Here is a 116577-nt window from a genome sequence, read left to right on the forward strand (position 1 = left end):
CCAGGTGGAAGCCTATCAGTGACATGGATGCTTTAGGAAAACAAAACCGAGTGGAAAAACCACTCGGTGAAGAAAAACCAAGCTTGGCTCGGTTCAGGGGAAAAAACACGTGGTTACGGTTCAGAAGAACAAACGGCCGAACTCCAAATTCGTAGCTTATGCTACCGAGCCTCTTATATCCTCGTAGAGACCTCAGTGGCTTTTGTACTTTATACTTTTCAAGTTACGCTTGTCACGTACGACTTTTATCAACGTGACAACGTCTCTTCTTACGTACGTGTTTTTTTCACGCTTTGGTTTTAGACGCCGGGCTGAAATAAATCATTAGTTTCACTCTGAACTTACAGCTCGACTTCGTGTCAGGAATTAACATATTTAAATGTTTGGTTTTCCAAATGTTGTTAAAAAATTCTTTGACCGTGTTCCTTTTTTTTTTTAATATATGTATATATTTAACAAAAATTCCATATATTCAGTTAATTAAAAGATCTTTCAATACAAAAGACTTGAAAGTGAAAAATCCAGATGCTCTTTTATCTAAACGGAGCTGTGATGTGTTTAAATGCCGTTTTCTTCCTCAGGTGTCGGCCGTCGTCCGGCTGTGTATTTGGAGAATGTGTCAGTTGATGACAGACTCCGTCAGGTTAAACGACCTGTTTTCGCCTCCGGCTGCAGCGACGACTTTTTAATTTACGACCCATTCAGGAATCTTATCTCCACCTTGGACCGTAAACCAACACCTAACAGCGACACTTCAAAGCTGCCCGAGAGGGCCGAGGTGCCAAAAAAAAACAAAAAAAATAGCCAAAAAGATGTGTAGATTGATGAGGCGTGGAGATTATGGTCCGGGAGGAAAGCATCGTTAGCTGAGAGGACTCGGAGAGAAATGTTCCTGCAGCTGGAGAGAAAACCAAAAAGGCCGCGTCAGCCCTGAGGAGGTTTTGGAGGAGTTTTAACAGGAAAACCAGCTTCCACATCAACATCAGGACACGAAGCGGCCGATCAATAACACATTCTCACAGATATTATTAGCGTAACGCCGGCGATTCACACGTTTTGAGTTTCATGTGTCTCGATTTTTGGGAGTAAATATAAAGGACGAATTGTTTTGGTTTTCACGTCAGGTGACCAAAATGAATTCAGCTACAAAACTTATAACTTTCAACTCCATTTTACTTATTTTATTTAGAATTTCCTAGTTTAGCATTTTACAAGTAAAGACTTTATGGTATTATAGAGAGATTTCCAAGAATGTCCCTCTTGAGCAGAATTCAGCAACAACAAAACTCCCTTTTATTGCTTATTTGATATTTTAACCGCATCTCATTTCTTTTCTATATTTTTAAATGTTCCTTTATATCTATTTTTAGGTGAAACATGTAATTCTCTTGCTGTAAAACACTTTGAGTTGCACTTCTTGTCCTCAAAGGTGCAATACAAATAAAGTTTATTATTATCATTATTAATATTCTTTAACAGGAGGAAACCTCCAACTACAGGAAAAACTACTTTAAAGTTTGAAAATTGGAGCTACCCAGATGCAACGGTGTTGTTTTGCCGTACGAAGTGAGGCTGCAGCGCCATCAACAGGAGTAAAGTTAAGGTAGGTCTTGTCACATAGCACGGAAGTAAAATAATATTGGAAATCAATTCAATAAAATTTGGTTTTATCAGATAGATCCGAAAACCATCAGCTAACCCGACGACGGTGGAGTTAGCTGGTAAACTGTACCGTTAGCTAACCTGACTCTTAACAGACTTTTTTCTTTTTCACTATGAAACAAAATTAAACCTAAAAACAAGTAGGATGAAATGTCACATTTTGTCTTTACCAACAAACAAATGATGACGTGAAACAAATGAACAAACTAATAATATGAATTATTCATTAACGTCTAAATCACATTGCAGCTCGCCGCCGACGTCGCATCCACCCGTCAGTCATTTGTTTGTAACCTCCGTTTCCTGAAGAGGGTTCGCCGGGCGGCCCGAAGCCGATCCCTGTTGACTTCAGGGACTCGGTCACGTGTAGTATTTTTTAGATTTTTAGTGTCTATAAGGAGTTGAACTCTTCACCTCAGTATTTTGTAAATTCCTGTTCACACATGGAGCCAGTAAAGAATTGTAAAAGCACAAATGTCAAATATTTGTTGTTTACAGGCTTTTAAATGTGAAGTTTTGATGCTTTTTTTTCTTTCTTCATCACACACAATAACAGATTGAATATTTTGAGGTTTTGGACTTAAGAACAGACATTTCAGGATGTATTAAGACTAATTGGCAAAATAATGACGAGTTATAACCCCTGAAAATACTTTGAGTTAATCTAGTCAAACATTTCTCGGGGCTTCAGGGAAGCAGTTGAACTCTTGACCTCGTTGAATTTGCTGCATCAACTGAGGGCTGAAACTGAAGCTGTAAAGGTTTTATTTTTCAGTTTGAAAAAAAGAAAGAAAAATATTTTTGATGTTGTTGTTGCTTCTTGAATGTGAAGATTTGGTGCTTTTCTTGAACACATGACGGTGAAGTAAACGTTTTCTGGACTGTTAGTCAAACAAGAAGAATAAAATTACTTTGGAATTTTTTAATTTTAAAGATCCAAACAGCGACTTGCAGATCATCTTGATTGGTAAAAAAAAAAAAAGAAATTAGATTTCGTCTCTGATCGTCTCTTCATGTCTTATTGACGTCTTTTAGAAAAATCGTCTTTCACGGCGTTTCATCACCTGATGAATTCATTCATCAGCGTAAATAAGCCATATGTGTCGTTTGGCCGACGGGGGCGGGACGCTCTGTTCACCGGCATGTCATCACCACCACCATCATCATCATCATCACCATCATCATCATCATGATGTTGTTGTTCCTCGTCTTGTTCTTCTGATCTCTCTCTGCAGGAATCGTCCGTTCGGCTCGTTAATTAACGGTTTGGCGACACGTTGCCGTCGCGCCTCTCGGCGAAGTCTCTAATTAATGAAACAAAAAAAAAAACGCCGGCGAAGGACTCGTGATTAATTACCTGCTCGACGGCCGGCGTCGGACGAAGATATCCGCTCCTTAATTGTGACATTTTCTGCGCCGAATCCTCAGCTTCACTCGACTGAAACTGAAATCCAGGCGTCACGACAGCAGCGATGTCAAATATCTCTTTTAAAAATCGTTTATGTGCCGACACCTCGGGGGGGGGGGGGGGGGGGGGGGGGGACGGGGGGGGGGGGGGGGGGGGCGCAGTACTCAAAAACATCTACAGTCGATATTTTAATGACAACGGTGTGAAAACAGAGTTTAATGTTCAGGTGTGTCGGGTAGTAACGAGCTTTACAGACGATTCACAGCACTGGAATGTTTTTGCTGCTGGTTGTCCGGCTACAACTTTACGACGTTTCCTGCCGACTGTCTACGACTTGTTCTCACTTTACGAACAATAGCTACGGTCACATTTTGACTACCGAATATATTGAAGGTTTTTGCTTTGTGAATTCTTTTTTCTTTTTTCGGGAGAATGTAGCTCACTATATAATGTTAGCGACAGATTAACTGTGACGACAAAATGTAGCAGCTCGTTGTAATTACGATTTTTTTTTTTTGTGGTTGTGTGTCTGCGATGTTAGCAGCAAGGAAATCTGCACACAAAAAAACAAACACCTGAATCTTTCGAAAAGAAATAATGTAATCTTTACTTTAAGATTCACCTCAGGTGATTTGATCTTTATCTACACCGGGTAAAATGCTTTCGCTCACTGACCCCGATGAAATTTATGTTTTAATGTCTAAGTTGTGTTTTAAAAAATGAAAAACGTGTCGGCGTTAACGTAGCGTACGTATTGAAATTTGGTACCGAATGACGAGGTTGTTTTTTTTATACTCGATGTTACCGAAGCGTTTTGTTTCGCTGTCGTAAAAGTATCAAAGTTCGACAACCCAACCCGAAGACCTCGAAACTTTTCAAAAAATGTTAGTGAAAAGAAAGTAAAAAGTTGGCTGAGATTGATCGGATATGTACGACTTTAATTTCGCAAACATTAAAAATGATCCAAAGTGTGAATTCTATGAATTGCACAGATTGCATGCTAACCAGCTAGCTCGTAATATTTAGCCGTGCCTCAACGGGCCCATTATTTTGTTCAGTTTTATTTCCTGCTCATTAACATTATCTGTCTTTGCATCTATTTCATTTATTTATATTCTGTTTTTAAATTAATACGTTTTAATGGTTCTAATTTTACTTTTTCATGAAAATGATTTCAGTCTGTTTTTTTTTCCTCCAACATACATTCAAACTGTTTCTTGTCAGTTTGTTAAGTCACCTAAAAGTACAAAAAGGTGCAAAACTAAGGAAGCTCTATTAATCAAAATGTTCAAAGTTTTGGGAGATTTAATGTAAATCAATCGATTTTTAGTTTGTTTTGTCCTTTCAGATCCGTCGAGGATCGTCTTCACGTCTTCGTCCTCCCACTTCAACTTTCCTATATTTTACCGCCGTCGTTGAATTACTTTTAAACCTCAGTAAAATATCTCAGTCTTTTTATGTGTTATTTGTTTTTTTGTCACTTCTGAGCAGGAATGTCAGTAACGCCGGAGTTTTCCCCGATTTAAAACGTCATTTGTTTTGCTTGTGTGTGTGGTCACAAAGCTCAGGAGGAGGTGGAGGAGGCGGGCGGCGGGAGGCGTTCAGAAAAACTGGACATTTTTACGGTAACAGTCGCCGTCTCTCGGCAACACACTCAAAGACTTATACGCATTGACGGAGCACAATTGTGTTTGGCACCAGGGAAGTGTTAACTGGCTTAATCCCTTACGGCCGCCCAGACGCTGCCTGCTGCTAATTCACCGCTCGGCACAAACCGGCCAGTGTTTACACACCAGACCTTCGTCACTGTGTGGAGAATTAAAACAAAACAAAACACACAAAAAAGCTCTGAGACAAGCTTTTTTTTTCCCTCGCCAGCAGACGAGCCGTCTGTCGACTGCAGCAGTCGATTAAACTATAAAAAAAAAAGATTCACCGACAAGTTCTGCACTGTAAATGACTTCCAGGGTTTCAACAATAAATGAAAACTAATTTCACTTCCCAGACTTTAACTGCGATTCACCTTTTTAAGAGTAAAAATAAATCAACGCAGCAGCGACTTTTGCAGATGATGGAAAAATACAGTAAAATTTGAACTTAATTGTAAAAGAAGACCTTTTTAAAGTTGTGTTGATTGTAGGAAACGATATGTGGATAGATAAATTAATTTAAAAAGAATATAAAAAAAAAAAGGCATTTTAATTGGGTTCAAAAGAAAGTCAGCTGTAACTTTAGTGATTCAGCATGAAAACTACATCAAACATGAAAAGAAACAGATAAAAGGTTGAAGAAGTTCGTCGCAAGTAGCTGAAAGTAGCGAGTTAAATATTTCACTGTAAAAACTGGATCCAGACTTTTACTTTGAACTTCTTCGAGTTATAAGTCGCAAGTACTCGTTTTCGTTCGGGAACAATAAGTCAACGATTTCCAACTTCTGGTACTTTTACTACTCGGTGTTACTTTGCAGTTTCCAGCGGGCTACGTGAAAAAAATATTTTGGGTCGGGAATTATAATTTATTGTTATGAAAGAAAAAGTCAAACAAGGGAGCGAAGTTGTTCGTGAAAGTAACCGATAATAAAAGTAGATGGAAGTCATGGTTAGAAGCACATGACATAACTAAAAGTAGTAGATTAAATGATTAGCTAAAGGTGATATTATCTCGATACACGTGATGAATAGTTAGCTGATTGTAATCAATAGTTAGCTGAAAGTAACTGATTATATGGTTAGCTAAAATAAAGTTCACTGAAATAAATGTATAGTTCGCTGACAGTAGTGGATTAAGTGGTTAGCAGGAAGTAGCCTCATGAATAGTTAGCTGTTAGCCAAAAGTAATGAATAGCTGGCTGAAACTAATAAGCAGGGAACAAAAAGTGGATTAAAATGTTAGCTGAGAGGAGTAAATAGCTAGCCAATAAGTATTTAGCTAAAAGTAATGAACACCTGAAAGAAATGGATTAAATGGTTAGCGCAAAGTAGCCTAATAAATAGCTAGCTTTCAAATAGTTAGCCAAAAGTGTCGGATTAAATAATTGTAATTTTGTTTAAATTAATGGTCGTGATACAAACTACATCACCAAGTTTTATAGCCAAATTTTTGGCATTACACAAATTTTATAAATCACATAAAAGCGTTTATTTTGATGCCGTGTAAGCTTTACGCAATCTTTCTATATTAAGTCAACGTGATTTGATTTTTTTTTTTTTTTGTGAACTGAATTAAGGTTTATAAATTAGATTAACACACATTTCGTATTCAGGTTATTTAAATATGAACTCGACTCAAAAAGAACGAGTTCATCTTCGTCAACAAATACTTACAAACACTGACATGCTAAATATTGTTGTGTTTAACATTTCACAGAAAATATTGTCATAATGTTCTGAGTATAAAGTAAAACGATAACAACGTAAACACAATTTTAGAGCTTAGTGGACATTAGAGTGTGTGCGTGTGTGTTGTTAAATCAAGTATCAATTTAAAGGTTTTATTTCAATAAACTCAAAAATCTCAATATACTTAACATGAAAAGCTGTATTGGGATCACATGGTGGGAAAAAAGTAATTTGACTTATAAATGACAATAATTTTTAGTTTCAGTTCATTAATCAGGTGTCTTTTGCTCTAAGAAAAATCGTGATTTGTCCGAATAACTGAAATATAGAACATATTTTAAATCATTTATAAACAAACAGAAATTTTCATTCGAATTTATATAATTTTAGTTATTTTTTCAAGACAAATAAACTGCATACGTCTGTTTGGTTTCTTCAGACTGAAAGTTCAAAAGGTCTCAGATAATAAAAACCGAAGTATGAACTTTGTCCCGTTTCAGCCTGAACGGTTGAATTTTTGGGCTGAAAAAGGATCTGAAATGACGTTTCTCTCCAAACTGCAGCAGTTGTGTTAATTTAACTTGAAGAAATGAGGCTGTTTCTGCTTCATAGTTCTATAAACTCCAAAATTAGAACATGTTGACTTAACGTGAATAATTATGCCGAGCTCACGTGGGATAAAAAAAAAAAGACGTTTTTATGTAATCTAATATTTGTAGAAATGCTCATGTTTGTGTATAAACAGTGACGTCAGTTCATCTAGTTTCAACATCTTTTGAGAAAAAGTTAAATTTGACCAAATTCAAAAAGAGAATCTTTAACATGTTTTATTTAATTCTGTGTTTTTACAGTAAAACTGAGGCTATAAGGAACAATAATTTCCATTATCAGTTAAGTTTGTCGGTTATTTTCTAGTCTACAAAAAAGTGACATTCTGCTATGTATGAGTGAGATTATTTTTAAAGTGACTGACTGGATAGAAAAACAGGAAAACAGCAGCTGAGAAACTGACAGTGGTACATTTTTTTTTTTTAATTCTCTTAACAGTTATCGCTAATTTTCCTCAAAAGGTTCGTCAATCGCAGCATACTTTTTTTTTTATTAAAAAAAACCCCCAAAAAGACAAAGAACGTTAGATTCTCTTCAAGTCTTCAAATTTCCATCGAGATGAAACGCAGATGATACTTTTAGTTTGTTGAAGAGAAATACATGCGGTTTGTCAATCCTGAAAAAAAGGCTACAATTTGTAAAATTCAAATGACTTTTTTTCTTTATATTTCCATATTTTACAGTGATGTATTTGAGCAGGTTTTTTTACATAATTACAGGTCTGAGAAAATTAAGTGTCTGAGACCAACGAGGGCTCAAATTCCCTGAAAAGTCGTGTTTTGGTAAAAATGTCAATCTACAAAATAACTGCAGGTTCATTTTCAGACTTTTTAAATATGACAATGTATTAAATTTAACACCTGTTAAAGCAGGAAAAGAAATGTGCATTAATGTGTTGATTCATCATATTTCCAGATGCCAAGAGAAATAAATCCTGAGCAGCTTTAACTGTGTTTTAATGTTTTTGTCTTCATGTGTTAAATCACTATAATCGATAAAGTCTATTAGTGCTAATTAGATTAATGCAAAGCAATTAACTTAATGCAACCTGGAGGCAGATAAGCAGCGGAAAAAAATGGGTCAGTGGAGTACAAAAATTTAATTAAAAAAATGCTTGTTTCAGTCATTTTTCAAGCAAATATGGTGAAATATTTATAACAAAATATAAATATTGTTGTCATATGACAGTTAATGATACGAATGAGAGTTTGGGACTGAAAAAGGAAGAAAAACATCAAGTTGGAGGCAAAACTTTTAGAAAGTAAATCTGATGTTTTTCTTAAAGACCTTTTTTAAAAAGAAACTTTTGAAAACCTGCTGTTAAACAAAATGCAATAAAAACAATATTTCCCTCTGAAATGCTGAAGTCTCCAAAAAAAATGAAACGACTGAATACAAATTAAAAGTTGTTTAAACATGTAAATCGGGAGGAAATGACTCAGACTGGATATATTTGATGTATTTTTTTCTTTTTTCCCCATGAAGGTTTCTTTAATGGATCTGGATGAGCAGACACAGCACAGGGAATAAAAAGCCCGTTGTTCATGTTCATGCTTTTTTTCAATGCCCCATAAAATTAAAAATATAAAATAAAACATACAAACACTGGATTATTTCTCTTTTTTGTTTTTTGTTTTTCAGACAGGAGGAGCATGCAGCAGTACAAATACACAGACAGCGGGTCAGTTTGAACACCAAAACTTTAAATTAAAAACCAACACGGCCGCCAGCTACACGGAATAAAAAAAACATCTAGTTTTCCTTTTTTTTTTTTCTTTAAAAAGTGCATCAGAGACGTCGATCGTTGCATTCATGGTCAAATATCTCGTGTTTTTTTTTTCTTTTTTAAACTGTGCAGAACCTCTGACATAAATATATGATTTTAAGGTCATCTTTCTTTTTCTCTGTGATTGTTCATATTTGATTATTACAAAATAAATTTAAAAAATGACGGGGGAAATATTTGGTTTACCAGAAGCTTGGCTGCATTTTTTTTTTTTTTTTTTTTTTTTTTTTTTTTTAAGAAGATTTTCCTTCTCGAAGTTTCAATAAAGAAGAAAAAAACAAAAAACAAAACTCTGAACCTCCTTTTTGGATTTTAAAACTTTTTGTTTCTGGAGCCGAAAAGAAACAGCAAAGAGGCTCAAGAAGGAAAAAAAAAAAACATCTTAAGGAGTCATTAATCTGAGAGTTTTCTTTCAGCCAGAGAAGAAAAGGCTTCAAAACACAAAAGATCCGGATAATTTGTCACCACAGGATCCATTGGAGCTGTGAAACTCAGTCAGTCTGATGCGGAGGAATGTGGAGGAATGTAAAGAGGAAAATTAGCTTCTGACACAACTGCAAGTAAAAGTGAGAAGATCATTTTGTTTGTTGACTGGAAGGTCAGAGGTCAACCTGCTGTTTTCTTTCTCAGAAAATAAAAATGAAGCTCGTCCTCGCGCTCTGGAGATGAAAACGCTGCTTTGGAGTTGAAGAAGTTTTTAAAGGAGTTTATTTTTTCCAATTTTATTTATTCATATATATATGAATACATATATATATTTTTATATATATAAAAAAGAAGAGTCAGACTCCCCGTCAGTGCACCGCCACCGCGGACTGCAGTGCCGCGGACGCCGAGGAGGACAGCGCCTCTCCGGGCGCCGCCGGGCTGCTCTGACCGGTGGCTGTCTGCGGGGAGGTGGGGCTCAGAGACTGGGGCGAGTTCGCGAGGAAGGCCGGGAAGTGTGCGTGCAGCCCCGGCAGGCCGGGTACCGAGGCGGGCGTGGGTTTGATGGGCACCGGGATGGCCGGTAAAGTCTGCCCGCCGTGACAGATGGACTTGAGCGGCATGCCGTAGGCCGAGTAGTCGCTCGCGGCCATGGAGATGGGGGCGCCGGTGTCCATCATCCCGGAGCCGTACATGTGCGGCCAGGCCGGGGCCAGCTGGTTGTGCAGCGGGTACCCGGTGGCGGAGAAGGCCGCCAGCCCGCCGGGCATCTTGTACTCTCTGGCGATGATGTTCTCGATGGCGAACGGGTGTTTGAAGCTGGACGGCTGCGACACGGAGCTCAGGTTGTATCCGGCCGGCATCTGCGGGAGGTGCGCGGCGGCGTGCAGCGCGCTGAGCCGCAGCTTGGCCTGCTGCTGCAGGTAGTGGGCGGCGTCCTGCGGCTTGCTGGGGCCCAGCGGGTCCGTGGCCTGCATGCTGCCCACCTTGAAGCGCTTCCGGCGCCGCAGAAAACTCCCGTTCTCGAACATGTCGCCGCAGCTCGGGTGCAGCGCCCAGAAGCTGCCCTTCCCCGGCTGGTCCGGTCTGCGCGGGATCTTGATGAAGCAGTCGTTGAAGGAGAGGTTGTGCCGCAGGGAGTTCTGCCACCGCTGCGTGTTCTCCCGGTAGTACGGGAACCGGTCCATGATGAACTTGTAAATCTCGCTGAGGGGGAGCATCTTCTCCGGGCAGCTCTGGATGGCCATGGCCGTGAGGGAGATGTAGGAGTAGGGCGGCTTCTGGTCGCTGTAAGTGTTCCTCCCCGGACGAGGCATCGTTGAGGCGCTGAACTGGACCGGACCGAGCCGGGATCAGTTCAGTCTCGAGTCTGCAGGAAAAGATCGGCCTCACTTTTCAGAAACTTTTCAGCTCCCAACTCTTTCACAGCGCCGTGGCGCACCGACGGAACCCCGCCTGGTGTTTGGCACGCATGGCTCCGAGTTTTACGCGCAGTTACAACTCCGCATTTAAAAGTTGAGGAAAAGTTGAAGCGGCAGCGAGCCGGTCGCTCCTCTCCTCCTCCCCCCCCACCCCGCCTGCCCGCTGCAGGTTCCCCGGCAGGTGCAGCACGGTGTCCCGTCCTCCTCCTCCTGCCCCGCTGCTGAGCTGCGCTAAGCGGCTGCTGCTGCTGCTGCTGCTGCCTCCTCCATGTCCCTCTCCAGATCTGTCCCGTGTGCGCTCTGGACCGCGGTGACAGGAGCAGAAAAGACCCCCGGAGAGGAGCTTCATTAATGGGCCACTTCTTCACTATCACATGATCACAGCCAGGAGGGAGGGAGGGAAGGAGGGGGCTCAGGGGGAGGAGGGGGGGGGGGCGGATGGGGGCGAATGGGTGGGTGGGTGGGGGCACGATGTGGTTTCATTTACACGTATTTACATGGACGCACTGAGCCAACACAAGTCATTTTCATTTGAAGCCGCGGCGGCAAACAGAGCCGAGAGGAGCCGATCAGAGGAGCCCGGCTGTCGGGGAGGGCGCGAGCCGGAGCCGCGCGCGCTGCTGCGCTCCGTGGAGGTACGCCGTCTTTGGCAACATTTTACGCACGGTGTGTGTGTGTGAGTGTGTGTGTGTGTGTGAGTGTGTGTGTGTGTGTGTGTGTGTTTAGAGGGGGTGTGTTGGGGGGGCCTCTAACCAATTTGCACTGACAAATAGAGCCGCTGAGAGCTGCTGTTTGAGCGGCTTTAATTTGTTTTTATTTCTCTTTATGTCGTTTTTTTTTTTTTTCCCCTCTTGACAAGCTGCTGCACGCGCACTGATCCTCCCGACCCGGGTTATCACTCACGAGGAGATGATGAAAGATGAGACATTTCTGAGAACAATTTACGGAAGAATAACATCTTAAACAAGCAACAGCAAAAAAAGAGTTCAAATTACTTTACAATTAAATTTACACGCAGCTTCATTATAAATTAAATCACGAGAAAATGAACTGAATTTGATGTTTTTCGTTGGTTCCTCCACATTTACATTGATGATTGTCGGACTTCACATCAAACGAACGCTAAAATCAACTTTACATGTTCTTCCAAATTTGGCGCGTTAACCTGTGATCATTTTTTCTTTTATTTAAGGATTGTTTTTTTGGAGGAATTATTCCTATTTTATGCTCGAAATTCAACTTGGACCTTTTCTATTTGGAGGAGAAGATTGAAAAACAACGTTTCAGGTTTTTATTGAGTCGTTTTAAAAAAATCTAAAACTGTTTTTCTTTTAGTTTTAGTTGAATCTGCTTTTATTAAATGTGTTAAATAGGTTTTTTATAAATCTTAATTATTCAGAATTAACGAGCAGAACGAGAATGAATTAACTTTGATTTATTAGCTTTTATAAGTGGATTGAGAAAATAAAGTATTATTATGATATGTATTATGTAGTTGTTGTCACTTAGCCTTTTATAATTAGAATTATCACCATATTACAACAATAATAAAATGTTTGCCAGATTGATTTTTTTTTTCTTTTTTATAATTAATCAATGAGATTGATCATATTTGCTTAGTAAGTCATTTAATTAAGGGTGAGAGTCGTTGGATTATTAGTTGATAGTTTAACTGACGTGATTTTTTTTATAGATTTACAAGACAATCAATAAACAGTAATGTGTCTTTTGTTGTTTCAGCAAGCAACATTTAAAAAAATGAAAACTGCAGCGTTAAATCAGTTTTCGGTTTTATAAGTCGGTCGTATATTATTTCATTTATTACCAGAAACATTAGTTGTGTGTGTGCGTGCCGCAGCTCCTGTTTTATTGTGTTTTATTGTGTTTTATTGTGTCGGCTGTGATCAGATGAGTTAAACTGCAGCCGAGGGAGGATTAAAGTGGAGGAGCTGAAGGCTTTAATATTCCCAGAGGAGGAGGGGGAGAAAAGGGGGGGGGGGGAGAGGGGTGACACCAAACAGCCACTTTCACACGTCTGACCTTTGACCCTGTGAGCTGATAATGTGACGGAGAGACACGTTTCGACTGAGAGGCTTTAACACCATTATATAACAATAACATCATCACTTTTGCTTCTTTTACAGCCTGTTATTTATGAAAAAAAATCACTTTATTATTAAAACTCTGCTTTTTTGTGTTTTTAGTACATCATTCATATGTCTGAATTATTGTCAATTTGGTTTTAATTCATTTTGTAATTATTGATGTTCTGTTCACATGAATTCAAATAAAATATAAAGAAAGAACATAAAAAAATGGTGCTGTAGATTTTCACTGATGTTATTTTTGCTGTTTTTGTTAAATGTAAAAATTTCTCGACGTTTTCTTTTAGTTCAGTTTTTGCGTTATTTATAATTTATTTGTTCTGGCTGAAGTAAAATTCGTCGATACAATTTTAATTGTGATAAACAACATTAATTATTGTTTCTTTTATTCTTTTCTTTTTTATTTCTTTTTTCTTTATGATGCCGTTCGTGAGATTTTAGAAGAAAGTAGAAAACTTCTGATTTCATGCTGAAGTTTTGATTTTTATGTTGGGAAAAAAACATTAATGTTTTATTCTTTTGTCTTGTAAGTCTACAAAAATCAGACAATTAATTATGATCTAATTACTTATTATTAAATGACTCATTAAGCTCATTACTCAATAAATTGTATTTAAAGTATCAACGATACATTTTTGATGAATTGTCAATGTAATTAATCAGTTTATATTTTTGTCATCTGCAGCAGTGATTTTGGTCAAATAAGTAAAACAAAAACACCCATTTTTGTTGAAATGTAAATATTTGCTCAGGAGCCAATGAAAGCGTCTCTGTCCTGCCGAAGCGTTCTGATTGGTTCCTCAGCGGCCAATCGGAGAGCTGCGACCCTAATTTACGCAGTTCAAATTATAATATCAAACATTTACTGAGCTTATTTAGATCGTGTTGTTTATTGATTAATAAATAAGTTTTAAATATTTTGAATAAAGTTTTTCTGATTGTCGTCACAGAGATCAATAAAGTTTTACTGCATTGAATTAAACGCGGCCTGTCATTTTTCTACTGTTGACAATTATCGTGATTGTTACACAAACATCCTGTCATCATCATAATAATAATAATATTAATATTGATCAGCAGGCCGATGATTTTTTAACATGAAATAAATCAGATTTTTTTTTTTTCTTCAGGAGACTTGAGACGCCTTCTTCCTCCTCCTCATCGTCAGAGTACAGTTACCATGGTTACAGGCGTTATTTTACATCTCTGCAGTAAAGGACCGACTCTCCTCAGAAAATCCAGTTATTGTTTTAAAGCCGGCGTTGAAATCAGTTAAAACAAACGTTATTTTTGTTTCATTTTGTTTTTGACATAAATAAGAGACTTTTATATTTTTTGCATATTTCTGTCCGAATATTTTCATTTTATGCTTTAGTTCTTTCGATAAATTAAACAAGTAGTTCTAGAAGTTCATATTTCTTCTATAAAAACATGTTTTTTCTGTGTTTCTGTATCAGATGTGACGAGTTCGTGTTTATCGGTCGTGTGTTTTTTTTACATTTTCTAAGTTTGCAAACGTTTTTTATGAAAACAAGAAAGTTAAAGTTATGTAAATATGTACGTAAAAACGGGTTTATAAAAAATAAAAACTGTTTTTCTTCCATTTTCCACAAAGAATAAAAGTTTGTCTCCAATTCAACTCAAAATTAAAAGACCTTTTTAAAAAGACCCAAGAAAAGATGGATTGTTATATTTGGAGTATTATTGGCTAAATATATTTGATTATTGTCAAAACTGATTGTCCAAGATTCAATATAACGTTTTATATTGTTTAACATTTTAATCTATTAAACATCAGGAAAAAAAAGAAAATCACAATTTCCCTTCAAACATCGTCACAAACATCCGATATTACACCAAAACTACCATCAGTGACTATGTGTGTGTGTGTGTGTGTGTGTGAGAGTGTGTGTGTGTGTGAGTGTGTGTGTGAGAGTGTGTGTGAGTGTATGTGTGTGTGTGAGTGTGTGTGTGTGTGTGTGTGTGTGTGTGTGTGTGTGTGAGAGGTAGCGGCTCTTCAGCACGCTCCTCATCATCCACCGACACTTCAACTGCACTCAGAGGAGGGAGACCCCCCCCCATCTCCCCCCTCATACACATATACACACACACACACACACACACACACACACGTGTGTTTGTTTGGCTGTCTTTGTGAGGACCCTCGTTAACATAATGCATTATCAGGACCCTAAACCCTGAATCTAAAATTGGTTCTGGTCCGAACTCTGAAACCAAGAAACTGAAACAACGATTTTAAAACTTCGTCAAACAAAATGGCCTCACTTCACAAAAAGTCCAAAGTTCAACTTGTTTTTTTATTGTATTTACGAGGACCTTCGGTAAAATCTTTTAGTTTCACATTTCAGACAGAAGTGACCACGAGCTGGGGGAGGAGCCAGCGGTGGATCTGACCGATCTGATTGGAAACCTGACGATACTACGTCCCGCCCACCGATAGCTGTAACCTGACTGCACCACAGGCCTGTCAATCAAACAGACACGCCCCCAAAAACAGGTCTTCTTGAATCTTCTTTTCTAATGAATGAGGGATTATTTTCAGATGGACCTCCAGAAAACTAATAAGAAGGAGTGACTTTAGCTAACAACACCGAGATAACTGATGGACACATTTTATTCACTTTGGATTTGATGAGAGAAGTTGAATGGGAGTCTATGGAGCCGGAGGCTTTTTGGAGCCGACCTCTAGTGGCACTCGCTGGTATTGCAGCTCATCGATTGTTTGTCTTTGACTGTCGAGGAAATAAATCCAGTTTGTTGTTGTTTTTTTTCTTCAGCAAAGATTCGTCTGCTGCAGAGATGATTTCTGTTCCTGCGTAATTTAAACGTGTTTGGTTTGTTTTGGATCGTGCTGGTAACCGTCGGCGACCACACATAACAAGCCGGGCGTTTCAGGTATCAAACATCACGCTCGTTAACCTGGACCTGCGATTTGGCTCCAAATATTCATCTCACGTCGACATCATCGAGCCGCCGAGGCGCCAATTTGTGACGGATTAATGATACCCTCCCCTCCGACCCCCCCTCAACGCCAGGCCCTTATTAGGAAATAAATGAATGGGTGCCAGTGAACGTGTCATGGTCGTTACCCCCCACCCCGAGCTCCATTAGAGAAGAATTCAAAACAATGTAAATCACTCAATTACACTGTTTGAACACAGTGGAGAGGAGGCAGTGAACTCACCACGGAAACTCTCCTCTCCTACAGTTATTACAGGCAGTGAACTCACCACGGAAACTCTCCTCTCCTACAGTTATTACAGGCAGTGAACTCACCACGGAAACTCTCCTCTCCTACAGTTATTACAGGCAGTGAACTCAGATTTCTTCTGGTCTCCATGTTTGAAGCTGGACGTGTAAACACTCAGAGCTAAAAGGTCTTCAGTGGCAGTTTGTGTGATTTACCGCCAACTCGTCTCACCACAATCTGCTGCTGCTTCATTTAATCCACTTTCAGCCGCCTGCATGATTTTCTTCTTCAGGATCAAAAACACTTTATTTTTCCTTTGTGTTTAATTGGTCACATTCGCCTAAAAAAATAAATAAATAAATAAATAACACCGCAAGAGCTGACATGTGATCTCATCTGAGGGTCAAAGGTCATGTGAAAACTTCCCAGGTTCTGGTTTTAAGCGGCGAGGTCGCCGTTTCGATTCCCCGCCAGCGTCTGCGGGGGCTCGGCTGCCACGCTGCAGCGGCTCCGCTCGTGTTCAGGAGGCCGATTACTTCAATTAAACCGCTGATTAAGCAAATTGGAGGCTGATGAGTAAACGAGCGGGCGGCCTTTCAGGAGAGCTGCCAATTAGTGAGGCGATTAGCGTCTGAAGAGCAGCGAATGAGGCGTCGGCGCTCGTTAAAGAGCCTCGTTGACAGATTATTACTCCGCCAGGCTGCCGATGCTCCGCCTCATCACCGCGGAGACGACGTCCACGTCGGCCGGAAACAACCCACAGCAGCTGTAACGGATATTTTATTGTTCTTCAAATTGTGCCTGATGCTGCATCTTAATTGGACTTTTGTCTTTACTCTCGTTTTTAATCTGTAACTTCTTTCCTGCAAGCAGCTGTTTTGGTCCCATTTTAATGTTTAATAACGTCACAAAAGAAAACTAAAAAAACGAAAGAAATTTTCAAACTGACATTTGAGTTGATTTCTGTGGTGAGTTCACTGCCTGTAACAACTGTAGGACAGTAGAGTTTCTGTTGTTGGTTCATTTGAAACTTTTCTATCATCATTTTGGAAGTTTTTGTGTCATAATTGTAATTTTTTTTCTCATAATTATAAATGTGTGTCTCATTATTTCTGATTTGACATCATTCGTTTGACAGAATAAATCAAAACACATTGACGGTGAACCCCTGAACACACCACGCTGTTAAACTGGAAAGTGTTTCGTGTTGTTGAATCTGTAGGATTAAGCCGGACCTCCCGATGAGGCCCCTGATCTCTGGTTTCTGCCGAGGCAGCTGTTATTCCCGGCGTCTGAAGTGCTCCCTCTGCTCGGCCTGCTTATCAAATTAGCTTCTTTCATAAATGCGTCCGATCGCGTCAAACACGCAACAAATATTATGAGCGTCGCTCGGGATCAAAAAAACACTCCATAACATTTTGTCCGGGGCCCCTAATTATTCCATTTGCTTGGACCTGGGTGCCATTTAGACGCGAGGTAATTCAGCGTGTTGTAACTCAATTAAATTTCCTTCCCTGACTGGGATTTATGGAACATCAATAGCTCCTCAGTGGGACCCGATGGGGAGCGCTCGCTTTATTCATCCCCGAGTCCTCCTGATCTTGCATTTCTGCAGCTCAATTAAATGCAGGAGCGATGAGGATGTTTGTAGTAATGAGGATCGGCAGCTTCCTCACGCCACGATTTTTTTTTTTTTTTTTGTCGGGGGAAGAGATCTCAGCACTCGTTACCTCGGAAATTAACTTTCAAAAGTAATGACTTCAAAACTTGTCCTCTCTGATGAGACCGGAGAGCTTCGACACTTCCGTACGAAACGTCAAACGTCTGGCAGGGCCGCGCATTTACGTGACCTCAGGACGCCTAACATCTGGTTCCCTGAATGCACCGTGCAGTAAAATCTGTCGCTTCGTGAACCGCCGTTAAAAAAGTCTCGTGTTAAAATTTTGGGCCGTCGCTGATTTTTTTATATTTTAGAGCCAGAAGTGACCATATTTGGACGCAGGTGGAAGAGCGAGCGGGGGGATCTAACGCGATCTCTGAGGACACTAAGCCCCGCCCACCGAAAGCTGTAACCTGACTGCACCACAGGCCTGCCAATCAAACAGACACGCCCCCAAAAACAGGTCTTTTTGAATCTTCTTTTCTAATGAATGAGGGATTATTTTCAGATGGACCTCCAGAAAACTAATAAGAAGGAGTGACTTTAGCTAACAACACCGAGATAACTGATGGACACATTTTATTCACTTTGGATTTGATGAGAGAAGTTGAATGGGAGTCTATGGAGCCGGAGGCTTTTTGGAGCCGACCTCTAGTGGCACTAGCTGGTATTGCATCTTAAGGCACACCGGTCTCACTTTTATATACAGTCAACCAATATCCAACAATAAAGACATTTCTTTATTTTTACTATTTCCTACGTGGGAGTCAGACAGAAGACATCAAGACTATGAAATATGATGTAGTTTAGAGTGAGAATAAAAGTGTAAATGTGTTTTTTTATATTTTGTATTCTTTCAAAGTCTCCTCCTCTTTGTTTAGTAACAACTTGAACACAATTTATCCTCCAACTAGCTCCATGAGATGCTTTTATTTTGAAGGAGTACACGGAGTTTTTGCTTCCAGCTGTTGGAAGTTTTTCTTCCTGTTAAAAGAGTTTTTCCTTCCAGCTCTTTCTCATGCGGGAAGTCTTCATTTCTCGGGTTCCTCTGGACGATGTCTTGAGGTTCTGTTGTCAGGACATCACCACGGTAACCGCCCTCAGATGACTCGCGTTCTGATTTGGCGCCACATAAATAAAATCGAGCCGAATATGCCGAGCGCTCGTCGGCTGCTTTTCCTTTCCCTCGGCGCTCCGACTCGTCTCGAACCAACAAATCTGATGCAACAGAAATGAAGCGAAACAAAGCTGCATCCATGTCGGACCGCGGAGAACCAGGAGGGTTCTTCATGGACGGGGCCACATTATGAAGAATAAAATCCTCCGGGGTCGAAAGGGGTTAAAGTATCAGCAGGAACCAGCCAGTATTTTATTGACGACACTCGACACCAGAAATTGTGAATCTATTTCATCCCATTCGGGCTGTTTTTGTTCCCCGAGAAGCAAAAAGAAATGACGGGGTCGAGCTGCAGCTTCCCGCCGAACAAAAAAATAAAAAAAATTAATCGGAGCGGAAATGTTGAAGCAGATTTACAGCAGCTCCCGGACTGATCTGTGAAACCGCCGCACCAATTACAGACGGTTTCTTTTTGGTTTTGTTTTAGGGTCTTTATAATTAATGGCAGTCTGGAGCGCCGTTATGATCCACTCAAGTCCTCCGCAGATAAAAAGCCGTTTGGCATCTGGGCTCCGCCGGCTCGCTGTAAGCAGCCGCCGCCGCCGTCGTCGTCGTCGCCGCCCGATACTATGAATATTTAATTAATAATTAGTCATGTAATTCCTCCTCAGGAGTTATTATCCCTCAAACTGGTTTGTGAATTTAATTATTAGCAGCCTTTTTGTTTCCACGTCGCCCTCATTACTGTCAGGATTGATGTAACATAAACTTCATTAAAAATTAAAGTGGGATTCTTTAATTACGAGGCCGCCCTCGCCGAAGCCAGAATTAGCCAACTCAGTGATGTGCAAATGAGAGCATTATTTAAGAAACATGCTGGAAGTAGTTATGCTAATTCACCGGGGTTCACAGTGGCAGACCTTTTCCACTCGTGGTTGCATATTCATTAAATGCACTATGCAAATTTAATGTAGCAGCCTTAGTAATGCCTTGTTAATTTATTCAGATTTATTGAGTAAGACTTGTAAAAAGTACCAATTTAATTAGCTCATCTCCGCGGATGGCGGCCGGTGATCGCCGAGCTTTTTAAAAAGACGCGTCAGAGACCAAAAAAAAAAGAAAGAAAAAGAAAAGAGGTCTGGGATGTTTTACAGGATATTTGCTGCACTTGTGGGGACGCTTAGAGAGAAATCACTGAAACTGCTGCTGGTGTTTTCCCCAAAGGAGCAAACGAGGGAAGAGAGAGGCCACGTCGAGTCTGAAGGCCGAAACCGAGTCGGCCGCGAGGCGTTTACTGACGGCGCAAAAACATCAGACAAAACGGGCTCACAGAGGAAACTACGAGTCATTTATCCTGAAATTTAACCGAGAGGTCAAAAGGTCAAGACGGACGTTTAAGATCTTGTATCGCCACGTAAAATCGTATCTATAAAGCATCAAATCACAACTTCCCCTTGAGAAGCACGAGCCGACATAAGAGAGGGAAAAAAGTCTCTTCTTAAAAAGGAAGGAGAAATCTAGAAAACCGTTTTACTGTTTTAAGTCTTTTGTTTTTATTGTATTTTTAAGCTTTTGAACCCCTTTTGGGATGAACGGTTGTACGAAAGGTAAATAAACAAAGAAAACAAAAAATAAGAAGCAAAGAGAGAAAATAAGAAACGAAAACGAGATGTTTCAAACAACCAACAAAGTTTCACCGACAGATGTTCGTTGTATCTCGTTAAAAAAGTAACTCAAATAAAAACTAAGATTTTAAGTTCATCAGGAAAAAGGGACCGTTAGTTGAATGATGATTCATTTCTATTAAAAACTATTTTAATATTAAAAACCAGGCCGAGATTATTTTTACTTTAAATCAGTTTTTTTACAGTGTAAATGGTCGATATGTGGGGTTTTTTTTGTGGTTGGAAAGTTTCTCTTTTGTGTTTTTCTTTTTCTATTGAAACTCAGAAACCAAACTACTCGTAGTCCCTCTGATCCGGGATCTGATCCGGGATCTGATCCGGGATTATTTTTATCTTTGTAGTCGTTTCGTTTTTTCTGTCTCCTTCTCTTTCTGAGTTTCTTTGTAGTCGCCCGATTAACGTTGACAGTCTTTTATGAAGTGTGGACTCATTGCATATCCGAACCACGTAAAGAATTTTTCATACAAACACAAGACGAGCCTGAAAACAAACCACAACAATAACCGAGTCTGGATGGGACGAATTCGAACATCTGCATCGACTGAATAATGCATAACGATCTTCCTGCTGGATATTAACTTCAATGCTGCTGCAAAAATGTAGCTTTCAGACGAGCGGAGGCGCGTCGAAGTCGAGGTTTTTCTGTATATTTTGTTTTGGAGAATAAAATGTTCCATCCTCGCAGAGTGTCGGGCTGAAGGCTTTTTTGTTTCCTGCCGCTGCCGGTAAATCCGATAAGTTAACAAGTGTTTCTGCTTGGTGTTGCTGCTGATCCTCAGTTCACCGCTGACCCACCTCCACATTTACCTCTCGCTGATCTCCGGAGCATTACTCTGAAAAACAGGAGCTCGGCGGCTCCGTCGGATCGTATATCAACTCGTCCCCCTCGTACTTTATTTTTCCCCCCTTTCCCGTGTTCCCGCCGCCCCTCTTCCTCGGCAGCATTAGGAGGAAACAGATTGGAGAATCAGTGAATTAAACCCACAGATCACCTGCAGGAAATCCCCCCCCCCCCCCCGACCCTCCTCCACCCTCCAGCCTCCACCCCTCCTCCCGCCGGTTCTTTCGGGGGAGTCACCGAGTTGTCTGGAATAAAAATGAAATAACGGGTTTCTTTTAAGGTCAAGATTTGCCGTGCCGGGGAGATGGGCTCAGACGTAAACGCCCGGCGACGCCGACTCGGCTGATTGCTTTGCTCTCCAGACGATGTCAATTTTAGTCCGAGGAGCGCTCGGCATTACGGCGGCGGGCGAGTCGAGGACCCTCGACGGCGGCAGGCGAGTCCTGATGCCCTCGCTCTATTATCAGTCGAGCCCGAGAGGCAAGGCGGCCGGCGGCTCCCGGAGTAATAGCACATTACATTCTTAATGTTTCCGATACACCAGACACTCCTTGTACAATCCTACAATCTACCCCCCCCCCCCCCCACAACCCCCACCAGCCATCTCTACACAACCCCTTTATTTTGTTTTGTTTTGTTTTGTTTTTCCCGTCCTGATGTTTTGTCACATTGCCCCCCCCCCCCCTCCCTCGCACCTCAGACTCGCTGGGCCGCGACGCATTAATCAAACCGGGGGGGGGGGGGTGGGGGTGGGGGGTGCAGCAGCAGCGTCGAGGGAGAGTTTGGGCCGACAAGGAAGTCGTTTAGAGAGGATGAATCTGTTGTAGTTACTCCTCTGTTATGCAATAATAAAGACAGAACGCGGCGCAGAGCGAAAAGGGAATAATGCTCTTTACACAGCGCCGTCGGCAGGTTGTTGTTGTTGTTGTTGTTTTTGGTCCGAGAGTGTAACGAGACGCCGTGAAGGGAGGAAACGGCATCTTTCAGATCCGGACGGAAAAAAAGACTCCGGAGACGATTTAAATAAAGCAGCTTTACGAACTCCGGCCGCCGAGCGATTCATTTACAACCAGAAACGGTGAAGATGCGTTTTTTTGTGTATTTTGAGGCTCTTGAGTTTCAACGCGATCTGGATGGAAATAAAATCGACGTTAAAAACGAGTCGCGTGTTTCAGCAGGTTTACGTCACGAGATCGTCCAAGTCGGGCGAAGTGTTTTGCTTCTTGCGCTGAATCTTCGCAAAAAGCTTTTTCTGAACCGCACAAATGTTTTTTTCTCTCCGGGAGTTTTTCTGGGATTGTTAAGAATCAAAATGTGTTTTGATTTTGCAGCAGTTTTTTTTTCTCCATGATTTCGAGGTAATTTGTAAAGTTTGAAGTGAGGTTTTTCTCATGGGAAACTGTCGTCAAGACTTTTCATAACTACCTGATAGAGTAAAATACAATCACTTCCTGAGATGATAATCATGCTGCGAATCACAGAACTATTTTATTATTATAATGTTGTTTCTGCTGACAGAATAAGAGCTTTAAATGCTTTTTAAAACATATTATTTGCACAAAAAATATAAAGTTCAGTCTGTTACAGCTGGAAGTTTGTAGAAAACTCATGAGACCACATTTCCCACAAACTCCCGTCACTTCCTGTCCTGTTTCTTTTCCGGTTAAGCTAGCAGCGGTTTGTTTTGATGGTGAGAGCAGAAAGGGGCGGAGTCTTTGATGATTGGAAATCACCAGTTATTTTTTTGCAAATAAAGCGAGTTTTCGTTTATAAAGGCGACTTTATGCCGAAATACTTTCAGCAGAGATTCTGTTTACGAAAATATCGTTGTGGTGAAATTGCCGAAATATCGCAGATTGTTTTTTGTTTTTTTAATGCAAAGATGGTGATTTCCCGGAGGGAACGATTCAGGTTATATTTTCACGTAAACTTTGCTCAGATTGAAGCGGAGACGCGAAACTTTTATTATTTTTGTTGAATCACACTGAACATGCCGTCGTCCAAAAGCTTTAACTGTCCACATCTTCAGTATAATTTCATATCTGTGGTTATCATCGAGCAGAGGAAATGTTTCTTTTAAGAAAAGATGGTCGATAAATATTGTGTTCTTTTACAATCAAGGAAATCTAAAAGAGTTTGATCAAGACTAGTTTTCCTGATTTTCCCAGAAGGAACCAAACTGTCGGCTTTAAACCGACGACCTTTAAATTTTCTGATGGATTGAAGCTGTTTTTTTGATGGTTGCTTCTTTAACTCTCTTGCATTGAAAGGTGCTGCACAAATACAGTTTATTATTATTATTATTATTATCATTATTATTATTATTATTATTATTATTGTAGCATCTATAACTTCATTTCGAGCTTCATGTTTGGAGTCTTGGAGCCTGAAGAAGAAAAAGATGTCGAGACTGTTCGAACATTTATGATCTGAACTGTAGATTCACCGACTTTTATTATCATATAATCAGCAAAGGAAATGTTTCTTTAAAAAAACCCTGAATTGTGGGGTTTGGATTAATTCTATAAAAGTTAGTGACTCCGTATAAACTCTTTTACAAACTGCACCTCCGTCCACTCGTCTTCCTTTTTCTGTTCATTTTGTTCCCAGCAGGACGAGGAGGAGGTTTTATTTTGTCTGTCTGTGCATATATTTGCAGCAGAACTTCATCTCCCCTTCGCCGCCGAATAAACAAAAGCTGCCCAATAAATAAAGATTTAATTATGGGAAGATTAGCGCGTGATTTTGTTGTGAAATTAACTTTGATGTTAAGAAGCGCTCCTGTGTGCGAGACGTAATTAAATCAAAATCCTCCTCAAACACATCACCGGAAACCGTCGCGCTGGAGATTTGAGGGGGAATCGTCCGGTGAAAACGACGTGTTTTTTGGGGGGGTTTTTGTTTTTTTTTTCTTCCGGGGCTTAAAGCAGAACACGCTTTCAATTAATTCACAGGAAGCTTCAAATGACAACAAACCGGAGCCTCTTAATCCGACCGTCGGATAAAAGTCCAGAGACGATCGGGCTTCATTAAAAACTTCCTGCACACTTTCGCTCTTCGGGTTTTCTGGTTGTTTAGAGGTCGGACCACTTTTAAATAGTATAAATGCTGACTCGGCATGTTTCACTCGCATACGGAGGTGCGATCAGAAAGTTCGGGAGTTTGTTCCTGTTGAACGCAGCGCGGTGACGCACGCGACCTGGAAGCGTCGAGACCAATCGGCTGCCCGGTGTCGGTGTAAATAAAGTTCATTATTATTATTATTATTATTATTATTATTATTATCATCAACCTTCATGAGGAAAGTGATGTCCAAAATTTTGTGTCAAATTTTTGGAGAATGAATTTTTTTCGCTCCATAGAATCGTTCTCAGTCCTTCCTTCCTTCCTACTGGGCGTCGACCTCGCGTTCATTTTAACCAATCAGCTCGCGCCGAAAACCGTCCGACACTCCGCCACCGCTGCAGTTAATAATCACAAATAATAATAATAATAGTAATTAATGGCGGCAGCGTGACGAGGCGTTGACCGTTTTATTTTATTCAGCGTTTTTTTTTTTTTTTCCAGTCACCTAAAGTTAAAAAATGTTAACGCGGCGCTCGTCACCAGTCGTCCAATCGCAGCAAAGGAGGCCCGACACCAGGCAGCTGATTGGTCACGATGCTTGAATACTTTAAAAATAAAAAAAACAATATTGGCCACGATAATGTAGCAACGACTTTCTTTGAAATATTTACAGGACGAGACTTCAGTAAAACAATAAATAAGTTTACGATGTCGATATAATAGATATTTTGCTTCACTTCTGAGTCTTAATAAGCTGAACGAATGACAAGTAGCATCAAGAGGAAACTCCTTAGTGTGTTTTATGTTTGTGTATTTTACTCATCTATGTTTAATAAAAGTGACAGAAAATCAGCTCTTCGATTTAAAAAAAAAAAAAATTTATATCGTTAACGGAGACGATTTTAATTTCCTGCAGTTCATCTCCAATTGTTTTCTATTTGTTTTGAATGGAAACGGTTTCATTTAAACTTTTATATCTCCTGACTCAGCGCTCCTGTCAATCAATCCGTCCGCGGTGTGACACGCCAGCAGCTCCTTTCAGTCACCGAACAGCGAAGTTGTGCAGAATATAAAAAAAAGACGCGTTTCATCATCGTTAGCTCATTTCAAAACACGCGAGCGGATTCGTCCACTTATAAAATCTACAGTCGCCGTGAGTGTTTGATGTGTGTGTGTGTGTGTGTGTCTGTCTGTGTGTGTGTGTGTGTCTGTCTGTGTGTGTGTGTGTGTTTGGGGGGGGGGGGGGGGGTACGTGTTTGGTGTGTGTTTTTTTTGCAGGTGTGAAGCAAAATAAGTGCGAGTGGATGCAGAATCAAGATGAATGCTGAAGCGCCGACGGGCGGCGGCTGATGAAAACCGCCGGCGGAGGCCACTCCATCTTAACATGGCCGTCCTGTGTCTTATGATATCTTATCATTAGTTTCCCTGACAGTGATGGAGGGGCCGGCGGCGCCCCCCCGCTTCCCCCCCGGCGCCGCGAGCCGTGTATAAAAGTAACCTTCTTTCCATAATAATGGCCATTTGTCACTTCTTTAAACTGTCATAGGACGAGGGACGCAAACAAAGTGGGGTTTAAAAAGGTGTGTGTGTGGGAGGGGGGGGGCATTCAAATGGTTGCTGAACTGTTAGGGAGACAATCTGCCAACATTACTGCTCTGATGTGTTCAGGGACCGCGGGACCGCAGAGCAGCGGTGCAACCAAATCGACCCCCGTGGTTATTAAATAGAAGCGGGGAGGAAGTCCTCCGTTATCCGGCCGCGACGGGTTCCCCTGACGACCGTTTAAAAAGGTTCGGTCCTGTCAGACAGCGCTGAGGGCTGAGGAGCATCAGGTGACTCGTCTGCAGGAACCGCTGATGACTTCAGAGGGAATTAATTGTCAGTTAAGTTCTGTGGTGAAGAATATTTCTTCTTGGTTTTATTGACCAACCTACTGATCATTTTAGTACCTTGGTTTATTTATTTATTTAAGAGAACACTCAAAAAATTCTAATTTTTGAGTTTTTCTTGAACAAGGTACGATCAAAAAGTTGGGAGACTGTTCCCGTTTGGTAAAGGAAGGAACAACCTTCAAGAGGAAGTATTTAAAGCGTCGTCAAAAAAAATGTCAAATTTTTGAGGAACAAAAAAATAATACAAATAAAAATCAGCACCTGAGTTCCACACGTTAACGAGACCGCTGGTACGTTAGCATTTGTGATTTCATTTCAATAATAAGACAGAATCTGCTGCTGTCACTTTTTGATTTGCAAGAATATATATTAAAGAAAATAAGTTGTAGTACCACAGACGGCCACCAGGATAACTGACGCACAGTGTGGATGAAACAGTGTGTTTAAGGTCATTAATGATACGATACACCTGCAGACCTAATGAGAGGAGACTAACACCGTGGTGGTAGGAGTCAGGTGTGTGTGTGTGTGTGTGTGTGTGTGTGTGTGTGTGTGTGTGTGTGTGTTGATGGATGGAAACACCAGGAAACTGATCGATCGGTTCACCGACACGAGGCGACGCAATAATCTGCTCGTTTGTCGGCTTAACTGGGACGCCGATACCGTTATCGACCGAAGTGTCAGCAGCACGAGGCCTCCATTAACCCGCCATCTGTCACACACACACACACACACACACACACACACACACACACACATCCTCTGACCTCAAATCAAACAGTCGCTGTGACAACAATTAAAATCTCGGCGATCTGTATGCAGATCTTGACAAACACGTCATTTAATTAGTTAATTAATCAGTTAATTGAATTTCCCGATGACTCACAGAACTGAGAGCGGTCGCCGGTCAGCGGCTGCGACGGCGCGCAGACGTTCGGTCACGTGAGGAAATAAGAAATAAAAACGTCCCAGCGAAACGATCGCGTGCGTCGCCTTGAACTGGAGCTTAAAGCAAATAACACAGGACGGACATTCTGCAGGCATTTTCATAATAATATGTAACAATGATTAATAATAATAATAAAAAAAAAGTTAAATGGCAAGATTAAAGAAATGGCTCTTTTAATTTTGACTGACTTTTCCAGAATAAACTCAGATTTTTTAGATTAAATCAAATTCACATTACGAGTTTTGGTCCATTTTGCATAAATTCAGCCGCTTCTTTGAGGTTTGTGTCGTTTCTACTTCTGAACAGATAAATTTTATGGTTTAATCTCTTCCAAAACTCGGATTTTTACGAGCACACCGTGTTTACGTGCTAATAAGAGAAATAACGATGTTCAATTTCTAGAAGTAAATGTGCTGAAGTCACTTTATTCCTGTCATGTAAAATAATACAAAATAAAAACAACTCGTAGTTTTTTCTGGTTAATTTGGGCCGAGAACTCGTAATCACAGACTGGAGATAAAAGAGTTCGTAGCTTCCGGCGGATGCAGAAGTAAGTGCCGTAAACTTGCGATACCACCAAAGGCCACAAGGGGCTCCCAAAGACCTACATTCAACTTGAAATACGAAGTCAATCAAATTTAACAAAATAAAGTCATTTTGGTTTATAATTAATTACGGGATTGATTTCAGATGGACAAGAAGTACTTCAGCTGACAACACTGGAAAAAATGTATTGACTTCAAATTTTGTGAGGAGTTGAATGGGAGTCTGTGGATCCGGCCCCTAGTGGTTCTGGATGGTATTGCAGCTTAAGACACTCCCACATCGGCTTCGTTTTTCGGTAGCTACGTCCACTTTTATATCCAGTCTGTGGTCCGATCCTCTTCTTCGACTCTCCATCAGCTCTTTTACTACTAAATTAGGCTCCAGAGTTCAGTTGAAAGCTGCTTTTAGGGCTCCACATGTTTGGTGAATACGATATTAAAAACTAAAAAGTCTGAACTTTTTCCTCGTTGCAGACTCATTGTTTAAACTTCTCCCCTTCGGTCTGGTAACTTCTCAGGGAAAAAAAACAGTTTTACATGGAAACAGTGATTGAATTTTTTTTTTAGCTGAATAATGGCTCCGTCTGTCCAACACTGACTGAGCAGTGACGGAGGAGATTAATCCGTCGGGCCGCCGGAGGAAACGCTCAGTCTGCTCTCTCATTAGTCTTTAGGACCATTTAACTCCAAACCGGGGAGGAGGAACACGGGCCTCGCCGCCTCGCGGTGATTGATGCGTCCGATTACGTTCATAAAGTACTTTGAGAGGAGGTCGGTCGTGTCACGTATGAAGAAATGACTTACGGCAACCGGCTCCCTCAGACGGGAGCTTTTCGGCCGAGGAGTCGACGCCGTCGCCGAGACGAGCGCCGAGCGCGGCGGAAAAGAAAGTTAATATGTAATTTGCTGCGGTTTGTTAGGCGACCAAATTCAAAAAGAAGACGCTGAAGGAAATGCAGTGTGTTCGTCCTTAAAACCAGAGAGGATATTTCATCCCGCCAGAAAAATGACACGCACGACAATGCTGCTTCCTGAAGGAATAATACATCATTAAAATGTACAAAAAAAAAAGACTGACCTCCGACTGCCCAAAAAGAGACGAGGAACGACAGGAAATTAAATTCTGTGGTTTTTTTGGTTGTTGTTTTAAGACCTACGTGTGTATTCTGAGTGCTGTGACCTCTGACCTCTGACCTCACCACCGTGAATGTCCCAACATGGGTCGGTGACTGTAAATATGAAAACCCAAATGTTTTAGTTGTCTTGGCAGTCGTTTAATTTTTGTACAGTAACGTTCAGTGTGTGTGTGTGTGTGTGTGTGTGTGTGTGTGTGTGTGTGTGTGTGTGTGTGTGCGATCCATCATGTTTTCATTCTCAAGGTCGCTCGGCCCCAAATTTAATTATGTCTCCGCTCTTATTAACAGGCACATTTTAAAAAGCTGGACGACAGTAATTAATTTTTTTTCGGACAGTCGTCTCACACACACGAACGTTAGCCTTTCTATCTCTGTGAGGACCGCTATTGATATAACACATTACGAGGCCTTTAACACCTGAAACCTGTCGGTTTGTGAACGTTATGAAGCCTCCAGTTCAGACTCTGGCCGTCACCATCTTGCTAGTTTGGAGCAGGAATTTATTTGGACGAGCTGGGGGAGGAGCCAGCGGTGGATCTGACCAATCTGATTGGAAACCTGACGGTACTACGTCCCGCCCACCGATAGCTGTAACCTGTGCCACAGGCCTGTCAATCAAACAGACACGCCCCCAAAAACAGGTCTTCTTGAATCTTCTTTTCTAATGAATGAGGGATTATTTTCAGATGGACCTCCAGAAAACTAATAAGAAGGAGTGACTTTAGCTAACAACACCGAGATAACTGATGGACACATTTTATTCACTTTGGATTTGATGAGAGAAGTTGAATGGGAGTCTATGGAGCCGGAGGCTTTTTGGAGCCGACCTCTAGTGGCAGCTGGTGGTATTGCAGCTGAAGACACTTCTGGATCGGAACCATTTTACAGACCTGGAAGCTAAAGTTAAACAGAGGAAACCAAAAGAGACGCAGACTTCGGGATCGTTATGACGTCATGACATCACATCATGACATCACGTCTGATTCTCCTGTTAGTTACGCAATAACAAGTAGGATTAACATTCATTTAATCTGTAGGTGTGCAGCACAAAGTAGCAAATAACAACAATAAACACTAAATGGACAAAAAAATGTTTTCACAAAAATCAAGGAAACATGATGAAACCCTGAGATTTAGTTTTCACATCAACGATATTAAAGCGACCGCGAGTGTTTCTTATTCCCTGATGGGAAGCGACTGTAAACGCGTCCTGGATGTTTACTCAAGTCTCTCCGTGAAACCTCCCGAAAAAAAAAAAAAAACGAAAACACAAACCAAACAAGAGGCCCAGTTCACCGTGTTTGACTTGGAGATTTACGGAGAGCTAATTAACACTAATGCCGCTAATTACAGCGGCCGTGTTTGCTCTGCGGGGATCACAGGGACGCCTGATTAAAGGAGTAATCCACCCAAAAAAAAAAAGCACACAAGACTGCAGCGTGTTTGCCTTCGTCTGAGGAAATATTGGAGGTTTCTGTCGGTAAATATACGTTCTGGTGGAAACGTCGGACTGCGCACACACTCACGGGGATATTCAGCATTACATTAGGATTTCCGTCGGGATCAGATTCAGCGTCGCAAAGAAGACAAAAGAAGTGAGATTTTTCAGACGTGCAGCGTCTTTAAATGATGGGATTTTTTTTTTTTTTTTTTTCCATTTCATCTTTTGCTGATTTTTCCTACGTAAAAGTTGGTCAAAATTAATGTCCATCGACACCATCTGCCGTGTTTTTAAAAAAAAAAAATAGGTTTCAAACTAAATATTACATCAACTCTGCTAGAGTCTCTTACGGTGTTTGTTTTTGTACAATTTAACAGTAAAATGTTAACTTTAGTTTTACAAAAGTATCGCCGGAAGGAGCTGGACGGCGATGAAGCGACGAGCCGGGCGAGGTTGTTTAGAGTGGCGTTCACATGTCAAGAGGGGGCGGAGCTTCAATGTCCAAAGACCGAGGGTCAGGAGACACCAGGTGGGTTTTCTTCTTTGACGTTGGCGGGAGTTGTGTCACCGTGAATTCGTCCCCCAAATCTTGTCAGATTGTTGGCCGACCCCCCTGATTAGTTTCACCTGTCCCTCGTTGTCCTTCCCTCCCTGGTGTTTTAAGTCGGTGTCTGAGGGTCAGACCGTCAACACGAGTTCTACTGTGACATTACCTGCAAATCACCTGAACTGTGGCACCATGGCAACAGGGTTCTCCAACATGACGCCCGCTCACAAAGACTCACGGAGAAGTTGATGCTCATCACATCATCACCCTAAAGTCGGTGCTTGAAATTTATTTTGTACTAATGCAATTTAACGCTAGTGAGATTTGACGGTTTAAAAGAATCAAACTTTTTTTGATTCTTTACACCACTTACCCATGATGCATCAGTAGCCCTTTAGTTTTATGATTGTTTTAAATTTGTTTGACGACATCTAGCCACCCCAGTTTGAAACGCGCAATGTTCCTGGATTGTTTTTTTCCCCATGACGTTCTTAATAAAAGATTGCAGAACGTTCTCTAAAACCATTTTAGGAAAGAATGTTGTAAAGTAAATTCTCCGACTCTAAAATAAAGACCATCAGGGAACATTGAAAACAACTTGCTACTGAAAACAGGGCATCATGATGACACAATAATATTTTTTGGAGAACGCTGTCCTACTCCTTATAAAATTTTGGGGAAAAAAACCTGACAAGAACATTGCGTAATATTCTGTGAAGTAAAACCGTCGTCACAAACACAAACCAGCTGAAACAACACAGACACACAAACATTAAAAGGTCGTCTTTTATTTTACGGTACTGAACAAATCAAATCAAATAAAAGGTGACTGTAAAAATCACCTGTTGCGTTGTTTTCTGCGAGCCGGCCCAGATTACATCACGCGAACGCGCTTATCGAAGCTTTTTTTTTTTTTTTTTTCTAAATCTCCAAATTAAACCCACAAACAAATAATTACTCGAGTCAACGAGGACAATTAATCTGCGCGAGGCCCTCCGAGGACCCGAATCTGCATATTGAACGAGCCGATTATCATAACGGTGAGAGACGGAGGAAGAGCCGCTGCAGGAGCTCTAATCAGCTGTTTAACCTCCGACAGAAACACTCAGCGATTAAACACTCGGCCCGTAACGAGTCGCACGCGTCATCGATCAGGAAGCGTTTCATCCGTTTGATTCAGTCGGAAGGAGGATTTTCACTCTGTTACATTGAAAAAAAAAAATATATATATATAAATATATATATGTATATACATACATAACAAAAAAACAATCTGGATTTTACGTTTTTAATTCGCCACAAGTTACAGAGAAGAGTTCTGGAAAAACTCTCGTTAAACAGTTACTTAAAAAAGTAAATAAATAAAAAGAGTCGTGTTGTTTAATAGGAGAGTTTTTGAATTAAAATGTAAATTTGGGATATAAATATATATGTGAATGTAACTATTAAGGTTTTATTTATGACTTGAAAAGCATTTTGCGTCTCTTTGTTGTTGTTTTGTCTCTTTGTTGTTGTTTTGTGTCTCTGAAGACATTTTGAGTCTCTTTGAGGACATTTTGAGTCTCTGAGGTTTCTTTTTCTTTTTTGTCTCTCTCTGGTGGTTTTGTGTTTTTCTGAATCCATCATCATCACCGACTGAACACCTCGAACACCAGCAGTCTTCATTTTTAATCCTTTCCCTTTTCGACGCCCCCCCCCCCCCCCTCCCCCTCCTCCTCCTCCAGAGGTCAGAGGTCAGCAGAGCGGTTGGCTAAACAGATCTGTTCATTAGCAAACATCCGCTCACAGCGCTCAGCGGCGACATCCATCACAGGGAAGCACTAACCTGCAGCAGCCGGAGAGCGAACCTCCACCTGCGGGTTAAACGTGGCGTTCACGGTTCACGGTGTCGTGTGTCTCCGTAACACGTGACGAGCGCGTCGCAGGCACAGACCCACTGGGAAAAAAACAACAACAAGAGATCGAAGAAGGCAAACGTCAAATGCCGCTTTGTCTTCGCATTAAAAATGAATTCTTTACTCGGAAATATATAAAAGGTAAAGTGAGTTATTTATTGCGGGCGCGTTGGAGGCGTTACAGACTATTCAAGGTCATTCAGTGTCTTTACGGGACCTTTTTCCTCTATTTGTGGTTGTTTTTTTGTCTCTTCAAGGTCATTTAGCGTCTCATTATGCTAGTTTTGTGTCTTTGCAGTCACTTTGTGTCTCTTTGTAGTAGTTCTGTCTCTTAAGATTATTTTCTATCTGTTTGCAGTCATTTTGTGTCTTTTTGTAATTGTTTTGTGTCTCTGTGGTCCTTTTGTGTCTTTTAGGGCATTTTTTTATTTTTTTGTGTCTGAGGACCTTTTTTATTTTTCTATTGTTGTTTCGTGTCTTTGAGGACCTTTTTCTGTCATTGTTTTGTGTCTCTGTGGTCCTTTCGTGTCTTTGAGGACCTTTTTCTGTCATTGTTTTGTGTCTCTGTGGTCCTTTCGTGTCTTTGAGGACCTTTTTCTGTCATTGTTTTGTGTCTCTGTGGTCCTTTCGTGTCTTTGAGGACCTTTTTCTGTCATTGTTTTGTGTCTCTGTGGTCCTTTCGTGTCTTTGAGGACCTTTTTCTGTCATTGTTTTGTGTCTCTGTGGTCCTTTTGCGTCTTTGAGGACCTTTTTCTGTCATTGTTTTGTGTCTCTGTGGTCCTTTTGCGTCTTTGAGGACCTTTTTCTGTCATTGCTTTGTGTCTCTGTGGTCCTTTTGAGGACCATTTGTGTGTATTCATGGTTGTTTTGCATCTCTTCAAGGTCATTTTGTGTCATATTACAGTAGTTTTGTTCATCCTCGCAGTCATTTTGTAGTTGTTTTGTGATTGTCTGTGGTCCTTTTGTGTGTCTTTGAGGACCTTTTTTGTGTATTTGGGGTCATTTTTTGTGTCATCACAGTAGTTCTGTGTCTCTTAAGATTATCTATTCTTTGCGGTCGTTTTGTGTCCTACAAATTAGCTTTGACTTTCAATAATAAGAATTAATCCACTTCATAGAGAAGCTCTCTGATACTTTAGGTTCATATTACAGTTCGAGTGAAATCAGTCCTGACAGATATTTTGGACCCAGAGTGGAAAAAGTGATCAAAACCATCTATTTTTTTTAATTATTTTTTTATAAAGATTATGTTATTTTCAATATATAAACTTGTTTTAAAACAAGTCTGAAATGTTTAGTGATGAAGGAGCTGAAAGGATGATTCAGAGAAGAGCTGATTTTAAATTGTTTTATGTTTTGCTGCCATCTAGTGGTTCTACTTCTAAAATCTAGTTTTAACCAGTCAAGCAGCCGCCAAATCACCCACAACTTTTAAATCGCTGTTTAATAAGTCTTACCTGCCTGATAGATGAACACCTTTCAACAGGTAAGTCCTCCTTCTGCTGTCGGTCTGCTCCCCTGCTTCTGGGTTTTTTTCCCGCGCTTTTCTGGTTCGAACAAAGGCCGTTTCAATCAGCTCTCAAATAGGAGCATCGCAGGACGACTGTGGATGACGTCATAGCCATGTGACTATCGCGCGTCAATTTAGATTTTAATTTTCTCTTTAAAAATAGGCTGTTTTTTGTTTTTTGTTTTTTACATTGCGTGACAGGTTTGTATTTGGTAATGAGTAAGAAAATAAAATCCCCAAAAATGATTTTTATTCAGACTCTCTCGCTGCATCAAATTAACGTAATTCGCAACAGGAAGAAGACGCTTACCTTTCACAATAAAGGCACAACCTAATTTTTTTCAAGGCGCTTTGGAGTTCAACACCATTTACTAAATCACCACGTCACCATTATATATTTATCACTATAGACTGTAAATTTATCACGTCAGAATCCTGTTGAATTGCTGATTTAATATCATTAACTTCCTTTTCATCATTTTGTGAGTAAATACATTTGTAAATATCAATAAGGTAAAAAAAATATGAGATGAAAAGCCAGAAATATTGCAGGTTACAGTGACAGTTGATTAATCAACTTGTTGAAGTTCAAATCAGAGGAAAATTATAAGATATTTAAAAAGAAGATCAAGAAAATGAAATATGAATAAAATATTCAAAAATGTTAGAAAAATATCTGAAAAATATGAATAAAATGTGAAAAATACCTCAAAAATTAACAAAATGCTATAAATTTGTCAGCCTCATTATAGTATGAAATGAGATAAAGTTTTAATGAAATGCTATTAAAATAATTAGTTTTTATTTGCCAGCTTTCTTGCCATCTTAAATGTATAGCTTTGCTGTATATGTGCCTGTTATATTTGTTCATGTTCTTTGTTTACGATTTTTATGATGGTATAATTTAGTAGTATTAATGTTAAAAAAAAAAAAAAAAAAAAAAGAAGTTTTATTGGCCCACTGTAAAGGATGTGTAATAATATGTATAATTTAAAATGTAATATAGTTTTGGAAGTCAGACACTTAAACCACAAGTCCACAATACAACCTGCGGTAGTAAAACCGGAAGTTATTAGAACTAGTAGTAGTAGTTGTAAACTAGTCGGGTCAGAACCTGGACGTGTTTTATTTTGAAAACTCTAAACGGAAGTCTCGTTGTCTCTCTCTCTTGTTGTGGAGGGAAGCAGCTAAGTTAGCATCGTTAGCTTCGTTAGCTCCGGCGTGTTTGCAGGATCGTCCCGCTCTCGTCTCTGTCGTTCGTTTCGTTGCAGTTGTTTCCAACATGGCGTACCAGCTGTACAGGAACACCACTCTGGGAAACAGCCTGCAGGAGAGTCTGGACGAGCTCATTCAGGTGACACCGACCGACCGCGAAGCACCGAGACACCGGCGGACGCTTTCTGTGCTCCGCCGCTAGCCGACGTTAGCACGCTTGCTAACGGCACAAGCTGCGGCCAACGACGGTTAGCTTAGCGGGCTAACTTAGCATTGTTAGCTGCTAACAGGCTAATGTTAGCTGCGGTTTGTTTTTCTACCGTAAATATCGTTTTTTAAATATTTTTTTCGCATCTATGGCGCTAAAAAGTTACGATCTGCTGTAGTTTAATTAGCGACAGTTGTAACAGCGCAAATCTGCAGCTGAAAAGTAAAAAAGGCCAGAAAGTTTAAAGTCTAAAACTAATGTTTAAAGATTCACTTTGTCATCGGGATTCCTCGATTCCAGATGTGATCATGTTTTATTAACATTGATCATGTTTTATTAACAGATGTGATCATGTTTTATTAACATTGATCATGTTTTATTAACATTGATCATGTTTTATTAACAGTGATCATGTTTTATTAACAGTGATCATGTTTTATTAATAGATGTGATCATGTTTTATTAACAGTGATCATGTTTTATTAACAGTGATCATGTTTTATTAACAGTGATCATGTTTTATTAATAGATGTGATCATGTTTTATTAACAGTGATCATGTTTTATTAACAGTGATCATGTTTTATTAACAGTGATCATGTTTTATTAACAGATGTGATCATGTTTTATTAACAGTGATGATCATGTTTTATTAACAGATGTGATCATGTTTTATTAACAGTGATCATGTTTTATTAACAGATGTGATCGTGTTTTATTAATAGATGTGATCATGTTTTATTAATAGATGTGATCATGTTTTATTAACAGTGATCATGTTTTATTAACAGATGTGATCATGTTTTATTAATAGATGTGATCATGTTTTATTAACAGATGTGATCATGTTTTATTAACAGATGTGATCATGTTTTATTAACAGATGTGATCATGTTTTATTAACAGTGATCATGTTTTATTAACAGTGATCATGTTTTATTAACAGATGTGATCATGTTTTATTAACAGTGATCATGTTTTATTAACAGATGTGATCATGTTTTATTAATAGATGTGATCATGTTTTATTAACAGATGTGATCATGTTTTATTAACATTGATCATGTTTTATTAACAGTGATGATCATGTTTTATTAACAGATGTGATCATGTTTTATTAACAGATGTGATCATGTTTTATTAACAGATGTGATCATGTTTTATTAACAGATGTGATCATGTTTTATTAATAGATGTGATCATGTTTTATTAACAGATGTGATCATGTTTTATTAATAGATGTGATCATGTTTTATTAACAGATGTGATCATGTTTTATTAACAGATGTGATCATGTTTTATTAATAGATGTGATCATGTTTTATTAACAGATGTGATCATGTTTTATTAACAGATGTGATCATATTTTATTAATAGATGTGATCATGTTTTATTAACAGATGTGATCATGTTTTATTAATAGATGTGATCATGTTTTATTAACAGATGTGATCATGTTTTATTAACAGTGATCATGTTTTATTAACAGTGATCATGTTTTATTAACAGATGTGATCATGTTTTATTAACAGTGATCATGTTTTATTAACAGATGTGATCATGTTTTATTAACAGTGATCATGTTTTATTAATAGATGTGATCATGTTTTATTAACAGATGTGATCATGTTTTATTAACAGATGTGATCATGTTTTATTAACAGATGTGATCATGTTTTATTAACATTGATCATGTTTTATTAACAGATGTGATCATGTTTTATTAACAGATGTGATCATGTTTTATTAACATTGATCATGTTTTATTAATAGATGTGATCATGTTTTATTAACAGATGTGATCATGTTTTATTAACAGATGTGATCATGTTTTATTAACAGTGATCATGTTTTATTAACAGATGTGATCATGTTTTATTAACAGATGTGATCATGTTTTATTAATAGATGTGATCATGTTTTATTAACAGATGTGATCATGTTTTATTAACAGATGTGATCATGTTTTATTAATAGATGTGATCATGTTTTATTAACAGATGTGATCATGTTTTATTAACAGATGTGATCATGTTTTATTAACAGTGATCATGTTTTATTAACAGATGTGATCATGTTTTATTAATAGATGTGATCATGTTTTATTAACAGATGTGATCATGTTTTATTAACAGTGATCATGTTTTATTAACAGATGTGATCATGTTTTATTAATAGATGTGATCATGTTTTATTAACAGATGTGATCATGTTTTATTAACAGATGTGATCATGTTTTATTAACAGATGTGATCATGTTTTATTAACAGATGTGATCATGTTTTATTAACAGATGTGATCATGTTTTATTAACAGTGATCATGTTTTATTAACAGATGTGATCATGTTTTATTAATAGATGTGATCATGTTTTATTAACAGATGTGATCATGTTTTATTAACAGTGATCATGTTTTATTAACAGATGTGATCATGTTTTATTAATAGATGTGATCATGTTTTATTAACAGATGTGATCATGTTTTATTAATAGATGTGATCATGTTTTATTAACAGATGTGATCATGTTTTATTAATAGATGTGATCATGTTTTATTAACAGATGTGATCATGTTTTATTAACAGATGTGATCATGTTTTATTAACAGTGATCATGTTTTATTAACAGATGTGATCATGTTTTATTAATAGATGTGATCATGTTTTATTAACAGATGTGATCATGTTTTATTAACAGTGATGATCATGTTTTATTAACAGATGTGATCATGTTTTATTAATAGATGTGATCATGTTTTATTAACAGATGTGATCATGTTTTATTAACAGATGTGATCATGTTTTATTAATAGATGTGATCATGTTTTATTAACAGTGATCATGTTTTATTAACAGTGATCATGTTTTATTAACAGATGTGATCATGTTTTATTAATAGATGTGATCATGTTTTATTAACAGATGTGATCATGTTTTATTAACAGATGTGATCATGTTTTATTAATAGATGTGATCATGTTTTATTAACAGATGTGATCATGTTTTATTAACAGTGATCATGTTTTATTAACAGATGTGATCATGTTTTATTAACAGTGATCATGTTTTATTAACAGATGTGATCATGTTTTATTAACAGTGATCATGTTTTATTAACAGATGTGATCATGTTTTATTAACAGATGTGATCATGTTTTATTAATAGATGTGATCATGTTTTATTAACAGTGATCATGTTTTATTAACAGTGATCATGTTTTATTAACAGATGTGATCATGTTTTATTAATAGATGTGATCATGTTTTATTAACAGATGTGATCATGTTTTATTAACAGATGTGATCATGTTTTATTAATAGATGTGATCATGTTTTATTAACAGATGTGATCATGTTTTATTAACAGTGATCATGTTTTATTAACAGATGTGATCATGTTTTATTAACAGTGATCATGTTTTATTAACAGATGTGATCATGTTTTATTAACAGTGATCATGTTTTATTAACAGATGTGATCATGTTTTATTAACAGATGTGATCATGTTTTATTAGCAGATGTGATCATGTTTTATTAACAGTGATCATGTTTTATTAACAGATGTGATCATGTTTTATTAACAGTGATCATGTTTTATTAACAGATGTGATCATGTTTTATTAACAGTGATCATGTTTTATTAACAGATGTGATCATGTTTTATTAACAGATGTGATCATGTTTTATTAACAGATGTGATCATGTTTTATTAACAGTGATCATGTTTTATTAACAGTGATCATGTTTTATTAATAGATGTGATCATGTTTTATTAACAGTGATCATGTTTTATTAACAGTGATCATGTTTTATTAACAGATGTGATCATGTTTTATTAATAGATGTGATCATGTTTTATTAACAGATGTGATCATGTTTTATTAACAGTGATGATCATGTTTTATTAACAGATGTGATCATGTTTTATTAACAGATGTGATCATGTTTTATTAACAGTGATCATGTTTTATTAACAGATGTGATCATGTTTTATTAATAGATGTGATCATGTTTTATTAACAGATGTGATCATGTTTTATTAACAGATGTGATCATGTTTTATTAACAGTGATCATGTTTTATTAACAGTGATCATGTTTTATTAACAGATGTGATCATGTTTTATTAACAGTGATCATGTTTTATTAACAGATGTGATCATGTTTTATTAACAGTGATCATGTTTTATTAACAGTGATCATGTTTTATTAACAGATGTGATCATGTTTTATTAACAGATGTGATCATGTTTTATTAACAGATGTGATCATGTTTTATTAACAGTGATCATGTTTTATTAACAGATGTGATCATGTTTTATTAACAGTGATCATGTTTTATTAATTCATGTGATCATGTTTTATTAACAGATGTGATCATGTTTTATTAACAGTGATCATGTTTTATTAACAGTGATCATGTTTTATTAACAGATGTGATCATGTTTTATTAACAGTGATCATGTTTTATTAACAGATGTGATCATGTTTTATTAATAGATGTGATCATGTTTTATTAACAGATGTGATCATGTTTTATTAACATTGATCATGTTTTATTAACAGATGTGGTCATGTTTTATTAACAGATGTGATCATGTTTTATTAACAGATGTGATCATGTTTTATTAACAGATGTGATCATGTTTTATTAATAGATGTGATCATGTTTTATTAATAGATGTGATCATGTTTTATTAACAGATGTGATCATGTTTTATTAACAGTGATCATGTTTTATTAACAGATGTGATCATGTTTTATTAACAGTGATCATGTTTTATTAACAGATGTGATCATGTTTTATTAACAGATGTGATCATGTTTTATTAACAGATGTGATCATGTTTTATTAACAGATGTGATCATGTTTTATTAACAGTGATCATGTTTTATTAACAGATGTGATCATGTTTTATTAACAGATGTGATCATGTTTTATTAACAGTGATCATGTTTTATTAACAGATGTGATCATGTTTTATTAATAGATGTGATCATGTTTTATTAATAGATGTGATCATGTTTTATTAACAGATGTGATCATGTTTTATTAACAGTGATCATGTTTTATTAACAGATGTGATCATGTTTTATTAACAGTGATCATGTTTTATTAACAGATGTGATCATGTTTTATTAACAGATGTGATCATGTTTTATTAACAGATGTGATCATGTTTTATTAACAGATGTGATCATGTTTTATTAATAGATGTGATCATGTTTTATTAACAGATGTGATCATGTTTTATTAACAGATGTGATCATGTTTTATTAACAGTGATCATGTTTTATTAACAGATGTGATCATGTTTTATTAACAGTGATCATGTTTTATTAACAGATGTGATCATGTTTTATTAACAGTGATCATGTTTTATTAACAGATGTGATCATGTTTTATTAACAGATGTGATCATGTTTTATTAACAGATGTGATCATGTTTTATTAACAGTGATCATGTTTTATTAACAGATGTGATCATGTTTTATTAACAGTGATCATGTTTTATTAATAGATGTGATCATGTTTTATTAACAGATGTGATCATGTTTTATTAACAGATGTGATCATGTTTTATTAACAGTGATCATGTTTTATTAATAGATGTGATCATGTTTTATTAACAGATGTGATCATGTTTTATTAACAGATGTGATCATGTTTTATTAACAGATGTGATCATGTTTTATTAACAGATGTGATCATGTTTTATTAATAGATGTGATCATGTTTTATTAACAGATGTGATCATGTTTTATTAACAGATGTGATCATGTTTTATTAACAGTGATCATGTTTTATTAACAGATGTGATCATGTTTTATTAACAGTGATCATGTTTTATTAACAGATGTGATCATGTTTTATTAACAGTGATCATGTTTTATTAACAGATGTGATCATGTTTTATTAACAGATGTGATCATGTTTTATTAACAGATGTGATCATGTTTTATTAATAGATGTGATCATGTTTTATTAATAGATGTGATCATGTTTTATTAACAGATGTGATCATGTTTTATTAACAGATGTGATCATGTTTTATTAACAGATGTGATCATGTTTTATTAACAGATGTGATCATGTTTTATTAACAGATGTGATCATGTTTTATTAATAGATGTGATCATGTTTTATTAACAGATGTGATCATGTTTTATTAACAGATGTGATCATGTTTTATTAACAGTGATCATGTTTTATTAACAGATGTGATCATGTTTTATTAACAGTGATCATGTTTTATTAATTCATGTGATCATGTTTTATTAACAGATGTGATCATGTTTTATTAACAGTGATCATGTTTTATTAACAGTGATCATGTTTTATTAACAGATGTGATCATGTTTTATTAACAGTGATCATGTTTTATTAACAGATGTGATCATGTTTTATTAATAGATGTGATCATGTTTTATTAACAGATGTGATCATGTTTTATTAACATTGATCATGTTTTATTAACAGATGTGGTCATGTTTTATTAACAGATGTGATCATGTTTTATTAACAGATGTGATCATGTTTTATTAACAGATGTGATCATGTTTTATTAATAGATGTGATCATGTTTTATTAATAGATGTGATCATGTTTTATTAACAGATGTGATCATGTTTTATTAACAGTGATCATGTTTTATTAACAGATGTGATCATGTTTTATTAACAGTGATCATGTTTTATTAACAGATGTGATCATGTTTTATTAACAGATGTGATCATGTTTTATTAACAGATGTGATCATGTTTTATTAACAGATGTGATCATGTTTTATTAACAGTGATCATGTTTTATTAACAGATGTGATCATGTTTTATTAACAGATGTGATCATGTTTTATTAACAGTGATCATGTTTTATTAACAGATGTGATCATGTTTTATTAATAGATGTGATCATGTTTTATTAATAGATGTGATCATGTTTTATTAACAGATGTGATCATGTTTTATTAACAGTGATCATGTTTTATTAACAGATGTGATCATGTTTTATTAACAGTGATCATGTTTTATTAACAGATGTGATCATGTTTTATTAACAGATGTGATCATGTTTTATTAACAGATGTGATCATGTTTTATTAACAGATGTGATCATGTTTTATTAATAGATGTGATCATGTTTTATTAACAGATGTGATCATGTTTTATTAACAGATGTGATCATGTTTTATTAACAGTGATCATGTTTTATTAACAGATGTGATCATGTTTTATTAACAGTGATCATGTTTTATTAACAGATGTGATCATGTTTTATTAACAGTGATCATGTTTTATTAACAGATGTGATCATGTTTTATTAACAGATGTGATCATGTTTTATTAACAGATGTGATCATGTTTTATTAACAGTGATCATGTTTTATTAACAGATGTGATCATGTTTTATTAACAGTGATCATGTTTTATTAATAGATGTGATCATGTTTTATTAACAGATGTGATCATGTTTTATTAACAGATGTGATCATGTTTTATTAACAGTGATCATGTTTTATTAATAGATGTGATCATGTTTTATTAACAGATGTGATCATGTTTTATTAACAGATGTGATCATGTTTTATTAACAGATGTGATCATGTTTTATTAACAGATGTGATCATGTTTTATTAATAGATGTGATCATGTTTTATTAACAGATGTGATCATGTTTTATTAACAGATGTGATCATGTTTTATTAACAGTGATCATGTTTTATTAACAGATGTGATCATGTTTTATTAACAGTGATCATGTTTTATTAACAGATGTGATCATGTTTTATTAACAGTGATCATGTTTTATTAACAGATGTGATCATGTTTTATTAACAGATGTGATCATGTTTTATTAACAGATGTGATCATGTTTTATTAATAGATGTGATCATGTTTTATTAATAGATGTGATCATGTTTTATTAACAGTGATCATGTTTTATTAACAGATGTGATCATGTTTTATTAACAGATGTGATCATGTTTTATTAACAGATGTGATCATGTTTTATTAACAGATGTGATCATGTTTTATTAATAGATGTGATCATGTTTTATTAACAGATGTGATCATGTTTTATTAACAGATGTGATCATGTTTTATTAACAGTGATCATGTTTTATTAACAGATGTGATCATGTTTTATTAACAGTGATCATGTTTTATTAACAGATGTGATCATGTTTTATTAACAGTGATCATGTTTTATTAACAGATGTGATCATGTTTTATTAACAGATGTGATCATGTTTTATTAACAGATGTGATCATGTTTTATTAACAGTGATCATGTTTTATTAACAGATGTGATCATGTTTTATTAACAGTGATCATGTTTTATTAATAGATGTGATCATGTTTTATTAACAGATGTGATCATGTTTTATTAACAGATGTGATCATGTTTTATTAACAGTGATCATGTTTTATTAACAGATGTGATCATGTTTTATTAACAGATGTGATCATGTTTTATTAACAGATGTGATCATGTTTTATTAATAGATGTGATCATGTTTTATTAACAGATGTGATCATGTTTTATTAACAGATGTGATCATGTTTTATTAACAGTGATCATGTTTTATTAACAGATGTGATCATGTTTTATTAACAGTGATCATGTTTTATTAACAGATGTGATCATGTTTTATTAACAGTGATCATGTTTTATTAACAGATGTGATCATGTTTTATTAACAGATGTGATCATGTTTTATTAACAGATGTGATCATGTTTTATTAACAGTGATCATGTTTTATTAACAGATGTGATCATGTTTTATTAACAGTGATCATGTTTTATTAATAGATGTGATCATGTTTTATTAACAGTGATCATGTTTTATTAATAGATGTGATCATGTTTTATTAACAGATGTGATCATGTTTTATTAACAGATGTGATCATGTTTTATTAACAGATGTGATCATGTTTTATTAACAGATGTGATCATGTTTTATTAACAGTGATCATGTTTTATTAACAGATGTGATCATGTTTTATTAACAGTGATCATGTTTTATTAGCAGATGTGATCATGTTTTATTAACAGATGTGATCATGTTTTATTAACAGTGATCATGTTTTATTAGCAGATGTGATCATGTTTTATTAACAGATGTGATCATGTTTTATTAACAGATGTGATCATGTTTTATTAGCAGATGTGATCATGTTTTATTAACAGATGTGATCATGTTTTATTAACAGATGTGATCATGTTTTATTAACAGATGTGATCATGTTTTATTAACAGTGATCATGTTTTATTAACAGTGATCATGTTTTATTAACAGATGTGATCATGTTTTATTAACAGATGTGATCATGTTTTATTAACAGTGATCATGTTTTATTAGCAGATGTGATCATGTTTTATTAACAGTGATCATGTTTTATTAACAGATGTGATCATGTTTTATTAACAGTGATCATGTTTTATTAGCAGATGTGATCATGTTTTATTAACAGATGTGATCATGTTTTATTAACAGATGTGATCATGTTTTATTAACAGATGTGATCATGTTTTATTAACAGATGTGATCATGTTTTATTAACAGTGATCATGTTTTATTAACAGATGTGATCATGTTTTATTAACAGATGTGATCATGTTTTATTAACAGATGTGATCATGTTTTATTAACAGTGATCATGTTTTATTAGCAGATGTGATCATGTTTTATTAACAGTGATCATGTTTTATTAATTCATGTGATCATGTTTTAAATGTTTTATGCCCTTTTTATGGCAGAAATGCCCAAAAATCTTTATTCCATCTTTTTGCAGTATTTTTGACTTTTTTTTTTTTATTTTTATTTTTTTTTAGATGAATTAAAGCAGTTTAAAGATGTACATTTTATAATTTAGAATCATATTTTGTGTCTTTTCGTGTTGTTTTTTCTCTCTTGGAAAACGGCCCAAGTTTAAATGTTACTTCATGTTTAAATGTTTGTTAAACTATCAAGAGATTTTAAGATTTTTGATGAATATCTGCGTTTGGTTTCTGGTCCGTGAAGCACTTCTTCACGCTGAGAGTTTGTTTCTTTTAAACATCATTTGTAATTATTTGAGTGAATCTTGTGTTTGTGTGTTCAGACTCAGCAGATCACTCCTCAGCTCGCCCTGCAGGTCCTCCTGCAGTTCGATAAGGCCATAAACACAGCGCTCGCTAACAGAGTCCGGAACAGAGTCAACTTCAGGGTGAGACACACACACACACACACACACACACACACACTTGTACACACACACACACACACACAAAGACACACACACACAAAGACACACACACACACACACACACACAAAGACACACACACACAAAGACACACACTCTCACACACACACACACACGCATACACTCACACACAAACACATACACACACACACACACTCTCACACACACAAACACACACTCACACACACACACTCACATCCACACACACACACACAAAATCACACACACAAACACTTGTACACACACACACACACACAAAGACACACACTCTCACACACACACTCTCACACACACACAAACACACACGCATACACTCACACACACAAACACACATCCACACACACACACACACACACACAAAATCACACACACAAACACTTGTACACACACAATCACACACGTATACACACACACACATATACAAAACACGCAAAAATACACATACACACACGCACATATTTATACACACACATACAAACACACAAACATACACACACAGACACCAGTATGACCCCATCATGTGACATATCAGTCCTTCATGTGACATATCGGTCCTTCATGTCTCCGTCCTTCATGTTTCATGTCTCCGTCCTTCATGTTTCATGTTTCCGTCCTACATGTCTCCGTCCTTCATGTTTCATGTCTCCGTCCTTCATGTTTCATGTTTCCGTCCTACATGTTTCATGTCTCTGTCCTTCATGTCTCATGTCTCTGTCCTTCATGTCTCCGTTCTTCATGTTTCACGTCTCCGTCCTACATGTCTCCGTCCTTCATGTTTCATGTCTCTGTCCTTCATGTCTCATGTCTCTGTCCTACATGTCTCCGTCCTTCATGTTTCATGTTTCCGTCCTACATGTTTCATGTCTCTGTCCTTCATGTCTCATGTCTATGTCCTTCATGTCTCCGTTCTTCATGTTTCATGTCTCCGTCCTACATGTCTCCGTCCTTCATGTTTCATGTCTCTGTCCTTCATGTCTCATGTCTCTGTCCTACATGTCTCCGTCCTTCATGTTTCATGTTTCCGTCCTGCATGTTTCATGTCTCTGTCCTTCATGTCTCATGTCTATGTCCTTCATGTCTCCGTTCTTCATGTTTCATGTCTCCGTCCTTCATGTTTCATGTTTCCGTCCTACATGTCTCCGTCCTTCATGTTTCATGTCTCCGTCCTTCATGTTTCATGTTTCCGTCCTACATGTTTCATGTCTCTGTCCTTCATGTCTCATGTCTCTGTCCTTCATGTCTCCGTTCTTCATGTTTCACGTCTCCGTCCTACATGTCTCCGTCCTTCATGTTTCATGTCTCTGTCCTTCATGTCTCATGTCTCTGTCCTACATGTCTCCGTCCTTCATGTTTCATGTTTCCGTCCTACATGTTTCATGTCTCTGTCCTTCATGTCTCATGTCTATGTCCTTCATGTCTCCGTTCTTCATGTTTCATGTCTCCGTCCTACATGTCTCCGTCCTTCATGTTTCATGTCTCTGTTCTTCATGTTTCATGTCTCTGTCCTACATGTCTCCGTCCTTCATGTTTCATGTTTCCGTCCTGCATGTTTCATGTCTCTGTCCTTCATGTCTCCGTCCTACATGTCTCCGTTCTTCATGTTTCATGTCTCTGTCCTTCAGGGTTCTCTGAACACGTACCGGTTCTGCGACAACGTTTGGACGTTTGTCCTGAACGACGTGGAGTTCAGAGAGGTCACCGACCTCGTGAAGGTCGACAAGGTCAAGATCGTCGCCTGCGACGGGAAGAGCGAGTCGACCCAGAACAAGACGGACAAATGGTACGACGTGACATCACCTACGTGACATCACCTACGTTTCACCACTAGGGGGCGCCGATCTCCTGCTAGCAGCGACGGTTCTGTTTTTAAGACGACATTCTTTAAACCGCGTCGGTTATATTCCGTTAATCCGTCAATTATTGACTTTGATTAGCCTCAACAAGATCACGTTAGCCTCAACGAGATCACGTTAGCCTCAACAAGATCACGTTAACATTATAAAGTGAACCTGCGCCTGTTTCTCCGGTCATTAACAGATGTTCTTCTTCTTCTGCGCCTGCTTTACACGCAGTTAAACTGGTTAACGCTCTTCTTCTTCTTCAGATTTGAGCTCCAGCGCTGCAGAGTGACGCGGCTCTCTGAGTTTCTCCGTCACATTCGGACCTGGACTGTACATATAATTTATTACAGCAGAGTCACGTGTGTGTGTGTGTGTGTGTGTGTGTGTGTGTGTGTGTGTGTGTGTGTGTGTGTGTGTGTGCCTGCAGCAGTTTTTTTTTTAATTATCGGTTTACAGGAGGTTTTGTGTTCAGTTTGCCGTTTATTATCGAGCTGCATCCTGTTTAATAAAAACTTTATTTAAAACACAGATTCTCCGTTTTTCTGTTTCATCATCCGTCACTTTGATGATTGTTTTTTTTATCAATAAATCATTTTGTCTATTAATGTCACAGTTTCACTGAGTTTTTTTAAACAATGACAGCATCATACAGGGGATCACTTCAGATATTTATATTTCAATTTTTGTATCTATATATATTTTTTTACAATTAATTTTAATTATTAGTTCGAATTTTTTTATAAATGACCTTTATTGTTTAAATTTGTATTATATATATAATTTTTTTTAAATGCATATTTATCATTTGAAATGCCGTTTAATTTTTTTTTTTTTATGTTTTTGTAATTTATATAACTTTATTGTGTTGGAATCTTTCTATAGAGTTTTCTTGTTTTTTTCAACACATTTTATATTTATCTTACATCATACATTAAACAAATACCATAAAAAATGTATTAGGATAAATACAAAAATAAAATAGAGTTTGACCGTAAATAAACTATTAATTAGCAGTTATCAATAAAACACTGGGTTGTCTGTTATTGGCTGCTGGCGGTCGATTCCTCAAACCGAACAAAATGACATGAGCGAGAATCACTTATTTTTCCTGCTTTATTACACCGACAGGATTCACATCATGTAGAAAAAAAAGCTTCGTAAAAATGAATCGATCGTCAACACGTTCTCTGGTTTTGTTCGTAAACATAAATAGAGAAAAATCATTTGATTTTACTGCTGTGAAACGAAAGGATTTCGGACGCAAGATATTTTGACCCAGATGATTCTCACCGGGAACAGCTGATATAAAATCTAGATATAATTCTGAATAAACAGTTTTTATGTGTAGTTAAACCTCTTTGATGAATACTGCACGTTTCCCACGGAGCCGCGTGAAAATGGCTTCTGCAGCCCAAAAAAATTAAAATAAAAAAATCAAACTGGAGAGAGGATTGACAGGCGTTCAGAAACAGGAAGTTGTTGCAGCTTAGCTGCTCGTTAACGGCTGCAGTGTTTAAAAGTCGTTATCTCTGATAACTTTGATTAGATTATTCTCACTACAGAACTTGCTTGAGATTTGGCACGTTTGCAGTGTTTTTCAGTCTCAGAAATCTGCTGAGTTTTCTGTAAACATCCAACATGACTCGGTAAACGGGAGCTGCTGATACTGAATTCGGCTCGTTGAGTTTGCCAAAATATGAAAAAAAAAGAAAACAAAAGTTGTTTTTTGGTTGTTTTTTTTTAAATGCATTGATATTTTACAAGTTTATAAGGAAGCTGAAATCAAACTCAAAGAAAATATTCATCGTCAAGTTATTTTTTTCAAAATGTTTTATATATAAAATCTGACCTAATTTTTAAAAATAAATAAAAAGAGCCAAAAAGAGCTTCAAAGAGTCAAATTTGCTGTTTCGACAAATTCATTCTTTCCATCTTCTCAGACTTGACAGTTCGCTGCTTTTCCTTTAATTGACTGTTTTATTAATTAGGAGTTTTTGGACTTAGTTTAATGAAAACAACACACCCCATTAAAACTAAAGCAGTCAATCTTCGCTCTGTAAAAAACGTAAAGTTCCGTTTTTTGCCGTTTATTCAATTTCACGAAGGTGTTTCTGTTATTTTGTCGACTCTGTTTTGTTCTTTTTGACTCGATAACCGACGAAGTGGAAACACGTTTTTTAGATATTTTCGTTTACTAAAAAATAGAAAGAGCGGCTCCTGCTAGTGAACCGTCTAAACGTTGGTGCGACTGCTCCTTTCAAAACTCACCGTCTGAATAACCCGACTCGACGGCTGGTTTTAGTTCACGAACACCTGAGGAGAGTCGGCCGGACGTCAAAGATGCTTCATAGCTGCCAAATCGGTTTTCATAACACAAAGTTTCTTTAAGGCGAATCAATCGACGGTAAAAAAAAAAAAAAAAAAAAAAAGACACTTCGGAAGAATTAAAAACTTAGAAACTTTCTGGTTTCAGATGGAAGAAAAAGTATCAAAACATCCACCAAGTGAAGTTTTCGGCTCCTCGACAACAGTCCTTTTCCTTCCTCTGTTGTTTTTTTCTTCTTCAGGTTTCAGTCGAGGAAGCGTTGGCAGGCTTTCTTCCAGCGGCAGGCCGTGCACCACTGGTCTCGGTGCTCGATGCCGTAAACTTTACGACATTTCTTGGCATCGCCACGAATCCTCCTAAAAATAACAAACAGAAAAGAGAGAAAAAAAACATCGGTAACTGAACCAGGAAGGACCCGGGAATTAATCAGCTGATGCTGCGTTTAAAGACAGTCGGATTTTACCGTGAACAACGAGAAGAGTCCGTATGAACGGCGCCCTCTTGTGGTGTTCACGACGTCTGAACCCTAAGTTTTCTGAAAGCCCTTGAGTTCACCAGTTGTGACGTTGTTTGCTGACGTTTACAGAAAGGTCAGAGGTCGTGGAAGTTCATGTTTTGGGTAATTAAGCTAATATATTTTAGTCACGTAGAGTTTGTCTTCGTAACTTAGGTAACAGCCAACGTCTGAGGAAAACGTTGATCTTCCCAACGGCCTCATCTGTTCCCTCCGTGGTTTCTAGACGCTGTCCATGTTGCCGTTGCCTAGCAACGCTGTTCTCAGGACTTATGTTGTAACCACGAGGTCACGAGTTCCATTTGAACGAAGCATTTGACGAATAAGCAACCAGCAGTGATGTCATCATCCAGCAGTGATGTCATCGTTGGTTTGTGAACGTTATGAATCCTCCAGTTCAGATTCTGTCCGTCACCATCTTTGCTAGTCCGAAGCGGTTTGGAGCAGGAAGTGACCATATTTGGACGAGCTGGGGGAGGAGCCAGCGGTGGATCTGACTGATCTGATCGGAAACCCGACGATACTACGTCCCACCCACCGATAGCTGTAACCTGACTGCACCACAGGCCTGTCAATCAAACAGACACGCCCCCAAAAACAGGTCTTCTTGAATCTTCTTTTCTAATGAATGAGGGATTATTTTCAGATGGACCTCCAGAAAACTAATAAGAAGGAGTGACTTTAGCTAACAACACCGAGATAACTGATGGACACATTTTATTCACTTTGGATTTGATGAGAGAAGTTGAATGGGAGTCTATGGAGCCGGAGGCTTTTTGGAGCCGACCTCTAGTGGCACTCGCTGGTATTGCAGCTGAAGACACTTCTGGATCAGAACCATTTTTCAGACCTGGAAGCTACGAACACTTTTAATATACAGTCAGTGCATAGGACACATAACCACACGGAAACACTGACCTGCAGGGGGCGCTCTGATGCTGCAGCCACTGCTCTCCGACACTGATCGAGCGCACTCGGAAAGACAGACCCTGAAGAAGAGGAAGAGGAGGAGTCACTGTGCTGCAGCTTTGTGGCTTCAAGAAGATCCATAAAAAGACTCAAAACAAGTGAAACAAGACAAAAAAAAAAAAAAACTTTTTTGGGGGGGGGGGTCTGGTTCTTCTATTGGAGGTCGAAGGCCTTAAAGTATCCTCCAGCTGTTTATTATTGTTTATGTATAATTTTGAGTCCCTGCTGCTAAATTTAATCGTCCTGTCTGCAGTTTCCTCTGTCGGCCTGCTGGTGGCAGCGCTGCGCCACGACACACTGATGGAAAATGTGACTGCCAAAACAATCTGAGGGGGATTTTCCTGCTGAATGAAAACTATCAAGGAGGAGGGCGCCCCACCCTCCACCCTCCACCCTCCACCCCCCCTCCAACTTAAAACCAGTTTCAACAGGCTTCTGAGCGGCTGCAGGAAATAAACAATTGAGAGCTGTGCAGAATTCAGAGAGACAAGAGAAAACAGAAGCGAATTAGAGAAGTGAGTGGATGATGACTGCGAGGGAAAGCACAGTAATTGGTAAAGAATAAAAACAAATTATAACCTAATATTGTCGGGGGAAATCCTAAAACTGTGTCGAGTTTCACCTCTGAGTTTTTTGCAGCATTTTTGCATGTTTTTCTGGAAAACCTTTTTTGTTTTTGCAAGTCAATTCAAAAACCGAGAGAATAATAAAAAGTAGTCCTGTCTCAAGACTAACCAGCTGCAAGACACGAGGGGAGTTAGTCTGGAACAAAAAGGCAGCAGCCATCAACACTCATTCAGTGGAAGCTGCTTCCTCCCAGCTGTTTTTTTCTTACTGTAAATAAATCCCATGAAAATAACTGGTAGAAAAAAAACCCCACAGAACCACACAAAAAGATAAACATCAAAACCAAAACTGAGTAAAAAAAAAGGCTGAAAAACATTTTTACATTTACCTGTCTGTGGCAGGTAGTGGTAGTGGGCGGGGCTGTCCAACGACAGGGGGGCATGGTCAAAGCTAACACTGAGACCACGTGACCAGGGGGTGGAGCCTAAAAAAGAAAACATTACAACTTAACTTTAACACGTTCGATTCTTTTCGTAATAGAAAGTTACTCTTACGCAAACAATGTAATACTTTTTACTTTGTAATTAATTATTTATGGTGATATAATCTAAATATTAAACATATCTGAATACAACTTCCACAACTGGTAAGCTCCGCCCCTACCTGGTAGGAGTGCTCTGATTGGACCTGCCAGAAGCGGCCGGATGAAGAAGGGGCGGAGCGACTCAGAGCACTGAAGGCCGGAGAGGGGGGGGTTGGAGGGGAGGGAGGGGGAGGACTGGGAGGACTGGGAGGACTGGGAGGTGAGGGTGTGGAGAATGTGGGCGAGGAGGGGGCGGGGCCACACGGGAGAGGAGGGGGAGGGGACTGATGAGGCAGCGCTTGGTCCCATTGGTTGATCTCTGTGTAGTAAAAATCCTCCTCGCTGCGGGAACAGCGCTCGTGTTCGCCGCTGCGGCTGTGACATAGAGGTCAAAGGTCAAATATGTTCAGTCAGGTTATAAAAAATGCACACAATTTTAATAGATGCCCCGCCCCCTTTCGAAATTATTATGTTTTTACTTAGCGTAATTGTAAAATGTCGCATTTAATCACAGATATTGTGCATGGGGGCTCATTAGCAGATCATTTATCAAAAGACTTTAAATTGTTAGGAATTAAATAAATTGTTGGAATATATTAACGATCCAAAACCATTAAAAAAAATAAATCTGGGCATTAATGGGCCTCCATAATAAATACATTTCAGGTTTGATTCCAGTTGTATTTAATATATGGAGGCCCACAACGGTCAGAAAACATTAACAAAAGAAATCTATAAATTCCGATACAGTAAAAATATTTTTTTTTAACGATTTTTGGCAGGAATGAGCCTCCATATTTAACCCTGAATTTGTCCGTCCGCCAGGTGAGGTCTTACCACAAGTGCGTCATCCTGATGTGCCGTTTGATTCCCACCACCGACGTCAGCAGCTTCCCGCAACTCGGCCACAAACACTTATAGACGACTTTCACCGAGTTCTGGAAGAAGAAAACAAAACCTTCACCGTCTGACGCCTTTTTTATTTTTGTGTCTCTGTGACCAACGTAAAAAACAAAAACAAAAACAAAACATGGCTCACTCTGCGTTTCCTTGGCGCCGGTTCGTCGAACAGCACCTGCCCCAGCTCCATGTCCAGGCCCTCGTCGGGGGGCGTGGCCCGGCCGGCTTCAGGCTCTGCGATTGGCGGGGAGGGGGCGGGGCTTCCGTGGGCGTGGCCAACACTCCAGTAGCCGCTGCTGCCGCTGTCGGAGAGTTCGCTGCCGCCGAAGTCCATCGGAAGACCTGAAACGCCAAAAACGCAAGAAATACAAATCAGATGTCTGACTGGAGGAAATTATATTTTGGTGATTCTTGTTGTTATTATTGTTTGTCAGTGATTTTTGCTCCTCTTTAGTTATATACATCATATCATGTAAAATCATTACTGTACGTTGTTTTTAATTGTTACGGTTTGTTGTCATCGTTGCGGCGTTATTATCACTGTTGTCATTGTTTGTTGTTGGTAATTGTTACAGATGTTCTTGTAATTATTTGTTGTTGATTACAGCTGTTTGTTGTTGACTGTTACAACTGTTAGTTGTCACTACTGGTTGTCGAAGTTGTTTGTCGCTGTTAACTGATAGAGCTATTTGTTGTTACAGTTGTTTGTTTGTGTACCTGTGGGGTCTGGGTGGGGGGGGCTTTGCAGCAGGGGGCTGCAGGACAAACTGCTGAGAACCATCGCCGCCATCAGCTCATCCACGTCGACCTCCTGCCGACTCTTCTGACTGCAGGACGGCAGGAAAACAAACAAACAAAAAGTTTGAGCACATTTATTGGTAAACAAAGAGGCAAATAACAAACAAACACGGGGAGACGTCCGACCTTCTGGGGACATCGATGGAGGACGAGACGGATCTGATGCAGGACGGACGAGACGAAGACCTGACGTCACTCTCCATGTGATCGACGACACCTGAAGATTCACCTCCGCACTGAAAATACACCTGAGAGAGGAGACGAGGCGCGACTCAGTGATTGGCTCAGACAGCTGTCAATCAAGGAAAAGTTCCAACAAAAATACAACAACTTCTTTTCCGTAAATATTTTGTGTTTTTCTCATCAGGCTTTCAGGAGAAATAAAAACACGATTCTGGGAATTATTTGTGTGATTTTAATCCATATTCTAAACCTGCAAACTGGGACATTCTGTTCAGTTAAAAGAAAAAACAAGAAAGAAATAAACCGTGTAAATAAATATTTAAAAAGTCAGTATAAAGATAAGTTATATATAAATGGATAAATTACGTCAGGAAAAGGTTTCACAGCTCGCCGATGAAACCAAAAGATCCTCCTCTCACCTTCAGTCCGAGATGACCTCTGGCTCTGCCGACGGGTTGTTGTTGTTGTTGTCCTGCTGTGGTTGTCGTGGCGACACCGGTCTTGCCGGCCTCCAGGTGAGCGTGAATCCCTGCCGGCGGACAGGTGGAGCTCACTAGCGCCCCGAGAGGAGAACGCTTCCCCAGACGAGTCTTCGGTAACATCTCTGCAAGAAAAAACAACAACAACAACACGGAGTCACATTTACGACAAAAAGTTGTTCTGTTTAAGTCGTACGAGAATCACGGATCGTTTTCATTCTGTCAAACAGCTGTTCAGGTCAAAGTCGTCTTTTTTAATGACGTGAAGAAGAAAAGTTCATTCTTTGTTTTAACCATCGACCGCCTCATAACGGCAAAATACAGCAACCACGTATCTGATTGAAACCGTCGTAACCTGTTGGCGAACACCAATTTAACTACGTAAAAAATATCCTGTGATAAAAAAAGACGGCAACCTTCAACTAACGGCTAACTCTATCGCTAAGGTCAGAACGCTATATCGACTAAAAGCTAGCTGCCGTGGCTGACCTAAAACTAAACTTACAACAAGTTATTGGTTTTCCCAGTTCTGTTATTTGTAAATAATATATCCATTGTGACTGTAACATTTTGTTTGTATATTTGGTTTATTTGACGCATTTAAATAAGACGGCGGCTAAAAGCAGATTAACTGCTGCTGAAAGTTTTTTTTTTTGTTGTTGTTTTTTTTTACAAAATACAACATATTGTTAAAAATCAACCAGCGTTCTGCAAACATTTTTTGGGGGGATCGTAAACCTCTTGGAATAAAAGTCACGTCCGGACATGTTCAGGTCACTCAACACATTTCAGATGCCGTTATAAATTTTTCTCACATGGTTTTGAGACATGCCCGATATTTCACAAGAAAAACAAACAGTGAAAAAAAAGTGGAAAAGTCAGGAGTTATTTTCTTCCTCTCATCTTGTGACCCTTCAGATTTTGTCTGGTGACCCTTTGCCGGGTGCGTGACCTTTATTTTGGGAACCACTGAATGCATAATAAAGTAGACGGATGCAGCTCCAACAGTGAATAATATCATGTAAATTATATATAATATATATATATATGAATAATGTTTTTGTACTTTCGCTGATGGCAAAAGCTTCTGCAGGGAAATAAAACGTCAGCTGTGGATTTAGATCCGAGTGAAATCACGATGAGTCACAGGCGGCGAGGTCATTTACAGTCATGCCGCTGTGTGTGCGTGTGCGTGTGCGTGTGCGTGTCTCAAACGACACCAGTAACTAACTCGGCAGAGGATTAAGATAAACGGAGCAGATGGGTTCAACTGTTAAATGTTCTCTTTATCGCGTTATAAACCTTCAATGCTAAACTCTGTCACCATGGCAACACAACGACACACAGCGAGCCTCCACTCCCCCCCCCCCTCCCCTTTCAAGGTTTCCTGTTAATCAGTCACTCAGAGCAACCAGACACTGCAACACACACACACACACACACACACTACAGTATAAACATGCATTTCCACACATGACGACAAAAGTATGTGGAAGCATGCTTTTCTGGTCATTTCTGTTGTGCGGGGGGGGGGACATAAAACTGAACGTACAAAGTTGCAACGGCGTCGTCAATATATTAGATACTGAAGAATTTAAGATTTCCCTTCATTGAAACGGCAAAAAAAAGGCTGAAATACAGTGAACTACAGTGTGCACAGGGTGTCCACATATTTTTGGCTTTAATGACACAACAGACATGACTGATGCAACCCTGACCTACATTTAACACACTGATAACGAATGCGTCACCTTCATATTTGAGATCTTTAAAACAGATGTTTTCCTCTCGTGACTGCTCAGATTTATCTGGTGAAACCTTCAGAGAGTCACGAGCCCGAGATCAGAGATCAACGACGCATTTAAAGTCGTTCAAACGGCTTCTTGTGCAGCACAATCGACATTTAACGTTTAAATCTGGTTCCTTTGAACGACCCACGATCAGATGTTCATCGTGTTCTTGTTTTTTGAGAGAGGACGAAAAGGTTTCAAATGGAATAAACTGCAAACACAATCCTCCTCATTACGAATTATTTTTCCTTTTCTCGGGTCTCTCTGGGGAAAAAAAACAACTTTAATTTATTTTTTCAGAGATGATGTGATAAAAAAATATATATATATTCATTTTAAACGTGTCAAATATTGCAGAGTATTAGAAAACGCAACTATACTCCGATTGCTTATTCGAGGTCACAACAACTTCTGATTTGTTTGTTTTTTTACAATGTATTGTAATTTATACCATTAATACAGTGAAAATGTATGTTTACCTCATTCTTTAATTTGAACTGCAAAACAACTCTTTCAAAAGATGAAGTGCATAAAGTAAAAAAATACGAATAAAAAAAAACAGCTGGAAGATACTTTAAGGCCTCGATAGAAGAACCAGACCCTCCCCCCCCCCCCAGAAAGTTCACATACTTGTAATAACCTGACAAAAAAAAAAAAAACACTTACAGCATGAAAATAAATTTACAGTTGACCTCGGAGTGACTCGGATTACTTTTTCTTTTTTATTTCAACAAATATACACAAACATTTTAACAACGCAACTCGTGCTGTTTGTGCAGGAACTCATACTGTACAAACACACCCACTCCGTCTGCAGCTCTGAACCAATCAGATTCCTTCACACCTTCCACAATAAGAGCCCTCAATGAACAGAAAAAAACAGCACTTTAGCTGATTATTAATTCCAAAACTAAAGTTTTTACTGCAGAAATGGATCAAAAACATGAATCCCCCATCAAAACTGATGATTATGTAACATAATCGATTAAAAAAAAAATTGTTTTTTTAAAAGTGCTATCAGCCTGTTTTTCATTCCCTCCACAACCATCAGTGAATCACAACAACATGAAGAGGAGCCGAGAGGTGAAAGGTGCTCCTGCACAAGAATCAACACGCTGTGATCAGAAACCAGAAAAAGAAAAAGAAAAAAGTCTGTAGAAGCAAACAGAAGCAAGAAACAGCTGCTGACACGTACCTGCAGAGGTGAGAGGCTCCAACAAACAATAAACAACAACAACAACAGGAGGAGGAGGACCTCCAGCAGGTACAGAGTCTGTCGCTGCCGTTCAACGGGAGCTGAGTGTGAGAGTGAGTGTGTGTGTGTGTGAGCTGCTGCAGACCAACAACCATAAGGGAGGGACTGGAGTCCAGCAGCACCCGGACCGGACTACAGCATGCTTCCGGATGGGAGTTCTGCTGCCTGAAGACAAAACCGGTTTATCAAACTGGTAGTTTTTTTTTTCCCAATGAAGGCCGAAACACTCAGGACGAAAAAGAGAAGAGAGACTGACAGAGAGGACGAAAGGTTTTAACGTAAACGGGCCCCAGAGAGGACGAAAGGTTTTAACGTAAACGGGCCCCAGAGAGGATTGATTGACATTTTGCACGAATGAATGGAGACTTTAAAATCGACAGAATCTGAAGCTCGAAGGTACAAAAAAACAACAACAAAAAAACGATGAAGTCGACAGCAGCAGAAGCAAAAACATGAAAACAAAGAGACTCATTCATAAAACGCTCAATCTGCTGTTTTTGGTTTTGTTCTCACCTGTCTGGACGTCGTTCAGCAAAAACACGTTTTCAGCCTCAGAGTTCAGAGCTGAAATAAAAACAAGCTGCAGACGTGAAGGAGTTCCTCATGAGACGCAGCCGAACCCACAATCACCTGTTCACAGGTGTGTTCCATTCCAGTCACTGAGCATGCTCAGCTGGGTCGGGAGTTTCTCAAGGAGCTTTTTCTTCTGTCATGTTCAGGAACATCCTGGTCGGGTTGAGCAGAAAGAAAAGCTGCTGACTTTGCGTATTTGTCACCAAGCGTCCACCTGATTTTTATGAAACTTATTTAATCACCTATTTTCAGGAAAATGTTGGACATTTTACAAAGTTTATTGAATTAACTAAATACTAAAAAATATTGAATTTATTGATTTGCATGTTTATTTTTTGTTTGTTTTACATCAAAATATGAATAATAAAACTCTTTTCCTGGCTCATATCAGTTATAAGAGTTCATGTTTTAATGTGCACACTCAGCTATAATTTAAAAAGAGGTTTGGAAGGTATTTTTTTTATAATTACAAAAACAACAGGAGCAATTATAAACTTCTCATATAGCATATTTTAGCTCCTTTTGTTTGATGCAGACTTTCAGATTTTTCAAGAGCAACTTGTTTTACATGGAAATAAACTGCAGATGCAAAAAATATTGATAAATACCCGAAAGTGTGCTAAAGTACAGCTAATTATTAGTCCATAAATCTTATTTTTCCCCCAAAAGTATTTAATTTATTTAATGTAACAAAACCAACATGTTTTAATATGCTCCGATTTGGAGGCTCCTGATTACCTCATCAACCCGAGCCGTTCCGGGTTTTCCCAGCAGCCCCCGCCGTGCCTTTTTCTGCTCCGTAGTAAACAAGAGAGCCACGTGGGGAGGAGCTGACCTGTGATTGGTGGAGCTCCTTCGTGCGGGAACACACCCCACTGAGGCCGAGTTGTTTACGGACTTTTCTGCACTGAACTGAAAGAGTCTCACTTTTACTGGCTGCGTTTTTAAAAGGTCTCTTAACTGGTTATAAAAACGTGTGTGTAGTATTATTATATGATGTAGTATTTGTTATGATAAATATGCAGTAGTCTGCAGTTTTTTTTTCCTGGACCTGTGGAAGAATAAAGACACGGGCGCTTACTGCGGCTGCGCAGTTGGCCCGTAACTGTAAACGCAAGAGATCACGACTGTTACCGTCACGCGCAGGTTTGTCGTCGTGTTTCTGCAGCTCCAGTACTCAGTACTACATAGAGTACTGCAGTAGTACTGCAGTAGTACTGTAGTGTTACGCTGTCCTGAGTGCAGCGGCGGTGATAACAAAGAGCAGCCTGTGGGCGGAGAACAGCCCCTCATTACATAATGTGTGTGTGTGTGTGTGTGTGTGTGTGTGTGTGTGTGTGTGTGTGTGTGTGTGTGCGCGTGTCCGTGCGCGCGTGCGTGTGTGCAGAGCTGCACGTAGCACACTGGAGCTGCCGTTTCTCTGTACGTGCCTTCACTGACGTCCTGCTTTTAAACACTCAGTCCGCGTTACTGTCTGTCGCGTGCGCCGTCCTTTGACCTACTTTTTACTCGGATCGCACGACGACACGTATTTACACTATTTACTCTCAACAACAACAACAACAACAACAAATAGCCTAAATAACTGGCAGTCCAAGAAGTATGAAGACCACTTGAGTACAAAATAAAAAGATCATTTAACTTGTAAATTAATATATTATCGGTACATTCATTTCATATTTGAAGAACTCCCAACATGTACTCGTACTTCAGTTTTAAGTATTTGGATTTTACTTGAACAAAGTACTTTTTACTTTAATACTCTGACTCCACTACATGTATTATTTAGATGCAGTTACTGCTTAACATTTTTGTTGATAACACTTACAAAGTACTTTTTTTGTGGTGTTAATTTTCCTTAAGTAATAAATATTATTATGCAGATACGTTATTTTAATCATAAATAAATGGCCATTATAATTCAAATAATACATTATATGACCCGTTTTAAAATTTTACCAACACATCTAACAAAAAGACATTTGATGTGTTGTCATTTATTTGTTCATTTTTAAAGTTCTTGACGGCTTGAACAGGCAGCTGATCGACGTGGTGAACGTGACTGTTCACAAGTTTCACAGCGTTTTAGTCATCGACTGAATTCTTCTCCTGAACTCTGACTCACAGCAGCAGGACGCTGCTAACACACACACACACACACACACACACACACACACACACACACACACACACACACACACACGTTTGTCTTTCTGTCTTTGTGAGTACTGTCACTGATTCAATACATTCCCGCATCGTGAACCCTGAACCTAAACCTGACTTCTGATCTGTCCAAAAAGTTTGAAACCAGACAGGCTGTCCAACGATGTCCAACAATGTCCCCCCCCCCCCCATCCCCAATATCTCTACTCCTAAAAAACTTCCTTAAGATTTCCCTAATTTTCTGCAAAGTTCCCACTTTGCACGAATGTCAACACTTCCAAAACTGCTCGTCTCTCTGTCTCTGTGAGGACCTCTGCTGACACGACACATTTCCAAACCCTGAACCTCCGCCTGAACCCGGAAACCAAGTCTGAACTCTCAAACAACCCTCTGAAAGTTAGTGTCCCCCCAAACCAGAGACGTCCTCACAAACCAGAGACGTCCTCACAAAGACACACACATTGTGTCATTCAGACGTCATCGTACTCAGGATGAAATGATGAAATGATGAAGGTGAAAACTGAGGACGGTGCAACATACAGTATGCTTTATTTTTTATTATAAACATGTTTATGTACATTAAACCAAATAAAGTTCACTTCATCGTGTGTTTGTTGATTTTTAGCTTCAGTGTTTCAGTGACATTCAAACACAACATGAAATAAAATGATAAATATCTGTCTGCGACAAGATTCGGTTTTTATCTGAAATGAGAGGACGGAAATTAATCTAAAGTCTGCAGGATGATTTAATAGCGATGAGCGTTGAACGGCGGGCGAAACGTCGTCCTTCATCGTTTTTTGTTGTTTTCTCGTTTCTCTTTGTTGTTTTCTCGTTTCTCTTTGTTGTTTTTTTTATTTTTGAGGCTCGTCGCTGGAGCATTTCTGTTTTCAGGTTGTCCGTCGGCTCTTCCTCGTTCTCGCGATATCTCGAGAACACCTCGAGGGAATTGGTTCAAACTTGGCAGAAAGATTGTCTTGGTATCCACAGTGAACTGGTTAGATTTTGGGGGGCAAAGGTCAAAGGTCAAGGTCACTTCCACCCCCAAATTCCACACTTAAATGAACACGATATTCTCAGGAACTCCTGGATGGAATTTCTTCAAAAGTGGCACAAATCATTCACTCGGGCCTCGAGGATGAAATGATTAGAGTTTGGTGGTCAAAGGTCAAACTTCAAAAGCCACCGTGACCTCACATGACCCTCATCTGCCCGTCCCTGTTCTCACGAACCATCAGATATGAAGAACGCCTCGAGGGGGATTTGTTCAAATTTGGCAAAAAAACATTCACTTTCGTTCAAAACGATGACCAGCTAAGATTTTGGTGTTTAAAGGTCAAAGGTCACTGTAACCTCACATTAACGCTTGCTCGTAAAACTTTCTCAGGAATGGCTTGAGGGAATTTCTTCAAATTTGTCACATATGCTCACGTTGGTTCAGCATTGAACTGTTAAAGACTTCAAAGGTCAAAGGTCAAGGTCACAGGTGGTTCAATATCTCTACGGTAACTGTAACTTTACTGGTTAGCGGAGGGGTTTGTCGTGTTTTTCGTGCCTTATCCGTCCTCCTCCGTCGGGTTGGGGAACGAATGTTTCGTACTTCATCCTTCGTCTGTCAATCAATTACATTTCTCCTTTTTTCGCCCTTAGTTTTGTATTTTTCTCGCTCGTCCTTCATCATTAGTCTTTAGTTTTTCATCCTTCTAAAACGTTTTTTAAGTTTTTTTTCATCAGTCCTTCATCTCATAGCTGCCGTCCCTCGTCCTTCGTCCTTCATCTCTTGTCGTCCGTCCTTTCATCCCTCCAGCTGCGTCCTCCTCTCGGGCAGCGGAGGCGAAGACTCCTCCTCCACCGGCGCCTCCTCAGGTGTACGAACAGGTGAGGTGTTCGTGCTCAGTTTCTTGCTGACTTGAGCGTAAATTGAATTTCTGTCGCGATCTCTCAAATCCGCCGCCGCCGCCTCCGCAGGACAAGCATCGCCACTGCGCTGCGGCGCCGGCTTGTGATTGGCCCACGGCGCATCGCCGCCACTGTCCCGACCTTCTCTGACTGTTTGGTAAATGTGGTTGGAGTCAGGGGGGGAGGAAGAATTCAGATCTGTGAACAGACAGAACAACATTGAAGACGTAATCATCGCTTCATGACTTCTTTTTCATTTTCTTTCTCCAAATGGTCAAATTTTTCTGCTTTAATCACATTTAGTGCAGAAACAAACAGTTTAATTCGTATAAAAGTAAAACCTCCGTTCTGTGGCGCCGCCAGGTGGCTCCTCCAGGGAGTGTACGGGACGGAGGCCTCCTCTTCAGGATGCGACTCTGAAAACACAAAAAACAGGCAAAACTGGGAAATGCAGTTATCGAATTTGTTCCCCTTTATTCTTCACCATTTGGTTTTAATCAATAGTTTTTGTTTAAATATAAAATGTTGGATCACTCACAAAAAAACACAAGAAATCAATCACACAAAATATTTTATGTATTTGGGAAACTTTGCACAAATGTCAACACTTCCCAAAACTGCTCGTCTCTGTCTCTGTGAGGACCTCTGCTGACACGACACTTTCCCAAGCCTCGAACTCTGAACCTCCACCTGAACCCGGAAACCAAGTCTGAACTCCTAAACAACCCTCTGAATGATAATGTCCTCACAAACCAGAGACGTCCTCACAAACCAGAGACGTCCTCAAAAACCAGAGACGTCCTCACAAACCAGAGACGTCCTCACAAACCAGAGACGTCCTCACAAACCAGAGACGTCCTCAAAAACCAGAGACGTCCTCACAAACCAGAGACGTCCTCACAAACCAGCGTTTTCCTCACAGCAATGTTTTTTTTACAAAAAACTTGTCCACACAAAGAAACACACATTACGTGTCACTCAGACGTCATCGTACTCAGGATGAACTGAAGAAATCAATTACAGGAAATAATCGACGTAGACTCAAAGTTGTCTGTTGCCACTTTATATTGCACCCAAATAAAAAAGGGTTCACCCACAAACATAATCTAGAAAGTTTTATTTGAATAAGTAAACCTCATGATAATTTTGCATTGTTGCAGTTTTAATTCTCATTAAACACATTAAATGTTTTCATTTGCACACAAAATTAAAGAATCAGAGACGCATTGAAATAAATCGACATCGTGGTTGGACAATCGTTCAAGTAGGAGCCAAATATGTTGGTTGACACGCCTCCAAAACGTTTGCAGCCCCATTTTACCTCCAGATTATCCGACCGATGTTTTCAGTCGCACCATAAACACTTTGAATATTCTCGATTGTGTTTTTTCATCGTCCTTCCGTTAGATCATCCGAGTCCGTTAGCAGCTTCAAAAAAACGTCTCAAAACTTATCTTTTCTGACTTCCCAGCTTTGACTACTTTATGTCGTGTTTATTGTTGTGTGTTACTTATCTTTGTGTTTATGTATCCTGTTTCAGCACTTCTGTTACTTCCAATGTAAATGTAAATTTCACTTTGTTACCTACTTATGTAAAATTTGACACAAAAATGAATTTGTGCTGCCTTTTTCTCAACAAATACAAAAAAACCCAAAATCTTAAAAATCTAAAATCTCCAAATTTCTTCACGGCGTCGGGTTCAGATTGTGATTACTTCTACTCTCCCATGAATGATCTTTTTATTCCTGTTAAGATTAAGCCGTTTTTTTTTTTTTATCACCTGTTGAAATAAATACAACAAACTGAAGTGAACTGACCTCGCTGGGTCTGTGGCGCCTCCAAGTGGTTCGTCGAGGGAGTGAGCGTTGCAGGGTTTTCTTTATGAGGATGAAACTCTGAAAAAACAAAGATAGGAAAAGGTCGACAAAGAAACCGTTCAAACATGAGTCCATGAAACTTGATTTTTAAAGAACTACCAATGATCTTTGTCTTTAAAGGGCCGAGAGCACTTTGCGACTGTTTTTAAGTGTTTAATAAATTTTGATTATTATCATTTCACCTGTCTTGTGTTTAAACAGGAAAAGTTTTCCTCAAATAAAAATTATTTTTGTCTCTTCCTGTTAAAACACAGTTCTTCCTGACTATGTAAAAGTGCCTTGAAATGACATCATTTGATGCTATAAAAAATTAAATAAAAGTGAATTTAGCTTAAAAGTTCTAAAAACTAATTAAATTACTGAAAAAAAACCTGTTTCGTATCAAAAATGTCATTTAAGTCTTCATATTTCTTCAATTATTATTATTTTTTGCTATCGTCCATATTTTTTTAATATTTCGCGTTCAAAAGTCCGCTCACCTTTTTCGTCATTCTGGATCTCGTTGATCGTCGGGTTTTCTCTCACTTCTTCCAGCTTCACCTGCCGATCAACACGACAACTCAAAGACGTTTCTCGTCCTCTCGGAGGTTTCAGATTTAAAGTTTTCCTGAGATAAAAGCTCCGCGGTGAGTTTCACCGTCTCTTACCACTTTGATGAGGATTGAAGAGTTTTTGCTCATCGGCCTTTCGTCCAGCTTGAACGAATGTCTGGAAAACAAACATATTCATAATATTTAATCTTTATTTAATCAGTAAATAACATCCGAAGGAGTAAAACTGCAATTTCAAAATGGATTTAAAAGCTCTCGACGATATCAAATTACAGTTTTTAAAAAAATATTCTGACTTGTAGCAGTCGCCGCAGAGAGCCGTGAGGAAGATGGAGAGGAGGAGGACGAGGATGAAGAACATGACGACCCCCGATGACGGGAACCACGACCCGGTGACCTCGGCTCCGACTGCCGCCATTATCCCTGAGAGACGAGGAAGGAAAACGTTAAAGGTGTCGAGGTGCTTGGAGAAAACAGGAAGTTAATTTACTTCACAATTCACAGGCCAAATTCCAACCGAGTTTGGTTTGTGAGGACATCTCTAGTTTGTGAGGACGTTGCTGGTTTGTGAGGACGTCCCTGGTTTATGAGGACATCTCTAGTTTGTGAGGACATCTCTGGTTTGTGAGGACGTCGCTGGTTTGTGAGGACGTCTCTAGTTTGTGAGGATGTCGGTGGTTTGTGAGGACGTCTCTAGTTTGTGAGGACGTCGGTGGTTTGTGAAGACATTGACTTTCAGAGGATTGTTTGAGACTCGCGAGGCGTTCCCCGGCCAGATGAGATATAAAATCCCTGCAGCGTGTTCTGGGTCGGAAGACCAGTTGGATAAACCTGGAAAACGTCCAATGGAAGACACTCAGGAGACATCTCAACTGGCTCTACTTCGAACTCCCCCCGAAAGTCTCTAGTTTTGGTGAAAATGTCTTTTGTGTGACGTTCTGTTCGGCCATCGTGAGTACGAGCTTCCACGTGGATGTCAGTTTAACACGAGGAAACTTGGTACATACTGGTTAAATCCAAACGCCCGGACCTCCCTTGGAAAAACTCGAAGACTTGACGGAGGACTTTCTAGGCTCATTATTGTCCGTTTGAGTTGTATTTACTTCTTCCCACTTCGAAAATTAACAAAATATGTAATTTGCCCACCAGGTGTTTGCGCGGATGTCAACAGATTCGATTCCCAGAGGACACGAACTCCGGAAAGTAAATGAAAAAAAGTGCCGCGGGCTGTTTTGTTTCGGTCAACATACAAAAAGCTTCCAGGCAGGAATTCAAACAAGCTTCACAGAAGTTTTTCAGTTTAGTTTACAGAGAAAGACCCAAAGCCCGCAGGACTTTAAACAGAAATCTGCAGACGCAGTTAAATTAGGCCCCAAGTTTTGTTTGATCATTAACTTTGTTTGATAATCTGAGCGAGGTCAAAGTTCGGAGTCTGTTATGGTCTACCGGTAATATCTCATGGAAGAAAAAGAAAAACCGGATGACTGAAATCATGAAGCATTTTTTCCAGATAAAGCACACAAACTACGAAGTATTTAGAAGGAAAGATGTCTGAACGGAACAAAATCCATCAATCTCTAATGTTCACTCACTGATTAACTCAGTGGTAAACATTAGTAAGACATTTTTGTAGGCGTTGTGTGATGGATTGTTTCTTATTTTAGACGAGTAACTTCCTGTTTCTAATAACTGATCAGAGACCAAAAAAAGTCCCCCTTAAAAACCCATTTAAACATTTTTTTGTTTATCAAACACTAGACAGATGTTGGACTGTGGACGGATGGATAAATGGATTATCGGGGCCATCAGACAAAGACCGAAGGGGCCCGTGGGATCGAGCATCCGTTTGTAACATCTGTTATTGCAAAGTTAGTCAAACAACTTAAGAGAGACACCAAATGATGACAAAGAAACTTAACACAACTACAAAGACTCAAAACAAAGAGGCAAAATATGTCTATAAAGAAACACACAAAAACTCAGAGACAAAATGACTTTTAAGATGTGAACCCAAAAACAACGATCATCATCACAGTAGACAAAAAAAACAAGAAGTTTCCGTAACCAGTAAAGAAAATTGTCTCGTAATCCGTTGGTGTTTTTTCTGGTGTGAACATTAATACTTTAATAAAACATTAATAACATTTTATTGATCCGATAACAAAGTGATTTAGTTGAGTTACTCTTCACAGAACAGCGAGACTTTCCACAAAAAACTAAAACCACGTTACACCGTCGTTTTATATTTTTAAACATTCATGAAAAATGCATATAAAAAAACACCGACATGACTTGATTTGTACTTAAAATATTAACATGGGTGATTAAATGAAAATCTAACTGCTCATTTAAATGTGATATTAAACATTACACATCAACAGAAACACAACACGGAACTGTTTCAGTTCGTATGTTGACCGGATCAAACATGTACGTCAACATGCTGATAGAATCAGATATGAAACTCGGTGGACAGTTTATAATATCTGCTGTTGAATAAAAACAATATTTATTGACATGATTTTCTGAATGTTTTGGACTAATCGAATCCAAAAGAATTTCTGGTTTGATTGGATGTAAGTTTGCAATAAACATTTTATTTGTATAAAGGCCCTTTATTTCTGTCTGACAGAGGTCCTGTTAAAATAATAATAAGTTTAAGAAGACTGAACCTCTGACTGCCAAAACACTTTGAGTTTAGATTTGAACCAAACATCAGATTGAACAGGAAACATCTCAGATCTTTAATTTAACGGGTTACTTAAGTTAAAACAGAAGACGTACCTGCATGTGGACGTCTTTGGGTTTCAGGTTGAGTTTGACTTTTTCCTGCTTTGTCTTTTCACTCATTGACAAGCTGAACAAACACTGAGCTGTTTTGCTGTTGGAGCTGGTTAAAGACAAACACACCCGCTGTTTATACACTGTAAAAAAATACCTTGTTGGACTTGAGACACCGCCCTCAACACGGATATGAGCCACATCAGAGATAAGGATATGTTTAGCTTAGCTTAGCACAAAGCCTGTAAACAAAGGGAAAAAGGTAGCATGACTTCACAGCTTGTTGGATTTACATTTTGCATCAAGTTTGATTTAATCTGGTCAACATTAAGCTTCGTTTCTGTTGACGAGAGCAAACAGGTCTTGAACTTGGTCGTTTTTCTCCACAACAAATTAGCATCGGGACAGATTAGCCTCATAATGCTAGTCAAAGAAAAAGACTTAGTTTATCATCAGACAATTCAGGGTTCTCTGGAAAAGTCTGTGTTAATCAACAAACATAAACAAAACAAGAAAGACACATAGAAGTGATACTAGCTAGTTAGCAGACGGCTAAAAAAATACTGTTAATGGCAAAATAATCAATATTAATATAAATAAATCAGCCTTTAATTACCTTTCAAAAACAAACTTTGGCTGACGTGTGACATCCAGGTTATATAAACACTATTTCCTTAATTAAGTGACAACATGACGTTCCAGATTCAACGACTATGCCAATAACGCCACCGTCAGGTAAGATTAAGAATATTTAATCATCAGCATATACTGAACACTTTATATTCTGTATTATAAATAACGCAGCTTTTTTTTTTTTTATAGCATTAAAGACGTGGTTCGGATCCTTTTTTTCTGTTTCTCCAAAAAAAAGTTATAAATTAGATTTTTTTTTGGCACCGACATGCCGTTAAAACTCGGTGGCGTCGCCCTGAACGACGTATTCTCCTGTGAAAAACCCAAACACAGAGGCCGGCAGTGTTTTATAGTTTTTTTTTTTATGGAAGTCCTTTTTGACTGCAAGCAGCTGCGACCGATAAGCTTATTGAAGCCCGAATCAAACTGAAACTGGAACATTTATCAGCGGCTCCACCCGAACGCTGCAACCGACGCTCTCCGCTTGACTAGCGGGGCGCAGCCGGCCGAGAGCTGCGAGAGGAAGATAACAACGACGACCGCGCTCCAACGCTGCAGTTAAAAATAATATTTTTCGCTGTTTAACCTGTAATACGTGGTCACGTGGACAGATTCAGTTTCCTGTGCAGATGTTCTTCTCGGCAGCTGATTCTGACACAGTTTCGGTGTCTTGAGGGAAAATTTTAAATTATTTTCACTTTACCAACTATATGTTGGCGTTTACGTGTTTTTCATCATCGTGACGTCGATTCGGTCCAAAAGCTGTTTCCACAAATATATTCATTAATTTTTTTGTTCTATTATCAATGGAAACACAAACAGTAGTTATTATAGTTGACGGTGTAATTTCTTTTTGAAAATGTAGATGATTAAAAAATTTAGTTCCATTTCAATGTTAAAGAGTTTGTTGATTTCATCAAATTTCAGTTTGAGTTTTACTATTTGGGTAAAAATGTAAAAAACAGACCACAAAATCCAGAAGTTCAGTGCAGGAACTTTGAGATGATCTAAGTCCGATAAATTAATACAATCGTGTTCGTGTTGTGCTGAAATTCTCCGTTCAGCAAAATAAATCCGTCAGTTTGTGTTCAGGAAGTCGCCCTTCTTCTTCTTCTTCTTCTTCTTCTTCTTCTTCTTCTTCTTCTTCTTCTTCTTCACTCTTTCGTCAGCTGCGCCTCAGCTCGCCTCGTCATGGCGAGCGCGGTTGCGGCGCAGCAGAGCGCCAGGCAGGGGAAGGAGGCGCAAGCCAGCAGGAGGCGCTCCTCTCCGAACTCCCGGACCAACGCCGGCCGTCGCGACAGGAAGTCGTGGAACAGCGCCTCCTGCTGGGCCAACGTGCAGAACGACAGCAGCACGTGGAAGAGCTGGTGGCCGTGGCCGACGATGTCGAAGCGTCCAGGGGAGAAGCGCTCGGGGACCGGGCACGAGAAGAAGAAGGCCGAGAGCAGGAACAGCGCCACCTGGTGGGGAAATGACAGAAAAGCAGTTTGACACCTGGTTTTAATGCAGTCGGCTCATTTCTAAAGTTTATATCGGATTAAAAAAAGTTGGTTTCACAGCTTGATTTCTCTGAAGGTTGATTTATCCGTCGTATTTTACAGGAGGCCTGTTATCTTTCTAAAAGTATTCATACGCAGGAAGAATTATGAAATATCCAGAACATCCGTCTGCGTTGTTACAGTCCAGCGTTACTTTTTCAACAGCAACATTTTGCAGATTTCACAATTGTTTTTCTGAATAAATACATGTTTGCTGATGATTTGTGTTTTTACTTTAACACGATCTTTTTGTCGTGTTTAGAAAATAACGATTTCATCTGATATCTATAAGAAGTAATCTAGTTCATTGGCCGTCGTTGGATCACTTTGAAACAGCGCCTATTTTAAGAGGCAATTCATTTGTCATTTTTCAAGTAAAAAAGTGAAAACTTATGCGACTTTTTGGTTGGAATCTATTTTGACGTCCGCTAATGATTTACTGCAAAACAAATCTACTTATAAATACAAACAAATTAATCTGAACCTGAAAGATAACCGGCAGATTTATCAATAATTAAAATAATCTGTAGTTGCAGTCGAAAGCGAACGCGTGACAAAAAACACGGTAAGAAGCGCCACCTGCAGGAAGTGCAGCGGCAGTGCGGGGCTGCTGCTCCAGCTGTGGGTGGCGAGCCGGTGGGCGACGGGGCTGACGTCCAGCAGGTAGGCCACGCCCATCGGGACCAGCTGGCAGAGCTTCCTGTGCAGCGGGTACGGCCGGTGGAAACGGAGCTTTGCATAGCAGCAGGCGGCGCAGGAGGACCAGGCGAGGAGGGCGGCGATCGGGAGGAAGACCTGCAACCGGAGACCTCGTCAGGACCTCCGAACACACGATGAGACTCCACAACACACCCGACATAAAACCCTCCAAACACCTTCAACCATCCAGCTACAACGGCGAATCAAAAAGTTCCCAGACGAGCAGGAAGCAACGACCTTCATGAGGAAGTGTTTAAAGTGTCGTCTCTCGATCGACATCATCATCCGTTAACGTGAGAAAACATCAGATTTTGGGCCAAATCTTTGGGAGAACAGGAAATCTTCAAAACGCCGGCTTGCAGCCGAGTGTTCCTGAGCCCATGCAGTGATTTATACGAGAGAATCATGTCTGTTTTCAAAGAAGTGTCTCCTGAGGGCCCAGAAAAACATCAGATTTTGGGTCAAACTGTGTAAACGGTCAACAGAGACCTTTGAAAGTCTTCAGAAAGTCTACGGCGATGAAGCGACGAGCCGGGCGAGGTGTTCTGAGTGACGTTCAACGTTTCAAGAGGGGGCGGAGCTTCACTGTCCTAAGACCAAAGAAGACGCGTTAGGTCAGGAGACACCAGCTGGGTTTTCTTTGTGTCACTGTGAATTCGTCCCCCAGAGTCAGACTGTCAACACCGAGTTCCACTGGGACCTTCTGAGGCGTCTGAGGGAGATAAAAAAAAAACGTTCGTTGCTACGAGCTACTAGCAACACAATTGTAGCTCCCCGCCACCATTATTCACTGCATTTGACTCTCTGGGACTTCTCCAAAATTTGGCACAAAATTTGATGTGTTTTCTCTGTTAAACTTCGTGTCCACGGTCAAATCGCAAATTTTCACATGCTAGTTTTTGCAAAAACCGGTGTAGGAAACTTTGATCATGTGATGTAACTCTGAATATTTTCCTTCCTGCTTTGTTGACATCAAAGTGCCTCAACGCAAACAGTCTCAGAACTTTTTCACTCCAACATTCATCCGTAAAACCATCGGACCATTCAACGCCCAACAAACCGACCTCCCATTCAACCATCAAACTATCCGACTGCAAAAACCGCCGGACCTTCGAACATCCACCGAACAAACCTGTCCCAGCATGCTTTGCGTCCAGGCGGCGTCGGCGCTGTAGAAACACAGAGCCAGAGCGCAGCCGTACTGGTAGACGGCCACGCCCACGTAGTCCAGGAAGAAGAGCGAGTAGTGCGCCTGCTCAGAGCGCGACTGCAGCAGGTGAGCTGCAGCGCTGCAGGAGGCGACGGGGGAAAGTATGTTCACATTATTACTGAAAAATATGGGTCATATTTTAAACAGTCTTTTAAGACGTTAATACTTTTTGGACCATTGTGTGGGAAAAGAAATGACGTCCTTTTGGACTCTACAATGTTTCATTGTTTTTTTTTTTTTACCATTTTGTGAGGTTTTTATTGACAAGATAATCAACTGCTGAAGACCTCACCTGAAGCTGAGGTATGTGATGGCAGAGGAAACGTAGAGAACCAGCGGCAGCGAGGCGACGTCCACGGAGAACCCCTGACCTTCGGGACCCTGCAACCGAAACCCGAGGACCCCCTGCGGAGGTCGAAACACAGAACCAGAAATCTGAATTCACGTTGAGCGGCAGGAGAAAGGTTCGGGTCCCGCGGGCGGCGCCGTACCCCTCCTCGGAAAAAGGCGAAGATCGTGAACCTCAGCAGCACGCCGACGGCGGCCAGCAGGTGGCTCCACACGTTGAAGGTCTCGTTGTGGACCTGCAGGAGGCTGAGGGCGTAGCAGCGCCACGGCAGGCCGACCGGTCGGTACCCGGACGCGATGAAGCGCTCCCGAAACAGAGGGGGGACGTCCACGTCTCGGACGGTCGGGGGGAGGGAGGGGAGGAGAAAGTCCAGCAGGGGCAGGACTTTGAGACACGCCAGGGGAGGGGCGAACGACACCCGAGGCATGATGGGAGATGAGTTGAACTGGTTGTCCTGGAGAAAACTGTAAGAGCATGCTGTTATACGTTGGGGGGAGGGAAATCTGCCACAGTGGGGAAGGCAAAATAACTTGTACATTTAATTGTGCCAAATTATTAAATAAGAGGAATGTAAAATGAAACTTCTGCTGCAGGAACGAGATAAAACAGATAGACTGAATATAAAAGTGTTCAAAGCTTTCGGGTCTGAAAAATGGTTCCGATGCAGAAGTGCCTTAAGCTGCAATACCACCGAGTGCCACTAGAGGTCGGCTCCAAAAAGGCTCCATAGACTCCCATTCAATTTTTCTCGTGAAATATGAAGTTAGGAATTTTCTTCCACGAGTCATAAATAGAGTCTTTTGCTAAAGTCGCTCCTTCCTATTAGTTTTCTGGCTGAAAATAATCCCAAAATTAATTAGATAATAAAGCTCAAAAAGTGGTCTGTTTGACTGACAGGCCTTGTGGTGCGGTCAGGTTTAAACTACAGGCTTAGTGTCCCGGGAGATCGAGCCAAATCCCCCAGCTCATCCAAATATGGTCACAAGATGGCGACGGTTAAAAATGACAAACTGGAGGCCTTAGTTCACGTCACCGTCAGTTACCACTTTGTATAAAACTAGTAAAAAAAAACCTCTCCAGACCTTCAAACAGTCAAACAGAGCGACTCTTCTGCTGGAAAAAATTACTTTCTTTTGGGGGCAGTTTAAGAAGGTCAGAGGTCAAATATGACATCACACAACAAGAAAAAAAAAAAACTTACCGGAGTTATTTCTCTGCAGGATGTCAGCTTTTCATTTTCTACTGGAGACGTGTTCAGTTTCTCAGGCTTATGTTGTTCATTCAGTCTCTGACCTGTTCATACACCAACTGCTGACTCTCTCTCTCTCTCTCTCTCTCTCTCTCTCTCTCTCTCTCTCTCTCGCTCTCTTTCACACACACACACACACACACACACACACACACACACTCTCTCTCTCTCTCTCCCCACAATGTGTTTTTGTTTTCAGCTAATTAGAGCTGATTCCGGTCTGAATGAGTTTTCCTCTGTGAAGGATTTCAGACATCATGAGACTCTAATACACTCATAAACACCTCGCTGCATTTATAAGATAAAATAATTCAGGAAACTTTTCCAACAAGTCGAAAAACATAGGACAGCAAAATGTGGAAAACGAACGCACAGACATATGAATAAAATACAAATAATGAAGCCAGCTGATTTGTGTATTGGGAATGTATTTGGGATAATGACGGATTAGAGCAGAAACAATTCAAGAAAAGCTGCTTTAGAAGAAAGATTAGTTTCGAAATAATAATGATAAAAAATACTAAAGAGAATAATTGAATCACAATAAAACATTTAAATATCACAAATGGTTAAAGATTAGTCTAAAAAAATTAAAGAAATGATAAAATACTGAACAGAATTATCAGATCACAATAACATTAAAATATGAAATTAAAAGTGAATTTGAGAAACGTTTACAATAATCATAAAATGCTGTTGTCACTAAATTTTTCGTGATAAAAAAAATTGAAATATTGGTTCATCTCCTGGTCTATTCAATTCAATTCAATTCAACTTTATTTATATAGTGCCAAATCACAACATAGGTTATTTCATGGCACTTAACACATTAAAGTCCTTTAAGCAAGACTTTACAATATTATACAGAGAAACCAACAATTCAACAATTCCCACATAAGCTAGGAGAGAAAAAATGCCTCTTTAAGGGAGAAAAACCTCCAACAGAGGGAAGAAAAACTCCCTTTAACAGGAAGAAACCTCCAACAGAACCAGACTCAGAGGTGGGAGGAGCTTCTGTTAACAGAACCAGGATCAGAGGTGGGCGGAGCATCTGTTAACAGAACCAGGATCAGAGGTGGGCGGCCATCTGCCTCGACCGGTTGGGGTGAGAGGAGAGCAGAGAGAGAAAAGGACAGCATAGAGATAGAAGAGAAGAACTGTTGGTGGAGACGACGATCGCAGATCAGAGACATGCAGCTCCATGACGGGACATCTGGAAAAGAAAGAACAGAAACTACACGAGTGAAGGAACTGAATGGAGACAACAGATAATAAGAAGAAACTATGGGAGAGAAGAAGATGGTGAGGTATGAGTCAGTTAAAGAGTAGGAGGGAAGAAAAGAAGATCAGCATGTAACGAGGTCCTCCAGCAGCCTCGGCCTATAACAGCATAACTAAGGGTTGGTTCAGGTCTACCTGAGCCAGCCCTAACTATAGGCTTTATCAAGAAGGAACGTTTTGAGTCTAATCTTAAAGCTAGAGAGGGTTTCTGCCCCTCCAACACAAACTGGGAGCTGGTTCCACAGGGGAGGAGCCTGAACACTGAAGCTCCGCCTCCCATTCTACTTCTGGAAACTCTAGGAACCACAAGTAGACCAGCGTACTGAGAGAGAAGTGCTCTGCTAGGATTATATGGTTCTATAAGATCTCTAAGATATGATGGAGCCTGGTCATGTAGAGCTTTGTAAGTCATCAAGAGAATTTTAAATTCTATTCTTGATTTCACAGGAAGCCAGTGAAGAGAAGATAAAACTGGAGAAATATGATCTCTCTTGCTAAATCCCATCAGTACTCTTGCTGCAGCATTTTGGATCAGCTGAAGGTTTTTAATGAGTAATTTGGACATCCTAACAACAAGGAATTACAATTATCAAGTCTAGAAGTAACAACCACATGAATGAGTTTTTCTGCGTCACGCTGAGGAAGGATTTTCCTAATTTTATAAATATTACGTAGATGAAAGAAGGCAGTTCTGGAGATTTGCTTTATATGGTGTCTAAAGGACAAATCCTCATCAAAGATGACTCCAAGGTTCCTCACAGTTTTGCTGGAGGCCAAGACAACATCATCTAGAGTAACTAAGTGATTACAGAAAGAGTTTCTGAGGTGTTTCGGACCAAGTACAAGAACTTCTGTTTTGTCTGAATTTAGAAGCAGGAAGTTTTTGGTCATCCAGGCCTTTATGTCTTTTAGACAGGCTTCAAGTTTTACTAACTGATTAGTTTCATCTGGTTTTATAGAAAGATATAGCTGAGTGTCATCTGCATAATGTCACAAGGACAGATACAGGCGATCATTCCTGATACAGGCGATCATTCCTGATACAGGAGATCATTCCTGCCCACTGCAATAAGACTGTACAATAACTCACCTCTGGCAAAATCCATCACAGTACAATAACACTGTTGACTGTGTTTCTTGGTTTGTTTGTATATTATATATATAGATATATACTGTACTGTGTATATATATATATGTTGACTGTGTTTCTTGGTTTGTTGTATATACTATATATAGATATATAATGTACTGTATATACTGTGCATTTTATATTTTATATTTATATTTTTTACTGCTATTTACTGCTATTTTATTTTATTGCTTTTCTATTATATTATTCTATTCTATTCCATTATTTTATTCTATTGTTTCTATTATTGTCTCATTGCTTCTGTATGTATGCTGCTGTAGCGAAAAAATTTCCCCTCAGGGATTAATAAAGTAAATACCTACCTACCTACCTACCTACCATAACAATGGAAGTTGATGCAGTGCTTCCTGATGACATCTCCTAATGGAAGCATGTACAAAGTATATTTTTATATATTTTACAGTATCTATAAGGCCTTAAACGTTAATACAATAATTTTAGAACCAATGGAAAGCGAACAGGAACCAACATAAAAGCTGCGGTTGAAAATGTTCTCAAATAGAGAAAAATCATAAAACAGTTCCAGTTATCACAAAAATTTTTAATGTAGACGATAAACGAAAATCTTTAAAATGAATCAATAATTTAGTCGAAAAACAAACTTGTGACTAAATGTACTTAAATATAGATAAAAAAAAAAACAATACAAAAACCAGACAAACTCAAATAAACAATTTGAATTAGCACTACTTTTTTTTTTTTTTTTTTTTTTTTTTAAGTCTTTTTTAAAAAAAATTTCAGTTGCGTTTGGTCTCTGCTATGACGCAGGTGCAGCCGACGGCCACCGATTGGTACGACGCCGTATAGCATCCCCGGCCGTCCCGCTGGCTCAGGATCAGGACGTTCTGGTAGATGGGGACCGAGTTCAGGTCGAGGCGGTCCGACTTTCGCGGGTTCGGATTGGAACAGAAGCTGCTGCTGCACTCGGCCTCCCAGAGGGTGGTTGGGATCCGGTCCGTCACCGTGGACGACCTGAACCAGCAAGATTAAACAGATCAATCAGGAACACAATAATAATAATAATAATAATAACAACAACAACAACTAATTTGAGGCATATTCGGGAACTTTAGCTAGCAATGTGTCCCCGCCCCCTTCTGGGAGAAAACAATGTGACGCTCACCGACTTTTAAATAATAATAAAATAATATTTTAGAAAATCATCAGGTTCATTAATGACCAAAGACATTCTGTCGAGTAATCGCTGCGTCTCCCCTAGAAAAGGGGGCGTGGTGATGGGAGCCTGGTTTGGATTAACTACCCAAAGCTAACGGTAAATCCGGTGCATTTAAATGCTGCGATAGCAAAAACCTCCCTGATGTGCGGACGCAGGACATTTTATTTCCACGTGAAAAAAAGTTGCTCATTTCATCAAAACTAAAAGTCTGGTTTAGCGCTCAGAAATATTAGCAACTTAGAAATAAAAAAAAAAAAAGTACGTAAAATAGTATTTACGAACTTCCCAGATATTTTTTTTTTTTTAATAACAGTCATGTGCATCACGTGAACATTTAAGAAATTAGAAATGATTCAGTAATGAAACCGGTAGCTTTTGTTTAAAGGTTTTTGCATTTTAAAATCAACATCTGATATTTATTCGTTGGCGTGTTCGCTGACCTCCATCTCCACGGCGACAGCGATCGGCGGTGGATGTCACCGTTCCCTCCGGACAACGATGAGACGTTTGAGGACAACATCAACGTGGATTTACATCTGGGAGGAGGCGTAGGTTTGACCTTTGAGGAGGAGACGACCCACAATGCACTGCAACACACCTGAGGACGGAACACGTGAAATGAACCTCCTCTTCGAGCCGTTGCATTTAACCAGTTTATAAACCATCTCTACTTTGACTATAAACATCTTGCATCCAGCGTTTTATCAATTACTTCCATTTACACGTTAGTTTTAAGCGTGTTATTAATCTACGATAAAAAAGGAACAAATTGTCGGATCTGATTTGACGGATAAAGTTTGAAGTCGGATACAGTCCCACTGTTAGCTAACTATTTAGTCCGCTACCTCAAGCTAACCGTGTTTAAATAACTATTCATATCCACTATGTCTATTGGTTCAATGGTTAGCTAAAAGCAACAAATAGTTAGCTATGGGACTAATGAATGAAATGGTTAGCAAAGAATCCATGACTTTCATCCATTTATACGATCTAACGTTACTTTCAGTTAATGACGTGAACGTTGCTTTTAGCTAACGAATGAATCCATTACTCCAACATTAACTACTTACAATTTTTAGCTAAACCTTGAATGCAACTTTTAGATTACTGTTCATTATGTTGAAGCAAACAATTAAAATGTTTTAATCCATTACTTTTAACCAACCGCTTAACTATTATATTTCCATAAGATGTTGCTTTATTATTTATTACTTGAGCTAAAAAAGTTGTTAATTCTGCAGCTAACTCCTGAAGTAACATTGGACGGATGTAGAAAGGTGTTTTTCTCCGAGTTGCTTCGGCATTAACGTTTATCAGAACAGCGTAAAAACGTGGATACGTTTTGGAGTTTTACCCAAAAAGTTGTTTTCAATCAGTAAATCCACTTGAACGTTAATTTTGTTTTTCTTCAATGACCATTTGTGATTATTTTTTCACGTGTAATAATCAAAATCATTTGACAGATTATTTAGTAACTTTATCACATCCTGAAGTTTTCCATGTCAAGAATTTGTTCGTGTCGAATCATGTTTAACTCTTTGGGGAAATTCTCGACACAATAACAGCCGTTTTTGTTTGTTTTATTTATCCAGTACTTGTCTTAGAACAACATTTATTAAAACAACAGCAGACCTTTTCAAACTGACCGATCTTTTAAGAAATTACCTTTCTACTTTATCGAAGCGTTTTCGAAAAGTTTTCTACAAAGACAAGGAAGCCATTAACACTTTAGATAGAAAATGAGCCATACTTTTTTCGCTTTTATCCAATAATTTTTTTTAAAGAAATTCTGCAGCACTGTCTTGGAAAAATTCTCCAAATTACATAAAACATTTTTTGCAGATTTTGGAGGAAATTTTCCAGGAAACGCATGAAATAACGTATTTTTAATGTGTTTTAGAAAGTGTGGCTTTTTAGGGAGTCTGAAGGAATAAAATGTTAGTTTAAATTGTATTTATCTCAAATTTTAATGTTATTTATTTACAGTAGGATATTTATGATGAACAGAGTTGTAACTGGACGTTAACTTTGGTCCATTTCTTCAAACGTAATTGGTCGCGTTAGATCGATTATCTCCCAACTTACCGACTAGTAAGATTCATATCTCGGTTATCAGCTGTGAGTAAATCTTTTTCTTTTTTTTTTCAAAACATGCAGCAGATAAAACAAAGAGTCATTTCTGGAAACAAGAGAACAGACTAATCATTCACAGATTAATATTAATAGATATTGATGCTCACCAGCAGTGTGCCGAAGCCGCGCTTCAGGAGCTTCATGTTGCCGCGGTGATCTGATCCCGCTTCTGTGCTTTACTCCCTTTTTATGTCCCCGAGATCTAAACTTCTGATCTTTGAGCTGATAACCAGCGGAGGAAACGGAGGGGAGATTCCTGCCGACTCGGCACTCCATCGACTCCACCAAAGCAGCTGTTAAAGTTGAATTAATTACAACTTCCTCATATAATTACAGTCTGAGTTACTGCATGCTGTTTGTACTGTACCATCTATCACTCTGTATTTTCTTGCTTTATTATCATGCTTAGTGTTTGTCGTTTTATCATTTACAGATGCTGCATCTCTTTGCGCTTCCTTTTTGCCGCCTCGACACTCGAGTTTCTCTGCACGAGATCAGTAAGATTGATCTTATCTTGTACTGATAGTTTACAGTCACTGAAATGTTTAAACAAACCACCTTCTTTTTCTTTCTTTTTTTAAATCATTCAAAGAATAATGAATGTCACACACTGAAACAGGTGAAAGCATTTCTTATTTTATCAAGAATGATTTTATCTTGTTCATTCAGTCATCGTGTTTACTTTATAAGAAGTTTTTATGATCACTGTGTGCGAGAGTAGAAACATGCTCTGATTAATTTCACATAAAATATATGAAATAAAAGAATAGTTCTGTTCAAATTGGTACCAGCAGGTCCTGAATTAATTTTCTTAAATCTAAAGTCATTTTTTTAAGTCAGTGAAGTCAACTTTGTGGATATAAAATGTCATCACTTCATTATTTTAGCCTTTCGTTTGTGTGAAATCGTGTCATTATCATATGAATTCTTGTTTTGTGAGGTAAGGGCAACTTTCTGTAACCAAAATCGAATCACTTCATCTTGTAGTCCAAAGGAACGTTTGTGCCAAATTTTAAGAAATTCCCTCAAGGCGTTCCCAAGATAAACGCGTTCAGGAGCTCGTACGGATGAATGAACGTCGCGGCTATTAGCGGCGTTAAAAAAGAAAAAAGGTGGGATTCAGAAAAAAGGTCAATCCACGGATCCAGAACCGAACCAGTTCTAGAATCTAAAACCTTTTTTGTGGGAAAAACAGTTTGAGTGAATCGAGGGTCGGTTTTATTAGTTCTGTGAAAATATACCAGAGTTTGTCTTTTAATTTCAATTTGAACCGTCCTGAAACTCAGCGGCTCCATTCGGACTGGACTCTCCTGTGAACAACAAAATGTCACGAACACAAGAGAGACCATTTAAATAGGCCCATCGAAGAGCCGTCCTGCCATCAGTATTCTGCTTCCCGTCTCCATATATGGCACTCAAGAGTAGGCTCCTGTGCTGTAACCCCATCCTCGCAGTGACATCAAAGCGGGGGAGTTTGGTGTAGTTTAAGGCTTTGATGTGGTCGACTCTTGAGGTTTGAGCCGAGCGATTTTCTATCTGCGCCGTCAGCATCTCGTCTCTGACCTCGTTAGACTGAGCGAGAGAAAACCAGAGACGACGATGAGCGAGCTGATAAACCACCATGTTTTTAATCTGGTTACCAGCAGAGCCGTCAGCACTTTTTACACTGGCCAGAAAGTGTCATCTGAGGCTGCAGTGAACCTGTGCAACCTCAACACCGCCACCTGCAGACAGCAGGTGGAAACATTTGATGAAACTGAAACAGCTTAGATGAGCTCTGATTGCTGCTTCAAAGTGGGACAAAAAAAAAATAGTTTGTCCTAAAGATGGTGCCACAAGAGAGGGCATGTGTCCTCTACAGGAAGAGAGAGGAACTACAGAAACACTGTCCTCTACAGGCAGAGAGAGGAACTACAGAAACACTGTCCTCTACAGGCAGAGAGAGGAACTACAGAAACATTGTCCTCTACAGGCAGAGACGGGAACTACAGAAACACTGTCCTCTACAGGCAGAGAGAGGAACGACAGAAACACTGTCCTCTACAGGCAGAGAGAGGAACGACAGAAACACTGTCCTCTACAGGCAGAGACGGGAACGACAGAAACACTGTCCTCTACAGGCAGAGAGAGGAACGACAGAAACACTGTCCTCTACAGGCAGAGAGAGGAACGACAGAAACACTGTCCTCTACAGGCAGAGACGGGAACGACAGAAACACTGTCCTCTACAGGCAGAGAGAGGAACGACAGAAACACTGTCCTCTACAGGCAGAGAGGGGAACGACAGAAACACTGTCCTCTACAGGCGGAGAGAGGAACTACAGAAACACTGTCCTCTACAGGCGGAGAGAGGAACGACAGAAACACTGTCCTCTACAGGCGGAGACGGGAACTACAGAAACACTGTCCTCTACAGGCAGAGAGAGGAACTACAGAAACACTGTCCTCTACAGGCGGAGAGAGGAACGACAGAAACACTGTCCTCTACAGGCGGAGACGGGAACTACAGAAACACTGTCCTCTACAGGCGGAGAGAGGAACGACAGAAACACTGTCCTCTACAGGCAGAGAGAGGAACGACAGAAACACTGTCCTCTACAGGCAGAGAGAGGAACGACAGAAACACTGTCCTCTACAGGCAGAGAGAGGAACGACAGAAACACTGTCCTCTACAGGCGGAGAGAGGAACTACAGAAACACTGTCCTCTACAGGCGGAGAGAGGAACTACAGAAACACTGTCCTCTACAGGCAGAGACGGGAACTACAGAAACACTGTCCTCGACAGGCAGAGACGGGAACTACAGAAACACTGTCCTCGACAGGCAGAGACAGGAACTACACACGTTTTTAAATTTTTCAAATGTTAAGTTTTCAAATCAGACAGAAAACTACAAAATAGAAAGATTGTAATGCTTTAATTTGACATTGAGGTTGATTTAGCATTAAGTCACCACCATGAAGCCACATTTTCTTTCAAGTCTTTAACACCCTGAAAAGCACTTAAATTACATTTTTGTTTTTGCTACTAGAGGTAAAACAAATTTTGTTAATTGAAAAATGGATAAATTGTTGGAAATTGAAACTACATGTCACTTTATATATATATATATATATATATATATATATATATATATATATATATATATATATATATATAACATTATGTGGCATTACAGCAGCACACACCTTCAAACAGCCCAGAGCTGAGCTGAAGAAACAGAATATCTATTACAGTTTAGATAATTTTTTTCTTGAACGGAGTAAACGATTCGAGGCTGCAGTAAGGCTGATGTTAAAAAGATGTCGTTGTCTCTGACTCATCACAAGTAGGCAGTTTACTGACTTGATAGTGTTTTTTCTCATCATTAGACACCAACTCCTCCAAACGATGGAACTACTACGCTGTTGTGACGGAAAACATTGCGAAATAGACACACAAAAAAAAAATACAAATAAAGGGGAAATCCCTCATGTTGCAGCGTAAATTTGCATCAACTTCAGCTAAACTCTTGCTTTAGTTTCCGTCGCATCACCAACTACAAAAAATGCAACTGTTGCAAGTAACTTTATCCTCATTCTTGCTCTGAAATATTAAAAATTATATCCAGTGCTGAAAAAGCCGACAAATATTAGACGCAGGTTTCAAAGTGTCACGTTACGTCTCTTTGGTCTGAAACGGGCCGAACGGTGTCTCGTCTGCATAGAAGTTTTCTTTATGCGTCAAAATGGGAAAAGTAAAAAGGGCCCACCTAGCTGCTCTTTGCAGAAGTTTAGTTGCTCTTTTTATTTTTATTTTTTTATTTTACTGACAATCTCTCCACAAAATGTCACTTTATCAAAATATGGATCTTTTTTTTCAATATATATAAACTGATTCATTTCTGACCACAGAAAACGGCCCTCTTACCTGCTGGAAAGGGAAATAAGGAAATAAGACGGTCACGAAAAGGGACGTCAGCATGTTAAACATTTCATTCCTGGATTTCAGTCGTGGGGTTTTTGGGTTTCCTCAGACCACATGAAGAGACTCGGTTGTTTCTCGGAAACCACCCCGATCATATGCAGTTGTTCACATTCAGCAACGACTCGCTTGGCGAAGGCGTTTCTAGTTACCACAGCAGCAGCAGTGCTAGAAAGACAAACAACCGCCACGCCTTTTACTGCGAGGACGAGCGGTATCCACCTGAACAACCACCACCTGCCTCATCTCGTCTCTCTTCACACGGAAAATTCTGTACATTTACTGTGATCCCATTTTTAATTTCACGGTGGGTGTTGAAGGGGTAAAACAGTTTGTGGAAATACTGACATGACCTTTTTATCAATTGGCAAAAAAAACTAGCTTACCTGAAGTTGTTGGGAGGTCCTGAAGCTCAAATTCTTTTATATTACAGAAGAATTAACTCTTCAAAACAAACAAAAATGAACAAACTTTATACAACAGGCGACATTCGTATTAAGGTTATGATTGAAAGAATTATAAGATGAACCTCAGAATATTCAGGAATTCAAATGTAATTAACAAAAGGTTTAAACAATAAACCATTTTAATTAAAATAACTTAGATTGGCTTTAGTAGCTGAAGAAATGAGCAAATCTAAAGAGGCCCTTTAGAAAAAGGATTAACATGAAGAAGGTGGGCTGAAACGTTCCCTGATCATTTAACCTCCGTCACATTCTGTGATTTTATCTGAAGGAATAAAAGTCTTACGTTTTCTGGTACAAGGACGGCAGGAAAATCGGCAATATGCATCCCATGAGGGAGTTAATTGGGAAGTGGAAGCAGGTGCGTGAATCCGGAGGCCGTTAGAGGTCACTGCAGGGCAAGTAGGAGAGGAAGTCAGGTGAGTGGAGGGAGAGGAGAGGCTGAGGCCATCTGCTGGCCGGACGGAGAATGACATCATGAAAACACAGTCAGAAGATGCCTGAGAATCATCACATATTTCGTTTTATTCTGTTTTAACAGTAAAATGCTGATCGCTGTGTGCACATTCACATCAACGATACAAACAGGAGCTGCTGACAGATAATTCAGCTGCTTTTAATCACCTCTTTTCACTTTTTTTCAGCTGGTAAAATGCAGAAACTCTCCTGTGTGTTTTGTGTGTACTTGTTCGTGCACCCGAGGCTCATATAAACTACGAGTGAGCTGAACTCCTTGACATTGGAGGACAGTGTGAAGGTCTACATCCCTGAAAGATTAGATGGGACTCATCTCCAACAACGACGAGATGTACTACAGGAGGTCCAACATCTGGCTGAGGGGTGTTCGGACAACAACCTGGTCCTGAACACCACCAACCAAAACCAAAGAGGTCATAGTGGACCACACCCTGTCCACTCTACATAAGTGGGGAGGAGGTGGAGGAGAGAGGGTGGACAGCATCAAATTCCTGAAGACCTCACTTGGTCCCTGAACACATCCCATCTGATGAAGAAAGAAATGTCTCATTTTACGTCACATTTTATAAATTTAAATGAATAGGGTTTTTTTTATCTTCACACTTGAGTTATTCTGACTTCTGACTTGAAAAACATTCCCAACATGCACTGCTGGAGAGTTAAAAGCACAGAGAGACTCTTCATTAGTGGAGTTTGAGAACATATACGTGTTTATTACATGTGAAAATAATTGCTCTTAAAAAAATAACTTAAGTTGAAAGTTTTATTTTGCAATAATGAAAGTGATTTGTTTTATAGTTTCAATATAGGTGACACTTTTTTGCTTCTCTAAATGTTGTCGAAAGCATCTCAAGGCAGTTGCATTACGAAGAAAAATCGTTATGAGTCTCTCCCGGAGGCTGCAAACTGACGCAGGAAGCAGGAAGTCTCTCAGATCGCTGATAAGCATCGATCCGTCGATCCAAACCAGGTCAGAGCAGAGCTGCCAGCGTGGGCTGCAAGAAGAAGAAGAAAAAAACACATACACAAGCAGCAGTTTGAGCTGAGCTGAGTCACAACACGACGGTGAAACTAGGTCAGAGGTTGCAGCGCATCCTGCATCACATGACTGATGCAACATCTTAAAAAAATACAACTAAAAAAGCTCCTCCGCAGGTGAAGGACGGAGTGACCTGTCACTCAGGTCCGCTCGTGTTGCGTCAGACGCAGGACACTCAGAGCGTCGTGACGTCACGATGTGACTGACGGCGTAGTTCAAACACTTTTTAACATCTCATCTGTAGCTTTAAGATGTGAGATGAGATGAGATGAGCAAACAGATGATTGTGACACCACACAATCAGACAAGACGTGAAACCACCAGATGAGATTGGACGATTGACGATCAGATTTCAACTCATTCCCAGAGAAGGAAACTCAGAGGCTGCAGAACATGAAAAGAATATAGAAAAAAATAGAACAGAATAACGAGCACAAAATAATGGAACAGAAATTATACGAGAGCCAACATTAATAAAATAAATAGAATAATGTTGCACTGTAGTTCATTTCATAGCACCTGACACACTTTCTTTCATCCCAAGCTGTATTTATTTACTTGTTTATTTTGTTGTGTGTTTTTATTCATTGGTCTTACGTTTACTTATTTTATTGTATGCATAGTTGTAATTTTTTCTCATCGTGTGCACCTTTTTTTTCTCTTCCTAACTGTGCTTCTATGCTACTGTGACGACTAAATTTCCCCACTGTGGGATTAATAAAGTCTTATTTTATCTATCCAACATTACCTACAATCCCACTATAGCAGGATATTTCCTGTTACACCATATTTATGTATTTCACCTTTTCATTTTCTAGCAGCTGCAGTGACAACATAAAAAGACTTAAACAATCTGTGGTCTTTATGACAGAAACATGTTTGGGAATATGATGATGTGGAATTCATCAGTTTGAAGCTACAGAACGGGACTTTTTACATATAAATTCAAATTAAGTTCAATTTGTCTGTATTTCACTATTTAAAAAAAAAAAAAAATCTGGTGTCTGCTGAGACGTTCGAACTGAGCGTGCTCGATGCGCACGAGAGGCTAACTCGAATCAGGATAAAAAATAATTCATTCGTGCGGCTCTTTTTCATCCCTCTGATTGCTAACGGCTAAATGCTAACGTTACTTCTCCCTTTTTTTTTGCAGATTTAGATTCTTTTTATTTTTTCAAATAAAGAAATGCCAGCAGAGTACTTGTGTTGTTTTTATCTTTTTGTCTCAAAGAAACAGAAGAAATCTTTGAAGATATTTTACGGCACTGCAAGAACAATTTCCAAAATGCCAAGAGAAGGTTTGGTAGCGAGGTGGCTAATATTCATCGGACATATTGTTTAAGAAATTCAGCTACAGCAATGACAAAAGGTTATTCTCTTCTTCTTATCCTACATGAAGTGCACATTAATTTCTAACATTGTATTTACCCGTTAAAATCTCAGATTTACTGTCATCACAGAAATAAACGACCTTTGACACACAAAAGGCCCAAAGTGTTTGAAAGAACCGTGTTCAAACAGAATTATCGTGTCATCCTTCGAGGGGAAGACGTGAGACTCGAGAGGTTTTTGATGACCTAGAAAAAAATCTGCTGCGAGTGTTTTGTGGGCAAGAATGATTTAACGTGGAGATAAAAGTGGGTCGACGATCAGGACACGTCATGCAAACTGGTCTGTTGTGGCTTTTAGAGACGAAGATCAATGATACACGGACGGAGAAAGAAAGAAAGAAAGAAAGGAAGAAAGAAAGAAAGAAAGAAAGAAAGAAAGAAAGAAAGAAAGAAAGAAAGAAAGGCGGTGACATCATCGAAAGGAAGTCCATCGGATCAGGATAAAAATGTGAGCGGCTTCGACTGGAGTCCATCAGAACACCAGCGGAGAACGAAGAGACGACGACCACCTTTACAAGCAGCAGCATCCTCACCTGAACCTCCAGCCAAACCCGAGGAGCCTTCGACCTAATAAACAACCAGAGGTGCAAACATCTGCAAAACAAGGACAAACATCAACAACAAGAACGTCAACAAGACTGAAACAGAAGACGAGTTCGGAAACATGTTTTCAGCAACTAACTCCTCAAAAGTGACGGTAAGAGACGCGAAAACTTTTAATATCTCACTGAAGTCTGTTATAGTTTTATGATTTTATATACGTACGTGTGTTCGGCGTTGGAAACAACACAACAGGTCCGTTGTATGGAAGCCTAAAGGGTTCAATATTCAATAAATAGTTAAGAAATATGAATTAATAAGTACAAATGTAAATGTATGATGCAACTGAAACAACACCAATGTGAACATGTCAAGATAAAAATATTCAAACTTTATGAAATGTTATATCTTTTTATATCAATAGTAAAAACATTTTGGAAATATGGATTGAATTCATAGATAGTAATTAAGTATTTAAGGGACCTTTTTACAGCATTCCTGTTTTTTGTGAAAAATAGTTGATAAACTGATGAAAGTCCATAAAGATTTCCTAGAATGCTTAAAAGTGCTCAGATCTGTTGTACATCATAGATCTGTTATAAATCATAGATCTGTTGTACATCATAGATCTGTTATAAATCATAGATCTGTTGTACATCATAGATCTGTTGTACATCATAGATCTGTTATAAATCATAGATCTGTTGTACAGTATAGATCTGTTGTACATCATAGATCTGTTATAAATCATAGATCTGTTGTACAGTATAGATCTGTTGTACATCATAGATCTGTTATAAATCATAGATCTGTTATAAATCATAGATCTGTTGTACATCATAGATCTGCTTGGTTAAATCTGTAGGCGAGTCGTTTTTTAAACTATTTTTCACACCTCTCTGAAAACTCCAATTTTCTCCTTTATGATTGGTGTTTGACTTTGTTGGAAATATTTTCTAATTTACAGCCTAAAAGCAGGTGTTTTATTTTTTTGGTGAACTTTTAAGTAAAGTTTACAGAAAATTATCTGTTAAAAAAACCCCGGACACTCAAAGATTTTTAGCGGTAGATTGGAAACGTTTCGTGTCACTGAATCCAGCTTCTCTTCTTCCTCAGGCTTCCTGCGCCGTGGCGGTGATGATGATGATGATGATGATGATGATGATGATGATCGCCGAGGCAGCGGCGATGCCAAAAGCAGCAAAGACACACAAGAAGTCCTCTCAAGGTGCCGAAATAAAAACGGTCCCCCTGGAGCTGGACCCCAATGCTTTAGTTCCTGCCACAAACATCCGGGCTCTGGAGAACAGTTCCATCTCCCCGTGGAAGTACCAGTAAGTAAAAAAAACAAAAAAACAGCTGAATGGTCCTTTAATCGTAGAAATGAAAGTGATGCTTAAAGTTTTGTTTTGTTTTTGTCTCTTCCCTCTTTCCGTCCTCAGCGTCTCCGTCGACGACACTTTGTTCCCTCCGGTGTGGTCCGAGGCTCGCTGTCAGCTGCACGGCTGTCTGGACTCGCAGGGCCTGGAGGACCTGAGCCTGGAGTCCCGTCCCATCATGCAACAGGTTCTGATGCTGCGCCGGGTTCTGTCGGCGGCGGCGCCCAGCTACCATTACCGCCTGGAGTCCCGCCTCATCGCGGTGGGCTGCACGTGCGTCCGACCCGTCGTACAAATCCAGGAATAAAAAACCCGGCACAGACCGAACCGGACCACGTCAGAAAAAGACCTAGAAATGTATTGAGTCCAAATTATAACTTATCGATACATCCATAAGTTATAAAAAAAATAAAAAAAACTTGAATTAAAAAGATTTTGTGTTTCAGAATTAAAAGTAAAGAATTATAAATACTAAAACCAAAGTAATAAACAGATTATATGTAACATCATGTCGGTATAATGATATTATAACGTGAGACTACACTGGTCAAACCAACTTCACTCTTATGTTCAACTGCCAAGTGGTTGTCAATCCAACTTCAGCTCAATGTTTTGCTGTTTTGTTCAATTATTTTTTAGGCCTATATGCTGCTTTTTAAAAATGACTATTAATTTGCGTTTTTTTATTCGATTCCAAACAGAAAACTGAAAAAAGAAACTACACGACTAAAACGCACACGTTTTAAAAACCAAAGATTATTATTGGATGTGTTTCAATGTTCTGTGTTTTATTTATGATTTAATTATTTTATTTAATTGTTTTATGACCTTCAATCAGTATTTATTGATGTTATTTTAATGTATTTATAACGCTGAGGTTAAACGTGTTCGTCGACTCAATAAAAAAAAAAAGACTGAACAAGCTCGTAAAGTGTGATTGTTTTATTTTTTGAGTTTAAAATATAAAGTGATTTCTGTACATTGTAATCATCTTCGTCGTCATCATCATCACGTCCCTTCACAATGATGTCGTCAGTGAAAAGCAGCTGTAAACACTGTACACACACACATTCATTCACGTGTGTTGACCCTGCGGCGCGGCTAACGTTAGCTCACAGGAGCTGGTTTTGCTGTTTGTCGATGATGTAACACAGGAAATGACGCATTCGCTGCCTCGACCAGTTTAAACACATGCAGGAAATGCAGACACGAAACTTAAAATGCGTGCATGCCGAATGCAAACACAGAATCTGAAAAATAAAAGCTGGACTTCAGCAGCCGAGTCGAATCTGACGGGTTTTTAGTTTTTACGACGTTTTACTCGTCTTTGTCTCGTTGGCTTTATTTTTTGGTTTGGAGGTTCGTGAACCAACCGAACTCGTCCAGGATGTCGTCGGTGGTTTGATTTATCTGAGTAGTTTAAAATTTTAACTTGTCTCTTTATCATCTATGTTTCAACCGACACTTTGGACATTTAAGACTTTTCCAAGGTCTCGATGGTTTCGTGTGTTCTCGGACTCTTACTTGTTACTGAACGGACTTGTTCAGGGTTTTCTTGGTGTTTTGACTCGTCTTGAGTGTTTTACTTCGAACTTGTCTTAGAACAACAATGTTTTAAAACACACCCGGATGTTTCATCAAGATTTGTCCGAGGTCTCGTTGGTGTTTTGACTCAAACTCATCTTGGTTTCGTGTTTTCTCAGACTCTGACTTGTCCCGGTTTGAATGTTACCAACCGCACTTTCCCAAAGTCTCGCTGGTGTTTTGACTCATCTGAGTGTTTTAATTTTCAACTTGTCTCATTGACGTCTAAACATTTCTTCAAAACTAGCCTGAAGCCTCGTTAGTGTTTTTGACTTGGAGTTGCTCGTATTAGAATTTGTCTCCAACTCGGACTTGTCTTGATGAGTACTTTGGACTCGAACACCTGGTTTTGACTCGTCTCTGTCAGAAACTAGCTTCACCAATAACACAGAGTACATCTGACTTGTTTTGGACTTGACTTCTAGCCTGCGGTCCCGTGAAATTCTGTTGAGTCCTGTTTGCTGCTTCCTGCTGTACCTTCAGCGGCCTCTAGGTGTCTCTGAGGAGCCACACGTTCATGTAGTATTCAAAACTGTCCAGCAGGTGAGGCTGTTTTTGTTTTTTAAATCCGTCTCTCCCGACGGGTCGCCGTCCGGTCTGTTTTTGAATGAATTCTGATGGTTGCTTTGGGTTCTGGTCCGGTTGGCGGCTGATTCGGGTCCGGGGGGGGGGGGGGGGGGGGGGCGGTTGAAAACGCACACAATCACACACACACACACACACAGACACAGTGGCACTGTTGGCATGGCAACAAAGCACAGTTAAAACCCCTGCGAACCATCAAATGATGACTGAATCTGTCGTGTCGTCTCCTCGCTGGAAAGAGTTCGTCTCGTCAGAAAGAGTCCCGGTTGCACACGAGGAGGTCGAGCGGCGGCGGTCGCCCTCAGTTCTCCTCCTCCTCTTTTTTTTTTCTTCTTCTTCTCTCGCTCTTTTCAGAGTCACTTCCTGTCAAGTCTCCCGGCCGGAGCGAGCGCCGGGTTCCCGACACGTCAAAATCAGCTCTCGTCAGCCTTCCAAAATGGCTTCCAAATAAGGTTCAGCTTGTGTTGTGATCAGGCCATCAAGACACCTGGAAGACGAGAACCAGGGCAAAAGTTAGCACTTTATAAAAGTACAAAACTATATATAATGAATTAGATGCTAATAAAATGTAGTTTCCTGTTTGAATAAAAACAAAACGTTGGGGAGCTATTGAACAACAACTGAGAAATATTTTATGATATCATTTTATTTTTCTTGGATAGTTTTCAGCAAATTTTCTGTTTGGCCAACTTTATCCAATAACTTCAATTAGCGAAGGATTTAAAGGCATTTTTAAAAGCACATTTTTTGTGACTATTTGTAATTTCACCATGGAGATGCAACTCAAGAAGAGATGTTGTTAGCTTAGCTTAGCCTAGCCTAAAGACTGGGAGCTCAGAAAAAAACTGCAAACTTAAAAATCCACCGACCTCTGAATATCACTGATTAGCATGAAAAAATAATCTGTTGATTTGTGGTTTTAAATCCAGCAATCTTGCTTTGAAATTTCAGGAAGCTGCACACAGTTACAGGTTACGAGACAAAAAAAGTGTTTCCGCAAATCCCTCCGCCTAAATCGGTCGTGACCTTTGAACAGAGCCATGCTAGCCTTCGGTTCAGTATTTATGGCTAATTACTGCTGTAATTAACTCTCGTCTCGTTTGGCTTTGTTTTATCAAATATCAAACTATTCCTTAAACTGTTTTGTTTGTTTACACGTCACATTTGGTCTCACTACGTCTAACCAGCGTCCGTCTCTGAAACCCGTCCTCACCTCCACACTGTGCTTGTCCTGAAAGACACAAATACAAGCACAAACTCCCGTTAGTGGTTCATTTCCCCCCGAAAGAGAGTCTGAATCTAGTTTCAGTAAATCAAAGTGAAGTGTGGCGGTAAACGTCGCGTCCTCACCTCCTCCTGCAGCCTCTCCTGTGAGGCGTTCAGGTGCATCTGCCGCTGCTCCTTGTCGGCGTCGGCGCGGTGCTCCTGACGCTCTTTGGTCAAAGCTTTCTGAGCGACTTCCCGCTCGTGCTCCCTCCTCTCGGCCAGGTGCTTCAGCAGCTCCGCCTCCTGACACTAAAAGGCGGAGTCAGAGGGAAGAGTTACAGTTACGACCTGTGCGTTGCAGGCGTCCCAACAGAAGCCCAGTCATTTTTGGTCCTATTTTAGAAAACGGTAGTTTCTTTGTGTTGTTATTTTGTTTTGTTTTAGCATCATTGCCTCACAATTGGGTGACATATCAAGTAACATCAATGTGAGACCAGCTCGTCCAATCAAAGTAGGTGTCAGACTTATTTAACATCTCGTGGGGTTCCTCAGAGATCGATTTTAGGACCACTACAATTTCATCAGTGGGCTTGGTTCAAACTGAAATATCTCAACAACTATTGGCTGGATTGCCATAAAATGTTCTACAGACATTCATGTTCGCCAAAGGATTAAATCCTACTGATTTTGGTGACCATCTGATTTTCCCTCTAGCGCCACTTTGAGGTTCACTTTTTTTAGTCATTTCTCTAAAACTACTAGATGAATTGCCATAAATTTGATTTCAGATATTTTGGGTTTAAATCTGCAGATTCCAATCAGTGTGAAACTTCAGTGATGATTAATACATTTTTTTGGAAACCTATGCCCCGCCTCCACACACCTTCCTCCTCTCCTGAGCGGCGTCCAGTTTCTTCTGGATCTCCTCCAGCGAGGGTTTCTGGCGAGGCGGCGTGGTGGCCCTCAGCTCGGGGCCGCCGTCGAATGTGGGCGGCTTCAGGATGACCTCGAAGGCCTGGCCGCTCGCCCGCTTGCTCAGCTCGATCACCTCCATGTCCCGGATGTTGCACAGGTTCAAGTCCACCACGCCGGCTGCTGCAGGGGAGGCGAACAAGAGAGGTTTTACGAACTGATTTATTGTTTTAAAGAATCTGAGTCATGTCTGTTTGGCCTCGGTTCCACCTTCAGTCATGTCCTAAACTAGAGTTTAACCTTCTTTATATTATAAGACAAGTTTAAGGCCCTGCAGCCCTCCTATAAAGGAAGAGACTAAAAAAAAAATTTAAAAATAAAAATTATGATTTTCTTTTGTGTTTGAGGTCATATTGCTTCTTTTAACAACACTTTAGGACTTTTAAACAGTAGCTGATAAAATGAACGACAAGAAGTACAGACAGATAAGCAGGATGTCAAACTGCAGACTGTTGGACTCATCTTCTGATTTTTTTCATGATTACAAAACTGGAAAAAGTGGCCAACACAGGATCCAAGTTTAATTTAATTCAATTAAATGATAAATCACATGACCTGCATGTTCCTGAGCCTGAATCCTGAATCTATGAACCTTTTTCACATTTGATATTTTGACTCGTCAAACCAGGAAAGTAATTGTTCTTCCTCTGTGAATTAAACCTGCTCAGATATCAGCAGTATAAAAAAAAGGTGTTTTTTTAAGCTGCTGACCTTCCTTCTTGTTTGCGCTGGGCTCTCTGGGTTCAGGCAGGATGCAGGAGCAGAAGAAAGACACCAGGGGGAGCTCTCGCATCTTCTCTCTGTATGCTGCAACATTCAGAAAAAAAAAAATCTGAAAAAACTGCAGCGGAGCCACAAAGCAGATTCTCCCAACAGACTGAAGGTTTTTTACCTGCTAGAGTCATCGTGATGATGATGATGATGATGATGCTGCTGCTGTTCTCCGACAAAGACACTGTGGTGAGGTAGAGTCTGTTCCTGAGGACACACAAAGACACACAAAATGTCAGCTACTCCAACCCGGCATCAATATGCAATATATCCTGTGAAATTACAATTAACAATATATTTTATATCCCCTACGTGCAATAATTCCCTTTTTTCTTCACGTTTCAATGTATTTTATTTATATTTATACTTATATACAAATATTGTGTATATAGCTTGTTTGTGTGTGTGTATTTATTTTATATTTCCCCCCCCAAAAAAATCCTTTAATTCTATTCTTTTTTTGATCGCATTTGTAATTTTTCCTCTGTGTACTAATTTTTTTTCCCCAATCTGTATTCTTAAAACGTTGGGACGACTAAATTTTCCCACTGCTGGATTAATAAAGTCTTATCTTATCTTATCACAGCAAAACGTGAAATAGACACGCCCGTCCACTACAGCAAAAACATGAAATAGCCACGCTTTGGCCTATTTAGGCGTAAAAGTTATATATTTTTCCTGTAGTGGATGAAAATGAAACCTGCTGAGTCGTGTGATCTAGAGGAAAATAAAACGTAGCTAAAACATGGGGTCAGGGTTCGGAAACAAAAACACCAAAGAAAAAACGTGATCACCTCCTGGATCGAAACCTCATCATCCAGCATGGCTGATCATTAACAAAACACCACCGAGCCACACCTCCTGCCTCAAATTGTCCTTCATTGCCTCGGTTGCTGGACCTTGGTCACATGATCATGCGTCATTTACTTGCTTGTAAGTTACACGCTTTGAAAGCGTGTAACTGTCACACCTAGACAGGCCAAAGCGTGTCTATTTCACGCTTTGCCCGTGAGACAGGGTTGGTTCCTCATATGTATATATTACAATATGCAAAATAGAGTATAAGAATATATACATACATATATATTTACCACAACATGTCACCACACTTCAGCTTTCCTTCTGTTCTCACAGTTAATTCATAATTTACTTTTCTCAATTTTTCTCTGTGTTGCACCAATTTAGATTATTTTTCAGTTTCCTTTCACTCTGTTCAATGACAATAAAGAAATCCTGATTCTGAGTTTTTTTAATTTAGCAGCAGCTAAATCCAACGTTTATATTCAGAATTTTTGTTGTAGGTTTTTTTTTTTTTATGTAAAACTGTGAGAAAAAAAATGCAGATAATTTCATCCCAGATTTCCTCTCAAAGTTCAGTCTAAGAATGTCTTTGCCATCGTTCGGATCTAAAAGTCACATTTTGCTCATCAGGCAGCTTTTCTCAGCTCCAGTGACTCATTCACAAATACAAAAAAAAACAACGAGGCGCTCTCGATTCGGCAGCTGCGACTGAAGGTTGAAATAATCCATCTGAAGCCCAGAGACGAATATGAATCAGCCTCAGAGACACGATGCGCTGCAGGAGTTCAGACTCCTGAGAGGAAACTGCAGCTGCTGCACGAACACTCAAACTGTTTCCTTGTCAGGAAGCTTCACAAACTTATGTAGTACAGAAAAAATACGCAGAAATATAAAAAATAAAATCGAATAAAAAAGCTTCAGACTGAAAACTCACTGAGCAGAAACTTTAACTGCTGACGTGCAAAAAGCAGCGGATCGCTTTCTATTATTACAGTTTTCATTTCCTCATTTAACATCTGCAGCGTCGACGTTCCAGAAATAAGCAAATATTTCAATCCAAAAACGTAAAAAGATTCAGAGAAGAAACAAAAATAAAATAAAAAGCTGCAAATCTTCACTGAGTTCAGAACCAGAAACATGTTTCATATCTGCAGGTTTTTTCTGCAGAAAAGACTGAAAACAATAATCTTCTATCTGCAGCTGCTGCACAGACAAACATCTGGAAGCGTCACAAACTTATTTAGTGCATAAAAAATACACAGAAATATAAAAATATTTATTTTTCTGCACAAACACGAGCTTCAGGTCACTTTGGCTTTTTCAGCTCATCTGCTCAGATCTTTTTATGTCTGCAAACTAAAACTAAACAACCACATTCATCTCCTCACAACTGCCTCCAACCTTCAATCTGAACAATAAAGCACAAAAACATCCAGATTGTAAACAAAGAAAAACAGCAAAGCTTCACTTTGTAAACAGGAAAGATTTCACATTTGCAGGTTTTCAGAAAATAAACACAAATTTATCACCGATGCAAACACAGTGCAATAACTTTGTGTCATTGTGTGTGTGTGTGTGTGTGTGTGTGTGTGTGTGTGTGTGTGTGTGTGTGTGTGTGTGTGTGTGTGTGCCTGCACTAAGCGATGATGTCATCGTTGCCAGAGAACACACATCACCTTCTGCAGAGTCGAGCAGAAACAACTGAAACTGAAGGCAACAACAAAGAAAAACAAACAAAAAAAGAAGGAAAAGATGCAGAAAACGATGCAGCAGAGACGGAAAAGAAGAAAAAAAAAATAAAAAAAAGAGGAGGAGAAGCTGCAGGAAATAAACGCAGCAAGAAGACCAGAATGAGATGAGTGAAAGCTGCTTTTGTTGTTGTTGTTGTTTTGAGCTGTAAAACCTGCAGAAAAAAACTAAACAGCGGCGTTGGAGAGAAATATATCAAAATAAAGGAGCAGTGAACTCACCCTGCAGCGACGCTCTCCTCCGAAGATCTGCAGCTCGGCAGCATCAGCAGCACACAGCAGCCTGCTGCATGACATCACCCAGCAGCCCTCCGATTGGCCGGCAGGGAGGCCGCGCTGCGATTGGTCCAGCAGGGGCAGAGAGAAGGAGGAGGAGGGGAGGGGCGGGGGGGGGGGGGTATGGGGGTTTTAATTTCAGTAGGAGGATTTTATTTCACTGGAAGCAACTTTTGAATTTAAAACCTGACAGAAAACCTTGAAAAACAGATTTAGAAGAAAATATCTATATTAATAAAATCAAACATCATTTTTTAAAATCTTTCTTACTGGATATTTACAGCAGAAAACGTCCGTCTGTTCAGCAGCAGAGTTGATGCAGGATAAATGTCTCAAAACTGTTTTTTTATAAGTGACGATCGAATGTTTTGAAAAATCTAATGTCCAGAAAGAATCTAAAAATCTAAAATTAACCTTTTAATTCAAAACTTCAGACATTAAAACAAACGTCCTGCGTCTTCAGCTCGTCTCAGTGAACATGTCCTGGTTTTAACATTTGCAGCTGCAGCATCACAACGATCGGCAGAAAGAAAAAAGCTCCAGCTCAGCAGGAGTCAAAAGGTCACGTGACTCCGCCTCTTTTCTCCAAACCTCAAGCAGAAAACTTTCTTTTTCTTTACTTGTGTTTAGTTTCCTGGTTGTTTTATTTTTTATTCTGACATGATTTTGCAGATTTCACGGTTCAGAAAACTTTTTAAATCTTCCACTGATATTTTTTTTTTTTTGGGGCTCAAATTAGTGAATTCATTTAAAACATTAAAAAAACAGTTTGACTATTTCTCTTGTTTTAGAAAAACAGATGAAAACAACATGTTTGATGTGACAATTAAATCTGACTTTAAAAATCTCAAAACACGTGACCTTTGACCTCGTTTCAGGCCTGAAAACAACAGAAACTCATCGTTTGTGTCTCAGAGAATGAAAATAAAGAATGAAGAAAAAGAGCATCCTTTTTGCTTTTACTTTAAAGATGTCACTTTATAGATGGTGTCGGATAACAGGGTCAAAGTTCAAAGTCCTCAGTCATGATGCTGGAGAAAAGAACACTATGATATTGACCTTTGACCTTCAACGTGTAATCACGTCCTCTTTGAGCGAACGTTTTCGCGAATTCCATCGAAGCGTTCCTGAGATGTGACGACAACAGACTACAGCTCCCATCATGCACTGCAGCAGAACACCATGTTCTCAGAAACAGATGAGGTAATGCAGCTGCAGTGAGAGTGTGTGTGTGTGTGTGTGTGTGTGTGTGTGTGTGTGTGTGTGTCTTTGTGAGGACCGGCTTCAGGGAGCTGATCAGCTGCTTGAGGAGGTTTGGTTGGAATTCAGGTCATGTATGTGCTTCGACATTTAGTGTGTGTGTGTGTGTGTGTGTGTGTGTGTGTGTGTGTGTGTGTGTGTGTGTGTGTGTGTGTGTGTGTGTGTGGAGGTGGGAAGGTGAGTGAGACACGGCAGCAACAAGGAGAGAGAAACCTCCACAGCCTTGCTGGTGATGTCACCGGCAGCCAATCAGCCGAGAGCTCTCGGAGCCACACTGCCTCTGTGTGTGTGTGTGTGTGTGTGTGTGTGTGTGTGTGTGTGTGTGTGTGTGTGTGTGTGTGTGTGTGTGTGTGTGTGTGTGTGTGTGTGTGTGTGTGTGTGTGTGTGTGTGTGAAGTCAAATCAGGTTAAGGATTCTGCAGAAACAGCAGCGCATCATGTTTTATTGAAGAAGTGCTTTGTTTCTGCAGAAAATAGATCACAATAGAATAAAATAAAATAAAATAAAATAGAAAAATAGAATTAAAAAAAATAGAATAGAGATGCGGTGTGAGCAGGAGTCGGGGGGGGAGGGGGTGCTGCTGCAGGGAGGCTTCTCCAGGACAAACACCAGCAGAGTAACTGGAAAAGGTGACATCATCCCTGAGTGCACACGATGATGTCACCGACAATGAGGTCACCGCAAACAAGCTCGGCACCGAGTGATGTCACGAAAACGTGACCGAGAGAGAGGCGGAGTCACGAAGATGATAAACAGGGATTATCTCTAACATCTGAGGAGAGTGTGTGTGTGTGTGTGTGTGTGTGTGTGTGTGTGTGTGTGTGTGTGTGTGTTTTACTCAGGGACCTGGTTTAAGGTGAGGATGGTCGAGTCGGCGTGACGTCCTCTGAAAGGATGAAAACACACCTGAGTGTGCAGACAGGGTTGATTGACAGCTTGAGTTTTTTTCATCAGATAGAGGAGAAGGGAACCTTTGAGCCCCGGGTTTAGACTGCAAGGCAGCGCTGAGGGAAGAAAAACACGTGCAATCATTTTAAATTGTAGGAATGACATCATCGACATCGTCATCATCATCATCATCACTCACCTTTGGGTTTGAGGCTCTGCTGCTTCGAGCTGCAATGACGCTGTGCCTGAAATAAAAATCAGTCGTTTTAATAAAAATTATTTATGTTGTGTTTTTCTTAATATTTCCATTTCTTGCTTCTTCTTCACCAACTTCACTGAAGTATATTTAACTTAAACCTGTTAAATTTTACATATAAATAAACATCCTTTACATTCAAGCTTTATTAACTCTCACTGCCGGGTAAAACTCTATTTTACAGTTTTAAAGCGTTTTTAAATCTGGTGTCTGGTGAGACATCACTGGATGAATGTGTACTGAGCATGCTCAGTGGGCAGAGCTGGCTAACTTCCGGTTTAGTTTAATGCTAACGTATAAAATAGTTCAAATGATATCGGACCGATTGGATCAAAATCAGAGGCCGAAACGAGTCATTTCGTTGGAGTTTGTGACGCCTTTTATTTTATGTATTCACAGGTGACGGCGGAGCATTTTCAGGTTAGCACGTGTTGACAGGTGCTGCGTTCAAAGGCGGTTGTATTTACCGCGTACACGAGAAGAGTCCGTATGAACGGTGCCCTCTTGTGGTGTTCACGACGTCGGAACTCGAGTTCACGACTTGTGACGTTGTTTGCTGACGTTTACAGAAATAGTTAGCCTCTCTGGCTTCTAGACACCGTCCACGTAGCCGTTGCCTAGCAAGTGTTTTTTTACGACTTTAACCACTTCAACGCCGAGCATACGGTGAACACACGACTTCCCCACGTTGTAACCGAGAGCTCTACGAGTTCCTTCTGGAACACAGCATTTTGGGTTTTTGTAGTTCCTCTCAGTGACCGAAGGGGGCGACAAACCATTCTGCAGGTTTAATTCACGATACTCAATATAATAAACAAATAAACTATCGCAGGGTTTTTCTTTGTCTCTGGAGGACTGGTGGTCAGTTGGGGAGATAAAAAACGGCATCTTTTTTCACATAATTTTGGACTTTTATCATTTTTAAATATTTATTTCAAACACCATAAATGACGGTTTATTTATTTATTTATTAATATTAACTAATATTGTTTAATCCTCCCATAATTAGCACTCAACGTAGTTTTCTATTAATTTGGCTGCTGAGTTATAATAACCCTGCTGTTGTTATTTTTAGGTTCATTCAGGAGTTATAAAGTAATTAAAATCAGCTCCAACAGTTAGGAGCTGCAACATTAAATCAAAACGACGCAGTCGTTTTGCTGCTTTAAAAATCATGATGCTGTTTTTTCCTTTTAAATGAAGCTCTGAATGAATGAAGGATTTTTTTTTTCATTCTGATGAATTAAAACGGTTTAAATTGAGATTAAACGTGTTGAAACCGGTTTATCAGCTCGACTCTCTGAGTTTGAGTCGGCGAGCCGTCGTGACTCCTGTTTTTGTTGTTGTTATTTGTGGTCGGGGCTGCAGCCCACTGAGGAGGAGGAGAAAAGGGGGGGAGGGGGAAGGAGGAGGGGCGAGCGAGCTGCAGGAGAGAGAGAGAGAGAACAGACAGCTGAGTGGGCTGGATGTCGGCGGAGGCGAGTCACTGATGCTTCAACGAACTCACAGACGGACTTCACCGAGTTTATTCAATAAAACAAATCTTTTCCACATTTTTCAACTCTAAAGTGAAAACTTATAGACTTAATAACGAAAACATCAAAACAACAATAAAAAAAAACATCCTTCATTCATTCAGAGCTTCATTTAAAAGGAAAACAACAGCATCATGATTTTTAAAGCAGCAAAACAACTCCGTCAGCAGAAAAAAAACATCAATGAATGATGTTTATTTTGATTTAATGCTGCAGCTCGTAACTGTTGGAGTTGATTTTAATTACTTTACAAGTTCTGAATGAACCTAAAAATATCAACAGCAGGGTTATTATAACACTTAGCAGCCAAATGAATAGAAAACTGTTTTTTATGTGGAAAGAAAAAAAATCTGTTTTTATCTCCCCAACTGACCACGAGTCCTCCAGAGAGTTAAAGAAAAACCGAGATAGTTTTTTTTTTTTTTATTATATTGAGTATTGTGAATTAAACCTGCAGAACGGTTTGTCGCCCCCTTCGGTCACTGAGGGGAACTACAAAAGCCCCAAATGCTGCTCAAGAATGGAACTTGTAGAGCTCGCGGTTACAACGTGGGGAAGTCGTGTGTTCACCGTATGCTCGGCGTTCAAGTGCTTAAAGTTGTAAAAAACACTGTTGCTAGGCAACGGCAATGTGGACAGCGTCTAGAAGCCAGAGAGGCTAACAATTCAACGAGCTAACGGGTGGATAACATAATTTAGGAAATGCGAAGACACAGAGAGGAAAAGATGAGGCCGTCGGGAAGATCAACGTTTTCCTCAGATGTAGTTATGAAGACAAACTCTACGTGACTAAAATTACAATAAATTTGCTTAACATCCAACCAAAACATGAACTTCTGCGAAAATGTACCTTGACCTTTGACCCTCTTATCCGTTGCGTGATGTGAAGTAAAAAAAGAAAAAGGATGTGACTTGGAGGCCTCTTCTTCTTCCTTTAGTTTTGCGGGCGCAGCATCAGCCCCACCAACTCTCTCGTTAGCAGTCAGCAGATTATTAACGTAGGTTTAGCTGTTTTTTTTTTTTTGCTTCGTCAGCTTTCTTTCTTTTTCTGTTTGTTAGCTTCGTTAGCTGATCGTCAGACTGTAAACACCGAGTTCTTCTGGGACCTTCTAAGACGTCTTCAGGGTACATAACAGTCACCTGAACTGTGTCGCCATGGCAACGGGGTTCTCGAACCACGACGTCCCCAAACGCTCACGTTAACGCGTGGAACCCGAGGCGAAATGTTAAAACACTTCCTCGTTCTGGTTGTTGCTTCCTGTTTACAACAGAAAACAGTCTCCGAACTTTCTGATCTGCCCTTAAAAGGGTTGCAGGGGTTGATGGTTTAACCCTCCTGTCCTGCACAAGTGTCCTTGAGCAAGACACTGAACCTAAAAGGCCCTCGTTCGTCACGACTGACATCGGAGCTTTAAAGTGTTTTTTGTAGGTAAAAAAAAAAGGTGTTTTTATTGAAACACAGGAACAAACATCCACCGAAACATTAATGTCTTCAAACTTCTTTGCCCACACGACTCAGAACGTGAACTTCTCCGGAGGATGTCAGCCGCACAGATCCGTGGTTGTGTTTTTGTGTCCCTATTTAATTTCCCTGACAGCAGTGAGTGGCGATGAGTCACGAGTGCGACCACGCTGCCGGATCTCAGCGGGTCTGCGTGGGCCGCCAGAACAGAAGCTGCGCGTCGGCGGGCGGACGAGATGAAATCCATTCACGGAGCTGAAGCGGTGAATGAAAGACGAGCGGAGAAACGAAGCGATCGCTCGCTGCTGGAAAACTCCGGAGAAAACAAGCGGCCGCCGACGCAGCTGAAGACTTTATTGTTCCTTTCACCTGCTGACCACTTTATTAGGAACACCTTGTTCAGGCCAATTCAACAGAGATGTAAAAACAAGGTGGACAAAATAGTTCTGACGATATGCAGCCGACATCATTAACATCCTTTTTAATTTAATTCTATTTCATTTGTATCTACTATGCATTTTTTATATTTATACTTTTACGACCTCTTTTTATTCTGTAATTTTGTATTGCTTTTATCGAATCTTCCAATGCTGTTGTAAAGAAAAAATATCCCCATGTGGGATCAATAAAGTATCTATCTATTATATATCTATTATCTATTATATATCTATTATATATCTAGTTGTCTGTCTGTCTCTTTGTCTGTCTGTTTTCTGTTTGTCTCTCTTTGTGTCTCTCTCTGTCTGTCTGTATCTGTTGGTCTCTGTGTCTGTTTGTCTCTGTTTTCTGTCTGTCTCTGTGTCTGTCTTTCTGTCTCTGTGTCTGTTTGTCTCTGTGTCTGTTGGTTTCTGTGTCTGTTGGTCTCTGTGTCTTGTTTGTCTCTGTTTTCTGTCTGTCTCTGTGTCTGTCTTTCTGTCTCTGTGTCTGTTTGTCTCTGTTTTCTGTCTGTCTCTCTGTATCTGAAAAATTGCTGGGAATTTTGCAAAATTGCAAGCTCACGTAAATATTGTGGAAGTTTGCTTGAATTTGCATTAAATTCAAATTAAATTCGGCCTGATATGAGCATCGGCTTCCTTGACGGAAATATAAAATTAGAAACGCTGCATCCATTTTAGTCGCAGTAATATTGTTCATTTCACGCTCGGCCAAATGACGCCACGTTACGTCTCATAAGATAAATTAGGTTGAAAAGGGTTCAAACTGGTTCCGAGTATAAAGCTCACTTTTATTTTGCAGATCATAAATCCTTTCAGTGCGTTCACAAACAAAAGTCAACGGTAACGTAAACAGGAGTCTTCTTCTGATATAAAAATATATGTTTTTCTTTTTAGGGAAAAAGCAGCCAATCAGCTTCTTCTGAGTGCGTGAGGTCACGGGGTCAGAAGTCACCTGATCGGACCGGAGGGATCAGCTCAAAGAGTTCAGATTTAGTTTCCTCTCATGAAACATCAGCGATGGAAGGATCTGCTCCAGATGATGAGTCAGGTCCTCTCTCACCTACAGTCTGTCACCTCTTTCTGCCCAGCAGGGGCATGATGTCCAGGTCAAGGGTCAGGGGTCAGAGGTGAGGGCCCCTCGGGCATCGTGCACTTCCTGTTTCGGACCTGAATCACTTCCTTCCTCTCTTTCAGGAAGTTTCCAAAGGCGTCGCTCTCTTTGCTCTCCTCCGTGACTGAAAAACCAAGAGAAAACGTTCTGATTTTATTTCCCACAAAGTGCTGACTCAACTGGATTTTATTTTTTGTTTTAGAGTGCGTACGTGTGTTTTTTTACAGCGTGTATTTGTGTTTTTTTTAGTTTGGTATTTGTGTTTTTTAGTTTATATTTTTTTTACCAGGTATTTGTGTTTTTCTTTACTGTATATTTGTGTGTTTTTGCAGTTTGGTATTTGTGTTTGTTTTTTTTTAATTTAAATGTATTTGTGTGTTTTTTTACAGTGTGTATTTGTGTTTTTTTTTCTTCTCACCTTTGTGGTCGATGTCGTCCGTGTCGCTGTGTACCTCGTCCTCCTCAGCGTCGTCAGGGTTACCACGCATCATGATGAGGTCACTGGGCCCGGCGATGTCAGCTTCCTCTGCGGACAGGAAGTCACAGTGAACCCAATAATAAAAAAAAAAAAAGGCGGTATTAATAAACTTTAAGCGGTCAGTCGGTCGGTTGTTTTCTACCTGGGAACGCCGCGGTCGTCATGGTGACGGCTCCCAGGTCCTTCCTGAGCCGCTCCAGCTGCTGCTGCTGCTTCTGGCTCTGAGCGTCCTCCTGGAGGACAGGAAGTCAAACACGTGTGAGGACGCAGACACACGGAGGGACAAACAGAGGACACACACACACACACACACACACACTCACCAGCTGTTTACGGAGTCGTTCGTACTCGGGTCGATAATCCCTGAGGAAGCAGGAGGAAGAATCCGTTCAGGTTTATCGATACATCTTCAACAATAAAATATATAAGTGAACGTAGTTTCTCTGTCTCACCTCTCGTACTCTTTAGCGGCGTCCTCCACCTGAACAAACAGCTCGTCCAATCCGCTTCCTGTCACTGCGGACACGCCCACCACCTGCACGCGCAGAGAAACGCGTTCATGCTCAACCTTCCTCCGACCGAACAAACTTCATCGTACGAGAAAACACACATCTGACCACACAGCTGTGGACGAGGCCCCGCCCCCCGTCCCCTCCTCCTCGCACAGCACAGCTGTTAATAAATCAATAATAATCTGAAAAAAGAAAAACCTGCACCGACGCGGTCGAGTCGGGGGTCTGACGGTTCAGGTCGTGAATTACAAACTCGAGCGTTTAGACATTTTTAAACGGGAAATGCGTGATCAATTTCAAAGACGTCTCGACTCATGATTATTTACGCGTTTGTTTATTTACGTGCGGAGCAGCGATGTGAGATACGATCGTAAGTACGAACAGTCGCGACATGTCGTCAACAGAGATTCTCACTTTTCTCCCTTCGACGTTCGTCCAGTCAAAACAAAGTTTCTGTGAAGAAAAATTACAGAATTTTCTGCGAATACAAACCAGTAATTTAATACTCGTGACAAACGAACATCGATACAAATTTTTTATTTGTCTTTTTGCTTTCAGGATCTTTAAATCCAGTTCGAGTCATTTTCATTGTAATATTTTGTTTAATATTTGGAATTTTTAAAGTAAATTTAAACAACTAGCTTGTTTTCTCTAAAAAAAAAAAATTTAAAAAAAAAATCGTAATTGTGTCGACGTATTTTCATTCTAAATCAAAGAAAGTGAGATGAGATATAGATTTAGGTTGTTTTTTTCTCACCCTCAGGTTGGTGTAGAACTCGTCCAGCACCAGACTCATGGAGCGCGTCAGGTTGCTCACGTACGACGTTTCCTGGTTCAAAGCGTCCTGGAAGACCTCGAAGTCCTGCATCCACTCCACCGCGAAGCTGTGGTCGATGATGTCGGTCTGAGCCGACGACAGGAAGAGGGAGGAGTCAGCGGCAGGTCAAAGGTCAAACACAAAAACAACGAGAAGAAGAAGGTCGTCCTCACCTTGTTCATGACGACGATGAACGGCAGCTTGGTCTTGTAGAGAATACTGGAAGAAAGAAAAATGTAGTTAACGAAACGCTCGCTGATTGGATGAGTTTTCGTGATGTCATCGAGCATCGAGCTCACCGAGAAAATGACTTCAGTGCTTCACAGAGGCGGAGAAATAAATGAAAAATAAAATGTTAGGACTTAAAATGGCATTTTATGAAAAGAGAAAATAAAAGCAAAAAAAAACAAAAAACAGTTATGCATTTAATTGACTTGACAGTTTCAATCCTCTTTTGTTTCTACGAAGCTGCTTCACTTTGTTCGATCTTTTTTTTTTTTCCTTTTAATTTTGTCTTTAAATTTATTATATTTTTCTAGTCTTTAAATGTCTCATTTATCGGCCTGTCAATCATCTGTTAAGCTCTGCACCAAAATGTATGAAAACATAAAGTAGGAACTGGTTGTAATGCTTTACTCCCGTCAGAAGGGGGCGGTAATGCACCTAAAAAGCTGCCCGTCAGCCGCCATTAAATAACATGCTGCTTTCAGGGGTCCTGAGGTTTGTAAGTAAAACTATCCCAGTATGAACATGGGTATCGAATATTTCCAAGCAAATTTCAATCAATATTTTTAGCTTAAAATGCCCACCCCTACTTTGAATAAAGTTTTATTGATTGATTGATTGATTGATTTAGATTCTGGGAATAAAAAGCCAACACATTTTCTACGAACACCTGTGAAGATATCGTTATTAAAATCTGGCCTGATTTTTTCTGGCCAGAGTTTTTCTGGATCTTCTTCAGACAGAAATACTTGAAATTTTGCTTCTTCTTTTTTTTAATAAAGGTGGCATTCATAAAAAAAAAAAAAAAAAAACTATAAATGACCCGTTTATAATTTACAGTGACACATCATCTGCTCCGTTAGCTCCCCCTGCTGGACAAGTGAAGTCACTGCAGTCGACACAGGGCTGGATACAAAATCACATCTGAACATGAAATTAAAAGGTTCGAAAACATTTATTACACTTATTTATACGTCTACTGTTGATCGCCACGACGATGTCTTGTTTTATCTTGGTTGTTGTTTTTAACATCTGCTGAACTGATGAGTCACCAACTCAATTTTGATGTATTTTTTTTTTTTACAATGACAACAACCTGCTTTAAGTTTTCTTGCCGTTTACAGATCAATATATAAAATATATAGAACATCCGTCGCGACGTCGCCGTGAGCTCGGCGTGTTTACCTGCAGGCGTACAGCATGTTGGACATGAAGGTGACGGGGCTGACGCTGCGGGACGTGTCCATCACGTAGATCACCACGCAGGGGAAGGACGACGCCTGAAACACACACACACACACACACACACACACACACACACAGTATAAACTGACTGTTTGTGTTTACTGATTTATGAAACAAACAATAAACAACAACCCACCAGCGTCTCGGTGATGATGGTTCCAGACGCCGACCAGGTGAAAACCTCGATCTGACCCGGCGTGTCGATCAGCACGAACCTGCAACGACACACAAGGTCGTCGAAGCCGCCGCGTTTAAAAAAAAAGAAAAAAATAGAAAAAAAGATTCTATTTAACAGGCGACGACAAAAACTGGAGTTTTTTCTGGAGTTACTGACTGATGATTCTGCTGCTTCTTCTCGATGAACTTCATCACCTGAAGAAAAACAAAAACACGGTTAGGAGATAAAAGAGATTATTTGTGATCTGAACAGTAAAATATTTGCTGTTGTTTTGAAAAGCTAATTAAAACTCAGTTCGTCCCGTCTCAGACATCATGTAAAACATTGCATCATCATTGCAAAATCATGTAAAACTAATATTTAACTGATAATCGTAACAAAGGCGCAGCGGGGTTTTCAGAGTGGTGAACCTCTCCCCATCTTCACTGTTGAAATGACCTTTTTATACCCCAATCATGTTACTGATCTGTTGCCACGGTAACGTAATTAGTTGTGAGATGTTCCACCAGGTGTTTTTTTTGTGTGGGAAAATCTTTACACAACTTTTGTTGAAACCCGTCCCAACTGTTTTTTTTTAAAGATGCGTTTCTTCCATCAAATTCAAAATAAGCAGATATTTTTTATTAGTTTCAACATTTGTTTTGATGTCTTTGGTCTTTTTTCAATCAATTATGTGTTTACAGGATTTGCAAATTATCGCATTCTGTTTTTATTTACATTTTTACACAAAACTTCTTTTTAGGAATCGGGGGTTAGCGGCCCCTTCGAGAGTCACCTGATCGAAGCGAGTGGCGAACAGGTTGAGCGACGTGACGATGCCTCCGTTGGGTCCGAGGCCGTATTGCTTCATCACCTCCTTGTAGTTCACGGTGTCCCTGATGTCTGGAGGCGAGAAGACAAGATTAAAAAAAAACACGACGGCAGAAATCTTCCGTATGTAAAGTTTTCACTGTTTCAACTTTATCGAACGCCAAGAAATCATTGAGGGAGGCAAAGAAAAGTTTCCCCACTAAAAGACAAGAATGACTGCTAGATTAATATCAAGGTGATATTGTGTCTTTATTACGCAAGAGAAAAAAAAAAGTTTTAAAAGGAATTTTTTTGCAATGCAATCAAGTTTGTAAGTAAAAAATAAAATAAGAACCGAGAATAAAATTATTTGCACTGCAAACAAATTTGCTCTCAGTTTGGTTATGTTTTAGTCAGAATTAATGATGTGCGGGTCAGAGTCAATCGACCAATAGAAACTCCCGTCTCCAGCGTATGCCCCGCCCACTACGTCCAACTCAACTCCAGGTTTTTGACGTGAGCGCCTCGGTTTTCAATTTGCAGCCAAAAAAAAGTCTCATTTCAGAAGCGAAAATTCTTAATTCTGTGACCAAAACTAACAAAACTGTAAAGAGCAAATTTTATTCTCAGTATATATATATTTTTTTTTACTTACAAACTTGACTTTTGATTTCAGTGGAAGAAATTTGCTTTCAAAACAGTTTTTTTGCTTAAAGACACAAAAAATACCTTCATAGATTAAATAACTGCAGAAGGTTCAGAACATCTTAACAAGAAGAAATCCCCCAAAAAACTTCTTGTTTTATTGTTTAAAATAACTTTTTTTTAGGGGGTGTCAGGGGGGGGTTGTTTTTGGTAAAGATGACGTCACATTAATAAAATACAGAGATGACTTAAACTTAGTTTTAACAGGGTTTAAATTTAACGGCCACCTGTAGCTACATCACGGATTACTGTCAATATTTATCATCTATTTATTTACGTATCGATTACGTCACGTTTGTTTTTTAAGGACATTGACCGGGTTCCTCACCGATGTTGGCCGGGAACGGGACCTCGTGCACGGCGGGGTCCAGGTTGATGACGTAAGGAGGAGCTTTCTGAGAGTGAAGGTGAGCCGTCAGCCTCTGCGGGGGGGGGGGGGGGGGGGGGGGGGGCAACAGTGACGTCAAAAAAAACAGCGCGGCAGAGTCGTGACGTCAGGTAAAATAATTCGAGAAAGCTAACTCATGCTGTTAGCCGCCGTTAGCCACACTCGCTAACCGACAACACCGGAACTTACCTGTACAAAGGTGGTTTTCCCGGAGCCCGCCATGCCCAGCACGATCAGACACACGGGTTTTTCCGCGTCTGAAGCCCCGCTGTCTCCCCCCGCTGCTGAACTCTCCCGGTTCTCCGTTGAAACCGCCTCCGCACCGGAGCACTGCGCCGCTTCGGCCATGTTGCTTGGATGTTGTGGCAACCGGCTGCCGTGATGACGCGGTTACTGTCGTAAAAATAGAAAAAGAGGAGGGGCCAGTGGAGACGCAAACAGCAACACGTAAACAACACGAGAACAGTATTAAAATGGTATAAAAATAAATATAAACAACGAAGATTAAATATATAAGTATAGCAGTAAAATGAACCAAGCAAAACAACCAAGTTAAGAGATGATTTTAATTGACATTAAACATGTGAATACACATGTAATTTAAAATATAAATATTACATTACATTTCATTTATCTGACGCTTTTATCCAAAGCGACTTACAATAAGTGCATTCAACCATGAGGGTACAAATTCAGAACAACAACAATTAAGAAAGTAAAATTTTCTTCGAGATAGCCAATCTTCAAAGTGCTATAAGTAAGTGACATTTCAAGTGCTCCTATTCAAGGTAAAGTTGGTAAATACACATTTAAAATGTCGTCATATAATATTGTTCATCCAGCCAATCAACTAATCAAAAATTACGAACGAAAACAATCAATTGATGAGTCAGTCCAAATCAGAGCTGAGAAATATTTTCTCACAAAAATATGAGCCTCACTTAAAAAAAAAAATCTGCTAAAAAAACTAATATCAAAATTAAACACCTAAAGTGAGATTAAACTATCAGAATAAAAAGAAAAGAAATAAAATATAAAATAGGCATGAAAGCTTTGTGATCTGCTGAACTGTAAAAAAAAAAAAAAAAAAAAAAAAAAAATATCCGGTTTTCCATTACACTCCCTTCTTTTTGCGTTTAATGCTGACAAAACAAAGAAAACTGTAATATACGTATGAAAGAATGCGCTAGCGGCAGCCTGTTGCAGCAGCTCCTCCCCGAGTGTGTTGTTATTAGTATTTTTTAAGTCTTTCTCCTCTTCGGAGTTGTTGTTTTTCTTTCTCTCGTGTTAAGTTAACGGACCGTAATGGACCGTCATTTTTCCTCTTTTCTGGTTGGGAGCTCTGTTATTGTTTACTCTCGTGATCAGCTGATCGCGCTGAGTAGACCTCTACTGCTGCTGCCCGGAGCGAGGCCTGAGATCCCCGTTGAACTTCGGAGAAGACGGCGGGGTTGCAGAGCTGGAGCTAAGATGAAGGCGGAAAGGAGTAAATACAAACCATCGGTACCGGCGATCTTAATGGGGAACGTGAGGTCGTTGGCCTACAAGACGGACGAGCTCGGCGCTGGTAAAGACCCAGAGAGAGTACCGGGAGTGCAGCATTATGTGTTTCACTGAGACGTGGCTGCACTCACATCTCCCGGACCACAGCGCGGCCGTACCCGGCTTCAGGACTGTTCGGGCGGACGGAGACGTTGTGCAGAGCAGCAAGAAGAAAGGTGGAGGGATTGTAGTCTATGTGAACGAGAGGTGGTGTAATCCCGACCACGTGTGTGAAGGAACGTTTCTGTAGCCCGGACATTGAACTTCTAGCCGTGGGGATGCGCCCTTATTGTTTACTGAGGGAGTTCACGTCCACCATTGTTATCCTGTGTACATTCCTCCATCAGCTGACGTAGAGGCAGCAGTGGACACCATCCACTCCACTGTGGCTAAACTGCAGACTCAGCATCCCGGTGCATTTCTGTTAGTTACTGGAGACTTTAACCAGTCTGGATAAAGCTCTGCCAACTTTGCACCAGTATGTGAACTGCCCCACATGGAACAATAAAACTCTGGACTTACTGTATGCTAATGCCATGGATGCATACAGTACTACTGCCCCCCCCCCCCCTTGGTAGATCAGACCACAACCTGGTCCTGCTGACTCCCAGGTATGTCCCCCTGGTGCAGAGGCAACCTGTAACCACCAGGACTGTGAGGAGGTGGACACAGGAGGCTAACCCTAACCAGGGGGAACCTGGAGAGGAACAACCAGGGGGAACCTGGAGAGGTCCAATGAACTAAACTGTTTCTTCAACAGGTTTAGTTCACCACCCTCATCTGTCTCCTCCACACCTCACACCTCCCAAACACCTCTGCTGCCTCCCCCCCTCCCCCCTCTGCACCCCCTGGTGAACTGCATAGAGCCCTCAATCTCAAAGGGCTCTTCCTCCATTGACACCTTGACCCCCCCCCCCCACACACACACACACACACCCCTCTCTGTGACGACTGGCCAGGTTAGGAGACAGCTGGAGAGAATCCACCAGCGCAAGGCTGCAGGACCTGATGGTATCAGCCCCGTGGTCCTGAAGACCTGACGGCATCAGCCCCGGGGTCCTGAAGACCTGCGCCGTCCAGCTGGCTGAGGTCCTACAACACCTCTTCAACCTGAGCCTGAAGCAGGAGGAGGTCCCGGTGCTGTGGAAGACGTCCTGCCTGGTTCCAGTCCCCAAGAAGACGACTCCATCTGGCCTCAACGACTACCGACCGGTTGCCCTCACATCTCATGTGATGAAGGTGCTGGAGAGGCTGGTCTTGGCCCACCTCAGACCGCTGGTAAAATCTTCACTGGACTCTCTACAATTTGCGTACCAGCCTCATGTGGGAGTGGACGACGCCATCATCTACCTGCTGCAACAAGCTCAGTCTCACCTGGATGGAACCGGTGACTCTGTGAGAATCACTTTCTTTGATTTCTCCAGTGCATTCAACACCATCCAACCACTGCTACTGAGTGAGAAGCTGCGGGTGGTGGGGGTGGACACGTCCACCGTCTCCTGGATCACTGACTACCTGACAGGCAGACCACAGTTTGTCCGTCTGGGCAGTGTGCTGTCTGATACGGTGGTCAGTGGTATTGGAGCTCCTCAGGGAACTGTTCTGTCTCCCTTTCTGTTCACCTTGTACACAACTGACTTCCAGTACAACTCTGAGTCACGACATCTACAGAAGTTCTCTGATGACTCTGCAGTGGTCGGGTGTATAAGGGGATGGACGGGAGGACGAGTACAGGGCAGTAGTGGAGGACTTTGTGGAGTGGGCGGGAAGGAATCACCTCCTCCTGAACGTGGCCAAGACCAGAGAGATGGTGGTCGACTTCAGGAGGAAGACGACGGCTCCACAACCGCTGAGAGTTCTGGGAGAGGAGGTGGACATGAGGAGGTGGACATGGTGGAGGTGGACATGGTTGAGGAGTACAAGTACCTGGTGTCTCCATGACAACAGACTGAACTGGAAGACCAACATCAACGCTGTCTACAAGAAGGTGATGAGTCGACTCTTTTTCTTGAGGAAACTTCGATCCTTCAATGTGTGCAGCGAGATGTTGGAGATGTTCTACCATCTGTTGTGGCCAGTGCTTTGTACTTCTCTGTGGTCTGCTGGGGGAGCAGCATTGGAGCCGGAGACACCAACAGACTTAACAAACTGGTTAAGAAGGCCGGCTCCATCATCGGCTACAAACTAGATAGTCTGGAAAAGGTGGTGGAGAGGAGGACGCTGAACAAACTATTATCCATATTGGATAATCCTGTCCACCCTCTCCACCACCTGCTGCAGGGACAGAGGAGCACTTTCTCTAAAAGATTCCTCCAGCTCTGCTGTCACAAGGACAGATACAGGAGATCATTCCTGATACAGGAGATCATTCCTGATACAGGAGATCATTCATGCCCACCGCAATAAGACTTTACAATAACTCACCTCTGGCAAAATCCATCACAGTACAATAACACTGTTGACTGTGTTTCTTGGTTGCTTGTATATTATATATATAGATATATACTGTACTGTATGTATATATATACATATATATATATATATGTGTTGACTGTGTTTATTGGTTTGTTGTATATAATATATATAGATATATAATGTACTGTATATATACTGTATATACTGTGCATTTTATATTTTATATTTATATTTTTTACTGCTATTTTATTTTATTCTATTCTATTATTCTATTCTATTATTTTATTCTATTGTTTCTATTATTGCTTCTGTATGTATGCTGCTGTGGCGAAAAAATTTCCCCTCGGGGATTAATAAAGTACATACTTACCTACCTACCTTAATAACATTCAGTCTCCTCCTGGTTTCTTTAAATGTGTTTTACTCTCACTTGCTAGAATGTAATCATAAATAGAAATAAACACTGTTTGTAATCTGGATGATCAGAGTACTTCTTCCACCATTACATGCTATAAATGTCACCAGATAAAAAAAAAAATGGTGTTTTGTATTAGTGTTGCAATTTATCACATTATTATGTTCATTCGGCAAAATGAATCGTAACGTTATTATACAACATTGTTATGTTCACAATATATGATCTCGACTCATTATATGTATGGAGCACCTTTCAAAGTGCTTCACATTAGAACAACACACTAAAATAAAAGCAACAAATAAATAACAAAAGAACTGAAGATTAAATCAAATACAGGACTTAAAAAAACAACAACAATGTCTTAAGAATCAATAAACAAAATTCAAGAAAATAGAAGAAACACCAGGAATAAAAACAATAACAAAAAACGTTAAAAAAAACAAAACAAAAAAAACCACCATGACAATTATAATCAGCTGTATTATTCATGTATATATTAATATAGTGGAAATTATTCTGGGATGGACAATTCTGCAAAATTAGGTTATTTTGTTAGTTTGATTTAAACATTCTTGTTACTAATCCACACATTAAAAAAAAAAGACCTAAATATTCACAGGCACATTTATTTTTGGTATTTATTTTGTTGTTCTGTGTTTATCCGGTTGTTATTTTTAATCGCTTGCTTTTGCAATCGTGACACATTTATGAATCTCTGGCGTCCAGTTCAGGTTTTCTATATTTTGTGGCCGTAAGCCGACTTTGGATGTGTTTCTGTTCAGGACATGATTTTACATTATTTCTCCAGAGTTTCCTTCCACAGCAGCCCTCTGCTATTTGCTAGCGTGATGACGTCATCAGGAATGTGGCTCCCTCCTACTTTCCCTCTCAGGACTTTTTCTCTGTTTACACGGTTACCTCGGATCCACCAGAAAAAAGAGACCATGCATACCTCGATCTCCTGGCGGAGGAGCTGATAAAGAACCGGGGACACCACCCACCCCCTCCTCCCTCCTCCCTCCCCCCCCCCCCCCCTTCCCTGCCTGGATATAAAGCATTTGCAACCTGTTTTTAGAAACAGAGAAAGCTTTGACTGCAGCTTTCAGTTCCTTGTGTTGGACAATGACAGTCGAGTATCAACTGCCTTCGGGTCACACCTCCTATAAAATGCAATACAATTTATATATTTCACAAATGGATGTCAATATATATCAAACCAAAGTAAAAACAACCAACAACAGCTAAGGAGGTTAAATTAAATCACATTCAGACAAAAGTGCAACTAAATTTGTTTAAGTTTTCTTCTTTGGAGTTCATTTTTAAGTGCGTTCCAACTGGAGAGAATTTAGCAAATGGACATTCATGTATATAAATCATTTTATCGCGATTATTACGTTGTTTAACAAGAAATTCAATTTTTTTTTGTCCTTCAAAAGTTAATTATTAGACTCCCAGGAGAGCAGCTTCCTCTGGTAGTCAGGAAGTAAAGGTTACAGGAAGTGGGTTTTTCCCACAGTTTCATCATCACTCTGTAATGAAGGTATGTACAGTGTAAAAAAGTAAAAGCAGGGTTTCCTGACTCACACTGTTTCCTGGTGTGGAAGCTGACCAGCTATCTTTTTTTATTTAAATACATATTTTATGCACCGCTAACCAAGAGTGAGCTGGGGGGCGGAGCCAGCGGTGAATCGCTCCTCCCCCCCGTAGTATTGATTTTTTTTGAAGCCCTGATCATCCTTCAGTCTTCTTCACAAGTTGCACACAACACAAAACAAAAATAATAACTTGCATATTGACTGCGAGGTAAAATTCAGGGCAAATAAAAGTCTCGTAATCGCAGCTCGTAAAGGTTCAAATGTGCCGAGTCCACAAGAAGCAAAAACCGACATTTCGTTGGTCTTTTAGCGAATGAATTAAACTGAAACAATAAACGTGAGCTATTTGCTCTCACATACAGAATAATTAACTTTTAATTTAATTGAAAAATAAGAATTTAACCAGCGAGTCATTTTGCCACGCCCACTCGCGAAAACCACCAAAATACGTAATTTTTCTCCGGAGGAGTGACGCGTATGCCAACTTTTCATGAGTTTTTTGAGTATTTTAAGAGAAGAATAATAAGGCACAATAAAGAGAAATGAATTCCTTGAATTACCACTCGGTGCTCGGGCCCTAATTAACTATTAACCGCAGCGTTTACTCGGGAGTCCTTTGAACTTTACCGAACAACCCAACTGACTCCGCATCACAGTTACCTGATTGGTTCACGCTGCGGCTCATTCCTCCAAGTGCTTCTTGGCACAAGCGCCAGTCAAACATTGGTGGAGTGATGCAATATCACAGCAGTCTCCTCCCCCCCCCCCCCCCTCGGTATAAAGGTTTGTATCCTGGATTTAGACGCAGAACCGGCCGATGAGCTTTCACCTTGCTGACTCGCCGTTCTGCAACAAGTCACTCATTTGTGGTGCAATCCAGGCGACGCTCAGAACAGGAAACATGCCGCATGTAGTTTTTAAAACGCAAATTCAGCAGAAAAAAAATCACTTCTATCTCAAAGTGGCTTCGTGCACTTACTTTTATTTATTGTAGTGTTGATGAAAAAACAACCTAAAAAGAAGGCGCGAGTCTTCACTGTGTCTCCACATACCATCTGATTTCTTTTGTTTTATCTGCTAAACAAGCAACAAGGAAATACGTTAGCTTCATCCCGGAAATGAGAGGAAAGAAAAAGGGAATTGCCAGACTCTTGTTTCGCTTATGTTGGATCGCTGATATCCTCGCTCCTATTGTCAAAGTGGACAAAAGCTGGACTCCCAGCTCACTGTGATATTTACAAAGAAGCCGTGACTTCCTATAACGGAGCAATACGTCTGTCAAGAACAGATTACTGTTCTAAGATTATTACAGAGGATGCTGGAAACTCAAGAATATTGTTCTCCACTATTGAGCAGCTACTCAACACTAGCTCCGCCCCCTGCAGGTTTCAGCATCACCATGTGAAGAACTGGTACTGTTCTTCAGAGACGAAGCCACTTCAATCAGAGCCGGTGTTGCTGCTGATGTTAACACGGATGAACTACAGAAGTCTTCTAACGTAGATGTAACCATGGAAACATTCACCTCCATCACATGAACTGAGCTTTGTAAGACTCACTGGGTGTAACTCCTCCCCTTCCTGTGTTGACCCGATGCCAACAGCGTTTTTTTAAGCAGATATTCAACAGCATTTCCAGTCACGTCCTCCAGATTATAAACACCTCACTTCAAACAGGCATTTTCTCAGATGCCTCCAAAACAGCTGTTGTAAAACCGTCACTGAAGAAACCCGAC

General features: G+C 39.7%; 9 protein-coding genes across 11 annotated transcripts; 2 read left to right on the plus strand and 7 right to left on the minus strand.

Annotated features, from left to right (window-relative positions):
• Nucleotides 1–7999: 7999 nt before the first annotated feature.
• On the minus strand, nucleotides 8000–10945 carry LOC138213890 (forkhead box protein B1-like). Its single transcript, XM_069175206.1, has one exon. The coding sequence runs from the start codon at nucleotides 10543–10545 to the stop codon at nucleotides 9598–9600; it is 948 nt and encodes a 315-aa protein (XP_069031307.1). The 5' UTR covers nucleotides 10546–10945; the 3' UTR covers nucleotides 8000–9597.
• Nucleotides 10946–35437: 24492 nt separating this feature from the next.
• Nucleotides 35438–48368, plus strand: gtf2a2 (general transcription factor IIA, 2). Its single transcript, XM_069175136.1, has 4 exons — nucleotides 35438–35604; nucleotides 45781–45885; nucleotides 47545–47702; nucleotides 48027–48368. Coding segments are annotated over exons 1-4 (336 nt in total). The 5' UTR covers nucleotides 35438–35532; the 3' UTR covers nucleotides 48028–48368.
• Nucleotides 48369–48862: 494 nt separating this feature from the next.
• LOC138213839 (zinc finger protein 395-like) lies at nucleotides 48863–58180 on the minus strand. The gene is made up of 10 exons (XM_069175135.1): nucleotides 58068–58180; nucleotides 55023–55207; nucleotides 54547–54668; nucleotides 54340–54449; nucleotides 53762–53964; nucleotides 53560–53660; nucleotides 52803–53097; nucleotides 52528–52623; nucleotides 51522–51592; nucleotides 48863–50445 (listed from the first exon to the last, which is right to left on the minus strand). Exons 2-10 carry the CDS (start codon nucleotides 55203–55205, stop codon nucleotides 50334–50336), a joined length of 1293 nt encoding a protein of 430 aa, XP_069031236.1. The 5' UTR covers nucleotides 55206–55207; nucleotides 58068–58180; the 3' UTR covers nucleotides 48863–50333.
• A 3208-nt stretch (nucleotides 58181–61388) lies between these two features.
• On the minus strand, nucleotides 61389–68773 carry LOC138213880 (uncharacterized). Its single transcript, XM_069175197.1, has 8 exons — nucleotides 68589–68773; nucleotides 67976–68081; nucleotides 65488–65614; nucleotides 65288–65348; nucleotides 65120–65180; nucleotides 64581–64658; nucleotides 63104–63178; nucleotides 61389–62960 (listed from the first exon to the last, which is right to left on the minus strand). The coding sequence occupies exons 3-8, from the start codon at nucleotides 65607–65609 to the stop codon at nucleotides 62659–62661; spliced, it is 699 nt and encodes a 232-aa protein (XP_069031298.1). The 5' UTR covers nucleotides 65610–65614; nucleotides 67976–68081; nucleotides 68589–68773; the 3' UTR covers nucleotides 61389–62658.
• Nucleotides 68774–69599: 826 nt separating this feature from the next.
• On the minus strand, nucleotides 69600–73677 carry LOC138213879 (membrane progestin receptor beta-like). The gene is made up of 6 exons (XM_069175196.1): nucleotides 73603–73677; nucleotides 72544–72865; nucleotides 72345–72457; nucleotides 71975–72131; nucleotides 70723–70938; nucleotides 69600–70065 (listed from the first exon to the last, which is right to left on the minus strand). The coding sequence occupies exons 2-6, from the start codon at nucleotides 72826–72828 to the stop codon at nucleotides 69760–69762; spliced, it is 1077 nt and encodes a 358-aa protein (XP_069031297.1). The 5' UTR covers nucleotides 72829–72865; nucleotides 73603–73677; the 3' UTR covers nucleotides 69600–69759.
• A 2958-nt stretch (nucleotides 73678–76635) lies between these two features.
• On the minus strand, nucleotides 76636–79534 carry il17a/f2 (interleukin 17a/f2). Its single transcript, XM_069175178.1, has 3 exons — nucleotides 79499–79534; nucleotides 77699–77856; nucleotides 76636–77053 (listed from the first exon to the last, which is right to left on the minus strand). Exons 1-3 carry the CDS (start codon nucleotides 79532–79534, stop codon nucleotides 76819–76821), a joined length of 429 nt encoding a protein of 142 aa, XP_069031279.1. The 3' UTR covers nucleotides 76636–76818.
• Nucleotides 79535–87049: 7515 nt separating this feature from the next.
• On the plus strand, nucleotides 87050–89515 carry il17a/f1 (interleukin 17a/f1). Its single transcript, XM_069175162.1, has 3 exons — nucleotides 87050–87421; nucleotides 88381–88598; nucleotides 88707–89515. Exons 1-3 carry the CDS (start codon nucleotides 87389–87391, stop codon nucleotides 88948–88950), a joined length of 495 nt encoding a protein of 164 aa, XP_069031263.1. The 5' UTR covers nucleotides 87050–87388; the 3' UTR covers nucleotides 88951–89515.
• Nucleotides 89516–89570: 55 nt separating this feature from the next.
• LOC138213853 (stathmin-4-like) lies at nucleotides 89571–96638 on the minus strand. Of its 3 annotated transcripts, none has more exons than XM_069175164.1 (7): nucleotides 96533–96638; nucleotides 93883–93968; nucleotides 93702–93797; nucleotides 92902–93110; nucleotides 92163–92327; nucleotides 92026–92043; nucleotides 89571–91299 (listed from the first exon to the last, which is right to left on the minus strand). In XM_069175164.1, exons 1-7 carry the CDS (start codon nucleotides 96574–96576, stop codon nucleotides 91291–91293), a joined length of 627 nt encoding a protein of 208 aa, XP_069031265.1. In that variant the 5' UTR covers nucleotides 96577–96638; the 3' UTR covers nucleotides 89571–91290. The 3 variants fall into 3 exon arrangements, with proteins under 3 accessions (XP_069031265.1, XP_069031264.1, XP_069031266.1); XM_069175163.1 differs by having other exon boundaries at nucleotides 92902–93113; nucleotides 96533–96637; XM_069175165.1 differs by lacking the exon at nucleotides 96533–96638 and adding an exon at nucleotides 96239–96479 and having other exon boundaries at nucleotides 92902–93113.
• Nucleotides 96639–103191: 6553 nt separating this feature from the next.
• gpn1 (GPN-loop GTPase 1) lies at nucleotides 103192–109248 on the minus strand. Its single transcript, XM_069175188.1, has 13 exons — nucleotides 109062–109248; nucleotides 108813–108906; nucleotides 107766–107872; nucleotides 107147–107184; nucleotides 106949–107027; nucleotides 106753–106847; nucleotides 105516–105561; nucleotides 105283–105429; nucleotides 104466–104548; nucleotides 104337–104376; nucleotides 104156–104246; nucleotides 103954–104061; nucleotides 103192–103659 (listed from the first exon to the last, which is right to left on the minus strand). The coding sequence occupies exons 1-13, from the start codon at nucleotides 109218–109220 to the stop codon at nucleotides 103532–103534; spliced, it is 1215 nt and encodes a 404-aa protein (XP_069031289.1). The 5' UTR covers nucleotides 109221–109248; the 3' UTR covers nucleotides 103192–103531.
• Between the last annotated feature and the right edge of the window lie 7329 nt (nucleotides 109249–116577).

This window comes from Embiotoca jacksoni, unplaced genomic scaffold (genome assembly GCF_022577435.1).
Source record: "Embiotoca jacksoni isolate LCO1_2020_lvr unplaced genomic scaffold, fEmbJac1.0.p SCAF_64, whole genome shotgun sequence".
Classification (NCBI taxonomy): domain Eukaryota; kingdom Metazoa; phylum Chordata; class Actinopteri; family Embiotocidae; genus Embiotoca; species Embiotoca jacksoni.

Bases quoted from the DNA above. Each gene is read 5' to 3' on its own strand.
- LOC138213890 (XM_069175206.1), bottom strand. From the start codon at position 10,545: ATGCCTCGTCCGGGGAGGAACACTTACAGCGACCAGAAGCCGCCCTAC.
- gtf2a2 (XM_069175136.1), top strand. From the start codon at position 35,533: ATGGCGTACCAGCTGTACAGGAACACCACTCTGGGAAACAGCCTGCAG. The intron at 35,605-45,780 runs GTGACACCGACC...TTGTGTGTTCAG, and splicing joins GTCTGGACGAGCTCATTCAG to ACTCAGCAGATCACTCCTCA. The intron at 45,886-47,544 runs GTGAGACACACA...TCTGTCCTTCAG, and splicing joins GGAACAGAGTCAACTTCAGG to GGTTCTCTGAACACGTACCG.
- LOC138213839 (XM_069175135.1), bottom strand. From the start codon at position 55,205: ATGTTACCGAAGACTCGTCTGGGGAAGCGTTCTCCTCTCGGGGCGCTA. The intron at 54,669-55,022 runs GTGAGAGGAGGA...CTCCTCTCTCAG, and splicing joins GAGGTCATCTCGGACTGAAG to GTGTATTTTCAGTGCGGAGG. The intron at 53,098-53,559 runs GTAAGACCTCAC...TCTATGTCACAG, and splicing joins ATCAGGATGACGCACTTGTG to CCGCAGCGGCGAACACGAGC.
- LOC138213880 (XM_069175197.1), bottom strand. From the start codon at position 65,609: ATGGCGGCAGTCGGAGCCGAGGTCACCGGGTCGTGGTTCCCGTCATCG. The intron at 63,179-64,580 runs GTCAGTTCACTT...TTGTGTTTTCAG, and splicing joins GGCGCCACAGACCCAGCGAG to AGTCGCATCCTGAAGAGGAG. The intron at 62,961-63,103 runs GTTTTACTTTTA...GTCTGTTCACAG, and splicing joins GGCGGCGCCACAGAACGGAG to ATCTGAATTCTTCCTCCCCC.
- LOC138213879 (XM_069175196.1), bottom strand. From the start codon at position 72,828: ATGCCTCGGGTGTCGTTCGCCCCTCCCCTGGCGTGTCTCAAAGTCCTG. The intron at 72,458-72,543 runs GTACGGCGCCGC...CGACCTCCGCAG, and splicing joins TCGCCTTTTTCCGAGGAGGG to GGGGTCCTCGGGTTTCGGTT. The intron at 70,066-70,722 runs GTGGCGCTTCTT...TTTCCCCACCAG, and splicing joins TGCCGCTGCACTTCCTGCAG to GTGGCGCTGTTCCTGCTCTC.
- il17a/f2 (XM_069175178.1), bottom strand. From the start codon at position 79,534: ATGAAGCTCCTGAAGCGCGGCTTCGGCACACTGCTG. The intron at 77,857-79,498 runs GTGAGCATCAAT...TTCCGTCCTCAG, and splicing joins GCGGCTTCGGCACACTGCTG to GTGTGTTGCAGTGCATTGTG. The intron at 77,054-77,698 runs GTCAGCGAACAC...TTGCTGGTTCAG, and splicing joins CTGTCGCCGTGGAGATGGAG to GTCGTCCACGGTGACGGACC.
- il17a/f1 (XM_069175162.1), top strand. From the start codon at position 87,389: ATGTTTTCAGCAACTAACTCCTCAAAAGTGACG. The intron at 87,422-88,380 runs GTAAGAGACGCG...CTTCTTCCTCAG, and splicing joins CTAACTCCTCAAAAGTGACG to GCTTCCTGCGCCGTGGCGGT. The intron at 88,599-88,706 runs GTAAGTAAAAAA...TTCCGTCCTCAG, and splicing joins ATCTCCCCGTGGAAGTACCA to CGTCTCCGTCGACGACACTT.
- LOC138213853 (XM_069175163.1), bottom strand. From the start codon at position 96,576: ATGCTGCCGAGCTGCAGATCTTCGGAGGAGAGCGTCGCTGCAGG. The intron at 93,798-93,882 runs GTAAAAAACCTT...TGAATGTTGCAG, and splicing joins CATCACGATGACTCTAGCAG to CATACAGAGAGAAGATGCGA. The intron at 93,114-93,701 runs GTCAGCAGCTTA...CCTCCCCTGCAG, and splicing joins CAGCGCAAACAAGAAGGAAG to CAGCCGGCGTGGTGGACTTG.
- gpn1 (XM_069175188.1), bottom strand. From the start codon at position 109,220: ATGGCCGAAGCGGCGCAGTGCTCCGGTGCGGAGGCGGTTTCAACGGAG. The intron at 108,907-109,061 runs GTAAGTTCCGGT...CCCCCCCCGCAG, and splicing joins GGAAAACCACCTTTGTACAG to AGGCTGACGGCTCACCTTCA. The intron at 107,873-108,812 runs GTGAGGAACCCG...TCTCGCCTCCAG, and splicing joins CCCGTTCCCGGCCAACATCG to ACATCAGGGACACCGTGAAC.